General features: G+C 42.4%; 7 protein-coding genes across 18 annotated transcripts in view; 1 reads left to right on the forward strand and 6 right to left on the reverse strand.

Moving 5' to 3' along the window:
• The first annotated feature begins 2,288 nt into the window (after positions 1-2,288).
• Positions 2,289-12,469, forward strand: LOC310961049 (ras-related C3 botulinum toxin substrate 3). Its single transcript, XM_083932983.1, has 6 exons — positions 2,289-2,429; positions 6,212-6,283; positions 9,011-9,128; positions 9,256-9,318; positions 9,885-10,044; positions 12,313-12,469. Exons 1-6 carry the CDS (start codon positions 2,395-2,397, stop codon positions 12,441-12,443), a joined length of 579 nt encoding a protein of 192 aa, XP_083789109.1. The 5' UTR covers positions 2,289-2,394; the 3' UTR covers positions 12,444-12,469.
• Positions 12,470-19,452: 6,983 nt separating this feature from the next.
• Positions 19,453-45,463, reverse strand: LOC310961047 (L-xylulose reductase-like). 2 transcript variants are annotated; one of them, XM_083932980.1, is made up of 9 exons: positions 45,360-45,463; positions 45,141-45,199; positions 44,405-44,502; positions 41,342-41,496; positions 37,145-37,187; positions 35,155-35,251; positions 32,037-32,101; positions 29,623-29,740; positions 19,453-19,651 (listed from the first exon to the last, which is right to left on the reverse strand). In XM_083932980.1, the coding sequence occupies exons 2-9, from the start codon at positions 45,190-45,192 to the stop codon at positions 19,548-19,550; spliced, it is 732 nt and encodes a 243-aa protein (XP_083789106.1). In that variant the 5' UTR covers positions 45,193-45,199; positions 45,360-45,463; the 3' UTR covers positions 19,453-19,547. The 2 variants fall into 2 exon arrangements, with proteins under 2 accessions (XP_083789106.1, XP_083789107.1); XM_083932981.1 differs by lacking the exon at positions 45,360-45,463 and having other exon boundaries at positions 45,141-45,247.
• A 6,844-nt stretch (positions 45,464-52,307) lies between these two features.
• On the reverse strand, positions 52,308-65,726 carry LOC310960805 (beta-1,3-N-acetylglucosaminyltransferase radical fringe-like; the record flags this gene model as incomplete). The annotated part of the gene is given in 10 exon segments (XM_083932611.1): positions 52,308-52,357; positions 52,360-52,382; positions 53,951-54,036; positions 54,428-54,593; positions 55,524-55,609; positions 56,861-57,014; positions 57,133-57,235; positions 59,962-60,010; positions 60,655-60,674; positions 65,357-65,726. Coding segments are annotated over 10 exon segments (1,080 nt in total). The 5' UTR covers positions 65,700-65,726.
• Positions 65,727-81,297: 15,571 nt separating this feature from the next.
• Positions 81,298-94,046, reverse strand: LOC310961046 (L-xylulose reductase-like). Of its 2 annotated transcripts, XM_083932978.1 has the most exons (9): positions 93,956-94,046; positions 93,749-93,807; positions 92,637-92,734; positions 91,664-91,818; positions 89,030-89,072; positions 87,719-87,815; positions 86,106-86,170; positions 84,223-84,340; positions 81,298-81,463 (listed from the first exon to the last, which is right to left on the reverse strand). In XM_083932978.1, the coding sequence occupies exons 2-9, from the start codon at positions 93,798-93,800 to the stop codon at positions 81,360-81,362; spliced, it is 732 nt and encodes a 243-aa protein (XP_083789104.1). In that variant the 5' UTR covers positions 93,801-93,807; positions 93,956-94,046; the 3' UTR covers positions 81,298-81,359. The 2 variants fall into 2 exon arrangements, with proteins under 2 accessions (XP_083789104.1, XP_083789105.1); XM_083932979.1 differs by lacking the exon at positions 93,956-94,046 and having other exon boundaries at positions 93,749-93,920.
• Positions 94,047-100,458: 6,412 nt separating this feature from the next.
• Positions 100,459-120,365, reverse strand: LOC310961043 (beta-1,3-N-acetylglucosaminyltransferase radical fringe-like). The gene is made up of 9 exons (XM_083932975.1): positions 120,288-120,365; positions 116,427-116,999; positions 110,134-110,182; positions 107,299-107,401; positions 107,027-107,180; positions 105,713-105,798; positions 104,622-104,787; positions 104,145-104,230; positions 100,459-102,432 (listed from the first exon to the last, which is right to left on the reverse strand). Exons 2-9 carry the CDS (start codon positions 116,904-116,906, stop codon positions 102,357-102,359), a joined length of 1,200 nt encoding a protein of 399 aa, XP_083789101.1. The 5' UTR covers positions 116,907-116,999; positions 120,288-120,365; the 3' UTR covers positions 100,459-102,356.
• A 3,887-nt stretch (positions 120,366-124,252) lies between these two features.
• LOC310961040 (NLR family CARD domain-containing protein 3-like) lies at positions 124,253-135,333 on the reverse strand. Its single transcript, XM_083932963.1, has 8 exons — positions 135,178-135,333; positions 133,222-133,300; positions 132,861-133,086; positions 130,946-132,749; positions 130,688-130,861; positions 130,393-130,566; positions 128,895-128,941; positions 124,253-125,025 (listed from the first exon to the last, which is right to left on the reverse strand). The coding sequence occupies exons 3-8, from the start codon at positions 132,949-132,951 to the stop codon at positions 124,490-124,492; spliced, it is 2,826 nt and encodes a 941-aa protein (XP_083789089.1). The 5' UTR covers positions 132,952-133,086; positions 133,222-133,300; positions 135,178-135,333; the 3' UTR covers positions 124,253-124,489.
• A 4,567-nt stretch (positions 135,334-139,900) lies between these two features.
• atp6v0a1b (ATPase H+ transporting V0 subunit a1b) overlaps positions 139,901-144,179 on the reverse strand; it is a 43,557-nt gene continuing 39,278 nt past the window's right edge. For all 10 annotated transcript variants that reach the window (XM_083932972.1, XM_083932973.1, XM_083932965.1 and 7 more), the window contains one exon: positions 139,901-140,441. In XM_083932972.1, coding sequence (XP_083789098.1) covers positions 140,348-140,441 — 94 coding nt within the window. In that variant the 3' untranslated portion in view covers positions 139,901-140,347. The remainder of the gene's footprint in view (positions 140,442-144,179) is intronic.

The raw sequence follows: 144,179 nt of genomic DNA on the forward strand, positions 1-144,179 counted from the left end.
CAGAGAAAACTCGCAGACAATGGCTAAGAGTCACTAAATGCTTAAGAAATGTTTTGAAAACATATAAATCCCTGACAAATAGCTCTGTTCATTTAGGGGACAGCTAACGGTGTTGCTGAATGAGTTGTGTGCGTAGTGACGCACAGTGGGTAGCCTCCACTTGGATTAAGACATAGGGCCTACTGTAGTTGCATGTTGTTATGGACAAGAAAATGATGTGGATGTTGATTTTATAGATCAGTCCTTAACTGTCAGTGTACAGTTGGTTCACTTGGTAGTTCACTGTATCCACACCGAATACATGGGTGCACAAAACATGTGTGTACAGATGGGGCTTTTAAAGATTATACAACAACAACAACAACAACAACAACAGGACGCTGTGGAATACATGTGGGCTGCTTTATATCCATATGTGTGGTGCTGTATGCTGATGTTAAGGGAAGTGTAGATTTGTGCAATCACATTGTTGTTTGTGGACTGAAATGAGTTATGTTGTTGTGAGTCTGATTTGAAGTGGATCAGTGTTGGATCCTGTCCAGGCCAGCAGGGGGCAGCCTTTACCCAGGACTGGGGCCTCTCTCATGCTGTCAAACAGAAGCAAATGCTTGTCTCATTTGTGTTTTACTGTTAACAAGTTAAAAAGAAAAACATATAACAAGCAGAACATTTTCTGTTATTGTTGTATTTTTATTATTGTTATTTATTGTTGTTAATATAAAAACAATCATGTTTTCCTCTGGATAGTGGATAGAGCTGTCAGTGTCAGCAGAAAAAGCTATTCAGGCTTTAGAGGGTTAGACTTCAGCTAGCAGTTCTTACTCAATAGCCTCATTAGCATTGTGTGCTACTAGTTAACTAGTAAACATTTGGCACTGCACAGGTTAGCTAGTAAAGTCAAAATGTCTCTCACTGGTGTCACTAGGCTTTTGGACATCTCTAGTTAACTAGTGTGGAGAACTTTAGCCTCCTAGTAAACTATTAAAGTGAACCCATGTTTACTAGTTAACATTTGAGAGCTTCTGCAGCTCACTAGTTAAGCAGTAGGACTGTTAGTGGTACTAATTTGGTCTGCTGGACCACTAGTGCGCAAAAACTAGTACTGACAAAGAGTCAACTAGTACTGACAAAGAGTAAACTAGTACTGACAAAGAGCCAACTAGTACTGACAAAGAGTCAACTAGTACTGACAAAAAGTCAACTAGAGTCAACTAGTACTGACAAAGAGTCAACAAGTACTGACAAAGAGTCTACTAGTACTAACAAAGAGTCAACTAGAGTCAACTAGTACTGACAAAGAGTCAACTAGTACTGACAAAGAGTCTACTAGTACTGACAAAGAGCCAACTAGTACTGACAAAGAGCCAACTAGTACTGACAGAGTCAACTAGTACTGACAAAGAGTCAACTAGTACTGACAAAGAGTCTACTAGTACTGACAAAGAGTCAACTAGTACTGACAAAGAGCCAACTAGTACTGACAGAGTCAACTAGTACTGACAAAGAGCCAACTAGTACTGACAAAGAGCCAACTAGTACTGACAGAGTCAACTAGTACTGACAAAGAGTCAACTAGTACTGACAAAGAGTCAACTAGTACTGACAAAGAGCCAACTAGTACTGACAGAGTCAACTAGTACTGACAAAGAGTCAACTAGTACTGACAAAGAGTCAACTAGTACTGACAAAGAGCCAACTAGTACTGACAAAGAGTCAACTAGTACTGACAAAGAGTCAGCTAGAGTCAACTAGTACTGACAAAGAGTCAACTAGTACTGACAAAGAGCCAACTAGTGGAGAAAACTACAGTCTGATATAAAGTATACGGAGTTCATGCTCAGATGGCTCGCCATAGGCGACTGTGGCTCACTGGCAGAGTGGATCGTCGTCCGTTCGAGAGATTGGTAGTTCGATCCCCGCCTCCCCCGGTCCACATGTCGAAGTGTCCATGTCCAAGACATTGAATTGCTCCCCGTGGGGTGGGGGGTGTGAATGATTACATTAGGTTTGATAGTATGTAGATGTCCACTGCCATCTGTGTGATTGGGTGAATGTGACAGACACGCCTTGAGTAGTCAGACGACTAGAAAGGCGCTATATAAGTCCATTACCATTTACCATAGAAGTACCGTTTATAGTTCAGTTAAGGAATTAAGCGAACCCTCTCTTCCTCTGCCAGGGTCAATCGATTCCGTCCTCTCCGTGTGTCTGTCCCTTTAAAAAACACTCGGTAATTTCCGCAGCTCCTCGGCACCGCTCGTCATCGACCCCTTTCACTGCGGCTCCATCGCCGAGCGGACTGGCTCTCTGCTCTCATCCGAGACCTCCGTGCAGACCGTCGGATCTATTCAAGCACCAACGCCGGCTCCCTGAAAGCCTCCAGCTCCTGTACAAATGCAGGCGATCAAATGTGTGGTGGTGGGCGACGGGTAAGAGCACGCTTACACTAACACAGCAGCAGCAGCAGCGTTTTCTCCCGCGGATGGATGGATGATGGGAGGATGCTATGTCGGAAAAGGGGCTGGGGCTGGGGCTCGCCGAGGTGTCGGTCGCCCTGCTTTTCTGCCCGACGCTCGGTGCATTCGCTCGCTAACGTGCTTTGCGATCGCATTCGGTTTGATCACGTCGCGACCCCCGGTTCATCGTGGCGGTAGAGGCGGATGCGGGAACACCTACACGCCTCGTAGGCCACTGAAGGCTGGAGTGCTGATGCACGCTAAGGAATTCGTGGCCCTGTCAGTGGCAAACAGGCCCCGCTGCCCTAATTCTGCTCACACGGTGTCTTTTCTCACTGCACCCGCACCACATCCAGCTTCATCTGCGCGGGCAGGGGGGGCTTCTTCACCCCTCTCTTATAGTCTGGAGATTCAGCCTGGGAAGATGAACCATTAGTGTTGGTATATTTGCAGCATGCTGAAGCGAAATAATTCGGGCTTTTGAATAACATTGTCGAATGCTGCTTTTTTCAGAATTTCTACCTTAGTCTAATAGCCCTAGTCTAGGTCCAAGGCTATTAGACTATAGCCGACCATATATGATCTGTGCAGAAAGACTGGTCCAAATCATGTAAAGGAGCATTAGGGCACTGCTTCTCAAACTGGGGTACTGCTGGTTCTCAAGCGAACGAATCTTCAAAATAACAAAAGGAAACATGAATTACTGAATTAATATAATGCAAAGAAAATACTTAAGTTTAGCATTTTCTGTCATATTTTTGTTTGATTATCAGCCTGTTACGTAGAAATGCTCAGAGCTGAACTGTGATGATGAGAGTGAGCAGAGGTAAAATGACTGGTTCTGATGCCACCTCTTCATACAGTGTGGCTGTGGGAAGAACCTCTGCTGATGACTCTGATTTTACACATCAAGCTCAGTTTAGTCTTCATGGGGAGTAAGTTTGGACAAAACAACCCTGATGATGTCATAACGGAAAGTTTACATTACAAACTGGGAACACATGCTATGAACTTGCTGCAGCATTTAAGCTTGCACTAAATGCTGCAGCAAGTTTTGTATTTGCGTCATTTGCACCAATTTGTACCAATCTTGTTATTTGCAGCAGAAGCCACTGTGTCGGGTCAATGTGCGTTCAGAAAATGGGTCAAATCTGACCACTGGACTGTTTGGGTTTATGTTCATCAAATGGCTAATAAAGGCCTTTTTCAATTTTTTTTTACAGAAGACACTTTTGCATGTGACAGAAATGGTAAATGATGAAATGAACAATGGCAGAATTCCATTTAGCTGCTTCAGTTTCAGGGTCCTGCTGTTCTTCATGCCCACTCACTGTCGCACTGTCATGGTTTACTGAGCCATTGTTCAGTGTTGTTATGAGGAACACCTGTGCTTACTTACAATGACAAGTCAAAATGGGTGCTGTTAAAAGGGCTCATGTACCAGCTGCACAGACATTAGGCTGTGTATGTGGAGACCTTGTGCGTGTGTGAGACCCCGACTGGTGTCAGAAACTCCAGTTCCTTCTGTTATTGTCCTCCATCTCTCTCCTTTATCTTGTCTCCATGTATTCATGTATTGGATTCATAAAGCCTTGGGATGTGTGTGTGAATGTTTCACCATTAAGTTTTAACACCCTCAAATGCACCATCTACATTTATTTGTTCCAGTTTTCACCACAGCGAGCAAATGATTTTCAATGCAACAGAGCAGAACATGGGAGGAGTCATTTTGTGTGTCCACGGTTGTGGAAGAAAAAGCCCCACGCGTGTCTTTAATAAGCAGGCACTTGGAGCATTAAAAGGTGAACAACTGTGTTAGAAAATATCTGTGAGCGTTAAAACCCGGGGAGAAGTTAACCACCACTCCCCAAGATACTTTTCAGTGGGAAACATCAGATTACAAGGCTTCACATTCTTTTCACTTCCCTGATAAGGACAGGCAGAAGACGCTTTTTTAGAGAATTCAGATTTAGATTCTCAGCCGTTTGACGCTTTGGATGAATCCTGCACCTATGGGGCAGAGTTCTGGTCACACCGGCGAGTTGTTTCAAATGTGCTCCTGATTTGCACCTTCTCCATAGCAATGCCGACCGAGGCTCTTGGGAACTGTAGTAGGTAGAGGCCCCCACCGTGAGAAACTGAAGGGCGAAACATCAACTTTTAATGTCAGAAGTAATGTTGAAATCATTTAAACTGATAGCCATGACACAGACCCACAGCGCTGTTACATCATCAGACTCCTGTGTTTCTGTGAAACGGAGAAGAGCATTAAAAGTGGAGTTTACAGTTCTCTCCCACTTCACCAGTCTGTTGGGTGGCTGTCAGCGTTGCATTCAGTCTACACAAACTTTAAAGGATAGATATAGAATATCTAATTGCATTGTGGGAAGTGCAGAACCCCTTTGTTTTTGAAGCTTGACCCAGCTTTGGACTGAAGGTCAGGCCACCTCAGCCTCAGAACTGATTCTGTTCATTCTTTTTAAAAAATCTGTCCCTAACTTGATTAAAGTGTAATGTTAAATGACTAGAGGTACCCATAATGAAGACATATTATGAGAATTTGTAGGTTTATACTTTCTGCTAGAGCAGGTTTACAGGCTTTAATGTTCAAAAACACTGTGTTCACCATCAAGCCACTGTTTCAGCGCCTGTCTCTTTAAGCCCCCCTCTGAACAAGCCCAGTCTGTTCTGAGCAGCTTGTGAGAATAATATCAAGAACCTTTGCAAAGATAGTTTGTCAAGCCATGGGTGGAGATACTCAGATGGAGGATGGGACATTCTAATGAGCCTGCCTTTGACATAGGAAGGAGAGACTAATCCGAACTGCTTGTTGGATCCCTTTTTCTTTTTAATTTTATCATCGAAGCTAGCCACGCATAGCCACATCTCCAGACATCTGGAGCATGCCCTGGCTGTAAAGCTTATCATTCTGGGATAAGGTGGGGGAAACTTGTTTTGCGGACTGGTAGGAGAAGACCTGACATCCGTGGTGTCTCTCATGCGCCTGATCAGATGAGCCAGGTTAGATCTAGGCAGCCCACAAACAAATGGGTTGTCACAGTTTGTGCAAACGTTTGTGCACAAGTACGGAAAAAGTGAGTTTTTCATCATATGTCCCCTTTAACACAACGTCTTGCCTTGCCTTTTTCTACCTCCCTCCGTGTTATTTTCCCACCCTCTATCCCTCTCTGTCGCGCTCTCCATCCCAACCAGAGAAACTCACTGACCTCAAATCAGTCTCATGGAACCCTCACACATATCGGCACTGCGCGTCACCACCATTTTCTGTGTCCATGGAGACACGCACACAAAATGAGTCATTACTTTATGCACGGTCACACAGTCAATACCCGTTCCATGCCACCACCAATCTGTGTGGCCTCCTGCTGCACCTTAATGTGTCAGTGCAGCACTGCAGAGGAGGGGAGGGGGTGTTATGTACTGTATGTGAGCAGGAGAGGGAGGATGTGCGTGAGGGACTGTTTGTGTGTATGTATGTGTGTGTGTGTGGAGGGGGGGGGGGGTCACAGGGGGCTACTGTGTCCCTCAGGCAACATGAATGTAGGCCAGTGTCTGTGTGGCACAGTAAAAGAGAGTATCAGCCTGCCTTCACACTCACGCATGAAGTCTTGCATACACACTTACAGTACATACAGTTTATGAATCTCAATCACTGTATCTGTGTTTGTACCAATGAGCGTGGCACTGTGTTATACATCTGTACTCATGTCTGCCCTGTTGTCCCTCTTCTGCAGGGCTGTGGGTAAGACCTGTCTGCTGATTAGCTACACCACAAATGCCTTCCCTGGTGAATACATCCCCACTGTGTGAGTAAACCACACACTGCACACACGCTCACACTTATTTGATGTAAGCAGCGGTTTTTATGTTGAAGGACCATACTGTCGTTTAGGGTCGGGCTCCACAATCCAAACCTGGCAACCATGAAGATAGTGTTCACAGCACAGACTGTATATAAAGATGGACGACGCGTCTCCACTTGTTCCCACCGCACAAAAGTGAAGCCAAAATATCCTGGATATGGGAGGACTTACCGGATGTAGTAATCTTTGCGTTCCCGATTCCATGCTCAATCATCAAGCACGAAACAATGCGAAAACACTAGAAAAAACATTGGACACAATGCACAAAAAGTTTGAGCGGAATAGTGATGTCTCTGCCGGAGCCTTGCACTGGGCCTTTGCAGAGATTGGACCTAAGCTGCTGGAGGTGTTTCACTACGGCTCTTTTTTAGCCGCGCACCCTCCTCCTCCTGCCCCTAACTCGATTTTGGTAGGGTCTAAAATTATACCCACATACATTTTTTTAGTAGAGGGCCTGAAGATAATTATGAGCCTTTTGATTGGTATCCAAAAAAATTTCGGAGGTGATCTCCTCTTCTCCGCGTGTACAGGAGTGAACGGGCTAATGTTCTTCCAGGCACAGGAACAAACAGGCGCGTGCAGCAGTACTGCGCTTGGCCGCTAAGCCCATGCTGGCATACGCCGAGAGTGCCTGTCCTGGGGACCTGGTCAGTAGTGATCGGGCGATGTCGAAGTCCTTCCCATACACCAGCCCGACCAATCGTGAGTCAATCACAGCTGTCAATCATGGCGTTTCACCCTGTTTTTATAGCATCAAATATCTAATTAAAACCCAACTCATCAGAAAAATGAACAGGTGAAAAACATCAGCATGATTAAAAATGTCCAAAAATGACAGGAAGCATCTTTGGTAAAAAAGTATTTGACGTGTACTTTGACTGTTTAGTTGGCTCATGTCCCATCTGCTAACATAGAGGGGGAGAGAATAATGACTTCTACTGCAGTCAGCAACCAAGGGCGATCAAGGAACTGTTAAGCTGCCATCTTCATAAACAGTCTATGCTTTATAGCTAGCTATCAACTTTATGTCTCTGGATATGTTAAGGCTCATTTCTGCTCCCCTTTCGTGCGTAAATAGAGACGTACGAGATCAACGTTCTAATCGTCACTGCCCTCATACTTTCATGCGTCCTTTACGTTTGAATGGATGTTGATCAAAACATCCTCTAGAGGGCTACGTTCAGATTAAAAAAGTTACTCCGATAAAGTTTTAAAAAAAAGTTTATGACAACAACAAACACGGTGATGACAGAGGAGATAACGATCCTGCATCTGTTAAGAAGGAGACAAAATGGCGGCAGCGTTGTAGAGGATATTGGTCTGTGAGACACTAAAAACACCCCTAAATATGGACGGAGAGTTCCAGTCATCGAGAAACTGACGATGAATGTAGCTTTCAGTATTTCAGGATGTTGGTCTGAGCTTTTGATGACTTGCTCACTCCTGATATTCACAGCACTCTTTGTGTACAGTTCCCCACACTGCCCCCACCATTTCTGGTGGTACTGCAAAGTTTGGTCCGTATCGGTACACATCCGTAAGCTTTCAGGATACGTGCAGAAATACGGACGCTCCCTCCACATCTGTATGCGTATCTAACGTTGAGCATAAATGAGCATTTAATCGGCAATATTGCATATCAGTGACCGCGGCTGATTTATGTTGATATCGTTTTTAATAAAATCTTTGCATCAACACTTTGGTCATCAGGTATATCATTTGCTGGATTGGCCAAAAACAGACCTTCAAGACAGAAATGTTGTACAGTTTCTCAATTAAAGTTTTTCAATTCAGACTTTGATAAGGACACGACTTGTAGAGGGAGGATGGTACAATAAAATACAAAAAAACAAGAAGAGAAGGAAAGTAGAGACAAGAAAAGCACTGACGATACATCCATGATGGATGACTGCACACGAGGCTCAAACTGTTTTATTGTATCACAGATGTTTCAACCACACTTCACAGGACTCGTTTAACATTTTGGGAAACACACTCATTTCTCCTTACTTCCTGCACACATTCAAAAAGGAGATGTAAGATGCCCATGTGACATGTAGGTGTATGTTGTGATGTGTCACGCTTATATAGATTTAGAATAATCCGGGGAGCCATTTGTGTGTTTCGCCATCTAGCGGCGCCGCCATTACTGCGGTGGCATCTCCCTCGTCAATCTCACAGTGAATAGCATGCGGTTTAGCTTAACACAGTGAAAAAGTAATGTCAGCTAAGCTAACAGTCAGTGTGGTTTTATTGTGAAATCAGTGATGGAGGTAAATAATCACAAGTACTCTTCATGAGGTAAAGGTTTGTGATGGTTTTAGAAAAGGTTCACTTCTAATGACAGCTCCCATTCAATCACGCACTTACTGGAGGGAGACGCCACCGCAGTAATGGCAGCTTGTTCACTTCCGGTACTTCGCCGGATTCGTCTTTACAGAGTGAACTACACAAAATACTACTGAGCCAGGTTATGTTTGAAAGCTGGCTTTTAGTAATCAGTGTCATTATGATTTAGAATCAGATTATCTTTCTTTTGGAACAAAAGATGTTCTGGTTTTACTTCGACTCTCTTTACGGGATATTCAGTCCCCAAAACCAATCATTTTGGAAATGCAATCACATCAACTTGGTGTATGCACCCTCTTTTTTTTATCCGCCTTCCTGCAGCTTTGACAACTACTCTGCCAATGTGATGGTGGATGGGAAACCAGTGAATCTGGGCCTTTGGGATACAGCAGGACAGGAGGACTACGATAGGCTCAGACCACTGTCTTACCCACAGACGGTATTCAAACCCCTTCTTCCCACACACACACACACACACAGTCATACACGCACACACACACACACACACACACACACACACACACAGATCTCCCTCTCAACTAGCCATCTCTCTGGTTCTCTCCCAGGATGTGTTCTTGATATGCTTCTCCCTGGTCAGTCCGGCCTCCTTTGAGAACGTCCGTGCTAAGGTCAGTACGCTGACTGTGGAACCTCTCTTTATCCCCCTCCACGCCGAGTCTGACCACAAGAGGCACATCTATGGCTTCACCTGGCTTATCACACTGCCGCCCCACTTGTTCAGACCTCGTCTCAGAACAGTCTGGACTTGGCTGATTCCCCCAGGGAATGTAAGCACAGAGACATGTTGTGAGGCGGGGTCTGAACGAGTCCAAACACTCTGCAGAGGGAGTGTGATGGCAGACAGTGGTTTAGTCTGCTGAGCATCATGAGACGCTCTCGGATGAAATCACACTTTCTTGAAGGTCCAACCTCCCTCTGTAGAGTCTGACGGGTTCTCTCATCATGTTATGTGATGGAAGGCTGCTCTGCCTGAGGATGTTAGGTGTTCATATTATGCTTACATCTATTAAAAAGATCTTGGTAAAAGCTCCACTACTCACAGTGTGTTCATATCACAGTGGAAGGGACGTCGCTCTGCTTCTGTATCTGCTAACTGTTCTCTCTCTCCTCTCTCACTGACTTTGTCCTTTGTATCTACAAATGTGCACGTGTGTTTGTGCGTGCGGTGCCCTAGTGGTACCCTGAGGTGAGACACCACTGCCCCAACACACCCATCATCCTGGTGGGCACCAAGCTGGATCTGCGAGATGACAAGGACACCATTGAGAGGCTGCGGGACAAGAAGCTTTCCCCCATCACCTACCCGCAGGGCCTGGCCATGGCAAGAGAGATTGGTGAGGCTGTGTGTGCCACGTGCACCACTGGATATGTTTCGTATGAAGATTCAGTCATTAAATACTAGGACCACCCCCGACCAGTGGTCTTCATTTAGGCGACTAATCATATCTATATCTATATCTATATCTAATATCTATATCTATATCTATATATATATATATATATATATATACTCAACCCCCCCAAGTATAGCCTCAGCGACTGAATAAAATAATTCAACATAATTAATAGCCATTATTTTAGTCTGCTGCCTGTTAATGACACCAGAAAATTATTTCACATTCTAATTCAGAATGTGTCAGAAAAAATCAGCAAGGAGACAGTCGGAACATGGGCAGGTAGCTAGGCTAGGCTAACGTTACTTACATGTTAAGGTGGGAGGTCATGTTTGTTGGGACGAGTGATAGACAAAGTTTTTCTTGAAGTTGTTCCCATAGTTTAGACGTCTTTCCCGACATGATTGGCTATTAATTATAAACTGTTAACTGTCTAACTATGATGTACAGCCAAGGGACCTTCCATGTAAAAAAAAAAAAAAAAACTCTGACAGTGAGTGAGTGTCACAACTTCCTGTATCTTGCCCTTCAAATCAAAAGCCCTCCAGCCTTTTAGGCCAGCCACCAGTCACAAATTTTCACTTAATTTTGACAAGACAGGGCTCCAAATATTTATTTTTTTCTGCCACCAATCGACAAATTAAATTGTGGTCTGCTAATGATTTTTTGATCGACTATTTGGGGGCTGTCCTATTTATTACCATTTATTTTGCTTCAAATGATGAGTGGCAGTACAGTATACAAGCTTTGCAACAAGTGGGATCAAATATGGGTAGCAAGCATAGACTGTATAAAAATGGCCGTAGCATCTCCGTCGGGGTCCGTTCTCTCAACTTGATCCAATCGTACTCACCTACAGAAGTATTCATCTTGTCAGACTTTGACTCCACCACATTTCCTCTTACCAAAAAAGGGCATGTATGTGACGTTGGCGGAGGGAGATACGTCCATCTTGCTGACGTATACCTCCGAGGAGAAGTGAGGGCCAGAGGCTAGCTGTCACTCAAGAGGCCACACCCCTGGTTGATCCAATAAGGAAGCTCCAAAAACTGCAGTTCTCTGAGTGTCCACTAGGAGCAGGTTTCATAATAGAGCAGTTTCTCATTGACCCCCATGTTAAACAGACTGTTTTCACAGCATCATTAAAACGGTTTAAGGCCTGGTATAAAAAGAACATTCTAGTCGGTATGTTTAGGTCATATCTCCATGACAACACTGAGGGGATGACATAAATAATTGTGTATTTCTCCTGGTTTAATGGTGTTAGCCAGCAGATGTTTTTTTTTCCACTATTCAAAAATATGTAATTCAACAAACGCCAGTCAGAAAGTTAATCTCTGACAAAGCTAACATTAGTAGCTAGCTAACGTTGATAGCTTATGCAGCTGAGCTTTGTTTCGGCTCTGGGGTGAAGTTATTAAAGCCAAACAGTATGAACACATTTGTGTGTGACTTAAGTGCTACTCGAGTCCGAGTCTCAAACTCGAGTACCCATTTCTAGTACGTGACGAGTATGGAACAAGAACGTGTTACAGCGTTTCAGAAGCGTTTCAATGTTCTGTCTCCATGATTTAATCTGCACACACACTGAAATCTAACGCTTTGTGGTTTTCTTTTAATTCTGAGCTGGAAATTCAAACCTGTACTCACAGAAGTGCTGAAAGAATGGGTGATACAACGTGTTAATTAGTGAGCTTTAGAGATAGATTTATGAACTTCGGACAGACGAAGCAAGCATTCCTTTAAGCAAGTAAGTCAAGGGGAACCTTGCTTAAAATGAAGACAAAACCAAAAAACTAAATACTCTAGCCCAAACCCTCTATGATAGATTCTTTGTTCAAACCTTCACACATATTTTACATATACCATGGCAGCCATCATCGAGGTGGTATCAAAAACATTTCCAGGTACTATCCATACCCTCTGCTATCGGGAAAACAAAAAAGAGCGAGGGGAGTTGAGTTGAACCAAGTCGAGGTGTGCCATGCAGTGGAAAAACCGCTGCACAACTGGCCAATTGCTGCGTTAAGTAGATGTGCTTATCAAATTGTCACCTTTGGAAAGTAATCGATGGTCACAGCTGACAAACGTTTGAAGCATACTTAGGCTGATGACGTATCTGTTTGTTTTAACCGTCTTTATTTGAGCCTTGCTGTACTTGTGTCACTGAGAAATCTTTTTTCCCATCATGCTCTCTTCCTTCCTCAGGAGCTGTCAAGTACCTGGAGTGCTCTGCGCTGACCCAACGAGGCCTGAAGACGGTATTCGACGAGGCCATCCGAGCCGTGCTCTGCCCTCCGCCTGTGAAGAAGAGGGGGAAGAGGTGCACCATGTTCTGAGAAGGAAACACTGCTAAAACACTACACTACATCACCATGAACAACAACCACTACTTCTCTGAGAGGATGAGACAGAAAACTAGCGAGTGAGTGTGCACTGCTGAGATTGCTTTCTTTATATTGATGTTTTTTCAAAGCGGTCTATTGGTCTTGTTACCAATATTTAATCCAATTTTTTACCATTACTGAATAGGCTTCTAGGTTCTCTGTAAAAGACATTGACTGTCCACCTACTTTGTACTCATAGAACCACATCACACCAAGCCATGAGGGCTGACAAAGGTTTCTATTACTCGTCTTCATACTGCAACATCTCTTCTTTTTCAGCCATGCTTGCTTGAATCAATGCAGTGTTGACTAGATAGAAAGTGAACTATGAATACGCCTTCAGGTCAGAAGTTACCCTCAGCTCCTGCTCTAAGATCAGCACGTGGAGACAAAATGCATACTACTGGCTCGCACACATAAATCTGTTGCTGCTGACGGTGAAAACAAGATACTCCTGCATGCATTCACTAAACTAAAGCAGAGCACAGTGTCTTCAATGGAAATCATGTGCTTTTTACATAAGGACTGAGAGGGGAAAGTTAAAGGGAAAATTCTGGCTCGTATTCTTGTATTTTTAGCCCTCACCAAGTTAAATGCTGAGATTTAAGAACACATGATGAGTCAAGAAACACAAGAAAATGCTTACTCGTTGTTGAAGCCCTGTCATGTCGAGGGGCCCTGTGTCAAAATCCATTTTAACACCTTCATTATTTCAGTTTTCAGAGTTTTTAGACACTCAGCAGTCTCTTCTCATTTCATCACTTTAATCCTCCTCTAAACCAACACTGGTTGGTTTGGTCGCTCGTCAAACTTCTCCAAATTTTCTCCTCCGTACGTTACCAGACTGATCTGAGAGTAAAATACAGTGGAGCTCAGAGATCAGGACGGTCTCACGAGGCTATAGTCCTTTAGGATATCTCATCTTAGAATGAGTGCACTGTAACTGATAGTGATAGGAATGGTAGAAACTATGAAAATGTTCCTCTAAAAGGCTGAGCATAACATTAACATAGCAGCTGACTTTAACCCTCTGAACTAATTTAGCCTCAATTAACCTTGGGAAGGCTCCTTCTCAATCTCTTGAATAGTAGTTTGACAGAATATCAGGTCCACACACTTTTTTCTGGGGCTTTCAGCCACACTTTGCTGCCTGAGCAGCAGCAGACGGAGATGGGTTGCTATTTACAAGGTGAAGAATTCAAATTCAAGCTCAACTTGTGAGTAGGGGTCATCTCACAGAAAAGACTTCTGTGGGTCCTTCACTGGGTCTTCTTCGCCCAGTGAAGCCCACTAGATGTGAACGAAGGCTCTGGAAAAAGCTATTAAGTGATCCCTGAAGCTGTTTTACTTCTGAAACATTTCACTCTTAGCATGGTGCTCTCCTTTTATGGTGAAAAAAGGATCAGTTTCTCAAACACAACACGTGTTCTTACTCTGGACAAACGTCTGATCTTAGACAAGCATCTTTGGGTAACTTCGTCTAACTGTGAACATGTGACAGACGAGCATGCCAAACACGGGGGCTGTACAACCTTGCTGCCTGAGCTCTGCCTCTGGGGGCGGAGGAGCTTGCATGGGTCTTAAAATATTCTGTCTTAATTTATCCCATTGTTTAGATCTCGTCTCTGTTCTCTGTGTATGCGCGTGTGTGTGTGTGTGTGTGAGTGAGTGAGTGTGTCACAGTCGTGTATATGGACGCTGGTGTTTGTGTGTGGACGAGCACGTGTCGGTATCAGTGAGACCGCTCTGTTTCACAGTTTGGGGTAGTGCATAAAAGACAGTATTGTTTTAAGCCAAGTTTTTTAGTGTCCAGTTTTTGGTACTATTTCATATTGTATTGTAGTAATACACAAGACTTTTCAACAAGCTGTGGACATAAAGAAAGAAAAAAATGATATTAATGACATCTAGTGATGTACAGAATAATCCTTAGAAAAGGAATGCGTTATGAATATCTACATGTACCTGAATATTAAGCTCTTAAAACTAAAACAATTCAAACTAAAGGGATTCTAGTCGCTTGTGTTGAAGTTAGAAGTGTTGCTAACAGTGTACAATAAAGGGGCCAATCTTAGTGCAGATGGCACCTTTATGAAATGCATTTCTGTGTGGTTACAGGTCTGCAGTGTGTCTGTCTCCCTCGTGTGGTGAGACGCAGCACCGCAGTCCACTCTGTCACGCTGTCTTTGGTTGGCATAGCAAACTGTGTGGTTGAATCATGTCGTGTGGTCCTGCCTAGCTAAGGTGTTGAAATGTAGATGAGAAACGCAGCAAAAAAAGTCTACTCTACTATTGCATGGAAGTTCTCTGGTTATTTGACCCACTGTAATTCGTAGGAGAGGTTGTATGATGAAATGCATTGGCCATGTACGTATGTAATGTAAGATGACTTGTATACTTGTTCCAACGGTTTGTCTTATTTTTTATTACTTCACATGTCTGTGTGGTGAAATATTTCAATTTTTTGTATACTAAATACAAATGTATATGTAAGGTATTCTGCATTCTGTCATGATTTTTCATCTCTTTCTCTTTACAACCCGTAATAACACGTCAGAGCACTAAAGAAACAGAGTTAAAGTGAAATTCCGGCCCAAAATCATCCCATGGGGTGTTTCGGCACTTGGCTTTATCAAATAAGCCATCAAACTAATGCTGCTGAAAATAACAGCAAACCTCTGCAGCAGCATGAGAAGAGTCCCTACACAGAAAACAAAGCACCAACAACGTAGTTAGTGAACCCAGAGTTTATTAAAAGAGTCTTTTAAAGACAGGCAGCACGGTGGTGTGGCAGTTAGCACTGTCGCCTCACAGCGAGAGGGTTCCAGGTTCGACTCCCAGCTGGGGCCCTTCTGTGTGGAGTTTGCATGTTCTCCCCGTGTCTGTGTGGGTTTTCTCCGGCTTCCTCCCACAGTCCAAAGACATGCAGGTGTTAGGTTCATTGATGACTCTAAATTGCCCGTAGGTGTGAATGGTTGTCTGTTTCGGTTTGTCTCCATGTACCCTGTGATAGACTGGCGTCCTGTCCAGGGTGGACCCCGCCTCACGCCTGATGTCAGCTGGGACTGGCTCCAGCGACCCCGATAGGGATATGAGGTTGAAGATGGATGCATGATGTTTTAAAGACTTACCTACTGGCCCCTGTACCAGCTCCTCTCATAGTCTATTCAAGTGGATTACCAAAGTCAATCCCAAAGGAAGGAGCCCATTGGTGCTTTGTTTTGCGTGTAGGGACTCTTCTCATGCTGCTGCAGAGGTTTGTTGTTATTTTCAGCAGTATTAGTGGTTAAAAAAGACCTTTGAATGCCTTCACCATACTGCCCCGAGCTAATCACTGTTAGCCACTCTGCTGGATTTCTCTGTTTACAGTTTATACACAAAAAAACATCTTGATGGCTTATTTGATGTGTGTAGGGGCCGGAAAAAAACACGGAATGATTTTGCGCCGATATTACACTTTAAGTAGGCAGACTTTTTGTAATCTAATTCAAAACAAATACAGTACAATAATGACAGAAGGATTAGTAAATAAACCAATGTGTAAATGAGCCAACCAGAACACTGGTCTTTGCGCTTTTTAGTATTGTGCTTGGACTACTGCTACAGTATTGTTTAATCCATCTGTTCCTCCAAACTAGCACAAATATAGAAGGACCGACCTCTGAAGTGCACGGTTTTGGGACGTCACATGAACATCTCTTCTTTGAAACTGGGAGATTATGGCTTCATTTAGAAAGATGTGTTCAATATATAGACAGAGACATGAGTCAATTAATCAATTAGCTGTCAACTATTAATCAACTATTGAACTATTTGAATTATTGATTAATCAGTTTGAGTCATTTTTAAAGAGGAAATGTCCAATTTCTGGGATTCCAGTTTGTTGAATGTGGATTTTTTCTGGTTTGTTTCCTCCTCTTTGACAGTAAACAAAAAACAAGACATCTGATGACGTACTCTTGGACTTGGGAAACACTGATTCATGTTTTTCACCATTTCATCACATTTTAGAGACAAAAGAAAAACAATCACTTAATCCCGAAAATAGTTCCCAGATGAATCAACAAGAACAACATCATGAGTTGCTGCCGTCAGTGTGAGAGAACTTGTTGATTGTTCGATAAGTCGATCAACAGAAAATTAATTGATACTTATTGTGACAATCACTTACTCATTTTTCAAGTGAAATGACCAAACCAATGTGAGGCTTTTCCTCTGCTTATGTGATGAAGGTTGTTTCTAAATAAAACAGGCCCATTTGAAGACATATTATGGGACTAAAGGAAATTATAACACACTTTACAATATCTATTTATTGAACTTCATTCAGAAAATAATCATTAGCTGCTGCCAGCCTGTCTTGAATATCAATTCAATTCAATTCAATTTTATTTAGAGTGCAAAATCATAACAAAAGTTATCTCAGGACACTTTACAGAGTAGGTAAAGACCACACTCTATGACTTCTTTATGATTTGCATAGACCCAACAATTCCTCTGTAGAGTACAGTGGCGACGAAAACCTTCTCTTTAACAGGCAGGAACGTGGAACAGACCCAGCTCTGTGGAGGACGGACATCTGTCTGCACCGGTTGGGGAGGAAGAGAAGAAGAGAGAAAGAGAGAAAAGACACACAGATGGACAGACACAAAGACGGACAGAGAGACACAGACAGACACAAAGACGGACAGATGGACAGACAAAGACAGATACAAAGACAGAGACAGACAGAGGCACACTTCCAGAGATGCAAGCAACCACAAAAGTAACAGTTACTGTAATAATATCTATATTAATGTGAATATGATTTATATTTTATGGCAGTTAATACATCAGAATAGTAGAAACAAGTATAGCTAAGGTGATAGAATATGACAATGATAATAATCATGCTGATAAATACGATCAATGATGAGTAGTGGTATTAACAGCTGTGATACAGTGAGACATACCACTGATGGTGCCTCTATGGCTACAAATTCCATAGTGTATAAGACTAGTGACAGTATATATGACTAATAGTTATAGAAGTAGCAGGAAGCGTCATGCAGGACCACAGCAGCAGGGACAGATGTTTGAGTCACAGTGAGCCAGAGGTTTGGTGTTTTCTGGGTCTGTATTCCCAGCACGTGTGTGTTCCCAGCAGCAGGACTCCTGAACAGCAGTGAAAGCTCCTCTCCAACGGTGTGTCTGTGTCAGTCTCTTCACAAAGCTGCTGAGGAACTGGGAGAAGTGTTGAGCGCCGAGAAAGGGGGCAGGGTCCACCCTGTTGCTCTGGATGATGTCATGTTTCATCCTAATGTGATTGGCTGTCAGTGAATTCATCATAGAAATAGTGTTTCCATATCCAAATAAACATAATAAAAACAAATGATTGAACATGAAAGAGAGTAATCTGGACTAATGACTGTATTTGCAGGTAATTATCAGCCTCCTCCAGGTCTGACAGCTCGTTACCAATGATCAGGTAAATAACCCTGTAATAACCCTGATGGTAGTGAGAGGTGCAAGCAACAACAGACATTACTTCTTTACTCTCGTGCATGAATGGACGGACGTTATTAAAGAAAATTTACAGTCAGAAAACTACAAAGGATAGAAAAATATATACCTGGACATAAATGTCTTTGCCACTATCATTAAAGGTTTATAATATGTTGAGGTGATCATGAGGCTGATTATCTGCAGCAGCCATTTGAGGATTGTTTATGATTCGCTCTGAATGATGTTTCACAGATTTAGCAGCTGCTTTTAGCACTAAAACACTTTGTGAAATACTATTAAACCGAAAATAGGAGTGCTAAAATTAGATCTGCTCCTCAATCAGTAAGTTAGGAGCTACTTTTAGCCTTTAGATGTTTTGGGATAACAGGCCGGGCTCACTACTTTCTAATTCTACATAAAAACATACGCACCACTCCAGCCCCCCACAACCCTCTGAGGATAAGCAGTTACAGACGGTGGATGGATTTTTACACTTCAGTAACCTACAGGGTCCCAACCCTTTGGACTTGTGTTCTGAAACTTGGTGTTTTGATAAAGAGACATGTTTCTGTGATTCTCTCCTACTTTCATTTGGGACCTGTGTGGAGGTCCCTGTCAGGTTAGGAGAGACTGACACACACAAGACATTTTGTGTTCTTCCAGCAAACATTTCAAACAAAATGATGAACCAGTTCAATTTGGTCGACATGACACCCTGTGCTCCACCTCCACACAGGAGGATTTCTGTTGCTGCCTTCATGGGCTAATGAAAAGATGGTCCTTTCCATTTGTGGAATGGAAATTACCAGTGCGTTGTGTTCAGGTGCTTCTGTCGTCGTAGTGAAATGAAACGTGAAACGATTTTTTGGACTGCCTAACTATCTGCTACAGCATGAACAGGGTTTAGCAAAACACAAACAGTAAACAATAAGCTGTCTTTTTTCATCGATCATGAATAGTAGATGTTTTTAAAGGACAATAAAAGAAAGTTAATATTTTTGTTCTAGCTTCATAAGCTTGGTCTACCCTTATCTGAAGCACATAATCTTCCCTACCGGCTCCAAAACACTGTTGTTGTAATGAACGACTCTTTGGAAAGGTCAAAGGTTATCTCATCTCGGCAAATTGTGCATCAAAATATTCCACACGCTTCCAAGTGGAAATTACTGCGAGGGGGTATTCATGTGTAATTTTCACGTTGGCTTTTGGTATTTGTTTTTAGATTTCTTTAGCATGTTTCACAATTGATGCAGAACTGTGATGGTGCCTCGGATCCTCTGTGTAAAGCAGTACATATAATGGTAAACAAACCCCCACATCTTCATTACTCACACATCTCTCCGACCTCATCTGCAAACATGTTAATCCCTCCGTAGTAACCATTAAAATCCTTTCCATAAATAGCAAAGAAGCATGCTCTAATATTACATATACACAAGCACAAATAAAGAAGAGTTGGAGGCTGGTTGTGCAGGGGTTGAGTTTAATTAGTGAAAACTTTGACATCTATTTGTGTAAAGCAGTGAGGTGCTAAAACAGGAAGTGTTTGTGCTGAGACGAGGCCCATAATGGTCAGCAGGCCAGGAAGCCTCCATCCACCGGCAGACTGACTCCGTTAGTCATGCTGCTCTTATCACTCAGCAGGAATAAAATACTGTGAACCACGTCTTCCACCTCTGCGCACACACACACACACACACACACACACACACACACACACACACACACACACACACACACACACACACACACACACACACACACACACACACACACACACACACACACACACACACACACACACACACACACACACACACCAGTTCAGTTAACACTTATGTTGATACATTTATGAAGCCGTTAATGTGTGTAAACACGGCATTATTGCACCACTGGAGGCATTTCTACGACAGCGTATTAGGCCCAGTATGAGAAAATAAATAAAAATGCGGACCCGGGGAGGGGAGTAATATTTCGATAAAAACGTTGCAGGTTTATGAGATTAAAGTGCCAAGTCTACGAGAAAATAAAGTTGCAGTTTTATGAGTTTAAATCTAGCAAATCTACGATGTAGGTGCAACCGACACCCAAAGATGATTGTTCATTTTCTGGATTAACACAAACTTTCAGTTTGATTAAAAGTAGGCCCTAAGCCTGCTGAAACAAAGGCCTCAGCGACTACGCCCAAAGCTTGGTTGCCTTTGTCTCTGAGGGCATGGCTGAAACGAAGGCCTGCCCTGAAACCTTTCCCAACAACAGGTCACACACAGGTGTGAATCCTTCAAAGGACCCAAAACTGTTCAATGGCTGACTGGACCACTGACTATGACATCACCAGGGCCTATATAAAGTGAAGCACACAATCTCTCGCTCTCTTTCTCCTGCTCTTCCTCCCGATCTCTCTCCCGGATCACTAAAGTCGACGCGATCCTGCGGATCCAGGAGACCAGCTTCCCGCTGTCCCCTCGGCCCTGGTCCTGGCCTACGGCGGTCACCAGCAAAAGTTTAACCAACCGGTTATCCTCAACGGAGCACAGCACAGAGCGATCTGTTTCCTCTTTTGCCTAAGAGCCACAAATAGGACAAGAACTTTTCTTCACCACAAAGCTTCCTTTCCTCAACCAGCCGCTGGCATCAAGCAACGCAAAACATCTCCCATCTCATGGACTGGTAACTAATCACCAACTGGGCATTACTACATGTTATAAGTCTTTGTGTAACTTAAATGTCACACCTTCTCTGCAGGGGTCCCAAGCCCCCACCCCTCCTCTTTGTCTCTCTCTCACACACACACACACACACACACACACACACACACACACACACACACACACACACACACACACACACACACACACACACACACACACACACACACACACACACACACACACACTGTAAGCTTTAGTTAGTTTATTGTGTTTTGTTTGTTGCATTCATAATTTGTTAATAAATGTTTGTGTTTACCATATGTCCGATTATTTAATATTACACAAAGATGAATGAGCCAGCTTCTACTAAGAAAAGAACTTTTAAATCCTTCAACTAATTAAACTATTACATTTATCGGTGTTCAACCCTTAATTAGTAGTTTAATATACTTAATGAGACTTTAATATTAGTTGTCACTCCGTCTATGACGGTGGTGCCCCGAGGAACTCTGGTTTAACTAGAGTCATTTTTATTATTCAATTCAATTCAATTCAATTTTATTTATAGTGTCGAATCATAACAAAAGTTATCTCAGGACACTTTACAGAGTAGGTAAAGACCACACTCTGACTTATTTATGATTTACATAGACCCAACAATTCCCCCGTAGAGTACGGTGGCAACGAAAACCTTCCCTTTAACAGGCAGGAACGTGGAACAGACCCAGCTCTGTGGAGGACGGACATCTGTCTGCACCGGTTGGGGAGGAAGAAAAGAAGAGAGAGAAAGAGAGAAAAGACACACAGAGGGACAGAAAGAGACAGACAGACACACTTCCAGAGATGCAACAGTAACTATAATAATATTTATAGTAATGTGAATATAACGTATATGTTAAGACAGTTCATACAACAGAATAGTAGAAACAAGCACAGCTAAGGTGACAGAATATGAAAATGATAATAATTATGGTGGCAAACATGATCAATGATGAGTAGTGGCAATAGCAGCTATTATGCAGCTACAAATTTTATAGTTTATTAAACTAGTGATAGTATATATGAGTAACAGTGATAATAGCAGCTGGAAGCGTCATGTAGGACCACGGCAGCAGGCACCACCACCATCAGCAGAGACCTGCGAGACGACAAAGCACAAACAGCTCCGGGGAAGAAGCTGAATTAGTAACATGCATTGATGAGACATGAATGATACAGACGGAGAGGAGAGAAGCTCAGAGTATCAGGAAAAGTATTATCCCCCGGCAGACTAGGCCTATAGCAGCATCACTAAGCAGAATAAAGTCTCATCGTAAGCCTTAGCTGTAAGCTTTATCAAAAAGGAAAGTTTTAAGTTTACTCTTAAATATGGGGACAGTGTCTGCCTCCCGAATAACATTTGGGAGTTTGTTCCACAGGAGAAGAGCTTGGTAGCTGAAGGCTCTATTATTCTATCTATTATTATCTTTGATAATTTTTGGTGATAACTAATATTTACTTGATTAATGATATGTCAAGATCTGGTTCCGGGTTTTTCCGTGCGTCACGCGGTTTCTTCTCAGGGTTTACTCCTCGGTAAACATTCTCAGACGCTGCAAGGAATTCTGGAGACTCTCAGTCAGTTGACTGCCTGCGTCTCTCGTCTGGAGTCGAGCCAGGTGAGACCTGTCCTTGCTGCTCCCGTGAATGCTGAGTCACCCGCTACTGCTGTGAGTACTCTCTTACCTCGTGAGCCCTATGTACCGGCACCAGAGCGTTACTGTGGAACGCTGGGTGAGTTTGGAATTTTCCTTTTCCAGTGCTCTCTGGTGTTCGGTCAGCAGCCCCGCACATATGCTAACGACTGCACCAAGATAGCATATGTGCTGGGGTTGTTGTCCGGTAGGGCTCGAGCCTGGGGAGCTGCGTTTTGGAACAATCCCCTGACTCGGCAGGCTTCGTTCCAACAGTTCTCCAGTGTAATCATGTCTGTGTTCGATCATCCTGTCGCTAATAGCGATTCCAGCAACCGGTTGCTGGATTTACGTCAGGGCTCCGCTAGCGCTGCGGATTACTCCGTTGAGATTTGCACGTTAGCGGCAGAATTAGGGTGGGATGATCGGGCACTTCAGTGTATTTTTGTTAAGGGTCTTAATGAGGAGGTAAAAGACAGTTTAGTGGGTAGATCTGAAACTGCTAACCTTCAGGAACTCATTAACCTCGCCATTAAGATTGATAACCATATGCGTAAGAGACGCCGTGAGAGACGCCGCGACAGACGGTCTGAGTTTCCCTTGACTCCTGTTCCCTCCGTTAGCTTTCCCGAGCGGATCCCTGTGACACCCGTGAGCCGCCGGGTTCCCTTATCCTCCGTCCCTGTCCAAGAGGAACCCATGCAGCTCGGCCGTAGCCATCTGACCCCCGCGGAACGCGAACGGCGTTTCCGGAACCGTTTATGCATCTATTGTGGGGATCCGAACCACCAGATTTCTAACAGTCGTAAGAGGTTAAACTGTCAGACTCACCAGTCACAGGCGGGGTACTGGTGAGTCGTTCGGTGGTTCCTAATAATCCCCGTCAACGCATAAATTTGAAAGTGGTCTTGTCGTGTGAGGGTAGGGAGTTTTCCCTTCAGGCACTCGTCGACTCAGGTGCCGACACTAACATTATTGACTGTGATTTTGTTGCCAATAACGCCATTCCCGTGAGCCAGCTAGAGACCCCCTTAAGTGTCAAACAGTCTCAGTGGGAGCGAACTCGCTCAGATCTCCGCAGAGACTTTGCCCTTAACAATGTCTCTGGTTGGTAACCACTCAGAGGCTATTGCGTTTCATGTCATGCCCTCCACCAATGCCCCAGTTGTTCTCGGACTTCCCTGGTTGATTACTCATAACCCAGTAATCGGCTGGGTAACTGGTCGGATTGTGAGTTGGAGTAGTTTTTGTCATTCCTCCTGTTTACGCTCAGCTCCTCCTAGTGGTCCTCGTGTTCTCAGTTCCCCTGTACCTGATCCGCCTGATTTGGCTTCCGTACCTCCCGTTTATCACGATCTGGCCGAGGTCTTTAGTAAGACTAAGGCGCTTTCCTTACCTCCTCACCGTCCTTACGACTGCCCCATTGAGCTTTTGCCGGGATCAACTTTTCCCACGAGTCGCCTATATAATCTGTCTGGTCCCGAACGGGAGTCAATGGAAACATACATAAATGACTCACTTAAATCAGGGATTATCCGTCCCCCGTCATCTCCACTGGGAGCAGGGTTCTTCTTTGTAGCTAAAAAGGATAAATCCCTGCGTCCCTGCATAGATTACCGGGGACTTAATAATATCACAGTTAAGAATAAGTACCCGCTACCATTGATCAACTCCGCCTTCGAGCCGCTGCATGGCGCTACCGGTTTTTCCAAACTCGACCTACGTAATGCTTATCACCTTGTGAGGGTGAGGGAGGGGGACGAGTGGAAAACACGGCAATGGGTCACTTTGAGTACCTCATCATGCCTTTTGGTTTAACTAATGCCCCGGCTGTATTTCAGGCGTTAGTTAATGACGTTCTTCGGGACATGCTCAACCGCTCAGTTTTTGTGTATTTAGAAGATATCCTGATTTACTCTAAGGACTTGAATGAGCACGTGGTGCACGTTCGTCAGGTTCTTCAGCGTCTTCAGGAGAACCGTTTGTTCGTCAAAGCCGAGAAATGTGAATTTCATGTTTCGTCCGTGGCTTTCTTGGGGTACATTGTTGAGAGCGGACAGGTTAGGGCTGACCCTGCCAAGGTCACGGCTGTGACAGAGTGGCCCACACCTACCTCTCGCAAACACCTTCAGAGGTTTCTGGGTTTCGCTAACTTCTACCGCCGGTTCATTCGCAACTACAGTCAGGTAGTTTCCCCCATGACCAGATTAACCTCTCCCTCCACTCCATTTTTCTGGTCCCCTGCTGCTAACAGTGCATTCTTGGCCCTTAAGAAGCGTTTTTCTTCCGCCCCTGTTCTCGTGCAACCAGACACTGGTCTCCAATTCATCGTTGAGGTGGACGCTTCTGACCTAGGGGTGGGGGCAGTCTTGTCCCAGAGAGCAGTTTCCGACAATAAGATTCACTCTTGTGCCTTTTTCTCCAAGAAACTATCCCCGGCAGAGAGAAACTACGATGTCGGAAACCGTGAGCTACTAGCCGTCAAACTAGCACTGGAGGAGTGGCGTCATTGGCTGGAGGGGGCGGAGGTTCCATTCGTGGTCTGGACTGACCATAAGAATTTGGCCTACATACAGACAGCCAAAAGACTCAACTCACGTCAAGCCAGGTGGGCCCTGTTTTTCGGAAGATTTAACCTTACCTTGACCTACATTCCAGGGAGCAAGAATATCAAGCCTGACGCACTCTCGCGGCAGTTTGGACCTGCCGAGGAGGAGGAGTGCGGCGTAGAGAACATCGTTCCTTCGTCTTGTGTTATGGCAGCATTAACCTGGGAGATCGAGGCCACTGTCAGGCAGGCGCAACGCTCACATCCTGATCCTGGTGGTGGACCACGAGGACGCCTGTTTGTTCCTTCCAGTGTTCGCTCTCAGGTACTCCAGTGGGGACACTCGTCACGGCTCGCCTGTCATCCCGGAATCACCAGAACTCTGAATCTTCTTCGTCGCCACTTCTGGTGGAACTCTATGGTACCAGATACCAATCAGTTTGTTTTGGCCTGCACCGTCTGCGCTCGAGGGAAGGCTTCCCATCGACCTCCTGTTGGCCTTCTGCAACCTCTCCCGGTTCCTGGTCGACCATGGTCACACATCGCCCTGGATTTTGTTACCGGCTTCCCATGTCTCAAGGTAAAGACACCATTGTGACGATTGTGGATCGCTTTTCCAAAATGGTGCATTTTGTTCCCCTACCTAAGCTGCCATCTGCCATGGAGACTGCCCTGATCCTCGTGGACCACGTATTCCGCCTCCATGGAATATCTGCAGACATCGTCTCCGACCGTGGTCCTCAATTCACCTCCCGGGTCTGGAAGGCTTTCTGCCAAGCATTAGGGGCAAAGGTGTGCTTATCCTCTGGTTTCCACCCCCAGTCAAATGGTCAGACGGAGCGGGCGAACCAGGATTTAGAAACTGCCCTTCGTTGCATCTGTGCGCGCAACCCTTCTTCGTGGTCTTCGCAGCTTTCCTGGGTTGAGTAATCCCACTACTCCCTAACCAGCACCGCTATAGGTATGTCCCCCTTCGAGGCGTCTTTGGGTTACTTACCTCCTCTGTTCCCGACCCAGGAAGCAGAGATAGCCGTGCCATCCGTCCAGCACCATCTCCGCAGAGTGCGTCGGATTTGGAGGGAGACCCGCGGGGCGCTACTCCGTACCGCAGAGCAGAATCGGACGATGGCGGATCGTTATCGCATCCCCGCACCCAAGTACCGACCTGGATAAAAGGTTTGGTTGAACTCTCGAGACATTCCCCTGAGTATCTCTTCTAAAAAGCTGGCTCCCCGGTTCATTGGTCCTGTCGAGGTCAAGGCCATCGTGAACCCCAGTTCTGTTCGTGTCAAGCTCCCTGCGTCCCTCCAGATCCACCCGACATTCCATGTTTCTCAGATCAAGCCCGTCACCACCAGCACGTTGTGCCCACCTGCCGGCGTGGACGGGGGTTTCAGTACCTCGTGGACTGGGAGGGCTATGGACCCGAAGAGAAGAGTTGGATCTCGAGATCTCTCATCCTGGAACCGTCCCTTATCCGGGACTTCTACCGGGCTCAGCCCGAAAGGCCCGGTAGAGCGCCTGGAGGCGCTCGTTGAGGGGGGGGGATACTGTCAAGATCTGGTTCTGTCAGTGCCCTCCTCTCCTTTTTCTTGTGTGTGTTTGTCTCCCTCTGTCTGCGTTTCCCTGCATGTGCTTCTCCCTGTCTGTCAGTAGGTCCGGTAGGCCTCCGGTAGGTGCCTCCAAAGCTGCAGCATGTTAGCTAATTAAACCAACTCCTTAAAAGCCTGAAGCTGGCAGGTATGCAGCGCCGGACCGTCGTCGACCCAACCTTGGTAAAACTATTCCCCCCGGACTGGCATCCCCTTTCTCGTAGTGATTTTCATGCTCCCCGTTGTAAGCATACTAATCGTGTTTTGTGTTCTGTTTTCTCTCTGTAGTTTCTCGTGTTCCCGTTTTCCCGTCCGTCTCCCGATCTCCCGACGTCTCGCCGTTCTTGTATTTCCGTGTTTGTTTAGTTAGTCTGTTGTTTGATTATCTGTAGTTTGTTTCCGTTTGTATTATTAAACGTTTAATTTGTAACTTTCTTTTTGTCCGTGTCTGCATTGAGTCCACCTTTGTGTTATCCCTGTACCGTTCATGACACGATAAGTTTATTGAGAATACTCAATCTTATAATCTGAACGTGAGTCAAGGCCCTACATTTGATTGGTTCTCCGTGTGAAGTTTTAGTAAATTAGAGTTATTAATTTTTAGTAATTTTTCTTTATTAATTTTCTTTATCAAATATTTAATTTGATAGTCACACTATTGATCCAATTAAACCCAGAGTACCTACAACGAGAAAAAAAGAAAAAGAAAAGAAAAAAACTTAAAAATGTATTAAATTCAAAGTCAGTAAAACAGTGTTTTTTTTCTCCTCCAGTGTTTTGTTAACAGTCTGTGTATCTTTTTGGTCTGTGTATTATGATCACTAAAATTAAAATCACTAAAACAAAAAGTTTCCATTCCCTCTGTAAAGCAGCTGTGAGGACGCTGCTGTGTCGGAGAGGGATTAATGTTTTTTATTTGATATTTGAACATGTGATAACACATGGTTCAGGTCCTGAGGGCTTCGACTGTTGGGAGTTGGGACTGGTTTTGTTCAAAAGTGCTGAATTCTATCTTTATGGCTTATTGTTGTTGAAACGCCAACCGCAACGGTCAGACCCATTAGAAGAACTGTTATCGATGTGTTATGATAAATTGTTTTGTCAACTTAAAGGAACCAAGCCTAGGCGAAGTTGAGGAAGTAGTGAGAAGAGCAAGATCAAACTCAGCACCAGGCCCAAGTGATGTGCCGTATAAGATGTATATACAAGGCCTGGATATACCAGCATGGAATCCTACCCAGAATCCTCTGGCCTTTTCTCATCTACGAGGTTCCTATGGCGGTGGTTGAAGGGTTCAAGCAAAGAGTGAGCAGCTATCTTTGCAGATGGTCTACCACGCAGCTTAAGTAGCATTGGACTGTATTGGAACACCAACAAGCTCAGGCTCCCTTTCAGCTCTGTCAGAGTTTATCTTGGCTCGGGCACAGGAACACCTGCAGTATTCAGGGTCCAGAGACGCCAAAGTGTCCGGGGCAGGAATTGTGGTGAGGACTGGGAGGAAGTGGAGGGCAGCAGAGGTAGTCCAGCAAGCTGAAACTCGTCTGAAGCACAAGGCCATCCTCGGTACAGTGGCGCAAGGCAGAGCTGGACTTGGGAGCCTAACATCAACCAGGTACGAGTCTGCCAGTGGGAGGGAGAGGCAGAGGCTGGTGCAGGAGGAGGTGCGAGCTTCAGTTGAGGAAGGGCGAACCAGCGGAGCAGTGTCCATGAAGCAGCAAGGTGCTTGGATAAAGTAGGAGCAGGCGATGGAGCGGCGCATCACCTGGAAGGATATCTGGCAGTGGAACCCCCAGAGGATTAATTTCTTAGTCCAAGGGGTTTACAATGTCCTCCCAAGCTCAACTAACCTGTGCACCTGGGGCAAGATAGAAACACCTGTGTTCCAAGACAGGGACACTAGAGCACATCCTGAGCAGCTGTTCCAAGGTGCTGGGTGAGGGCCGGTATCGATGGAGACACTATCAAGTCCTCAAATTCATCGCTGAGGCAATCAACACTGGGATAAAAGCCAGTCGATACACCCAAGCTACAGCCAAGGCCATCCAGTTTGTCAAGGAAGGACAGAAGCCAGAGAGGACATCTAAGAACGGCTCTGCTGGTTTGCTCTCCACGGCCTGAGACTGGGCGATGATAGTTGATATGGAGAGGCACCTGAAAATTCCATCACACATCGCCCAGTCCAGGCTGAGACCGGACATCATCCTGGTCTCTGAGGCTACAAAACAGCTGGTCTTTTTTGGAGCTGACAGTTACATGGGAGGAGAGGATGGAGGTGACACAGGAGAGAAAAAGACAAAAGTAGCAGGAGCTGGTGGAGGAATGCCGGCGGAACAGTAAGAGGACCAAATGCATGCCAGTGGAGGTGGGCAGTCAGGGATTTGCCATCTACTCCCTGAGCAAGGCCTACAGCATAACAGGGGCGAACCGGAGGAGAGCTATGAAGAGCAACTCTGAGGCTGCAGAGAAAGCGCCCAGATGGCTCAAGCTGAGGAGGGGAGGGCCTGAGCGGGGCCCCTTCTTTATGGATTTTTGGGAGTCCATATAAGCAGGGGGTTGAGTCCCTGGGGTAGAGCCTGTAATATTGGGAGTAGTCAATGATCCCTTCTTTTTTTAGTTGCTGTAGAAACTCTATAACCTTCTTTTTGTAACCGCTGGTAGGGTCTCGTTTCAGAGTTTCATAAGTGTTCGAGTCACTATCTAAGAAACTTGATGTTTTCATGATCTTAGAATGAGCCCTTTTAATCTGCAACCTCACCACTAGATGACACTAAATGCTACACACTTTGCACACACTGCTCCTTAAATTAGCAGAGGAAGTTTACAGTATTCCATTTACCAGCACACAGACAGGAATATTTGCCATCTTCCGCTCAATCCCCTGAAGATTTGCAACACCGGCTCTGGTGTTATGATATATCCCACTAATATCAGTCGTGTCATCTTACTCTGGGAAAGAAAGAAATGTATTTCCCAAAATGTAGGACCATGCCTTTTAGATGTTCCGGTAGTAACCAGATGGAGTGGTGACCTTTCCATGGAGCACCCTGTCTAACACCTAACGTACACTGGGACAGGCTCCAGCAGGTTAGATGATGGATGGGGACTGGAACCGGTTGTCTTTAAGCTACAGAAAGACAGTTGTGTCGACAGTGATCTGAAATGATTGCCCCAGATGAGTCTAACCTGCAAAGCGGCCCAGGGGGATGCGGTCCATCATGGTCTTGGATTTTTCAGGGTCGCTCCAGCCCAGGCGACCCCTCTCAGTCATCACCACTGTGGGGTTCACACTGTTCACACGGATCTGATCAGAACACAACAACAGTCACTGAGAACACCATTCAACATGTCATTATAAAAACAACTGACACTTTTCATGGGCTTCATTGTGCTCCTTTAATATTCTTCATGAAAACTCTGTTCCACATGACCTTTCCCTCTTCTGTCGTTAGAACAGAGACGCCGCGACACTGTGACTACAGATCCTTTTTGGATTAGGCTGAATGCTAAAAACGGTTTAGCTGCATCATCAAGTGAACTGGCTGAATATTAGCTACTGCTCATACCCGTAGGCCACTGGTTCTCAAACTGTGGTAGTTGTACCACTGGTGGTACTCAAGCTCTCTCTGGTGGTACTAAAAAAAGGAACAAACAGGAAAACATTCATTACTAAATCAATATAACACTAAGAAAATACTACGATCCAAACTGTGATGGTAAGAGAGTCAGCAGAGGTAAAATGACTGGTTTGAAAACACCGACATGTCAGTTCTGATGCTTCCTACAGCAACAATGAATAATCTTCTGATGAGGAATAAACCTTCCTCTCTGTAGTTGAATAGTGCAGACCTACGCTGCTGTATTTTAACATTGGTCTTAGTGGTGGAACTTGAGAGAGCCTGATATTTACTGAGGTGGAACGTCATGTACAAAGTTTGAGAACCACTGCCGTAGGTCAAAAGGGCAGAGTGTAGCTACGCAGAAACAATGAAAATGAGGTGGCAGGAGCTGCTCTACTGATCCCCTATATTAAAATGGAGTTAAGAAATGCATTAATCTAAAATCTAGCAGAATGTGATTATAGTATAATGTGCAGCCACAATGCACATATGTGCATATTAGTGTTGCTGTGATTGCACAGGGGTTCCTATTTAGTCTGAAATCACTCATGTGTTCAGCTCAAGTCTATCTGTTCACACCTGCAGCAGCCTGCGTCTCCACATGAGACTTCCACTGACTGACCACTCGGTCAATGGTAAATGGACTTGTACTTAGGGCGTGATCACACTGTCCTTTTGGCCGCGGCCAAAACCGGTTTTTCAGCTAAAGTCTAGTACCTTTAAGTAGTGTGAGCGCACCCGCTCCGCGCTCAACTGCGGCCAGCTGGCCCTCCACGGCCCGCTTGAAATAGGTGGGCTTTAGCGGAGCCGTTTGCACATGTACGAGCATGAGCGTGAGCACGTGTACGAGCACGAGCCCTACGGCAGTAGCGTTATGTCCGCCTGTTTGGACATGTAAATAGAAGGACGGACCATGCGTGGATATTTAACAACAACAACAATGGCGGTGAAAGGTTCACGTTGGTGTGGTGCGGAGGTGGAGTGTTTACTGCAGATTTGGTCGGATGAAAATATTCAAAAACAGTCGACAAGACGCACAAAAACTCCGAGGTCTATGGAAGGATTTGTAAACAAAGCCACACACACGCGATCAATGCGTGTGACGTGTTACGGCGTGATGTCGTATGGACAGCAAGAAGCATTGGCCGAGGCCCTGGCAGTGTGAGTACAAACGGGGCTGGGGCGCGGGGGGGAGAGGGAGGGAGGACAAGTACCCTAAAGTCCGGGTCGTGGTCCGGGAGGACAGTGTGATCACGCTCTTATATAGCACCTTTCTAGTCTTCTGACTACTCAAGTCACATTCACCCATTCACACAGACATTCAAACTGATGGCAGTGGACATCTACATACTATCAAATCTAATCATTCACACCACATTCACACACCCATGCGCAGCACGGGGAGCAATTCGGGGTTTAGTCTTAGTTGTCTTGCCAAAGGACACTTCGACATGTGGATCAGAGGAGCCTGGGATCAAACCGTCGATCTCACGAATAAAGGACGACCCAATCCTTTGCCACGTCTCACATCTGATTTCTCTGAACTGCACATAATTGGCATTTAAATATAGTCAACGTATTTGAATAAAAAATGATTTTTGTTATTGTTGTGTGTGAATTTCAGTTGTCCCTCTCACATAAATCATTATGACAGAAACTTGACACAAGAGGCGCTGCCTACAGTTTGTCTGTGTGCCAGTGGACCTGTAACTTTTCTGTGTGTCATTTTATGAACATATAAATAAGGATGTCTACCTGTGGTGATCTGTGGAGGAGAGCAGAGAGACAGAGTGTCTGTGTTCAGCTCTTTATTTCACTGTCTAATGTTCACACCTGTACTGAGCTGCTCACTCAGGACAGATGTAGGAACAGGTCTGACTCTGGACGGGTCCCCAGTGAATGTAAAACTTAATGAGCCAAATGATGCTCTAAAATGATCAAGGGAAGTTTCCATGCTGTGGGAGTGTGAGGGCACAGTACCTGGTGGGGTCCCAGCTCCAGAGCCATCACTTTAGTCAGCATGTCCAGAGCTCCTTTAGTGGCACCTGAACAATGACAGACAGGAACTTTACTGTCACCAGCAGGGCTGCAGCAGGAAAACTTGTGACAGGTTAATATCTGAATATCTGCTTGTCCTATCTTAACTTACTCATGTCTGTGTCCTCTCTGTGTCTACCTCAGATCTCCTCTCTTATTAGAACCGAAGAAATCTTAAATGTAAATGTGATTCTTCAATCGGCACTCGTCCTGTCATGTCTGTATCTTTGATAAGAATGTACCGCTAAGCTACTCAAGATGAAGGGTCATAGGCTAAGGCCTAGTCCACACAAACACAGGTATTTTTGAAACCAAACTTTTATGGCCCCCGGTTAAAAACAATTCTCGTCCACACCACCACCATGAAACCACAAAATCCGCCTCCGCCAAGAACTGTGGTTACGCGTGGATGAAAGAACAAACTGTGCAGAGAAACACACGCTTTAGAATACCCGTGTTTGTGTGGACGGCCCCTAATATCAGTGGCTTTCATTGTCTGTATCCCTGTTCCCCAGGTCCAATGTTCCCTGGTAGCATAAGCCTATGCCTCCGCTGATTTAATTCAGCATTTTGTCAGGGTTAGAGTCAGGGTTAGGGTGTAGTGGTATGGTCTTAATAAGCCTATTTGCCGGGGAATTCAATGCTGATTTCGGAAAAAATAACAGACCGGGAAACATAGGAAAGTGGGGAACATCGGACCCGGGAAAACATAGGTACGTTCCTGTCTCTAGCTACAGTGCCTTATTCACCCCCTTGGACGTTTTACCCTTTTATTGCTTTCATAAATCAATCATGGTCAATAAAATTAGGCTTTTTTCACACAAAAATGTATTTAATTTCAAAGTGAAAACAGATTTCTACAAAGTAATGTTAATTAAACAAAATTATATAAAGAAAAATAATTGTTTGAATAATTATTCACCCCCTTCAAGTCAGTATTTAGTAGATGCACCTTTGGCTGCAATCTCAGAACTGAGTCTGTGTGGATAAGTCCCAATCAGTCTTGTACATCTGCACACTGCAATTTTGCTCCATTCTTCTTTGAAAAACTGCTCAAGCTCTGTCAGGTTGCGTGGGTATCGGGCATGAACAGCCCTTTTTAAGTCCAGCCACAAATTCTCTATAGGATTGAGGTCTGGGCTTTGACTCGGCCACTCCCAAACATTAACCAGGTTCTTTTTAAACCATTCCTGTGTAGCTTTTGCAGTATGCTTTGGATCATTGTCTTGCTGGAAAATAAATCTTCTCCCGAGCCGTAGTTCTCTTGCAGACTGAAAAAGATTGTCCCCCAGGATTTCGGTGTATTTTGCAGCATTCATTCTGCCCTCTATCTTTACAAGCTTTCCAGGGCCGGCTGCTGAGAAACTTCCCCACAGCATGATGCTGCCACCACCATGCTTCACAGTGGGGATGGTGTGTTTCTGGTGATGTGCAGTGTTTGGTTTTGGCCAAACATAACGTCTTGTCTGATGGCCAAAAAGCTCAACTTTGGTCTCATCAGACCAAAGAATCTTCTTCCACTTGACCATGGAGTCTTCCGCATGCTTTTTGGAGAACTCTAGTCGAGATCTAATATGAATTTTCTTCAACAGTGGCTTTCTCATTGCCACTCTCCCATAAAGCTTTGACTGGTGAAGAACTCGGGCAGCAGTTGCTATATGCACAGTCTCTCCCATCTCAGCAGCTGAAGCTTGTAACTCCTTCAGAGTAGTCGTAGGGGTCGTGGTGGCTTCTCTCACTAGTCTCCTGCTTGCACGGTCACTCAGTTTACGAGGGCGGCCTGATCTAGGCAGATTCAGACATGTGCTATATTCCTTCCATTTCTTGGAAATGGAACAACAACTCCGGGGGATGTTCAATGCCTTGGAAATTTTTTTGAATCCATCCCCTGAATTGTACTTTTCAATAACCCTTTCCCTGAGTTGCCTGGAGTGTTCTTCTGTCTTCATGGTGTAATGGTAGCCAGGAATACTGATCAACCAGTCTCTGGACCCTTCAGACACAGGTGTTTTATACCTCAGTCACTTGAGACACACCCACACCACTCAGGTGATCTTCATTACACTATTTGTGAGACTATTGGCACCAATTGGATGGACCTCTATTAAATTAGATCATTACATTTAAAAGAGGGTGAATAATTATGCAAACAATTATTTTTCTTTATATAATTTTGTTTCATTGGCATTACTTTGTAGAAATCTGTTTTCACTTTGAAATTAAATACATTTTTGTGTGAAAAAAGCCTAATTTTATTGACCATGATAGATTTATGAAAGCAATAAAAGGGTAAAACGTCCAAGGGGGTGAATACTTATGATAGGCACTGTAGCTGTAATGGCCAAAAAAGACGAGCCGAAAGAAAGATTAAAAGTAATTTAATAATTAAATTCAATAACTCAATTAATATGAATAAAACAAAATGAATGAACACAACATTAATGAACATAAATGTACTAAAATTAATCATCTTATTAGTTGACAGTAATGAACACATGGTCTGGGAGAATGGTCATCACATGGTGCCAGTAGCCTTTCAATCCCATTTTTCAGTGTTCATGGTGTTCCTGTCTCCTTTCTCATTGTCGTACGGACCTAACAACCGTGCCACTGCCGGTCTGGGCAGTTATTGTTGCCAATCTACTGTTTTTTGTTTTGTCTCCTTAAGCTGCTACGGTGTGTGTGTGTGTGTGTGTGTGTGTGTGTGTGTGTGTGTGTGTGTATATGTATGTGTGTGTGTGTGCGTGTTGGTGTGTAAGCTTGTCGTTTTAAATGTGTCTTTTAAAGGTCTAGCCTATTCTTTTTGATGCTTTTAATGTTAAATTATTTCTGCACTTTAAGGGATTGTACTGTGTACTGGGTCTGACTGAGGTCAGACAGTGACTGGGGTGGTTCTGTAATGAGGCCCCTGGGTTCCGGCCCTCCTCCTAATCATACAAATGACTGAATCAACAATAAACACATGGATGTGTCAGAGTTAACAGGGTGCATGATTCAATACACTCAGCTCAGCTTGTAGACTGAGTGGAAGATTTGTTGGTGTACAGCAGCTGTTACTCACAGTAGACAGCGTGGTCTCTGAGGGCACACTGTGAGGCCTGGCTGGACACGTTCACGATAGATCCTGATCCTCTGGCCTTCATACCACGGCCCACAATCTGAGCACAGAGACAGATATCTGTTTGATCCAACACAAGCAGACTTTGGAAACTAAACTAATGGTATGGTTTGTAGGAGCCATGACTTTGATTTGTGTTAAAGTGTAATATTCTCTGAGCACTAGGTGGTGTTTTGTACAGGGCCGAGACCGTAAGAGCCAGAAAAGCATGCTGGCTTTAAAGGGTAATTCTGGTGCAGAGTCCTCCCATGGTCTTTTTTGGCACTTACATACTTCAAATAAGCCATCACTACAGTTTTTTTCATCTAACAACTATTAACAGAGAAATCTGGGAGAGTTGCTAACAGTCGCTAACAGCCGGACGTGGCTAACAGTGATTAGCTCGGGGCAGTACGGGGAAGGCATTCAAACTTCTTTTTTTAACCACTAATACTGCTGAAAATAACAGCAAACCTCTGCAGCAGCATGAGAAGAGTCCCTACACAGAAAACAAAGCACCAATGGGCTCCGGCCTTTGGGATTGACTTTGGTAATCCACTTGAATGGACTTTACTATGAGAGGAGCTGGTACAGGGGCCAGTAGGTAAGTCTTTAAAACACTCTTTTAATAAACTCTGCGTTCACTAACTACGTTGTTGCTACTTTGTTTTCTGTGTAGGGACTCTTCTCATGCTACTGCAGAGGTTTGCTGTTATTTGGAGCAGTATAAGTGGTAAATGCGTTCACTGTACTGCCCCAAGCTAATCAGTGTTAGCCACGCCCGGCTGTTACTGTTAGTGTCTAAATGAAAAAAACTGTTTCAATGGCTTATTTGATGTATATAAGCGCAGAAGAGGACCATGGGATGATTATGCGCCCGAATTACACTTTAAAACTGCAAAATCTGACTGATGCACGTGGACAGCCTGGTATTTTTGGCACAATGCATCTGACATACTAAATTTTTTCTGCTACACTAATGATATGGAAATACAACCTTAGTTACTGTACACATCATATTTGACTTAAATGTAAGTGTACCTTTAAGTCGCTATTTTTTGTCCCCTAAGCTGCAAGTAGCCGTAACTATAGTTCCTACGGTACCTGCCGTTGTTTGCTGGGAACAGGAGTTAACTCATTCAGTAGTTGAGTAAACAGAGAAGCTGCTGGTCTGCTCTCTTGTTGTATTGTGGTGTGAATTCAAGAAGATAAAACATGAGAAATTGTAGCCCACTTATAACCAACAAGCAAGAAGGACTGGAGAACGCTACCTAACAAGAAGGTATGGTTACAGTAGAATGGGTATTGGGCGGCCAACATGTGTTTCCTCAGGAGGGTGGCTGGATTCTCCCTTAGAGAGAGGGTGAGAAGTTCAGCCATCTGTGAGGAACTCGGAGTAGAGCCGCTGCTCCTTTGTGTTGAAAGGAGCCAGTTGAGGTGGTTCAGGATCATCTAGTAAGGATATCCTCTGGGTGCATCCCCAGGGAGGTGTTCCAGGCACGTCCAGCTGGGAGGAGGCCTCGGGGAAGACCAAGGACTAGGTGGAGAGATTAGATCTCCACACTGGCCTGGGAACGCCTCGGGATCCCCCAGTTAGAGCTGGTTGATGCGGCCCGGGAAAGGGAAGTTTGGGGTCCCCTGTTAGAGCTGCTGCCCCCGAGACCCGACCTCGGATAAGCGTTGAAGATGAGTGAGTGAGCGAGTGACGTCAGAACATTTGAGCCCAGTTAGCAGCCAGCAGCGTCTACAGTACAGGGCTCACCGCAGCACTGAGACGCCACTCATCTATTACACAAGATCTTTTTCTAAGTCTGGTTGTTCACATGTTCCCCGACATCCAACAGTTTACTATTCATGTTACAATCAGCAAGACATCGACTTACAACGGAAGGAAAAAGAGCAAAGACGAGAATGTGGGACATGCAGGTGTAGTGATGTGGAGCCATTACTGTACCTGGGACACATGCAGCACAGCTTTCACGTTCACACTGAAAGACCTGGGGATTAAAGACACACAAGAACACAAGAACCACAGCACGTTTACATGCTGAAACCATATCACCAGTGTATGATGGTCTCTGCTAAACATGGTCCTGCTCCACGCTTCTGCTGCTGCTGCTATTATAATTATTCATGAATATTGTCATTACTTCTATTCATTATAATATTCACAGCCATTAAAACACTAACAGGAATTTTCCTTGCAGCTGTTATTGATACTACTCGTATATTTCAATCATATTCACCACAATAATTATTATTATCATTCATATTCCTATCACCTTAACTGCAATTGTTTCTACTGCCTGTCTTTTAGTCATATTCACATTACTATAGTGAGTTAATGTGAATCTCTCTCTCTCTCCCTCTCCCTCTCCTGGGTCTGTGGGATGCTCCTGCCTCTTAAAGGGAAGGTTTAACCACTGTGTGCACAAGACTGCTGGATTAAAACTGTATATAATAACTATAATACTTGCTACTACTTTTATTAAAGATAGTGCGACTTGTTGCTGCTCATTGGGGAATTGCTGGGTCTCTGTAAATCATGAATAAGTCAGAGTGTGGTCTTTACCTACTCTGTATATACAGTGCCTATAGAAAGCCACGATACCCTTTGAAAATAGTTACTTTTCTGTTTTACAGCCTGAAATGATTACACTTTCTTTTTTTTAAATCCCAGCATGATTTACACATTTTGCCTTATAACATTCAAGTGATTTGTTTTTCAAAAAATCTGTAAATGAATAAAAAATGAAAAACTAGAATCTCAGTGTTGGAAAAGTTATGAGTCCATTTAGAATAACAACTATATAAAATAATCAGGTATAACCAATCACCATCCAGATTACACACTAGGTTAATTGGCCTCCACCTGACATCAACTGTGGTGGTTTTGATTACTTCAGAATAAAATCAGCTGTTCCTTTGAGTATTCTTCAGAATAAAATCAGCTGTTCCTTTGATTTGACTTCAGAATAAAATCAGCTGTTCCTTTGATTTTATTTCAGAATAAAATCAGCTGTTCCTTTGATTTTATTTCAGAATAAAAACAGCTGTTCCTTTGATTTGACTTCAGAATAAAATCAGCTGTTCCTTTGATTTGACTTCAGAATAAAATCAGCTGTTCCTTTGATTTTTCTTCAGAATAAAATCAGCTGTTCCTTTGATTTGACTTCAGAATAAAATCAGCTGTTCCTTTGATTTGACTTCAGAATAAAATCAGCTGTTCCTTTGATTTGACTTCAGAATAAAATCAGCTGTTCCTTTGATTTGACTTCAGAATAAAATCAGCTGTTCCTTTGATTTTTACAACAGAATAAAACCAGCTGTTCCTTTGATTTTATTTCTGAATAAAATCAGCTGTTCCTTTGATTTGACTTCAGAATAAAATCAGATGTTCCTTTGATTTGACTTCAGAATAAAATCAGCTGTTCCTTTGATTTGACTTCAGAATAAAATCAGCTGTTCCTTTGATTACTTCAGAATAAAATCAGCTGTTCCTTTGATTTGACTTCAGAATAAAATCAGCTGTTCCTTTGATTTGACTTCAGAATAAAATCAGCTGTTCCTTTGATTACTTCAGAATAAAATCAGCTGTTCCTTGAGGACTCCACTCCTAGTAGTGTATGATAACACAAAGAATTCACCACGGTTGGAAAGATGCTTTCAGAAGAGCTGGAGGATAAAGTTGTGGATAGGAACAAGTTAGGAGAAGGATCTAAAAAGATTTCAAAGGCTTTAACTCTCTGAGAAGAGGACTTGAAGAGTGCAGTCCATCGCCGCTCACCACAGAATCTGACTGAACTGGAACAGTTCTGCAGGAAGAATGGGGAAATATTTCCCAATCTAGGTGCACAAAGCTGTAGAGACAGATCCAAACAGACTGATGCTGTAATTAAAGCAAAAGGTGCCTCCACAAAAGGATTACATCTGAGGACTCATCACTTTCACAACCCTGCTATTCTAGTTTTTTATTTTTTTATTAATTTTCAGAAATTTGGGGGGGAAAAATCACTTGAATGTTGTAAGACAAAAAGTGTAAATCACGCTGGAAAAATATATTTTTAATGTATTATCCATAGAAAGGCCCAGAAATTAATTGCTGCTGATCTTTCAAACGCGCAACCAATGAGATAGAAGCCTTGAGTGTGAGGTTTACGTTTCCCTAGGCAACCAGAGAGCGACATCAAGCCGGTTAGAAAGATGGAGAAAAAACGTATTGTTTGTGTGTCCGAGTTTCCCGAACTATTTAACGTTACATTGAAGCGGTATCACGATCTCTGAAGTAAACGTAATGATGGAGGTTCATAAGCATCACAATTTAAGAGCTAACGGTTGTTTTAATGCTTACGTTGATTTAGCCGTTTACTGGGTCTCTGCGCCCAACCTCGCAGTGAGCCAAAACGCTTATAATGTGAAAGCCCCTTTAGGGATATAACAGTTACACTAAGGGGCCAAATACTGTAGTGCTGAAAATAGTAAATGGTTTTAATAATCAATCATTTAAGTCATTTATCAAGCAAATGACTAAAATGACACGGTTCATGTGCTGTGTCTTCTTGTTTTCTATCCTTGGTAATCTTTGAGAGGTGCTGTAGTGGGCAGTGTCCTTCTCTTTATAGTTTTAGTTTCCAGAAGCATCAACAGATGATTTGATGGGGGTGTGTCTCTCTCTATTTGTAACATGTGTAACTGCGATTCAAAGCTTGATTCTATTCTACTAGAATTGAACATAATTTCAGATGAGACCAGTTTTGACACGTTCACAAATGGACCTCATGAAACTAGATGACCTAAGGAATCTGGAGAATCTAAGGAATTTGGCAAAAGAAAAACTGGCATGGTCATTTTCAAAGGAAAAAGACCTCTGACCTCAGGATATCTGAATGAAAATGGGTTCTATGGGCACCCACAAGCCCCCCCCCCAGAAGTGCTCGCCATCCAATCGCCAAAATATGTCATTCTTGTGGAACTCTTTGGTGTTCCTCAAAGTCTGGGTGTCTTAATATTTCAGTAGTATTTTGCAGGGATCTTTGACTCTAAATGGACTTTATTGTCATTGTGAGTAACGTAATTAAAACTGGTCCTCTAAGGTACGAACATAAAACCACACACATTCCTAAAAACCCACACTGACTAAAACATCCACAGAGAACGTGAAGATAAAATAAATAGAATAGATGGATAGATGTGCCTTGTATAATATTTTTATGTTAAATGGACTGCATTTATTTAGCCTTTTCTTAGTAATAGCAACCACTCACTTGTACACTACAGACCCCCCTTTCAAGCACACATTGGTTACTGAGGCTCAAGTAGCACCTGCCAGGGCTTACAACACACTATTCTCTAATAAGTAAAGGTACGGTTAGAAGTGTCCAAGATCTCCAGGGTAACTTTGGTCTACACAACCAGGACCTCTTCAGATATCTACAACGGTTGTTTTAATGCTAACGTTGATTTAACCGTTTTCTGGGTCTCTTGCTCGGCGCCCATCATGCAGTGAGCCCAGTGTAAAAAGCTTATCATGTGATGGCCCCTTACTTGAGTGGCCCCTGCAATGCCGCCCGCTGGCTGAAGGCCCTTTCACATGCAGTAAAAACGCTTTGCGCAGGCTGTTCCATTCATTTCCTAAGGAGGAGGCGGTAGCACTCACCGCTCAGATCGGCCTATCTGCCACTGCGCTCAAAGTTCAAATCAGTTGAACATAGACCTTGCTGGCGCTGGCATTTCAAAAGCGCCACCAATGAGATAGAAGCTTTGAGCGTGACGTCTACGTTTCCTAGGCAACCAGAGAGCGACATCAAGCCGGTTAGAAAGATGAAGGAAAAACACACCAAGTAACTAAGGGGGGAGGGGCTTAGCAGGGACTGAGCCAGCAGCTCAGTTAACGGTGGAGTGCATGTTCTTTTCACAGTAATATATATATTTTGTTTTTTTCTCCTTTTTTAGGAGTCTAAGGACACACGGCCCCCCAAGGCCGGGGATGGGGCTGTAAAACAAAATAGTGACTATTTCAAAAGGGTATCATGGCTTTCTTTAGGCACTGTAAAGTCTTCAGATAAATTTTGTTATGATTCGGCACTGTCAATAAATTGAATTGAATAAAATTTAATTGAATAGGACCAGAGTGTCCTGTATTTTGTCTTACTGGTCAAACTGGTCAGGTGTGACCTCCAGAAACGGCTGCAGACTGACAAAGACAGCGTTATTCACCAGCAGGTCAATGGGGCCCACGTCCTGCAGGGCGGCCTCTGTGGCCCCCCAGTCTGCCAGATCCACACACACCGGGGTGATGGACGCACACTGTGAGAGGAGGTCGGCAGACAGAAAACAGAGGGAGGAGATGAAGGAAGAGGGGGAGCATTAGGAGGAGGACAAGTGAAGGCTTCGACACTCAGCCAGCATGGGTCCATTCAACAATGAAGACAGTATTAAACACAGTATGACAAATCATCAGAGTTCTTAATTTTGTCCATTCTGACTCACAGAGTGGATCACTAGAGAGAAATCTCCTCACATGGAGGAATTCATCCATATCACCTCATCTTTGACTTTTGAACAACATTTATGGTTAAGTTCAGTTTCAATACTCTCCACCTGAAATACATTTAACTGTCAACTGTACTCGCATCATTTTGGATATTTGAAATAATGGAAAAATAATGGAAAACTGCAACACAACACGTGTGTGATTAGTGTATCGTACACCTTGACCTCCAGTACACTGCATGAGCTTTGTTCATGCTATAAAATCTAGAGATACACTGATCCAGTTTTTTCCGATCCACTCAGATACCGATACCTGATACCGATCTGTGGTGTGTGCACAAACTGTGAACTGCGTGGACAGAATGATGCGGACGCAATGGATTTTTGCAAAACAAACAACTGGCTCTACGTGCACGTAGAGGATCGTTTTTTTCTTAAAGCGTAATTCTGCCGTAAAATCATCCCAGGGGGGCTGTCAGTAGTACAGTGGTTGGAGCAGTGGCCCCATGTAAAGAGACTGAAGGTCCTCGAGGCAGCGGCCGCGTGTTCGACTCCGACCTGCAGCCCTTTGCTGCATGTCTCCCCCTCTCTCTCTCTCTCTCACCCCATTTACTGGCTGTCCTTTATAATAAAGGCTTGAAAAACTGCCAAAAAAATAATCTTTAAAAAAAGAAATCATCCCGGCAAATACACTCATCAAATAAGCATAAGGCCTTTTTTTTCTTGTAACAACTATTAACGGAGAAATCTCGGATAGACGCTAACAGCTGAATACTAATTAGCCAGGGGTAGTACGGTGGAGGCATTCAAACGTCTTTTTTAACCACTAATACTGCTGAAAATAACAGCAAACCTCTGCAGCAGCATGAGAAGAGTCCCTACACAGAAAACAAAGCACCAATGGGCTCCTTCCTTTTGGATTGATTTTGGTAATCCACTTGAATGGACTCTACTATGAGAGGAGCTGGTACAGGGGCCAGTAGGTAAGTCTTTAAAACACTCTTTTAATAAACTCTGGGTTCATCAACTACGTTGTTGCTGCTTTGTTTTCTGTGTAGGGACTCTTCTCATGCTGCTGCAGAGGTTTGCTGTTATTTTCAGCAGTATTAGTGGTTAAAAAAAGACGTTTGAATGCCTTCACCATACTGCCCCGATCAGTGTTAGCCACGTCCGACTGTTAGCGACCTCACGGATTTCTACGTTAACAGTTGTTACACAAAAAAAACTGTCAGAATGGCTTATTTGATGACCGAATTTTCCGAAAAAAGACCCTGGGATGATGTTACGCTGGAGTTTTCGCTTTGATGATTTATGTTCTTCTATCTTTGCTGATGAAAAGTATGAAAGGAGCTGTAGTCGAAAGACAGCCACGTGTACACACACACACACAAAATTACTGCACTATATCTTTAGATCTATATGAATCTTCTGAATATCAAGTAGAGCTCCTTTAAGCGTAGGAACATAGGGCTCAGGCCCTAGCCTACACCTCTTTATGGTCACATGTGATTCCATTTTATCTTTAATGTAAGATTCAAGGTAAAAAAAAAGAATGAAAAGAGTGACTAAGAATAAATAGATAGATAAGGTATGAACCTAACTAGGGTTGCTCGATATTGGCTTTTCTGCCGATATCCGATATTCCGATATTGTCCAACCCTTAATTTTCGATACCGATATCGATATATTATGCCTTATCTTATTGTGATGCCCCACTGGATGCATACATAAATGCAACACGGCTTTTCAAATGTAAACACTGTCTCTACAAAATAAGTTATTGAAAAAAGTGCCATTCATTTATTTGTTTGTGTTTTTAGAGAGAATATTTTGCCTCAAACAACACTACAGACAATATCAAAACCAGGAAGATGCATATCTTAAGTCCAGAGTAGTAAACAAACTTAGTTTTCTTTTTCCACTGACTGAGTAACGACTGAGCCGTAACTTGGCAAATAATACAATCAATAAATTAGCAGTCAAGCTCAACATGCTAACCTGTATTGGATCTAACGGATACAGCACCAGAAATTAGCTTCTCGACGTGTCATTGCAAAGCGCACATTCACTGTTAGTAGATGACACTTGGAAATACTTTCAAACCACCGACATCTCATGCACTGGGCGAGCAAGCTTGTTAGCCACGGTTAGCAACATACGAGTCTAGCGTGTTGTTGTTGTTATACGTCATCAAGCACGCGCCTGTAAACGTCCCATGTTGCATTCATGTACACTCGGAAATGCTGAAGCCTACAGAACTAACATCGGTTGTAAAAACCCGATACCGATAATTCCCGATATTACATTTTTAACTCAATATCGGCCGATAATATTGGTGGGCCGATATTATCGGACATCCCTAAACCTAACAGAATAAAAAAATATATATATATGTAAATGTTAAACAAGGTGCAAATGGGCAATGAGGTAGATTGATAATTAGTACAAATATGATAAAAATATATAAAAAATCTGTATGTGGCAAAGATAATGATGTAGTACTATCTAAACACTTTCAAATCTGTACAGTCAATTTGTTGTATTGCGCATAAACAACGTGAAAAAAAAGAAAACTAACAAACTAAAAAGATGCTGCCACATTCAATTCCCTTCTGACTTTAATGTCGTCTGTGTAGAAATATACGCGTCTTGAATGGTCAGAGGACAAATGGGCACCTGTCCCCTCCATCACAGACGACAGGAGTGAGAGTAGGTGGCCTACCTCCTGCAGCAGACTGTCCAGGTCAGCCTGTGTGCGTGTGACCGCTGTGACCTGGGCCCCGCAGCGCGCCAGAGCCAGAGCCGTGGCCCTGCCGATGCCTGACGCACGCACGCACGCACGCACACACACACACACACACACACACGTCGTCAACAATTACACTTTCTCCTATTAAGACATGTTTTATATCATTACAAGTGTTCATATGGAGATGTATGATGTGTTAATACAGCAGCCTCCACTTGTGGGTGTCCACAGGAGGAGTTACAGTTAACAAACACATAATAATAAACACTTCCACCTGCTTACAGCTCCATAAAAGCCATTTATTAAACACGTTATACACTGCTTATAAGTGATACATAAGGGAAATCAAGTGATGAACAAGCAGGAGAGGCTGTTGTCAAATGATTCGTTATGAAATTAAACTGTAATCTGTAGATGTATGTGCACATTGATAAACGTTGTTGTAGTATAATATTGTTGACAATAAAGTTTGTTTAAAAACTCTGTAGTTAATGAGGATAAAGCTGAAGCCTTACTAACTGTCTTTTTAGATGACGCACACTAATGTGAACATTATCTGTAATAGAATAAAGTTGTTTCAGCCTGTGTCAGGCCGTGACTGAAGACATATGTGATGGTGATCCATGTGTGTGTGTGTGTGTGTGTGTGTGTGTGTGTGTGTGTGTGTGTGTGTGTGTGTGTGTGTGTGTGTGCCAGCTGTCGCCTTTACCTTTTCCTGCTCCCGTGACCACAGCTCGTTTTCCTGCAAAAGAAATATCCATGGTCGGTCTAACCCGTGGACACACACACACACACACACACACACACACACACACACACACACACACACACACACACACACACACACACAGTTACAGACTGAAGTCATGTGACGCGTCCATGTCTAGTGTGGACCGATCGAAACTCTGCTACAACCACGGTGTCTTACCGTGGTGAAGTTGGTTTGAGGTTGGGTATTGGACGGATACTCCCTCCGGTTCCAGCCCAGACTGTACTGAAGTTTGCCCGGTGTTAGCAGCAGGAGGACGGTTGGCACACCTCCAGAGCCTCGCGCGTAAACCGATTTAGGGACCGTCATTAAATGACTTCACATAAATATAGGAATAGAAAATAATTGCAGTTTATTTACAATAGTTTCCGTCCGTCATGTGACCCAGTGACCCCACATCTGTATTATATTGTATTACTAAACTGACACACCAATGCTGATGGTGTTTTAGTTAATATTCCTATATAATAACTGAAGCACTAACATTCTATAGGAAGTGGTGTGCCCAATTTAGTAATATAATGAGAAAGTGGTTTGGAGTCACTGGGTCACATAATATGGAAGCTATTGTAAAAATGCCCATGACCTGGGACCACTGGGCAAACCTCCGTAAAGCTGCAGGAGTGAAAATCCGTCCAGTATCCAAGTCAAACTACCTTCGATCTTGAGACACTAGATGGTGGTGTTCTGCTCATTCTCCATCTTCAACCTTTAATGGTTTCAGATGAATCTAACAAAAAGATGAAAATGTTGCTTTTGACCATATTTGACATATTTAAATCTGTGGATTCCTGTTTCCTTTTTTGAATGTGGAAAACTCATTCACATCATAGAATTACACACACACACACACCCTTTGGGATGACTCCTGCAAAGAGTAAGTAAGAGTAAGTTGCAACACACACCACACATTCTTTTAATCCATTCACACTTCTACTACAGCCATCTCTGAACTCTGCCTTAATTTGGATCTCAGCTGCACACCTGTGAAGTTTCATGACCGCATCTCACACTGACTGCAGTGAAAACTGCTGACCGCAGACACACAAACAATACATGGCAAAATACTAAAGGTGAAAACAATACCAGCCTTGCTGTTGTGGCCTGTAATCCTGCCTGTTCCAGTTGGATGTCACCATGAGATTTTAAATCTGTTTTTGTTTCTGCAGCCCTCCAACAGGTAGAAACTACACAGAAGTCCAATCTGTTTACAAATGATTAAGACACAAACCTCATTGTACTCACTACCGATTCATGGCACTTTTTTTGGTGAATACATTTTTACAGCTCTTCTTCAGGTGAGAGGGCGGCTTTCACACAAAACAAACCAGTGCACACACACTTACAGTGGGGCAAAAAAGTATTTAGTCAGCCACTGATTGTGCAAGTTCTCCCACTTTAAATGATGACAGGTCTGTAATTACCAGGTACACTACAACTGTGAGAGACAGAATGTGAAGAAAATCCTGGAAATCACATTGTTCACACTGTCTGGCACTGCAGGGTTTGATTCCCTGTCTGCGTAGTGTGTTACTGATGGGAACCTTTGTGGCTTTGGTCCCAGCTCTCTGCAGGTCATTCACCTGGTCCCCCATGTAGTTCTGGGATCTTTGCTCACCGGGATGAGATCCTGCGTGGAGCCCCAGATCGAGGGAGATTATCGATGGTCTTGTATGTCTTTCATTTTCTAACAATTGCTCCCACAGTTGATTTATTCACACCAAACTGCTTGCCTGTTGTAGATTCCCTCTTCCAAGCCTGCTGCAGGTCTACAATTTAGTTCCTGGTGTCCTTTGACAGCTCTTTGGTCTTGGCCATAGTGGAGTTTGGCGTCTGACTGTTTGAGGGTGAGGACGGGTGTCCTTTATACAGATGAGTTCAAACAGGTGCCATTAATACAGACAATGAGTGGAGGACAGAAGAGCTTCTTAAAGAAGTTGTTACAGGTCTGTGAGAGCCAGAGATCTTGCTTGCAGCTGAGCAAATACTTATTTTCCACCATAGTTTACAGATACATTCTTTAAAAATCCTACAATGTGATTTCAAGGATTTTTTTCCACTTTCTGTCTCTCACAGTTGAAGTGTAGCTATGGTGAAAATTACAGCCCTCTGTCATCATTTAAAGTGGGAGAACTTGCACAATCGGTGGCTGACTACATACTTTTTTGCCCCACTTATGTGACTCATAAGATTGTTTTTACAGGGTAACAATGCAGGAATCAGGACACCACAGATAGTCTAGCTTCTATAGTTCTTAGCTGTGACACAGTGACGTTATGTAACCGCGATTATGGCTAAATCTGTTAATCTCCACATCCCTAGTTGCAGTGTTTGGCTCAGTGAGCTCATCTGCCTGTCTGGGTTTAACTGGTCACAGAGATGAAGTGGGAAACTGGCTCCTACAAACCTGAGCGCCATTTCATTCCAGTTCTAAATGATGTCTTTACCTACAACACTGCTGAAGCATTGGGTTGGTCACATGCTTTCCAGTGATTTAAACAACACATGGTAGCAATAAAAAAGACAAACACTTACAGTACAGAAAAGTTTTTATTGTCATTGGAACACAATAATACATCAGTGGTAAAGGATTTACAAAAACACTCTCTCTCACTCAGTCTCACCCACTGACCTGCAGTGGAACACATGCTCTGGATTTTGGATTCTAGTCTTGTGTGCAAAAAGGTCGATGAGTGTTTTACACAAATACTTTTTACAGGCAGGAAAGTGTTGCTGGTTTATGTAAGTGGAGTGGGTGGAGCCAAAGAACCAGTTTTTCAGACTACATGTCAGCAAACCGGCAATCCTAAAATCCAAAGAAGTAACAGCGGTTCTGATCATTAAAAGTTTGTTTCTAGAGAAACCTTTTTAACATTAGTTTTCCCTTGGATTTCAGGTACGCATCATTTGTGGTGAGAATGTGATCTCACCCAACCACCGGGTGTTCTAGGGAAGTTAGAGCTTAACAACTCTGGTCAAGCTGTCACTCACATTTCTATGTTCAACCCAGACACATGCAGAGCAGAGCCAAGTCTTGGTCAGCAGAGCAAATGTTGTGACATCACTCACGAAGCAATGTCTGGAAAATGATTTAAAATGAATGAGCCGATTTGACCAGGGAGATGCAAAACACCGCTAACTTGACCATAGTCAGAAAAATGCACCAGACCCGTTCTACTCTGCCTGATTGGCTTACTTTTGTATTCTTACCAAGCCCCCACCACAACAACTTCCTGGTTGATCCAATCAGGAAGTGCCAAAAACTGAAGTTCTCTGAGTGTCCACTAGGGGCAGGTTTCATAATAAAGCAGTTTCTCATTGACCCCCATGTTAAACTGGCCGTTTTCACAGCATCATTAAACCTGTTTGAGGCCTGGGACAAAAAAACATTCTAGTCTGTATGTTTAGGTCATATCTCCATGACAACACTGAGGGGGGGATAAATCTTTTCGTACCAGGCTACTTTTTATTTTATTGGAGGTTAAAGTTTATGAATAAGTAGGGGCGTGGCCTCTTGAGTGACAGCTAGCCTCTGGCCCTCACTTCTCCTCGGAGGTATACGTCATTCAGATGGACGTAGCTCCCTCCCCCCAACGTCACATGCATGCCCTTTTTTGGTAAGAGGAAATGTGGTGGAGTCAAAGTCTGACAAGATGGAGACTCCTGTAGGTGAGGATGATTGGATCAAGTTGAGAGAACGGACCTCGACGGGTATGCTCGACCATTTTTTATACAGTCTATTATTCTTACCAAAACCCTAACCAGTCCCTTTACCCATGCCTAAACTTAAACAATCCAACCAACCAGTCAGAGGCAAAGTAGGGCAGGTCATGCCTTCGCCATCCGAAGAAAGGCAAACTTGAATCCAGAGTACCCCTTCTTGCTGTATTGACCATGGATGTATTAAGAGAACCGGATACATCTGTGAGTCCTGTTCATTCATATGAAAGCTGCACAGGGGCGCATGAAGCCAAAAAAGTTCAACTTCCATGTCCAAAATACCCTGTGAGCAGCACTACTGCTGCCATACTTCCACACTCTTGGGTCCATAGAGCAGTTGAACCAGAGTTTTTTTTCCAACTGTGCGTTGAGCTAAATGCTAATATGCTCACAGTGACAATGCTAAAATGCTGATGTTCAGCAGGTATGTTTATCATCTCAGTTAAGCCGGTTAGCATGATAACGTTTGCTAATTAGTAATGGACAGAAAGCACAGTTGAGGCTGATGGGACTCATCCTCATTCTTGTTATAGGTGTGTGGTTCTAAACCAAAGCTTTGCACGGTTTTCTTGTAATGATGAAGCTGGGTGAAAAGTCAGGTGGTCAACAAAATGATTACAATCCACCCTGAGGGGAACACAAATGTCTGACCCACTTATCAACATGGCTTTAGCTTTGGCTAGAGTCAACACACTACAGGTCAGTTGTCATGGTGGCTCAGATATGAACACATATGCCTAAACCAGAAGGTCGATCTCGACATTAACCCTTTGATCTTCTGGTAGCTAGGTAGTCACTCGTTTTATTTTTGAAGTGTGATTACTTTTTTATGGTCCAAAGTGTTGGTCAACAGGGAAATTTGACCTCATGGCATTACCAAACAAAAGGTCAGGGGTCAGTTGAATGATTAGCATGACCCTCTGGGGACCATGAATATCCAAATGTCATGGCAATGTGGCTGAAGTAGCTTTGGCTCCACTAAAACTGTATCTGTGCCTCCACAGTAGCTCTGCCATAAAGAAGCATATGGAGCTAAAACTACAACCAATGCAAAGAAAGAATACATGTTCACTCATATTTACACCGACATTATAACATGCAGCAACAGTCAGCAACATACATATAGTGACAAGATCAAAGTAGTGCAAAACCAGAAAGAAATAGGCTGATACAAGGAGAAGTGATTTGACTGGGAATACAAAGGCATCACAATAATTACAGAGGGAAACCAATGTGTGCCCCATGCAGCATACAAACCTTCCACAGAGGCCTTCTGTCATATCAAACATCAATTGGGATTATCCCAATATGTCCTAATCAGACGTTTTAAAAGGTACCTCAACAGTCTTTCAATCTAAAGAAACAAGCTTGATTTTACATGGACTTTGGGGTAACATGTCCACAGTAAAAGGATAAAGTGGTGGAATGGCTTACAGTGAGACTGGAAAGTCCCTCACACATCAATGCCCTTACGAACACAGTAGGGAAGTCAAGGCAGTGATAATACTGTGGGGCAGGGCTGAGGTGGTTTACAGATTTCACTATATACCGTGGTATGACACGTAACGCTTATCATGGCATCTACAGTATTAAAAAAATATATATTTTCTTCATTTTCAAAAGGGAATTTTTCACCTTTAATTTAGCATTTAAAACCTTCAGTTTTCATTCCTTTAAAAAGGTCATTGTATCTGATAATAACGTTTCTGAGACTGTGACTTCTTCAATAGTATTATTACATCCATCGCCTCTGCCAGTAGCCTACTCTACTGGTAAAGTTAAAACAGTGGATAGAGCCAAATAGTCTAAATGTCCTTCGCTGAACCAATGACAAAGACAGGAGGTAGTACTTTGAAATGTATCACAGATCGATATATAGATAGTAGAGTAGATATGAATTCTATTTTCATTAGCAAATTAAAAGTCCCACAATACTTGCCTGGACCAGGTAAGTCTGTCTTCACCATATGTACATTAAAAGTTCCATAACCACTCCTCCTCTCCTTACTGACCATGAAGAGATTTACACAGACACAGCACAGCACTTTGTCTGTGAAAACACAGTCAGAATATTGTACTAGGTTGCTGCTGAGTAGTGCAGGTTACTGCCAGGACCAAACACCTGCAAAAAACCTTCACAGGACTCCCAGAACAAAGATAACCCACCTAACTAACGCTCAAAGCCAGTATGGGGGAGGAATCATTACATAGACTCTTTGTTTTTTACATATGCCATGTGAGGGCTGAATTGAGGTGCCCTTGCACAGCAGCTTTGATAAACAGATGGTTCATCCAATCACCTGCCAGGTATGTTTTGAAAGTGCCTGTCCTTTCAAAATCAGTGTTCAATGACGCCTTCTAAGTAACCTGACTCCTCCAGATGGATTGATTCTCATTTTCTCAGCAGATCCATCTGGGAACTCTGGTTTGGAGATCTTTTGGGAAGGGGGGGAAATACTGGTCGCTGATTGGATAAACCATCTGTCTATCACCAACATATGGGCCAAATCAACCAATCAGATCAACAAAGCATATGACGTGCTAACAGCATCGAGGCAAAGCTCAGAAAGTAAACAACATGTGGGTAAAGGAGATTTTCCATTTGTGTAACATGAATTTACAGATCAAAGGCCCAATTTCAGGAGCCCGGTCCATATTCAACAGAAGGATCCAGAGAAAAAAGAGTTAGTGAGCAGCTTGATCCATAGCTGCTCATCTCATCTCTAGAAGCCTCCATGTTGTTTACTCTGAACAGTCTTTTCTCGTTTCATCACTTAAATCCGCCTCAAAACCAACACTGATTGGTTCGGACCCTGGTCAAACTTCTCCAAATTTTCCCCTCCACACGTTACCAGACTGATCTGAGAGTAAAATACAATGCAGCTCAGAGATCAGATTCATATAACAAGTCTAGCTTCTCAGATGGTTCTGTGAGTCAGATAGGAATTCTTAAAGATTTGGAAGTTCATTTAGAATACACTTAAATTCAGCATTAGTGATAGGTTTCAAAGTACTGGCTTCCATGTTGCCTGCTTTCTGCCTCTATCCACTGTGTGTTAACTCGACCAGTGGGGTACGTACCAAATGTGCTGGGACACAGTATGAGGGGTGACCCAGGTTCCGGGTGGAGACATTATAAGTGACTGGCCATTGAAACATTTCAACTTGGACAGGCGTGTAATTCTCCTGGTTGAATCATCGACACAAACAAATGTGCTTATTTGAAAACAGATCATGTTCCTAACTTTAGGAGGGGAGTTATTGTGAGTGTCAGAGCCGTAAAATCAAGAAAAGGCTGAATGTAGTTTGATCCAAACATGGCAGGGTGAGGCAGTGGGATAAATGTTTAGCTGGTGTCAGTGCTGCAGGAGAAAGACACTGTGGCTGTCAGTTAATGTGGCCATGTTGGAGCTTTGGACACCAGTCAGTATCAGGAACAGAAGGCAGTGTACTGTCTTAAACCTGCAGGGTAGGAATAGAAGAGCAGCAAGAGTTCAGCGTTTCAAAGAGTACGGGTGTTAGGCAAATCCCTTTAGATAAAGAAATCAGATACAAATGTGTAGCATTGATCATTTGAATCAAAAAGTAATGTACTATATGTTTTAAAGATGTCCAAATCAGGTTTTTGTTGCCAACTCTGATATGTCCTAAAACGTATGTCTACCTTAATAATGCTGCTCTACGGTACACACATTTGAATCCCTTTGATTTTTCCTGGTTTGGCCTCTTAGTTCCAGGGAAGAGGAATCTTCGCTCTATCATAGAGACCAAATACAATAATACAGAAGAGATTTCCCAGTTTGCTGTGGAATAACTCGACGGGCCTGCACAGAGCTCTGACCTCGTTCACATGAACTGGAACACTGACTGCCAGTCAGACCTGTCAGTGGCTGACCTCACTTATGCTGTTGTGGCTGAAATGGAGCAAATCCCTGCAGCCAGTCTGGTGGGAAGTGGTGCCAGCAGAGCGGGGGCTGTTATAGCAGCACATGAATGCCCATGGTTTTAGATTTACATGTTCAACTCTCTCATGTGACGGGACACATACTGGCCATGAAGTGATACCCTGCGGTACAACTCATTCAACTACAGTAAAATTAGTGTTTAATAGGATTGTTTTCATCATAACCTTACAGACTGTAAAGCATCATAAAGAGCTCTTACACATGTAAAAACATTCAGTAGCACATTACCATGACCAAAAGCTTTGGTCAGTTGTTATACTGATCATTAACACTGCCTCATAACATGGGGTGCATTTCATCAGGGTAAAATGTTGCTGCTCTGAAAGTTTCAGGCCACGTCCTCTCAAATGGCCGTTCACTCGCCATGTTTCCATTACAAAAAAAGGTCCCAGAGGAATTTACCAGACTCTGGAGGTGACGTAGCACTCTGAATGGGTTTAGATCGCCGGTGATCAGAGAAGAGAAATACAGAATAGCTGTAGTTTGATTTAAGGTGACCTGTATGATTCACAACGAAAACACTCCACCTTAAAAATCCCAGGCACTGTCACCCCGCTTGCAGTACAGTGTGTGTGTATGAGAGGAGAGAGAGAGAGGGGGAGCATCCAGGAAAGGGCCGCAGGTCAGAATCCAACCGGGCCGCTCTCATTTTAACAAGCCCATGCAAAGATGCACATGCACAGATCATTTCCTGTGCTGTGTTCTTCTTCACCACTGGATAAAAGTGTCTACTCTACTTCACCGTGTTGTTGTGGCGTCTGTACTACCACACGTCACATCCTGCTGAGAGCTACATCCAATCAGCAACCGGCCTTCTCTCAGGGGAGAAAAACGGCCCTTTCTCCCACAGGGCAAACAAACGGCCACTCGAGAGACTGGAAACGCACCTACTGCTAATAAGGTACCAGCGGTTGACTATCTCAATGTATCAGAACTACTTAATAAAAAGGCCATGGCTCAGTATAGTGGTATAGTCCTAGTCTGATGTCTAAGATACAGTGTATGTGGAGGAGCACAAGGGTCATGTTAATACTATCAGGGCTAGTCATTCATTCATTTGCTCACCTTGTGGGGTCCTCGGTCAATGAAAAGCCTCCAACAATGCTGACCACATTTCTTCTGTTCTCAAAGCCTCCAAAGCTAAGGGTCACCTGTTGCAAAACAAATTTACACCATTAAACTTCAGAGCAGAAATTAAGTGATGAAAGGAGGTCAGGAAAAACACAGACAAGTAGAAAATTGCAGTGCAGATTTCCACCCGCTGTCTGTCTCTCCTGTACCAAACAGAGAAGAGTTGAGTTTCTTCAGTCCCTGCTGGCTTGCTTACACTCAAGATGGCGGCGCAGATAACAAAAAACGGAAATATATACATTTCGTATCGTGCCCAACTTTAGTGGCTCACAACATATCAGGTTTGGATATGTTTCACAATGAGACCAAACTTTCTCTCAAAAAAAGACAACAGTAAATGAAGTTACTGGAAAGGATGTGAGAACAACATCGACTGCTTCCATCCCAGACAGTACACAGCAACGCACTCACCTGCTCCAGCACGGTGTCAGTGGGCAGCTTCTGTAGGTTCTCCAGGTGAGAGTGGAAGAGGTGTGTGTGTGTTAGGGTCGCCTCCAGCAGCGCCTCGATGATGTAGCCGATGGTGCAGTCGTCTGGCAGCCGGATCTTCTCTGCTGTGCTGATGAAATTCCCCAAACTGAAATAAGAGGACAGACTTTCAGCTTACAAAGTGTTTTCACAGCCACAGCGGCTGTTTACCAGCCTGATGTTAGACAGGGTCCTGAAACTGGTCTGGAACCAGCCATTCTGGACTCACTGCCTCCTAAGTAGGTGCAACATAATTGACAAATTTGCACTTCTTTTTACTATACTTATGTATTATTGTACATTCTAGTATGTGATACCGTTCAACTTAGACTTGAGGTACCCTTAGGTGCGTTTCCACTATGGTCGAATACCCGAAGTGAGGCGGGTCTATCTCGCTGCAACGCCCCTAATTTGCATGAAACGGCCGCTAAAACTTTGTACCCTAATGGAAACATACCTATAGATAGAAGGGGCAGTGCAAGAGCTCTCTGTTCAGTGCAAAAAAAAAAAAAACACAACCAAAGCCAGAAGACCGGCAATACCATCATTTTCACTAGGTCATTGGTGCAGTTACTTATTTACTATATTATGTACCAGACCGCACTATGTGTTTCGAGGAACACATCAGAGTCTTCCTCTGCTTTTGTTTTGACATTAAAGTATAGATCGAGGAGGCAGAGGAACCCATTGGCCCTAACAGCTCACATGCTGCTATTAAACTACAGAGACCCATGCCACCCTCTCTATCTGTTGTATCTGTAAACGCTTGTTCTCTTGACATCACTGTCACTGTGAATATTTCTGTCTCCTTCAACACCTTTAAACCTACTAGACTGACTTCAACAAGTCCAGGCACATTCTCTGGGGGTTATCTCATTGCAAACATGTTTCTTCTAAACATTCTTTTAGCTCTTAAAGTTTACACACAGCATTGCTCTTACTCTACATCAAAATGTTGCTTCTTTCTACCACAAAATGCAGTATGTTTACCCCGGCTTAGTTTGATCCAGTTCAAAGAGCAGCTGAGTCCATGACCTACCTGGCCCATGGGCTCATTTTCAGTGCCAGGCCTCTGCTGATACAGAAACCTGCTCCACCTGTGGCAAACCAGAACTTGACAGACACCTGAAATGAGACAAACACAGCTGAAAGAAAGAATCATTCTTTTGTCCCATCCCACAGTTGTCTTAGCCCCTTCTGTGGCCATCCCTGTTTTCAGAAGGGTTGAGGGTGGGGGACAGGGGGGTTCAGGGGGAGACAGCAGGTCAACAGAAGACACATTGAAGTGGTGAACATCCTCTGAAAGCTGAATTTGAGATGCAGCTCAACACCGTGTGTCAAGTTCTTCTCGTCAGCAAGAAAGAATGAATTAAATCAAAACATTTTAAAATTGGATAAGGGCTTAGTTCATAAAGTTTGAAAAATACAAAGGCTATTCTCATACTGTCTTATATGTTGTTGCAGCAGTTTTTGGGTTGATACTACTTGTTACACAGATATGGTGCTAAATTTACCACAGATTTATCAATTTATTGATCAAAACAGTCAAATCTCTCCGAAACCCCAAATTAAGACACCCAGACACAGAGGAACACCATCATGCTGTGATTTGGGATCAAAAACTTTTCACATCTGGGGCGCCTGGTGGATCAGTGGTTAGAGCGGCGACCCCATGTACTGAGGAGGTCCTCGACGCAGAAGCCCGGGTTCAATTCCAACCTGCGGCTCTTTGCTGCCTGTTGCCCCCCTCTCTCTAACTCCTGTTTCCTGTCATTCTTCAAGCTGTCCTCATATAAAAAGGTATGAAAAGGGCAAAACAATAACCCCATTTTTTTTAAAAAACATTTTCTAGATTTCTGCAATAATTACATTTTTGGCGTTTGGATGGCGAGCACTTCTGCTCAGAAACCCCCTTATCGTCAGTATACATAGGAAACCATCCATCCTCTAGTTTGCGGTTTTAAAGTTTAATGAGGCGGTGATCATCCTAGAGGTCACAACATAATACTTTTAGACAAAAATGCTCTCACTGAAATGCAATTGCTACTATGGAGACTAATCAAAGAACACTAAGAAACCTGGATCTGGCTTTAATTCAATTCAATTCAATTTTATTTACAGTGCAAAATCATAATAAAGTTATCTCAAGACACTTTACATATAGAGTAGTTAAATACCACACTCTATGACGTAGTTATGATTTACAGAGACCCAACAATTCCTCCATGAGCAGCGCCAGTCGCACTCTCTCTAATAAAAAGGAGTAATGATTATTATACTTATTATATACAGTATTAAAGTGTAGCTTTATTGCTCAGTGCTATATACGTCAGTTAGTGGAGCCAGAATATCCAAATAAGGTGTGAGCAGACTAACCGATCCATCACTCTTGACCCTCTCTGCAGCCTCTACAGGATGATCCAGACTGGGCCGGCCCAGGTACACATCCTGACTGTGGTGGTAAGAGGAGAGCAGCCGCAGCAGGCTGGGCAGGATCACATAGTTATCATCATCCACATGGCAGAACCACCTACAACAAACACACACACAATTGTACCTTATCAATATCATGGTGGAATTGGTTCATTAACTGTTAACTTATTGCTTTATTGTTGTTTCACATCAGGTACAGATCACTTTTCACTCACTTTTTCTGAGACTCGATGCATTTATCGTACTCCACAGACATCTTGCAGCACAGAGCCTGTCGGGTGTGAGCTGCTGAGCAGTTAGTGTTGATGATGTTTACTCCTGGTAAAAAGACAGCAGAGGACAGTAAAGATGAATTCCATGCTGCCGTTTCCATCTGCTGTGTTTGTGTACTTTCAGCCGAGCACGTGATTCCATCTTCCTGTGACACATACACCACAGTTCAAACCACAGACTGTATGAAAAATGGATATAGCCTCTCCATCAAGGTCCGTTCTCTCAACTATCCAATCGTCCTTGCTTATGGCAGTTGCCATTTTGTCAGACTTTGTCAGACCTCATTTCCTCTTGGGGCATGTATGTGAGGCTGGGGGGAGGGAGATCAGCTGGCTGACTTATATCTCCAAGGAGAAGTAAGGGCCAGATGCTAGCTGTCACTCAAGAGACCACACCCCTAATTATTCTTACATTTTAACCTCCAATAAAATAAAAACTAGTACCAGGCCTTAAATAGGTTTAATGATGCTGTGAAAATGGCCTGTTTAACATGGGGGTCAATGAGAAACTGCTTTATTATGAAACCTATCCCTAGTGGACTCTCTGAGAACTGCAGTTTTTGGCACTTCAGTATTGGATCAACCAGGCAGTCGCTGTGGTGGGGGCTTAGTTCAAACAATGAACATGTGAACACTATAACTAATTTCTAAGAGGATGTACATTTGCATATCTGCACATATTCCCAGAACCTACAGCAGTGATTCTCAACCAGGGCTACTTGTACCGTAACCGTGCATTCACACAAAAAGCGATGGAGGTGATTAAAGCGTCAAGCTGCCATTCAAAATCAATGTAAATGACACGGCGATGTTGCTTCAGATGGCGCGTTCTGAGCGATAAAAGCGATGCGATGAAGCGTCTATCGCGTGTGCCGTTTGAAGTTGAAAAATTTAACTTTTCAAGCGACATTGCGTGAAGCTGTGCCGCGACAGCCAATCAGCGTTGAGATTGTGGTAAGCGTCATCGAAGTTCTCAGTGAAACATCCAGGGGCTCACCTGGCTCACCAAAGCCTCTATTGTTGCAGCCTTTGTGGCAAATCAGACTGTTCCTATGGATAAAATATAATGGATATAACTATGGACTGTGGATGGCAGCGACGTGCCTTTAGACCTCTGTTCTGCCAGAAATCCAGAAGAAGAAGAAGAAGAAAGCCGTCAGTGAAGAGTGAAACGTATCCCGGCCTGATCTACCGGAGATCGGGCAGCCCCCTCTACAGCTACGGCGATTAAATCACTGACGGCCTGATCTCACCACAACACAACAGCTCTTTTAAGAGCCACACACTTCCCTTGAGAGCTCATTTCTCTTCTTTTAAAAGCACTAGCATATCTTCCATTTAGCACAACAGCAGAGTAGGCTGAGCCGGGGGTTAGCTTCAGTTAGCTAAGCACCTTGGCTGCTACTTGCGATAGACGCGATGAAGCGATGATCAAAAATGTGACAAATATGAGCAAGCGACACGTAACTCGCGTTCCGGGCGATTTAATCGCCTCCATCGCTTTTGGTGTGAATGCACGGTAAGGGGTACTTCTGCAGTTACTAGAGGGTTGATGGAAATCCTGTGGTGTAGCTCAACCATAGACTGTATATATAGATGGACAGCGTGACTGCTCTCCAAAAGTGAAGCCAAACCATCTGGATTGCCCCCTGATGGGTGACTGCAGTATAGGTTAATAGATAGGACATGGGCAAAACAAAGTACACCTCAAAATACATTTTTCCCCAAAGATGGTTTCTGTCAATAGATAATGTATTTTTTTAATCACACCGATGTTTGTTCAAGTGTCCATTTTCCTTCTACGTTTTTATTTTTTTATTTTTAAGTAGTTAGCGAGTGAGCAGAGCAATCTAAAAAGTAAGCCAAAACGAATGGATAAATGCTCAAAAAAGTAAAAAAAAAAAAGAATACATAGTTGAAATAGTTGGCTGACTAAAAGTAATCCATAAACAGTTGAAACAGTTAACTTTAAGTAATGGAATGTCAAGCCTCTGCCACTAGTACAAATGCAAACCCGATCAAACCAACTAGTTTAATTGTATGAAAAAATACTGTAAGAATATTGATAAATATAGTAATAATGTATGAAAAAGTATTGTGAATGGTGTTAAATAATATCCAATTAATGATAGCTTCAAACTAGAGACCATCTTACAGTGGGATCGCACCAGCCACAATGCCAAATCAGGCCAGGGGCTTAAAGTGGCATGATGACACATGATCTGATTTCAATGTGCACCTTTGCATATTCTTCAACCTATTAAACATCACTTTTGATTTGTCTTCAAATATTTTGTAATTTCTTCACATTCAAAGCTCATCTTTCCTGCTGAATGCTGACTGTCTTAATAAATGATGATCATCACCAGCTTCTTTAAAAAGTGATGTGCCACAGGGCTGGACTCTTGGTCCCCTCCTGTTTTCACATGCTGCCCAATTCATCCCTTTGATATCTCTTATCATTGCTATGCTGAAACACAGCTGTACCTGTTTTGATTAAGTATTCCTCCTCTCTATATAAAAACTGCCTTAGTGCAATAAAAATAATGAATGTTGAATTTCAGCCCATACACAGTGGCACAATTACTCAAATACAATTAGCCCAAAATGTTAAAGAGATTTTTGTCTTCCTAGCTGTAATTTAGTCATCATTGTTGCAACAAAGGGTTTTTAATGTTTGTGATTTGCTGGGTCACTACATACAGTATATGACTACACAAAACAAACAAGAATTTTACTCTTATTTCCTATGAGATCTGTCCAGCTTCTTACCTGTCCTCATCCGCAGATCCTTGTCCTCACCATCAGTGAATATGTAGGTCTGAAACAGAAAAAGACACACTGTTAAAATGTAATAAAGAAGAGGTTTTTCCTCCCTGCTGTTGCCCATGGGCAATTGTTGGGTCTTTGTAAACAGAGTGTGTTCTAGACCTGCTCTATATGAGTAAGTGTCCTGAGATAACTTCTGTTCTGATTTCAAGCTTATAAAATTGAACTCAAGTTAGTGCAAGCATACACACACATCCATGCTCTCCTACTGGGACACAAAGTACTCCATTGTGTTCTCTTGTAGATGAAAATATGCAGTTGCAAGAGGAAAAGCCAAGACGGAGCAAAACTGACACAAACACAAACAATAGTGGCAGACAGTTGAAATAAATTAGTAGAGGAGGAACACATTTCATATCACCACTCAATGCTTTAACTGAGTTAAGTTTACCAACAGACAAGCTGTGGAAACTAGTACCAAATGAGTGTGTTTGATCAACAAGCATCACTCATTCTATCTAGAATCCAGTTAATCTCAGAGCATCTATATGGACAGTTAGTTTACAGTGTACAACAGGGCAAGACAGGCAGCGTCTTCAGAGCCCTGCAGGCAGGCTTGAACCTTCAAATTAGCCAATGACACGGTCAAAGGGCTCGTTTAGCTTCACCCTTAAATAACCCTTTACGTGAAGTTACCTTCTCTACACACCACACGCCTACGACAGCAGAAGAAAGCGCTATGACATTAACATTAAGGCAGCTTTCAATTTTACAGGCAGCTGTAAACACCAGGGGCAGACTTTACTGACCTAAGAGCAGTAAAACAAAATGGCAACAGGCCTGTAATGCCTGGTGAGTTACCACTGACAGCTAACACTGCACAAACTCACAGTGGAGCCCTTTCACAAGCACTCATCCATCCTCTCTGCATATGGAAGTGGGGTAGAGTGTTTCTGCAGTTAAACCCCCTTCTCTCCACACTGAGGCTCTTTGTCTGACAAAGGGACTTACTAATTGCTTTTAATAGTTCTCAAAACAGAGCTGGCCATACGGCTTTCTGTGATGGAAACTTGAAATTTTATAGGAGTAACTTAGGACTACTTTAAACCAAAGCCTCTCTTCAGTCACATTTGACCTACAGTAGTGTGTTAAAAACCTTGAAGCACGAAAACCGGCCATGTCACACTGGCCGCCTGTTCTTGCTTACCAGCTGTACAGTGCCGAGATAAAGCCTGGCATCCAGTGCAGTGCTCACGTGCCTGATTTCAGGCTTTCTCCTTTCCTTCTGCTATCTTGCAAGGCCACTGTTGCTGCATCTGGGGCTTAGATCGCCGTGTTTGGTTTAAAAGGAATACAAACAAGCCAGTGTTTGTTCTGTTTTTTACATGGAAGGTCCCTTGGCTGTACATCATAGTTAGACAGTTAACAGTTTATAATTAATAGCCAATCATGTCAGGAAAGACGTCTAAAATACGGGATCACTTTGAAAAGGACAAGGATGACCCCAAGAAGGTCACATGCAAACTTTGAGAGGAAAAACTATCACTCGTCCACGAAGAACATGACCTCCCACCTTAACATGGAAGTAACGTTAGCCTAGCTAGTCTGCTTCTCCAAACTGTCATCATATGTAGCAAACACATTGAATATGGATATGAAGCTCATACAACCATATTTTAAAAAGAGCCAAGCTGTCCCTTTAACTGGTGCAGCCAGACCATGATTCTGCAGTGCTGACAGTGCTGTGGAGACAACAATGATTTTTTCTGTATTGGAAAATCCATTATGTCTGTTCATTTCCCTTTTTCTTCCCTTTTTCTTGTGATGTCAACTGTAGACAGCAACTGGGGTCCCACAAACAATAGATGGAAGAAACACACTTGGAGTATAAAGTGAAGCTTGACTGATTCAAATGGAACCATGTCTGCTGAGTCACTGAAGTGAGACGGACTAAATATTTTCATGGACCAAATCTGCAGTAAACACTCCGCACCACACCAACGTGAACCTTTCGCCGCCATTGTTGTTGTTAAATGTCCGCGCATGGTCCGTCTTTTTTTTTTCTATGTCCGAACAGGCTCACATAAAATGACATGGAGCCACCGTTGTGCTCGTGCTCGTACACGTGCGCACGCTCGTGCTTGTACACGTGCAAACGCGCTCTACAAAAGCCCACCTCTCTCAAACGGGCTGTGGACAGCCAGCTGGCCGCAGCTAGACGCGGAGCGGTTGCACTCACACTGGTCAAACGCACTAGGCTCTATCCGAAAAACCTGTTTTTGCCCGCTGCGGAAGGACAGTGTGAGTGCGCCCTGAATGTCAACAAGGACAGACATCATCACACAGGAATCTCTGAGGGTGATAAGGCAACACCCAAACACAACCCGACACGTGCAGGCAAGGGCCAAATCCATCAGCACTAACATCAGTGTCTTACAGGGGTGGAACGGTTCAGAAATTCCACGGTTCAGTTCATATCGCAGGGCGGCATGGTGGTGTGGTGGTTAGCACTGTCGCATCACAGCAAGAGGGTTGCTGGTTCGAATCAGCATGTTCTCCCCGTGTCTGCGTCGGTTCTTCCTCCCACAGTCCAAAGACATGCAGGTGTTAGGTTCATTGATGACTCTAAATTGCCCGTAGGTCTGAATGGTTGTCTGTCTCGGTTTGTCTCTATGTGCCCTGTGATAGACTGGCGTCCTGTCCAGGGTGGACCCCGCCTCACGCCCGATGTCAGGGATAAGTGGTTGAAGATGGATGGATGGTTCATATCACGGTTTTGGGGTCAAGATGTTCGGTTGTTTTTTTCTATGTCTTTTAGATTCTAAAAATACCATGTATCAGATCTACAGCCTAATAATTAGATTATTTTTTAATCAGATCATGCAATCATGCAAAAACTGAAATAATGACACAGCTTGCTTAGGGATTACTGTAACAATCTTAAATGAAATGAGATTTTCAAACAGTAGGAGAGACATTGCTGCATTTACACGTTTGTATATTTATTTGGCAAAAAGGTAAACAATTGTTTGCCTTCTAGGAAAGAATATAAACACTTGAAGAAAAAAGGTTTGCTTTCACTAAAATGCGCACAAACAACAATCACTGAACTGACTGAAAAAGGCTATATGTATCTCTGACAAAGATTGTTTCCTAAAAAGTAGGAAGAGGAAAATGGCTCTTAAAGCTCTGACTGAAAATAATTTTAATTTAATTTTTTCCTAATTTTATGGTCACATTACACGCAAAAATGAACACCAAATACGTCTTTAATATTTTCATTCCCTGATTGTCTGTTCTTAATAGAAACATAAGTTTTTTCACTTGGAAATTAGGTGCAGTATCTGGTATACAATCATATAAATATGGCGCATGGCTTACCGAACGGTAAACACGTGTCCAGAACCGTGACAAGCGTACCGAACGGGACAGATTTTTTAATAAAACGTTCCACCCCTGGTGTCTTAGCCCAAATCCAAATATAAAATTGTGGATTCGACTGCTGCAAGAATGTGTTTATATGAGAGCTGTGTATTCATTTAAAGACCACAAGTCATAAATTATTACAGGGGGTTTTTAGCTCATGTACCACACCCCTGACAGCCATATTGGATGGTTCAGCTCTTGGGTAAAAGGGGTTATGGGGAGTAATTCTATTACTCTACCACACTACCACAGAATTTAACAAATGCATTTCTAGGTGAGTATTTGGACTTGGAGCTGCAGCAAATATGATTCAACAATCATAATTCAACACAGTAAGGATAATTCAACACACTATTTAGGACTCTCACGTTTCCACTGACACCTTTACATTTCATTTACTGTCTGCAACACATGCAGTGGTTTCATAGAATGTGCTGGAGGAACCACAAATCTCAGTACTAATTTAAAGGCTGACTTCTCCTCCTGTGCCCGCCCAAAAAGTGGTACTTCAACACACCACAAAGACCCCAGCTGATGGCTAACCAGCATGTTCCGTGCCTGCGTGAGAGGAAATAAATGTCCATACCAGCAACTGGCAGTAGTCTGTATTCGTCCTTCAGAAAGGGACACTGGAAGACAAACATGATGGATTCAAGACATAACTGAAAGACCAAATTCTATTTACTGTGCCTTGTTTGTTTTCCATCTCACAGCCTCTTGGCTTTAGCCGTTTACTTTCTCTTCTCGTGCAATGACTGAACTGCCAATCAGAACGATTTCTCTCACTGACCGGCTCTGCAGCTAATTCAGCATGCTGAGTCGGTTGAGAAACAGTCGTCGACGTGGGACACGGGTGTATACAGTAAATGTGCGTGAATGTTCATCTGATGAGTAGGTGGCAGGAGTTTTTTTTTAATTATTTCTGTAGAATATCTTTTTCAGGTTGACCTTTTTTTTTTTTTAATTTCCCCGATATAGTCTCTTATTTGTAGAGATCTAAAGAGGTCCTGGTTGTGTAGACCAAAGTTACCCTTGAGATCTTGGACACTTCTAACCGTACCTTTACTTATTAGAGAATAGTGTGTTGTAAGCCCTGGCAGGTGCTACTTGAGCCTCAGTAACCAATGTGTGGGGCTTGTGGGTGCCCATAGAACCCATTTTCATTCAGATATCTTGAGGTCAGAGGTCAAGGGACCCCTTTGAAAATGACCATGCCAGTTTTTGTCTTGCCAAATTCCTTAGATTCTCCAGATTCCTTAGGTCATCTAGTTTCATAAAATACCAACATCTTCATTTTGGCTTTAAAGCTGAGTCCACAACAGCCTGCCAAAGAGAAAAAAGGCTGTTGGAACGTTATGAGGTCCATTTGTGAACGTGTCAAAACTGGTCTCATCTGAAATGATGTTCAATTCTAGTAGAATAGAATCAAGCCTTGAATCGCAGTTACACGTGTTACAAATAGAGAGACGCACCCCCCCATCAACTCATCTGTTGATGCTTTTGGAAACTAAAATTATAAAGAGAAGGACACTGCCCACTACAGCACCTCTCAAAGATTACCAAGGATAGAAAACAAGAAGACACAGCACATGAACCTTGTCATTTTAGTCATTTGCTTGATAAATGACTTAAATGATTGATTATTAAAACCATTTACTATTTTCAGCACTACAGTATTTGATCCCATAAGTGTAACTGTTATATCCCTAAAGGGGCCTTCACATGATAAGCGTTTTGGCTCACTGCGAGGTTGGGCGCAGAGACCCAGTAAACGGCTAAATCAACGTTAGCATTAAAACAACCGTTAGCTCGTAAACTGTGATGCTTATGAACCTCCATCATTACGTTTACTTCAGAGATTGTGATACCACTTTAATGTAACGTTAAATAGTTTGGGAAACTCGGACACACAAACAATAAGTTTTCTCTCCATCTTTCTAACCGTCCCCAGACCTGGACCCTGAAAATCTACCACCCTTTCCTCCAGGGAGAGCTCCTCTTTTAGAGTCAATCCCTCTCTTGGGACTAAAGATATCATTTTTGGTAGCTTCCGTCTCAATCGATCTCCTCTGCTCTGCTGAATTTCCATTTAGTTCTGTGACAGAGTCAGTCTCCCCTGCATGGACAGACACTCCTGGAACCTTGACATGGTGTGATGGGCCTGCCTGTGCAGGTCTGACATGGGGTCGGGGCTGAGGAAGGTCCACCTGCCTTGTTGGGGGCTGGAGGGCAGGAATGAGTAGAAGCAGGAGGCCGCAGAATGCAAGGGAAAACAGGAAGCAGAACTTGCTGACACCCACTGACGCTATGTGCATCCTGACGGGTCAATGGAGCAGGTTCATCACCCTCCGGGGCTGCAGTCACTTCCAACACCACCCTGTCCCATCCTCACACCTTCACAAGGAATCCTGCACAGAAAAAGGGGATGGTTGAATAAAGGGTTTTAGTTTTAGAAGCACTTTCATTCTCTTGGTCATTCACAAGATATTTCTCAATTCAGCAGAGTACAGACACACAAAGCATTTTTTTTAAGAAGTTTCTTTCGGGGCCTTTTCATTTATCAGGACAGCTGACAAGAAACGGGGGAGAGACAGGATGACATGCAGCAAAGGGCCGCAGGTAGGCCGCTGCACTGAGGACCTATAGCCCCTGTTCATGGGGCTCCCGCTCTAACCACTGAGCCACCGGGCGAATATTGGCCGATCCTTCAAATCCACAATGTCAACGCTGAACAAAGATGAACTCTGCGACTGGGGATCACACTGACAACACTTCTGCCATACAGGGTTTATTTAAATCAATGGGAAAACACTTAAATGTACAAATAACATTCTCAATTATACCTTTAATTTTCATATAATTCATTAATTCTAAATGGAATAGTTATTTCAAGTAAACAGAAATTATTACAAAGCTGTTTCAGCAGAGAGACTTCGTAAAATGTAAATAGAAACAGAATGTGATGATTCAAAGACAACTTATCAAAAGTTGAAACTGAGAAATGTCAGAGTTTTTTGAAAATGATATCCTCACAACTGGACTTACTCACATTTGGAGAAGACGTTTGCCGCAGCTCGTCTTTCACTGGCTCAGTGTTGAAGTCTCTCAGCATACTGTCCATTTATTTGGAGGAATGTTTTCAGTTGTGAACCGCTGTCCTGGAGCCGACGAACAGAACGGTCTCTGTGGAAACTGTGCAAGAAGACAGATTTTTAAAGCAGGTTTACAAAGTGAAAGGGGGCACCTGACCTTTTCAGACACTGAAAAAAATCAAATGTTCTGCCAAAGTCTGTTAATGCTTTAAAAGCTCATCGTCCGAAAGAAATCCCATGTCTCCACTTAGCAGTTGAGCGTCAAAGAAGGGTATTTGCTGGTTGGCTTGATTCCTACATGTTAAAAAAGGTGTAGTAGTAAAACAAAAGGTGTTTTTGGTAAAGAGTGCAGGTGCTTCAGTGCAAGTGCTTCACTGGTCTGCCTGCAGTCCACACTTGTCCCCCATAGAAAATGAGTGCATTATGAAACAAAAATACAACAAAAGCAAGAATGGAAAAACCTTCCACTTTGAAAATGACAGCAATCGGTCTCCTCAGTTCCCAAACGGTTGCAGTGTTGATAAAGGAAGAGGTGATGCAACACTGAGAACGTGACCAACTCTGTCCAACTCTTTTCACATGTGTTACTGACATCAAATTCAAAATGGAAATATCAAAAACAATTTTATTTAACATTTGAAATGTTGTCCCGGTGCTTATTTCAATTACATATTGTTGGAATAAATGTGCATAAAGTAATCTCATATTTACTCAAATTGCCTTTACATATAGTCTAACCTTACTTGGTGTGTGTGTATAGCCAATTTGTGCTGAGTGGATGCAGGTCAAGGAAATCAGATAAGCGTGACTGTTGAGGAGTCACCAAAAGGGGGGGGGGGGGGGTGAAAACACAGACCCTGCTCAACTGATTAATGACAAGACATGTTTTAAGGCTTCTTTAGAGTTGTAAAGTCATAAAGACAATATGTCCATGTCCATATGTCTTGAGTTGCAGCTATGTGACCCTCACCTTAAGAATGGTAATTCATTGTAAACATTGTAACCACCAAAAGCCAATAAAATCAAGGGGTCCGGCAGAGATTACCTCAGATCGGTAGGAGATTTGTAACTGAGCAGATCTCTGTCCGTTCTCCTTGCAAGTAAAATAACTCTTGTCTTTCTCTCTTTTGTTAAGTTTTGGGTGTTTTAGGTTGTTTAAACCTGACATTTATTTGGTCCTTCGAGCCGGATACCAACACGCCTGAAGGATTCCAGCGGGTGTGGGGGACTCCAGGAAAGACCGTGGCCACGGCAGACTCTATAGAGTGAGTCTTTTAAGATCCTTTTCCAGGACTGGAAATCAGTTCACCCGCTGGGATCCGACGGCTGACGGTAATCTGTGAAGGGGAAAGACAACAGTGGTGCCACAGTGGTGAGTGAAGTTTCACTTAAAAGATGACGAATGACTGAGGATCATTGCGTGTATAAAGCCCTGACAATTCTAGACACTATCAGGTAAAGGCGATCACTTAAATCCCGTAGAGGCAACGGAGGTCCGCAAAAAAAAAAATAAAACTAAAAATAAAATAAAAAATGATAATAAATGAAAATTAAAAACTCTGTCTCCCAGTGGGTTTAGCATCACAGGACCCCGCTGTCCTTTACACAGAGACCCGAAAGCTCTGTGTAAAAGGACAAGTGGGGTCCGGACGTCTTAAAAGCTCAGAAGAAAAAAAAAATCGTGTGAATGAAAGTGTGATTGTGAGTGTAATTGGAGATCAAAATACCACTAGGTATTTTACCTCATGCAAAACAGTAGGAATACAAGTAGCGAGCCTATTGTGGATGCAAAGGCAAGAATTCTCCACTCGAAAGAGTTGAAGTGGGAGTTACCACAAAAGGTAGTTTAATCGCTACCCTACTGACTAAAACCAGTTTTTAGAACACCCTAGGTGTTAATAGGACTGGACCAAAATCTCAAAAATGGGAAAAGGGGGAAGCAAAATCGAACTAAAAGATGAACTGTTAATTAAAGATTGGAATGTTATTGAAAAAACAGGATCCTGATAAAATTAAATAAATAAATGGATAAAAACAGTAAAAAATTTGAAGGCCGGCCGAACACACAAAAAATAACTGCACTACAAGATGCAATTAAAAAAAAACAAAGACCAAAAAGAATCCCATAAAGATGAAACAAGAAGGGTATGAGGATACGGAGTATTGGATGAAGGCTGTGGAGAAAAGAAATAGGAAAAGACAGATACTTGAAAGTGTAGAGAAAGCTAAAGCAAAAGAGGTGCTGTTTTATAGGAAGGAGGATGATGAGACAGGGCCAGTGACAGGAAGAAAGGAGAGACATAGGGATGAGGAAAGTGAAGAAAAAGGAGCTGCTGCAAAGCCAATGGTTGCTGCAGGGCCAAAGGTCGTAGTGCAAGGATTATGTTAGTATTTTCTTTCAGGACGAGGAAGAGGAGATTTACTACCAAGGAGGTTTCAGAGAGAGCAGAACAGACAGGGACACAGGGAAGTGCTGTTAAATGATCAGGACCTGCTCTCTATGCATAGTATAAAACCAGAGGTAATTTTGTATGTGAACGGTAAACCTTTTACCTTTTTATGTGACATAGGTGCCTGCAGGACTACCTGCAGATAACTAATAGATAGATGAATAGATGGATAAATAAATAGATGGATAGATAACTTTATTTATCCCAGAGGGGAAATAAGGTCATCATAGCAGCGGTACAAAGATAAAAAATAAAATAAAATACAATATAAAATACAAAATATGGACTATAATAAGAGTACTGTATCGCAGATACATACTATATTACAATATACTATGTGGATACCAGGGTTTAAAACAAATCAAACAAGTGTCACTGTGAGATCTGCCAGTGGAAAGCTGACTCAGGTGCCAGAGACAGAACCCATATGGATAAGAGACCCAGATCCATCTGGACTGTCTTGTCAGCTGTCCATCTTAATGTTTCCAGAATGTCCAGTCAACCTTTTGGGCAGAGACACTTGTTGTTGTAAGGACTAGCACGAATACCTACACCTGGACCAGATAGAGAATACGAAGCTAAACTAGGGAAAGACACTCCTGCTAAAATCACTGTAACTTATTTGTATGGAGATTCAGAAAGTACAGCAGTCTGGTGAAAATTCCAAGCTGTATCGGATGTGGACCCCACCTCACATCTCCCTGTATAAAAGTAAAAAAATCAACAATGGAAAGATCTGGGTAAAATAGTGCAAAGGGGGGAGAGTGCAACAGACTGGGTTGCCACATCAGTGAACACGTGGTATAGCTCAAATACAGGTCTGACCAGAAAAGCGTTGTTTTGGACAGTTCAAGTACAGGGAGGTACTCATCTGGACCAAAGAGCTCAGTGAAACATTATGTTAGTGGAAAATGAGGAAGAACTGCTAAAAAGTGTCCCAGATAAATTATGGTCTAAAGGACCAACTGATGTGGGACAAGTAAAAGGAGCATTACCAGTGCAAATAAGACCTAAAACTGAGTACAGACCATGTGTGACACAATATCCATTAAAACAGGATGCACAAGAGGGAATAAAACCTGTAATTGAGGATTTAATTGCTGCAGGAGTAATAATTATATGCGAAGACTCCCCCTGCAACACTCACACGCAGTAAAAAAGCGAGCACCATCTGAAGGGTGGCGCATGGTGCAAGATTTACAAGCAGTAAATAATGCTGTAATTCAAAGAGCTCCGTGTACTTTAAGACCAGATGCAAAAGTGTTCACTGTAGTAGATATCAGTAACGCATTTCGGTGCCAGTAGAAAAAAGAAAAAAAAAAAGGTCAATTCTGGTTCGCCTTCACCTTTGGGGGGAAAAGATACACATATACCAGACTTTCCCAAGACTGAGGGTCCAACTATTTACTCTCAAGTGATGAGTGCAAGTATGGCTAAATTCCAACCTCCAGGGGGAAGCCAAGTGCTCCTGTATGTAAATGACATTTTACTAGCCTCCCCTGATATGGAGACATGTAAAAGACACTATAGCACTCCTAAAATATTTAGCTGAAGAAGGTCACAAAGCAAGTAAAGAACAAGCTGCAGATGTGCAAAGAACAGAGAAAATACTTGGGACACAATCTTAGTGCAGGAGGACGAATAATAGTGGAAGACAGAAGAAACTGCAATCCTCCAAGCTCCCAAACTAGTGACTTAAAAAAATAGATGATGTCATTTTTAGGATTGACAAATTATTGTAGAACTTGGGTGCCTAACTATGCAGAAATAACAGCACCCTTGAGTTAAAAATGACATCCCCATTATGCTGGAATGCAGAGGCTGAAGAAGCATTCTGCAAAATAAAACAAGCATTACCAGATTATGGGAAACCTTTTGTTCAAATGGTAGATTGCAAAGGATATTTTGTGACCTCTGTATTAGCTCAATAACATGGAGACAAACTGAAACCTACAGCATATTTTTCATCTAAACTAGACAGTGTAGCATGTACACTGCCTCACTGTGTAAGAGCAGTTATAGCAGCCTCCGCGGCTGTAGAAACAATTGCTACAATAATTTTGTTTCATCCACTGGTTTTGAAAGTGCCACATGCTGTGTTTGTGTTACTACTACAAACAAATATGACATTCCTGTCACCAGCCAGACATCTGTCTTGCATGTCTACTTTGCTGTCACAACCCCATCTGACCATTGAAAGATGTACAACTCTGAATCCTGCTACGTTGTTACCCCTCCTAGAGGATGGTATACAACATGATTGCCAGGAACTAGCAGAACAGACAGCTAAAAGCAGAGCTAATCTGAGAGACCAACCATTACAAAAAGGAGGAGTGATATTTGTAGATGGTTACTCTAAAAAGAATGAACTACATAAAACCCTGACAGGAGATGCAGTTGTAACTCACCCGACGGTGCTAAAAGCAGAACAACTGCCATCACATTATTCAGCACAGGCTGCTGAATTAATAGCCCCAACTGAAGCATGTAAATTAATGAAAAACAAAGAAGTAACTATCTATACTGATAGTCAATATGCATATGCTATAGTTCATACTTTTGCACAATATTGGAAGAACAGAGGCATGATAACAGGGAAACTAGTAACACATGTTGAACTTTTAACAAATCTATTGCAAGCAGTGCAACTTCCAAAAGCATTAGCAATATGTAAATGTGCAGCACATACGTCTGGCACGGATAGTGTTTCCCTAGGAATTGCATTTGCAGAAAAAACAGCAAAAGCGTCAGCAACAGGTGACACAACTGTGTTGACAGTGCAAGAATGCTCAATTCTAGATCAAACTACCTTAGAAGAAATGCAAGAACAAAGTCCACAAACTAAAAGAGAAGTTTGGATAAAAAATGGAGCAAAATGACAAGGCAACATATATATGACTAGAATACAAACCTATCCTACCAAGAAACTTGTATAAATGGGCAGCAATATTGAGCCATGGGTTAGCACATGGGGGGGACGGTAGGACAGATAGACTAATATTATACTACCTATGGATTCAACTTTTATTCAAAAAAGTTCTGTAGAGCATGTCTGACGTGTGCCAGGCACAATCCACAAGGTAATCTAAGACCGCGTAGAGGAACGTTTCCTACACCTAAATATCCATTCCAAATAATCCACATGGATTTTATAGAATTAAACCAAAGTGAAGGAAAAAGTGGGAAAAAGTAGTCCATTCATAATAGATGCTTTGACAAGACATCATTCCCAGGTAAAGGATACCTGAGAAAATCTATAGTGATAATGGAACTCATGTTGTAAACCAGATAGTAAAAAATATAATATAATATAATGTTTCATATTGATCTGAAGAATGATTGTGCTTACCAACCACAAAGTGCTGGCCTAGTAGAAAGAATGAACTGAACGATTAAAATAGTTTAAGAAGTGCATTGAAGAAACAGGAAGACCATGGACACAATGTTTAGATTTAGTGAAATTATACATAAACATACCTGTACTTCTGGATCTCTGCTGATCGTGGTGGTGCTTGCTGCCGTGGTCCTACATGACGCTTTCTGCTGCTATTGTCACTGTTACTCATATATACTATCACTAGTTTAATAAACTATAAAATTTGTAGCTGTATTGTAGCTGCTATTGCCACTACTCATCATTGATCATGTTTGCCACCATAATTATTATCATTTTCATATTCTGTCACTTTAGCTGTGCTTGTTTCTACTATTCTGTTGTATTAACTGCCTTAACATATACGTCATATTCACATTACTATAAATATTATAGTTACTGTTAGGCTTTGCTTGCATCTCTGGAAGTGTGTCTGTCTGTCTCTCCCTGTCCATCTGTGTGTCTTTTCTCTCTTTCTCTCTCCTTTTCTTCCTCCCCAACCGGTCAAGACAGATGGCCGTCCTCCACAGAGCTGGGTCTGTCTGACGTTCCTGCCTGTTATAGGGAAGGTTTTCGTTGCCACTGTACTCTACAGAGGAATTGTTGGGTCTATGTAAATCATAAATAAGTCATTGAGTGTGGTCTTTACCTACTCTGTAAAGTGTCCTGAGATAACTTTTGTTATGATTTGACACTATAAATAAAATTGAATTGAATTGAATTGAATTGGATTGACACCTTATGAAAAGTTGTTTGAAAAACCATATAGACTACCCCAATTAAAAAAAAATAAAATAATCGGAAACGGATGATGAGGCTAAATTAGCTGATTAGATGAGGTCCATGTTGGAAAAACCAAAACAGAAACAAACTAATGAAAAACCTTTCGGTCCCCCAGCAGGAACTCCAGCTAGTGGAACTGGGAGACTGGGTGTTAATAAGAATCATAAAAAGAAACATTGGTATTAAGTGTAAAGGGTCGTATCACGTATTGCTGACAAACCCCACAGCAGTAAAGATAGCAGAATGATTAACGTGGATCCATTTAACACACTGCAAAAGGATCATTTCGGTTAAAGACTCTGTTAGGGGAGGTGAGCCAAAATCTGATAATAGGGTGGATTCAGACGTATAGAGGCTGGATAGACCTGAAAGTCAGTGAAGCGTTTATAAGACACCAAACCAAGTAGAGGAGATAAATTTAGCCAAAATGATCCAAAGATGGTTAGGAGAGGCCATTTATTGCTGAGTGACATCTATCTGTTTAATAATAATGATCCTTTGTTCCTAATAAGTCTATGCATGTATAATTGTAGTGAACAAAAAGTTTTTTGCATTTCGAGAACCTAGAACAGCAAATACTCAAGATGAATGGTTCCAGGCAGCAACAGGGGTATCTGGACATAATAACAATTGGTTATTAATGGTTAAACAAGCTGCTAACATGTCTAAACAGAATTGTGTAGCGTGTATGAGTCCTAGACCCCTCTTACAAATATTCCCAGCTATAATTATCTAAATATGTGTAGCTGATATAATGAATAACACAAATCCTAGGGAAAATTGTAGATACTGGGATTCTATTTTCCCGATCACTGCGATCGACCATAAGAAAGTAATGTTTTCTAAAAAAGTAGCACCAGGCTACTTTACATGTATAAACATGACTGAAGGAGAATGGTGTCAAGTAATTGTGCCGGTAGATGGACAATTTAAACCTGTGTCACGGAGCGACATCTGGTGGTGGTGTGGGGATGAGAGATTGTTTGATAAATTACCGAAAGATATGACGGGATACTGTGCTCTCATAACATTGCTCTTGCCAATATCTATTCATCCTATGTCTGCTGCAGATTTAGCAGCTACTCGATCCAACGAAATGCCTGAACAGTGGCAACGTCTGAAAAGATCTGCAAAATGGATAGATGTAAGAGATCCAACATACATTGATGCTATAGGAGTTCCACGAGGGGTGCCAGATGAATATAAAATAGCTAACCAGATATCTTCAGGTTTTGAATCTATTTTTTGCTTGTGGTGTACAGTTTACAAGAACGTTGACAGAATCAATTACATCCACTACAATGTGCAAAAGCTAGGTAATTGGACACAAAGTGGTTTCGAAGCAGTTCATGATCAATTAGCTGCAACTTCCCTCATGGCATTCCAAAACCGAATAGCCCTGAACATGCTATTGGCCGAGAAAGGAGGGGTATGTGCCAGTGGCGAACCGTGAGCACTACAGCTGGGCCTTCACCTCACCACCGAGAAGAAAAAAAATCATCGCGGAAAAAAGCAACAGTACAACAAATTAAAAGGGTTTAACAAGTGCAAATTTAATTAACGATGACAAGGATGTAAACAAATAGACCATAACGTCAATAACATTCTCCGCAACAAGAAACATTCTCAACATTAACTTCGGAAAATCTGGAAATATAAAAGGTCACCCAGAATGTCACCCCGTGACGCTGCGGACACAAAGGCTCATTTCATCACCTTGGACAGCGCTATGAAATCACGGCGCATGACAAATCATTCACACATAAATTCATTAGCATTATCAATCTACAATACAATTTCAAAAGTTACACAAAGCTTGTAATACAAAGACTATTTTTTAAAGTTGCAATGAAGTGCAAATGCCTCTCCATGCGCAATTACGCATAGCGCAATGAATACCGATGTCAAATAAATTGAAGTCACAATTTCTACTACTATACCTCCTTAATTCTCCACAGGGAAAGGGACAGACAAGTGAACATGAAGAGAATAAAAACCCTCTGAAAAATCCAACCACACACTTATGATACGTTTGATACATTGATTGATTGATTGATTGATTGATTGATTGATTGATTGATTGATTGATTGATTGATCACATACTGAATTCAAGGCAATTTGCGCTGGGACAACCTCCGCAATAAATACAAATTCCCAAATGTCCACTTGGCCAGTAATCTTAATCCCTTGAAATAATAATCAAGGTGTATTATAACAGAGGCCTACCTTAAATAAACACAAAGTCCATTCGTCGGTCTCTCTTTGTGAAGTGGGCGATGGCGGCGTCATAAAGTTTGTCCTTTAATTAGAGCTCCAAAAGAAGTCCTTTCTCTATGGACATCAGTGCCAAAGCTCCCAGGCGGTCCTGTCCAGTACTGTTCCTAGCGTGCGTCTTGATGCGCTTCAGAGCCGAGAAAGACCGCTCCACGGAGGAGGTGGACACGGGGATGGTCAGCACCAGGCAGGTGAGGTGATACAGCTGCGGCATGCTCTCAGTCAGCTCTTTAAGAGTCAGAAAGTGCAGCAGGTCTGCTGGGCTCCTTGCCTCAAAGTTTGCCATGTTGTACATGACCGTCAGTTCAGTCTTGAGCCTGGGGAGGTCAAAATGCAGCCCGTAGCTTTCCGTGAGGCTCTGGAACTCAGAGCTGGGGAAGTTTTCTCTGTGTGAGGTAAACTTCTTGGGGTCCAGAAGGGCAAGGAACATGAGTTTTTCATGATCCTTGAACCTGTTCCTCAGCTGAGTGAGGATGTTGTCCAGGATTTCACTGTGCAGCCGCTGGTACGCTGCGCGCACATCTCTGACTCTCCGTGCCCTGCGCCCGCTGGGAACCCCGAGTTCGCGCACAGTGTCCTCATAGATGGAGTCAAATTTTGCCTTTTCTCTCTCTGTGGTGCTGCAAAAGTCCTCGATGCGGGACAAACAGAACTGCATGTCACACTCCTTATTCTGCAAGATCCCAAAGAGCACGTCGGAGTAGGCAAACACGGAGTTGGATTTGGCGAGGAGAAAGCAGAACTCGAAGTCCGTCAGCAGTGCAGTGTATCCATCAGCGCTGTGTACAGCATCAGCATCAAAATCATTGTGGTTGTCAACAATGAATTCAAAGAGCTCCAAGAGTTCTTCTCTCCGCTCATACACAGTGCAAACCAAACGTGATGAGAAGTTCCACCGTGTTGGAGTCACTCTGGGCAGTCTTCGCTGGCATATTTCATCCAGGAGTTTCGTGCGTTTGGCTGACCTTGTAAAGAAGGCTGCGAGGCCATTTTGGTGGGAGAAAATTTTTTTGCACTCTTTGATTTTGGCAGCACTTTGAGACATGACGAGGTTCAGAGAGTGCGCATAACAGTTAACAAAGAGAGCTTGTGGAATTTTTTCCTTTATTTTAGCTTGCACCCCATTCAGTCCAGAGGCCATGACTGCAGCTCCATCGTAACACTGGGCAATTACTTTATTGGTGCAGGCACAGTCCTCCAGAAACTCCAAAACTTGACGAGCTATGGCCTATGACATATGACATCTGAGCAGAGTTACTTACGTCAGTTGTCACGTCTACCATAACGGAGACAAAAGGCGTGTTCCTCACCTCCTCCCTCATTGCTTCGGTCATTACATCTGCCACCGATTGAATCAGGTCATTCTGAATTTTGCTGGAGGTGCCAATGAAAACAGTGGCCGAATCCAGATGACAGCGCAGAGGGCTGTCATACCCCGCCAAAAACTCCAGAAGCTCCAAGTACTTCCCCTTGTTTTCAGAATCTTTACTCTCATCATGTCCTCGAAATGCCAGCTCTTGCTTTCCAAGAAATGTGACGACATTGATGAGACGTTTCAGGATTTCTCTGTTCTGCCTGACCTTGTTGTTGTGGGCCGTTGTATGATTCCGGTGCTGCTCATCTAGCTGAAGATCAATTCTTGTGTCCCCAAAAGTTTTCAAATTGACCATCGCTTGCAGGTGTGCCGCAGAATCTTGATGTCAATGGGCTGACTTTGTCAGATTTGTAAGGCTGACAAATCCGCCGCTGACCCAGGTGGATGACTTGTCAGTTGTAAAAGGTAAACAACTCCAGCAGTACAGCCTGTTTGTTTCCTTACAGCCAGTCATCCATGGATACCGCTGATAATTTTCGGTCTTGAAATGCCTTTCCACTTTCTTAACCTTTTCTTTTAATTCCAGCTCTGGAGTTGGTCTTCCGTTTTTTATTATTTCAAGTTTTTCTGTGAAGGCCCGCCTTGAAAAAGGCGATGCTATCAAGCTAGCCACAACGTCACTCTCGTCTTCCGCCATTTAAATCAACCGCTCTCACCACTCTGCATAGATTCGCTGCTTGGACTTCATGAAGGCCTTCGATCTTTTGTTTAATTCCCGCCCTCTTGAAATCAAACCGTGATTGGTCGATTTGCCCGTCACTCACCACACCAAAACATATAGCTTGGCCTTCCCCGGGATTCGTGAAGTCCTAACCAATGAATGAGCCAGCTAACCTGGCCTTAATAGAGACAGACGATTATGATTGGCTAACAGGTTTTCAGGACATGAACTTGACAGAAAGCTTAATTTTAGAACAAAGATGAGAGAAAATGTATTAATATATTGTATTAAATTAAATGCGATAGAAATAAAAAAAATATATATATATATATTTTTTATTGAATACTTCATTATTATTATTATTGAATTTATTATTATTTCTTATTTATTTAGGCCTTCTCTGAAGGCGTAGAAGGCCCTGAAGGTTCCCCACTGGTATGTGCAATGTTCGGTGAACAGTGCTGCACTTAAATCCCTAACAACACTGCTGCTGATGGCAGCCTCACAAAGGCAATAGCAGGGCTCCGTACTCTCAACAGTAAGATGAAAGAGCACTCTGGAGTCGATACCACTATGTGGGACTCCTGGATAGATGCTTTTGGGAAGTATAGAACTTTGGTGTCCTCTGTCCTAGTCTCAATAGCAGTTTTTGCTGCAATTTTAACCTTGTGTGGATGCGGTTGTGTTTCCTGTATGTGTGCTTTGCTTAACCGTCTCATTACTACAGCTATTTCACCCATGGAGAACAAAATGGAGCAGCTGTATCCTTTGCTTGACAGCGATCCCCAAAGTGATGATGAAAGCAACAATGGCGACAACCAGGAAACTCCTTTTGATTTGAAGAAGCTGTATCCTGTTTCAACAGACTATGACTCTGAAATGTATTAAGAAACTTCTGAGTGTAAATGTATTTGTGCTCATGAAAATGACCTTACAGCTGAAAATCAAACACGTGGCTGACTGAAAGTGATATGAGAATTTGAGCAAATATATGATAAACAGGAGGGAAATGTTGGAATAAATGTGCATAAAGTAATCTCATATTTACTCAAATTGCCTTTACATATTATCTAACCTTACTTGGTGTGTGTGTATAGCTAATTTGTGCTGAGTGGATGCAGGTCAAGGAAATCAGATAAGCGTGACTGTTGAGGAGTCACCAAAAGGGGGGGTCTGTGAAAACACAGACCCTGCTCAACTGATTAATGACAAGACATGTTTTAAGGCTTCTTTAGAGTTGTAAAGTCATAAAGACAATGAATTGTCCATATGTCTTGAGTTGCAGCTATGTGACCCTCACCTTAAGAATGGTAATTCATTGTAAACATTGTAACCACCAAAAGCCAATAAATTCAAGGGGTCCGGCAGAGATTACCTCAGATCGGTAGTAGATTTGTAACTGAGCAGATCTCTGTCCGTTCTCCTTGCAAGTAAAATAACTCTTGTCTTTCTCTCTTTTGTTAAGTTTTGGGTGTTTTAGGTTGCTTAAACCTGACACATATACTGGTAGACTTTCAATGATTTGCTAATCACTGGATTCTGTTTTTATTTATATTTTACACAGCCTCCAAACTTTGTGGAAAACTACAGAGCCATAACATAAACGTTGCCTTTTCTCGTCTAAATTGAAGTTCAAATGTATGTTACTTGCTTTAGAGGTTTGTGAAAGTCTTACACTGCTCCATGCACCGTTAAGTAAAACTATAACAACAACTGTGCTACTCTTGATAAGAGTTCACTCTTTAAATATATTCCCAAAAAATATTTACTTAGAATATGACAATGATAATAATCATGGTGGTAAATACGATCAATGATGAGTAGTGGTATTAACAGCTGTGATACAGTGAGACATACCACTGATGGTGCCTCTATGGCTACAAATTCCATAGTTTATAAGACTAGTGACAGTATATATGACTAATAGTTATAGAAGTAGCAGGAAGCGTCATGCAGGACCACGGCAGCAGGGACAGATGTTTAAGTCACAGTGAGCCAGAGGTTTGGTGTTTTCTGGGTCTGTATTCCCAGCAGGTGTGTGTTCCCAGCAGCAGGACTCCTGAACAGCAGTGAAAGCTCCTCTCCAACGGTGTGTCTGTGTCAGTCTCTTCACAAAGCTGCTGAGGAACTGGGAGAAGTGTTGAGCGCCGAGAAAGGGGGCAGGGTCCACCCTGTTGCTCTGGATGATGTCACGTTTTATCCTAATGTGATTGGCTGTCAGTGAATTCATCATAGAAATAGTGTTTCCATATCCAAATAAACATAATAAAAACAAATGATTGAACATGAAAGAGAGTAATCTGGACTAATGACTGTATGTGCAGGTAATTATCAGCCTCCTCCAGGTCTGACAGCTCGTTACCAATGATCAGGTAAATAACCCTGTAATAACCCTGATGATAGTGAGAGGTGCAAGCAACAACAGACATTACTTCTTTACTCTCGTGCATGAATGGACGGACGTTATTAAAGAAAATTTACAGTCAGAAAACTACAAAGGATAGAAAAATATATACCTGGAAATAAATGTCTTTGCCACTATCATTAAAGGTTTATAATATGTTGAGGTGATCATGAGGCTGATTATCTGCAGCAGCCATTTGAGGATTTTTTAATGACTCGCTCTGAATGATGTTTCACAGATTTAGCAGCTGCTTTTAGCACTAAAACACTTTGTGAAATACTATTAAACCGAAAATAGGAGTGCTAAAATTAGATCTGCTCCTCAATCAGTAAGTTAGGAGCTACTTTTAGCCTTTAGATGTTTTGGGATAACAGGCCGGGCTCACTACCTTCTAATTCTACATAAAAACATACGCACCACTCCAGCCCCCCACAACCCTCTGAGGATAAGCAGTTACAGACGGTGGATGGATTTTTACACTTCAGTAACCTACAGGGTCCCAACCCTTTGGACTTGTGTTCTGAAACTTGGTGTTTTGATAAAGAGACATGTTTCTGTGGTTCTCTCCTACTTTCATTTGGGACCTGTGTGGAGGTCCCTGTCAGGTTAGGAGAGACTGACACACACAAGACATTTTGTGTTCTTCCAGCAAACATTTCAAACAAAATGATGAACCAGTTCAATTTGGTCGACATGACAACCCTGTGCTCCACCTCCACACAGGAGGATTTCTGTTGCTGCCTTCATGGGCTAATGAAAAGATGGTCCTTTCCATTTGTGGAATGGAAATTACCAGTGCGTTGTGTTCAGGTGCTTCTGTCGTCGTAGTGAAATGAAACGTGAAACGATTTTTTGGACTGCCTAACTATCTGCTACAGCATGAACAGGGTTTAGCAAAACACAAACAGTAAACAATAAGCTGTCTTTTTTTTTTATCGATCATGAATAGTAGATGTTTTTAAAGGACAATAAAAGAAAGTTAATATTTTTGTTCTAGCTTCATAAGCTTGGTCTACACTTATCTGAAGCACATAATCTTCCCTACCAGCTCCAAAACACTGTTGTTGTAATAAACGACTCTTTGGAAAGGTCAAAGGTTATCTCATCTCGGCAAATTGTGCATCAAAATATTCCACACGCTTCCAAGAGGAAATTACTGCGAGGGGGTATTCATGTGTAATTTTCACGTTGGCTTTTGGTATTTGTTTTTAGATTTCTTTAGCATGTTTCACAATTGATGCAGAACTGTGATGGTGCCTCGGATCCTCTGTGTAAAGCAGTACATATAATGGTAAACAAACCCCCACATCTTCATTACTCACACATCTCTCCGACCTCATCTGCAAACATGTTAATCCCTCCGTAGTAACCATTAAAATCCTTTCCATAAATAGCAAAGAAGCATGCTCTAATATTACATATACACAAGCACAAATAAAGAAGAGTTGGAGACTGGTTGTGCAGGGGTTGAGTTTAATTAGTGAAAACTTTGACATCTATTTGTGTAAAGCAGTGAGGTGCTAAAACAGGAAGTGTTTGTGCTGAGACGAGGCCCATAATGGTCAGCAGGCCAGGAAGCCTCCATCCACCGGCAGACTGACTCCGTTAGTCATGCTGCTCTTATCACTCAGCAGGAATAAAATACTGTGAACCACGTCTTCCACCTCTGCGCACACACACACACACACACACACACACACACACACACACACACACACACACACACACACACACACACACACACACACACACACACACACACACACACACACACACACACACACACACACACACACACACACACACACACACACACACACACACACACACACACAATGTTGATACATTTATGAAGCCGTTAATGTGTGTATACACGGCATTATTGCACCACTGAAGGCATTTTATTAGGCCCAGTATGAGAAAATAAATAAAAATGCGGACCCGGGGAGGGGGGTAATATTTCGTTGCAGGTTTATGAGATTAAAGTGGCAAGTCTACGAGAAAATAAAGTCGCAGTTTTACGAGTTTAAATCTAGCAAATCTACGAGAAAAAAAGAAAAAGAAAAGAAAAAAACTTAAAAATGTATTAAATTCAAAGTCAGTAAAATAGTGTTTTTCTCCTCCAGTGTTTTGTTAACAGTCTGTGTATCTTTTTGGTCTGTGTATTATGATCACTAAAATTAAAATCACTAAAGGAAAAAGGTTCCAATCCCTCTGTAAAGCAGCTGTGAGGACGCTGCTGTGTCGGAGAGGGATTAATGTTTTTTATTTGATATTTGAACATGTGATAACACATGGTTCAGGTCCTGAGGGCTTCGACTGTTGGGAGTTGGGACTGGTTTTGTTCAAAAGTGCTGAATTCTATCTTTATGGCTTATTGTTGTTGAAACGGCAACCGCAACAGTCAGACCCATTAGAAGAACTGTTATCGATGTGTTATGATAAATTATTTTGTCAACTTAAAGGAACCAAGCCTAGGCGAAGTTGAGGAAGTAGTGAGAAGAGCAAGATCAAACTCAGCACCAGGCCCAAGTGATGTGCCGTATAAGATGTATATACAAGGCCTGGATATACCAGCATGGAATCCTACCCAGAATCCTCTGGCCTTTTCTCATCTACGAGGTTCCTATGGCGGTGGTTGAAGGGTTCAAGCAAAGAGTGAGCAGCTATCTTTGCAGATGGTCTACCACGCAGCTTAAGTAGCATTGGACTGTATGGGAACACCAACAAGCTCAGGCTCCCTTTCAGCTCTGTCAGAGTTTATCTTGGCTCGGGCACAGGAACACCTGCAGTATTCAGGGTCCAGAGACGCCAAAGTGTCCGGGGCAGGAATTGTGGTGAGGACTGGGAGGAAGTGGAGGGCAGCAGAGGTAGTCCAGCAAGCTGAAACTCGTCTGAAGCACAAGGCCATCCTCGGTACAGTGGCGCAAGGCAGAGCTGGACTTGGGAGCCAAACATCAACCAGGTACGAGTCTGCCAGTGGGAGGGAGAGGCAGAGGCTGGTGCAGGAGGAGGTGCGAGCTTCAGTTGAGGAAGGGCGAACCAGCAGAGCAGTGGCCATGAAGCAGCAAGGTGCTTGGATAAAGTAGGAGCAGGCGATGGAGCGGCGCATCACCTGGAAGGATATCTGGCAGTGGAACCCCCAGAGGATTAATTTCTTAGTCCAAGGGGTTTACAATGTCCTCCCAAGCCCATCTAACCTGTGCACCTGGGGCAAGATAGAAACACCTGTGTTCCAAGACAGGGACACTAGAGCACATCCTGAGCAGCTGTTCCAAGGTGCTGGGTGAGGGCCGGTATCGATGGAGACACTTTCAAGTCCTCAAATTCATCGCTGAGGCAATCAACACTGGGATAAAAGCCAGTCGATACACCCAAGCTACAGCCAAGGCCATCCAGTTTGTCAAGGAAGGACAGAAGCCAGAGAGGACATCTAAGAACGGCTCTGCTGGTTTGCTCTCCACGGCCCGAGACTGGGCGATGATAGTTGATCTGGAGAGGCACCTGAAAACTCCATCACACATCGCCCAGTCCAGGCTGAGACCGGACATCATCCTGGTCTCTGAGGCTACAAAACAGCTGGTCTTTTTTGAAGCCGACAGTTCCATGGGAGGAGAGGATGGAGGTGACACAGGAGAGAAAAAGACAAAAGTACCAGGAGCTGGTGGAGGAATACCGGCGGAACAGTAAGAGGACCAAATGCATGCCAGTGGAGGTGAGCAGTCAGGGATTTGCCATCTACTCCATGAGCAAGGCCTACAGCATAACAGGGGCGAACCAAAGGAGAGCTATGAAGAGCAACTCTGAGGCTGCAGAGAAAGCGCCCAGATGGCTCTGGCTGAGGAGGGGAGGGCCTGAGCGGGGCCCCTTCTTTATGGATTTTTGGGAGTCCATATAAGCAGGGGGTTGAGTCCTGGGGGTAGAGCCTGTAATATTGGGAGTAGTCAATGATCCCTTCTTTTTTTAGTTGCTGTGGACACTCTATAACCTTCTTTTTGTAACCGCTGGTAGGGTCTCGTTTCAGAGTTTCATAAGTGCTCCTTAAATTAGCAGAGGAAGTTTACAGGATTCCATTTACCAGCACACAGACAGGAATATTTGCCATCTTCCGCTCAATCCCCTGAAGATTTGCAACACCGGCTCTGGTGTTATGATATATCCCACTAATATCAGTCGTGTCATCTTACTCTGGGAAAGAAAGAAATGTATTTCCCAAAATGTAGGACCATGCCTTTTAGATGTTCCGGTAGTAACCAGATGGAGTGGTGACCTTTCCATGGAGCACCCTGTCTAACACCTAACGTACACTGGGACAGGCTCCAGCAGGTTAGATGATGGATGGGGACTGGAACCGGTTGTCTTTAAGCTACAAAAAGACAGTTGTGTTGACAGTGATCTGAAATGATTGCCCCAGATGAGTCTAACCTGCAAAGCGGCCCAGGGGGATGCGGTCCAACATGGTCTTGGATTTTTCAGGGTCGCTCCAGCCCAGGCGACCCATCTCAGTCATCACCACTGTGGGGTTCACACTGTTCACACGGATCTGATCAGAACACAACAACAGTCACTGAGAACACCATTCAACATGTCATTATAAAAACAACTGACACTTTTCATGGGCTCCATTGTGCTCCTTTAATATTCTTCATGAAAACTCTGTTCCACATGACCTTTCCCTCTTCTGTCGTTAGAACTGAGAAGCCGCGACACTGTGACTACAGATCCTTTTTGGATTAGGCTGAATGCTAAAATACGGTTTAGCTGCATCATCAATTGAACTGGCTGAATATTAGCTACTGCTCATACCCGTAGGCCACTGGTTCTCAAACTGTGGTAGTTGTACCACTGCTGGTACTCAAGCTCTCTCTGGTGGTACTAAAAAAAGGAACAAACAGGAAAACATTCATTACTAAATCAATATAACACTAAGAAAATACTTAAACCTTTAAGATCTGTGAAATGTCATTTAAAATAAGTTTGGCATTTTCTGTCATATTTTGTTTATATATCAGCCTGTTACTTAGTCACGTTCACGAGTTACGATCCAAACTGTGATGGTAAGAGAGTCAGCAGAGGTAAAATGACTGGTTTGAAAACACCGACATGTCAGTTCTGATGCTTCCTACAGCAACAATGAATAATCTTCTGATGAGGAATAAACCATCCTGTTTGTAGCTGAATAATGCAGACCTACGCTGCTGTATTTTAACATTGGTCTTAGTGGTGGAACTTGAGAGAGCCTGATATTTACTGAGGTGGAACGTCATGTACAAAGTTTGAGAACCACTGCCGTAGGTCAAAAGGGCACAGTGTAGCTACGCAGAAACAATGAAAATGAGGTGGCAGGAGCTGCTCTACTGATCCCCTATATTAAAATGGAGTTAAGAAATGCATCAATCTAAAATCTAGTAGAATGTGATTATAGTATAATGTGCAGCCACAATGCACATATGTGCATATTAGTGTTGCTGTGATTGCACAGGGGTTCCTATTTTGGAATCAGCCTGTCTGAAATCACTCATGTGTTCAGCTCAAGTCTCTCTGTTCACACCTTCCACTGACTGACCACTCGGTCAATGGTAAATGGACTTGTACTTATATAGCACCTTTCTAGTCTTCTGACTACTCAAGTCACATTCCCCCATTCACACAGACATTCAAACTGATGGCAGTGGACATCTACATACCATCTAATCTAATCTTTCACACCACATTCACACACCCATGTGCAGCACAGGGAGCAATTCGTTTTGGCAAAACTTGCCAAAGGACACTTCGACATGTGGATCAGAGGAGCCTGGGATCAAACCGCCGATCTCACGAATAAAGGACGACCCAATCCTCTGCCACGTCTCACATCTGATTTCTCTGAACTGCACATAATTGGCATTTAAATATAGTCAACGTATTTGAATAAAAAATGATTTTTGTTATTGTTGTGTGTGAATTTCAGTTGTCCCTCTCACATAAATCATTATGACAGAAACTTGACACAAGAGGCGCTGCCTACAGTTTGTCTGTGTGCCAGTGGACCTGTAACTTTTCTGTGTGTCATTTTATGAACATATAAATAAGGATGTCTACCTGTGGGGATCTGTGGAGGAGAGCAGAGAGACAGAGTGTCTGTGTTCAGCTCTTTATTTCACTGTCTAATGTTCACACCTCTACTGAGCTGCTCACTCAGGACAGATGTAGGAACAGGTCTGACTCTGGACGGGTCCCCAGTGAATGTAAAACCTAATGAGCCAAATGATGCTCTAATTGATCATGGGAAGTTTCCATGCTGTGGGAGTGTGAGGGCACAGTACCTGGTGGGGTCCAAGCTCCAGAGCCATCACTTTAGTCAGCATGTCCAGAGCTCCTTTAGTGGCACCTGAACAATGACAGACAGGAACTTTACTGTCACCAGCAGGGCTGCAGCAGGAAAACTTGTGACAGGTTAATATCTGAATATCTGCTTGTCCTATCTGAACTTACTCATGTCTGTGTCCTCTCTGTGTCTACCTCAGATCTCCTCTCTTATTAGAACTGAAGAAATCTTAAGTGTAAATGTGATTCTTCAATCAGCACTCGTCCTGTCATGTCTGTATCTTTGATAAGAATGTACCGCTAAGCTACTCAAGATGAAGGGTCATAGGCTAAGGCCTAGTCCACACAAACACAGGTATTTTTGAAACCAAACTTTTATGGCCCCCGGTTAAAAACAATTCTCGTCCACACCACCACCATGAAACCACAAAATCCGCCTCCGCCAAGAACTGTGGTTACGCGTGGATGAAAGAACAAACTGTGCAGAGAAACACACGCTTTAGAATACCCGTGTTTGTGTGGACGGCCCCTAATATCAGTGGCTTTCATTGTCTGTATCCCTGTTCCCCAGGTCCAATGTTCCCTGGTAGCATAAGCCTATGCCTCCGCTGATTTAATTCAGCATTTTGTCAGGGTTAGAGTCAGGGTTAGGGTGTAGTGGTATGGTCTTAATAAGCCTATTTGCCGGGGAATTCAATGCTGATTTCGGAAAAAATAACAGAACGGGAAAAATAGGAAAGTGGGGAACATCGGACCCATAGGTCCGTTCCTGTCTCTAGCTACAGTGCCTATCATAAGTATTCACCCCCTTGGACGTTTTACCCTTTTATTGCTTTCATAAATCAATCATGGTCAATAAAATTAGGCTTTTTTCACACAAAAATGTATTTAATGTCAAAGTGAAAACAGATTTCTACAAAGTAATGTTAATGAAACAGCTGCTACGGTGTGTGTGTGTGTGTGTGTGTGTGTGTGTGTGTGTGTGTGTGTGTGTGTGTGTGTGTGTGTGTGTGTGTGTGTGTGTGTGTGTGTGTGTGTGTGTGTGTGTGTGTGTGTATGTGTGTGTGTGTTTGTGCGTGTTGGTGTATAAGCTTGTCGTTTTAAATGTGTCTTTTAAAGGTCTAGCCTTTTCTTTTTGATGCTTTTAATGTTAAATTATTTCTGCACTTTAAGGGATTGTACTGTGTTTTTCGTTGTACTGGTACAATGACAATAAAGACAATTCTATTCAATTCAATTATTGAGCAGTTACTTTGAATTTAAGACAGGGTCGATGCAATCGTAAATTAGAATTCCTAACTGGGGAAATCCCTCAATTAGGTGTAATAAGATAAGATTCATGATGAGAAGATGATTTCTTAAATGCAGTCAGGAAGCATGTTTCTTTAATGGCAGAAATCCTAAATGTCATCTTAAACTGAGGTCAGACAGTGACTGGGGTGGTTCTGTAATGAGGCCCCTGGGTTCCTGCCCTCCTCCTAATCATACAAATGACTGAATCAACAATAAACACATGGATGTGTCAGAGTTAACAGGGTGCATGATTCAATACACTCAGCTCAGCTTGTAGACTGAGTGGAAGATTTGTTGGTGTACAGCAGCTGTTACTCACAGTAGACAGCGTGGTCTCTGAGGGCACACTGTGAGGCCTGGCTGGACACGTTCACGATAGATCCTGATCCTCTGGCCTTCATACCACGGCCCACAATCTGAGCACAGAGACAGATATCTGTTTGATCCAACACAAGCAGACTTTGGAAACTAAACTAATGGTATGGTTTGTAGGAGCCATGACTTTGATTTGTGTTAAAATGTAATATTCTCTGAGCACTAGGTGGTGTTTTGTACAGGGCCGAGACCGTAAGAGCCAGAAAAGCATGCTGGCTTTAAAGGGTAATTCTGGTGCAGAGTCCTCCCATGGTCTTTTTTGGCACTTACATACTTCAAATAAGCCATCACTACAGTTTTTTTCATCTAACAACTATTAACAGAGAAATCTGGGAGAGTTGCTAACAGTCGCTAACAGCCGGACGTGGCTAACAGTGATTAGCTCGGGGCAGTACGGTGAAGGCATTCAAACGTCTTTTTCAACCACTAATACTGCTGAAAATAACAGCAAACCTCTGCAGCAGCATGAGAAGAGTCCCTACACAGAAAACAAAGCACCAATGGGCTCCTTCCTTTGGGATTGACTTTGGTAATCCACTTGAATGGACTTTACTATGAGAGGAGCTGGTACAGGGGCCAGTAGGTAAGTCTCTAAAACACTCTTTTAATAAACTCTGGGTTCACTAACTACACTGTTGGTGCTTTGTTTTCTGTGTAGGGACTCTTCTCGTGCTGCTGCAGAGGTTTGCTGTTATTTGGAGCAGTATAAGTGGTTAATGCGTTCACCGTACTGCCCCAAGCGGAATCACACTTTAATACTGCAAAATCTGACTGATGCACGTGGACAGCCTGGTATTTTTGGTCCAGCTGGGAGGAGGCCTCGGGGAAGACCAAGGACTAGGTGGAGAGATTAGATCTCCACACTGGCCTGGGAACGCCTCGGGATCCCCCAGTTAGAGCTGGTTAATGTGGCCCGGGAAAGGGAAGTTTGGGGTCCCCTGCTAGAGCTGCTGCCCCCGAGACCCGACCTCGGATAAGCGGTTGAAGATGAGTGAGTGAGTGAGTGACGTCAGAACATTTGAGCCCAGTTAGCAGCCAGCAGCGTCTACAGTACAGGGCTCACCGCAGCACTGAGACGCCGCTCATCTATTACACAAGATCTTTTTCTAAGTCTGGTTGTTCACATTTTCCCCGACATCCAACAGTTTACTATTCATGTTACAATCAGCAAGACATCGACTTACAACGGAAGGAAAAAGAGCAAAGACGAGAATGTGGGACATGCAGGTGTAGTGATGTGGAGCCATTACTGTACCTGGGACACATGCAGCACAGCTTTCACGTTCACACTGAAAGACCTGGGGATTAAAGACACACAAGAACACAAGAACCACAGCACGTTTACATGCTGAAACCATATCACCAGTGTATGATGGTCTCTGCTAAACATGGTCCTGCTCCACGCTTCTGCTGCTGCTGCTATTATAATTATTCATGAATATTGTCATTACTTCTATTCATTATAATATTCACAGCCATTAAAACACAAAACAAAACAAACAGGAATGTTCCTTGCAACTGTTATTGATACTACTCGTATATTTCAATCATATTCACCACCATAGTTATTATTATCATTCATATTCCTATCACCTTAACTGCAATTGTTTCTACTGCCTGTCTTTTAGTCATATTCACATTACTATAGTGAGTTAATGTGAATCTCTCTCTCTCTCCCTCTCCCTCTCCTGGGTCTGTGGGATGCTCCTGCCTCTTAAAGGGAAGGTTTAACCACTGTGTGCACAAGACTGCTGGATTAAAACTGTATATAATAACTATAATACTTGCTACTACTTTTATTAAAGATAGTGCGACTTGTTGCTGCTCATTGGGGAATTGCTGGGTCTCTGTAAATCATGAATAAGTCAGAGTGTGGTCTTTACCTACTCTGTATATACAGTGCCTATAGAAAGCCACGATACCCTTTGAAAATAGTTACTTTTCTGTTTTACAGCCTGAAATGATTAAACTTTTTTTTTTAAATCCCAGCATGATTTACACATTTTGCCTTATAACATTCAAGTGATTTGTTTTTCAAAAAGTCTGAAAATGAATAAAAAATGAAAAACTAGAATCTCAGTGTTGGAAAAGTGATGAGTCCATTTAGAATAACAACTAAATAAAATTATCAGGTATCACCAATCACAATCGCTGTAATTAAAGCAAAAGGTGCCTCCACAAAAGGATTACATCTGAGGACTCATCACTTTTACAACCCTGCTATTCTAGTTTTTTATTTTTTATTAATTTTCAGAATTTGTTTGGGGAAAAAAAATCACTTGAATGTTTTAAGACAAAAAGTGTAAATCACGCTGGAATTTTTTTTTTTTTTAATGGATTATCCATAGAAAGGCCCAGAAATGAATTGCTGCTGACCTTTCAAACGCGCAACCAATGAGATAGAAGCTTTGAGTGTGAGGTTTACGTTTCCCTAGGCAACCAGAGAGCGACATCAAGCCGGTTAGAAAGATGGAGAAAAAACGTATTGTTTGTGTGTCCGAGTTTCCCGAACTATTTAACGTTAAATTTAAGCGGTATCACAATCTCTGAAGTAAACGTAATGATGGAGGTTCATAAGCATCACAGTTTAAGAGCTAACGGTTGTTTTAATGCTAACGTTGATTTAGCTGTTTACTGGGTCTCTGCGCCCAACCTCGCAGTGAGCCAAAACGCTTATAATGTGAAGGCCCCTTTAGGGATATAACAGTTACACTAAGGGGCCAAATACTGTAGTGCTGAAAATAGTAAATGGTTTTAATAATCAATCATTTAAGTCATTTATCAAGCAAATGACTAAAATGACACGGTTCATGTGCTGTGTCTTCTTGTTTTCTATCCTTGGTAATCTTTGAGAGGTGCTGTAGTGGGCAGTGTCCTTCTCTTTATAGTTTTAGTTTCCAAAAGCATCAACAGATGATTTGATGGGGGTGTGTCTCTCTCTATTTGTAACATGTGTAACTGCGATTCAAGGCTTGATTCTATTCTACTAGAATTGAATATAATTTCAGATGAGACCAGTTTTGACACGTTCACAAATGGACCTCATAACGTTCCAACAGCCTTTTTTCTCTTTGGCAGGCTGTTGTGGACTCAGCTTTAAAGCATGAAACTAGATGACCTAAGGAATCTGGAGAATCTAAGGAATTTGGCGAGGGAAAAACTGGCATGGTCATTTTCAAAGGGGTCCCTTGACCTCTGACCTCAAGATATCTGAATGAAAATGGGTTCTATGGGCACCCACAAGCCCCCCCCCCCAGAAGTGCTCGCCATCCAATCGCCAAAATATGTCATTCTTGTGGAACTCTTTGGTGTTCCTCAAAGTCTGGGTGTCTTAATATTTCAGTAGTATTTTGCAGGGATCTTTGACTCTAAATGGACTTTATTGTCATTGTGAGTAACGTAATTAAAACTGGTCCTCTAAGGTACAAACATAAAACCAAACACATTCCTAAAAACCCACACTGACTAAAACATCCACAGAGAACGTGAAGATAAAATAAATAGAATAGATGGATAGATGTGCCTTGTATAATATTTTTATGTTAAATGGACTGCATTTATTTAGCCTTTTCTTAGTAATAGCAACCACTCACTTGTACACTACAGACCCCCCTTTCAAGCACACATTGGTTACTGAGGCTCAAGTAGCACCTGCCAAGGCTTACAACACACTATTCTCTAATAAGGAAAGGTACAGTTAGAAGTATGGGGGATGGGGCTCTATGGTAATATCATTTCAGGCTGTAAAACAAAAAAAGTGACTATTTCAAAAGGGTGTCATGAGTTTCTTTAGGCACTGTAAAGTGTCTTGAGATAACTTTTGTTAGGATTCAGCACTGTCAATAAATTGAATTGAATAGGAATAGAAGTGTCCTGTATTTTGTCTTACTGGTCAAACTGGTCAGGTGTGACCTCCAGAAACGGCTGCAGACTGGCAAAGGCAGCGTTATTCACCAGCAGGTCGATGGGGCCCAGGTCCTGCAGGGCGGCCTCTGTGGCCCCCCAGTCTGCCAGATCCACACACACCGGGGTGATGGACGCACACTGTGAGAGGAGGTCGGCAGACAGAAAACAGAGGGAGGAGATGAAGGAAGAGGGGGAGCATTAGGAGGAGGACAAGTGAAGGCTTCGACACTCAGCCAGCATGGGTCCATTCAACAATGAAGACAGTATTAAACACAGTATGACAAATCATCAGAGTTCTTAATTTTGTCCATTCTGACTCACAGAGTGGATCACTAGAGAGAAATCTCCTCACATGGAGGAATTCATCCAAATCACTTCATCTTTGACTTTTGCCTTTAAGTGTAGGCACATAGAGCTCAGGCCCTAGCCTACACCTCTTTATGGTCACATGTGAATCGATTTTATTTTACTGCTGATGTAAGATTCAAGATAAAAAAATTTTTTTAATTAAAGGTAAGGCACGTAGAGCAGACGTTGCAACAATGACAAAAAAGAATGAAAAGAGTGACTAAGAATAAATACATAAATAAGTTATGAACTGAACAGAAAAAAATAAAAATAAAATATGTACACGTTAAACAAGGTGTAAATGGGCAATGAGGTAGATTGATAATCAGTACAAATGTGATAAAAATATATAAAAAATCTGTATGTGGCAAAGATAATGATGTAGTACTATCTAAACACTTTCCAATCTGTACAGTCAATTTGTTGTATTGCGCATAAACAACGTGAAAAAAAAGAAAACTAACAAACTAAAAAGATGCTGCCACATTCAATTCCCTTCTGACGTTAATGTCGTCTGTGTAGAAATATACGCGTCTTGAATGGTCAGAGGACAAATGGGCACCTGTCCCCTCCATCACAGACGACAGGAGTGAGAGTAGGTGGCCTACCTCCTGCAGCAGACTGTCCAGGTCAGCCTGTGTGCGTGTGACCGCTGTGACCTGGGCCCCGCAGCGCGCCAGAGCCAGAGCCGTGGCCCTGCCGATGCCTGACACACACACACACACACACACACACGCATTTAGCAGCAGAATACACACTTTATACATGGGTTATAACTCACGGTAACATAGTAGTAAGCAGATATAAAGGGAATTTTGTGTATTCATCTACAGTAGTCGTCGTCAACAATTACACTTTCTCCTATTAAGACATGTTTTATATCATTACAAGTGTTCATATGGAGATGTATGATGTGTTAATACAGCAGCCTCCACTTGTGGGTGTCCACAGGAGGAGTTACAGTTAACAAACACATAATAATAAACACTTCCACCTGCTTACAGCTCCATAAAAGCCATTTATTAAACACGTTATACACTGCTTATAAGTGATACATAAGGGAAATCAAGTGATGAACAAGCAGGAGAGGCTGTTGTCAAATGATTCGTTATGAAATTAAACTGTAATCTGTAGATGTATGTGCACATTGATAAACGTTGTTGTAGTATAATATTGTTGACAATAAAGTTTGTTTAAAAACTCTGTAGTTAATGAGGATAAAGCTGAAGCCTTACTAACTGTCTTTTTAGATGACGCACACTAATGTGAACATTATCTGTAATAGAATAAAGTTGTTTCAGCCTGTGTCAGGCCGTGACTGAAGACATATGTGATGGTGATCCATGTTCTCCTGCTCCTCCAGATTCAAAATGAATCACGTTATCACAAGAAAACAGAGGAAATAAACTGTATGTAACGTATGACCTTTTAGGGCTTCCGTACAGCACATAGATATGCAGTCTATGAAATGATAAATCCTGAAGCAGAGGGTGTGATTCCTCCAGCAGCCTGCAGGAGTCAGCACACTCACTGGAACAGAGTGTGTGTGTGTGTGTGTGTGTGTGTGTGTGTGTGTGTGTGTGTGTGTGTGTGTGTGTGTGTGTGTGTGTGTGTGTGTGTGTGTGTGTGTGTGTGTGTGTGTGTGTGTGTGTGTGTGTGTGTGTGTGTGTGTGTGTGTGTGTGTGTGTGTGTGTGTGTGTGTGCCAGCTGTTGCCTTTACCTTTTCCTGCTCCCGTGACCACAGCTCGTTTTCCTGCAAAAGAAATATCCATGGTCGGTCTAACCCGTGGACACACACACACACACACACACACACACACACACACACACACACACACACACACAGTTACAGACTGAAGTCATGTGACGCGTCCATGTCTAGTGTGGACCGATCGAGCTAAACTCTGCTACAACCACGGTGTCTTACCGTGGTGAAGTTGGTTTGAGGTTGGGTATTGGACGGATACTCCCTCCGGTTCCAGCCCAGACTGTACTGAAGTTTGCCCGGTGTTAGCAGCAGGAGGACGGTTGGCACACCTCCAGAGCCCCGTGCGAAACCGATTTAGGGACCGTCATTAAATGACTTCACATAAATATAGGAATAGAAAATAATTGCAGTAATTGTAGTTTCCGTGTCATGTGACCCAGTGACCCCACATCTGTATTATATTGTATTACTAAACTGACACACCAATGCTGATGGTGTTTTAGTTAATATTCCTATATAATAACTGAAGCACTAACATTCTATAGGAAGTGGTGTGCCCAATTTAGTAATATAATGAGAAAGTGGTTTGGAGTCACTGGATCACATAATATGGAAGCTATTGTAAAAACGCCCATGACCTGGGACCACTGGGCAAACCTCCGTAAAGCTGCAGGAGTGAAAATCAGTCCAGTATCCAAGTCAAACTACCTTCACCACGGTACAGAACCGTCCCTTGAACCTACCACACGATGTCTGCATCCAAACATGAATCATTCAGAACTTGTGTTTTCTGCTTGTAAAACAGCGTGGAGGTGCTTACCTGAGGCACCAGACGGAGTGCTGGTCCTGGTCCTGGTCCTGGCTGCAGGAAGTGAGTGTGTGTCTCACAGACTCACATGGAAGTTAATGTTCATGTTAATGTGTTTGTCTCAGGTCAGTGCACAGTCACTGTGAAGAGGCAGAAAGCACCAGGGCAGCTGTCTGCGCTTAAACATGTTTGAGTCCATAAGGTCCGAACAAACACTGATAGTTTGGTTGGTTTCTCCAGGGTCCATGTACAGACTTCACATGTGCCGGTGTCCACCAACACACTGGAGGAGACGGCCTTAAAGGCGAAACATGTAGAATCTTTATTCAAAGCTATATATATTTTTTTTTTAAATACACCCATGTTGGTCTGAATTAATATTTAAAAATGTTTTGACAGGTTTGACAATGACTTTCTGTGTTTCCATGGCAGCAGCCAATAGCTTTGGGCGTTGCGGGTTGCCAGATTTGTCTGTTGTTGGGTGCAGCTACTGTAGGCTGGTACTGGGTGAAATGGAGTTCGCCAATCCTGCAGCTGCTTCGGAGCCTCAGTGAAGGGGGCGTTAAAAATCTGAACTATTTTAATGTTGCTGTGGGACAAAGTGAGACCAGTCTCCAATCAAATGTCATGTATTCTTGTAGATAATATAATTACTATGTCAATAAATTGCATCAATAAAAATAAAACAATATATGTTTTGTAACTTATATTAACATATTATAGAAGGTCATTGAAACCGACCCAAAACGCTGTAGTACACATGCCAGGCCTGTGTGTGGCACTAAAACTCTGCCACAGAAATACACCAACAAGGAGAAGTGTGTGTGTGCGTGTGCAACCAGGCATGCTTATGATTTGGTGTTAACAACACTCGTCTAACTCTTCCTCTGATTGGCTTACCTTTAAATTTTACTCTACCTCAGCCAATCATCATTTATGTGGTTGTTCAGAATGAAAGTATCTCTTTTCCATAAAAAATATATTTAGTCTAAATTTTAAAAATTTTTTGACGGGTTTGACAATGACTTTCTGTCCTGTTCTGTTTCCATTGTAGCAGCCAATAGCGTTGGGCGTTGCTGGTTGCTAGGGTTGTCTGTTGTTGCTACAGAAACAAGAATCATTTTGAGTTGAGAGCTAGCTAATGGATTCCACCGCACTCACAGACAGACTTCCAAGAAGACTGGCTAACGTCAAATACTGTTGTCAAATGAATTGATTAGTCCACACGCACACTTTGGGATGACTCCTGCAAAGAAATTAAGTTGCAACACACCACACAATCTTTTAATCCATTCACACTTCTACTACAGCCATCTCTGAACTCTGCCTTAATTTGGATCCCAGCTGCACACCTGTGAAGTTTCATGACCGCATCTCACACTGACTGCAGTGAAAACTGCTGACCGCAGACACACAAACAATACATGGCAAAATACTAAAGGTGAAAACAATACCAGCCTTGCTGTTGTGGCCTGTTATCCCGCCTGTTCCAGTTGGATGTCACCATGAGATTTTAAATCCGTTTTTGTTTCTGCAGCCCTCCAACAGGTAGAAACTACACAGAACTGTGTAAAACAATCTGTTTACATATGATTTAGACACAAACCTCATTGTACCAGAGGGCATTGTGACACAAACCTGCAGAACCAACTGCATTAAAAGTCAATGCAGGTCCACGTCCTCATTTATTTGGCTTTAAGTCTACTTACTACCGATTCAAAGCACTCTTTTTGGTGAATATAAGGCTGAATGTCAGTCCCCCCCCCCCCCCCCCCAAATTTGCAGCTCTTCAGGTGAGAGGCACGACTCTCACCCAAAACAAACCAGTGCACACACACTTACAGTGGGGCAAAAAAGTATTTAGTCAGCCACTGATTGTGCAAGTTCTCCCACTTTAAATGATGACAGGTCTGTAATTTTCAGGTACACTACAACTGTGAGAGACAGAATGTGAAGAAAATCCTGGAAATCACATTGTTCACACTGTCTGGCACTGCAGGGTTTGATTCCCTGTCTGCGTAGTGTGTTACTGATGGGAACCTTTGTAGCTTTGGTCCCAGCTCTCTGCAGGTCATTCACCTGGTCCCCCATGTAGTTCTGGGATCTTTGCTCACCGGGATGAGATCCTGCGTGGAGCCCCAGATCGAGGGAGATTATCGATGGTCTTGTATGTCTTTCATTTTCTAATAATTGCTCCCACAGTTGATTTATTCACACCAAGCTGCTTGCCTGTTGTATATTCACTCTTCCAAGCCTGCTGCAGGTCTACATTTTAGTTCCTGGTGTCCTTTGACAGCTCTTTGGTCTTGGCCATAGTGGAGTTTGGCGTCTGACTGTTTGAGGGTGTGGACAGGTGTCCTTTATACAGATGAGTTCAAACAGGTGCCATTAATACAGATAATGTGTGGAGCTTCTTAAAGAAGAAGTTACACGTCTGTGAGAGCCAGAGATCTTGCTTGCAGCTGAGCAAATACTTATTTTCCACCATAGTTTACAGATACATTCTTTAAAATTCCTACAATGTGATTTCAAGGATTTTTTTTCACATTCTGTCTCTTACAGTTGAAAATAAGTGATGCAAATTACAGCCTCTGTCATCATTTTAAGTGGGGAAACTTGCACAATCGGTGGCTGACTACATACTTTTTTGCCCCACATATGTGACTCATAAGATTGTTTTTACAGGGTAACAATGCAGGAATCAGGACACCACAGATAGTCTAGCTTCTACAGTTCTTAGCTGTGACACAGTGATGTTATGTAACTGCGATTATGGCTAAATCTGTTAATCTCCACATCCCTAGTTGCAGTGTTTGGCTCAGTGAGCTCATCTGCCTGTCTGGGTTTAACTGGTCACAGAGATGAAGTGGGAAACTGGCTCCTACAAACCTGAGCGCCATTTCATTCCAGTTCTAAATGATGTCTTTACCTACAACACTGCTGAAGCATTGGTTTGGTCACATGCTTTCCAGTGATTTAAACAACACATGGTAGCAATAAAACAGACAAACACTTACAGTACAGAAAAGTTTTTATTGTCATTGGAACACAATAATACATCAGTGGTAAAGGATTTACAAAAACACTCTCTCTCACTCAGTCTCACCCACTGACCTGCAGTGGAACACATGCTCTGGATTTTGGATTCTAGTCTTGTGTGCAAAAAGGTCGATGAGTGTTTTACACAAATACTTTTTACAGGCAGGAAAGTGTTGCTGGTTTATGTAAGTGGAGTGGGTGGAGCCAAAGAACCAGTTTTTCAGACTACATGTCATCATTAAAAAAAAGTGGTCTACAGGGACTTCCTCTTCCATTTTATCATTTATTCATTCATTCATCTTCAACCGCTTATCCCGGGGTCGGGGTCGCAGGGGGGCTGGAGCCGATCCCAGCTGACATCGGGCGTGAGGCGGGGTACACCCTGGACAGGACGTCAGTCTATCACATTTTATCATGAGCAATTATAGTTTGGGAAGTACAGTGTGGCTGTGGCTGCAATTACTTCAGTTTTTTTCTAGAGAAACCTTAGCAGTTTTCTGAAATCCAAGTTTTCCCTTGGATTTCAGGTACGCATCATTTGTGGTGAGAATGTGATCTCACCCAACCACCGGGTGTTCTAGGGAAGTTAGAGCTTAACAACTCTGGTCAAGCTGTCACTCACATCTCTACGTTCAACCCAGACACATGCAGAGCAGAGCCAAGTCTTGGTCAGCAGAGCAGATGTTGTGACATCACTCACGAAGCAATGTCTGGAAAATGATTTAAAATGAATGAGCCGGTTTGACCAGGGAGATGCAAAACACCGCTAACTTGACCATAGTCAGAAAAATGCACCAGACCCGTTCTACTCTGCCTGATTGGCTTACTCTGGTATTCTTACCAAGCCCCCACCACAACAACTTCCTGGTTGATCCAATCAGGAAGTGCCAAAAACTGCAGTTCTCTGAGTGTCCACTAGGGGCAGGTTTCATAATAAAGCAGTTTCTCATTGACCCCCATGTAAAACAGGCCGTTTTCACAGCATCATTAAACCTGTTTAAGGCCTGGGACAAAAAAACATTCTAGTCTGTACGTTTAGGTCATATCTCCATGACAACACTGAGGGGGGGATAAATCTTTTCGTACCAGGCTACTTTTTATTTTATTGGAGGTTAAAGTTTATGAATAATTAGGTGCGTGGCCTCTTGAGTGACAGCTAGCCTCTGGCCCTCACTTCTCCTCGGAGATAAACGTCAGCCAGATGGACGTATATCCCTCCCCCCAACGTCACATTTTTTTGGTAAGAGGAAATGTGGTGGAGTCAAAGTCTGACAAGATGGAGACTCATGTAGGTGAGGACGATTGGATCAAGTTAAGAGAACGGTCATCGACGGGTATGCTACGTCCATTCTTCATACAGTCTATGGTTCTTACCAAAACCCTAACCAGTCCCTTTACCCATGCCTAAACTTAAACAATCCAACCAACCATTCATTCATTTATTCATCTTCAACCGCTTGTCCCAGTCAGAGGCAAAGTAGGGCAGGTCATGCCTTCGCCATCCGAAGAAAGGCAAACTTGAATCCAGAGTACCCCTTCTTGCTGTATTGACCATGGATGTATTAAGAGAACCGGATACATCTGCGAGTCCTGTTCATTCATATGAAAGCTGCTCAGGGGCGCATGAAGCCAAAAAAGTTCAACTTCCATGTCCAAAATACCCTGTGAGCAGCACTACTGCTGCCATACTTCCACACTCTTTGGCCCATAGAGCAGTAGAACTAGAGTTTTTTTCCAACTGTGCGTTGAGCTAAATGCTAATATGCTCACAGTAACAATGCTAAAATGCTGATGTTCAGCAGGTATGTTTATCATCTCAGTTAAGCCGGTTAGCATGATAACGTTTGCTAATTAGTAATGGACAGAAAGCACAGTTGAGGCTGATGGGACTCATCCTCATTCTTGTTATAGGTGTGTGGTTCTAAACCAAAGCTTTGCACGGTTTTCTTGTAATGATGAAGCTGGGTGAAAAGTCAGGTGGTCAACAAAATGATTACAATTCACCCTGAGGGGAACACAAATGTCTGACCCACTTATCAACATGGCTTTAGCTTTGGCTAGAGTCAACACACTACAGGTCAGTTGTCATGGTGGCTCAGATATGAACACATATGCCTAAACCAGAAGGTCGATCTCGACATTAACCCTTTGATCTTCTGGTAGCTAGGTAGTCACTTGTTTTATTTTTGCAGTGTGATTACTTTTTTATGTTCCAAAGGGTTGTTCAACAGGGAAATTTGACCTCATGGCATTACCAAACAAAAGGTCAGGGGTCAGTTGAATGATTAGCATGACCCTCTGGGGACCATGAATATCCAAATGTCATGGCAATGTGGCTGAAGTAGCTTTGGCTCCACTAACTCCAGCAAACTGTATCTGTGCCTCCACAGTAGCTCTGCCATAAAGAAGCATATGGAGCTAAAACTACAACCAATGCAAAGAAAGAATACATGTTCACTCATATTTACACCGACATTATAACATGCAGCAACAGTCAGCAACATACATATAGTGACAAGATCAAAGTAGTGCAAAACCAGAAAGAAATAGGCTGATACAAGGAGAAGTGATTTGACTGGGAATACAAAGGCATCACAATAATTACAGAGGGAAACCAATGTGTGCCCCATGCAGCATACAAACCTTCCACAGAGGCCTTCTGTCATATCAAACATCAATTGGGATTATCCCAATATGTCCTAATCAGACGTTTTAAAAGGTACCTCAACAGTCTTTCAATCTAAAGAAACAAGCTTGATTTTACATGGACTTTGGGGTAACATGTCCACAGTAAAAGGATAAAGTGGTGGAATGGCTTACAGTGAGACTGGAAAGTCCCTCACACATCCATGCCCTTACGAACACAGTAGGGAAGTCAAGGCAGTGATAATACTGTGGGGCAGGGCTGAGGTGGTTTACAGATTTCACTATATACCGTGGTATGACACGTAACGCTTATCATGGCATCTACAGTATTAAAAAAATATATATTTTCTTCATTTTCAAAAGGGAATTTTTCACCTTTAATTTAGCATTTAAAACCTTCAGTTTTCATTCCTTTAAAAAGGTCATTGAATCTGATAATAACGTTTCTGAGACTGTGACTTCTTCAATAGTATTATTACATCCATCGCCTAGGCCAGTAGCCTACTCTACTGGTAAAGTTAAAACAGTGGATAGAGCCAAATAGTCTAAATGTCCTTCGCTGAACCAATGACAAAGACAGGAGGTAGTACCATGAAATGTATCACAGATCGATATATAGATAGTAGAGTAGATATGAATTCTATTTTCATTAGCAAATTAAAAGTCCCACAATACTTGCCTGGACCAGGCAAGTCTGTCTTCACCATATGTACATTAAAACAGTTCCATAAATAATCCTCCTCTCCATACTGACCATGAAGAGATTTACGCAGACACAGCACAGCACTTTGTCTGTGAAAACACAGTCAGAATATTGTACTAGGTTGCTGCTGAGTAGTGCAGGTTACTGCCAGGACGGAACACCTGCAAAAAACCTACACAGCACTCCCAAAACAAAGATACCCACCTAACTAACGCTCAAAGCCAGTATGGAGGAGGAATCATTACATAGACTCTTTTTTTTTTACATATGCCATGTGAGGGCTGAATTGAGATGCCCTTGCACAGCAGCTTTGATAAACAGATGGTTCATCCAATCACCTGCCAGGTATGTTTTGAAAGTGCCTGTCCTTTCAAAATCAGTGTTCAATGACGCCTTCTAAGTAACCTGACTCCTCCAGATGGATTGATTCTCATTTTCTCAGCAGATCCATCTGGGAACTCTAGTTTGGAGATCTTTTGGGAAGGGGGGGGAATACTGGTCGCTGATTGGATAAACCATCTGTCTATCACCAACATACGGGCCAAATCAACCAATCAGATCAACAAAGCATATGACGTGCTAACAGCATCGAGGCAAAGCTCAGAAAGTGAACAACATGTGGGCAAAGGATAGTTTCCGTTTGTGTAACGTGAATTTACGGATCAAAGGCCCAATTTTAGGAGCCCGGTCCATATTCAACAGAAGGATCCAGAGAAAAAAGAGTTAGTGAGCGGCTGCTCCATAGCTGCTCATCTCATCTCTAGAAGCCTCCATGTTGTTTACACTGAACAGTCTCTTCTCATTCCTTCACTTAAATCCGCCTCAAAACCAACACTGATTGGTTCGGTCCCTGGTCAAATTTCTCCAAATTTTCTCCTCTACACGTTACCAGACTGATCTGAGAGTAAAATACAATGCAGCTCAGAGATCAGGATCATATAACAAGGCTAGCTTCTCAGATGGTTCTGTGAGTCAGATAGGAATTCCTAAAGATTTGGAAGTTCATTTAGAATACACTTAAATTCAGCATTAGTGCTAGGTTTCAAAGTACTGGCTTCCACGTTGCCTGCTTTCTGCCTCTATCCACTGCGTGTTAACTCGACTAGTGGGGTACGTACCAAATGTGCTGGGACACAGTTTGAGGGGTGACCCAGGTTCCGGGTGGAGACAATATAAGTGACTGGCCATTGAAACATTTCAACTTGGACAGGCGTGTAATTCTCCTGGTTGAATCATCGACACAAACAAATGTGCTTATTTGAAAACAGATCATGTTCCTAACTTTAGGAGGGGAGTTATTGTGAATGTCAGAGCCGTAAAATCAAGAAAAGGCTGAATGTAGTTTGATCCAAAAATGGCAAGGTGAGGCAGTGGGATAAATGTTTAGCTGGTGTCAGTGCTGCAGGAGAAAGACACTGTGGCTGTCAGTTTATGTGGCCATGTTGGAGCTTTGGACACCAGTCAGTATCAGGAAACAGAAGGCAGTGTACTGTCTTAAACCTGCAGGGAAGGAAGAGAAGAGAGCAAGCAAGAGTTCAGCGTTTCAAAGAGTACGGGTGTTAGGCAAATCCCTTTAGATAAAGAAATCATATACAAATGTGTAGCATTGATCATTTGAATCAAAAAGTAATGTACTATATGTTTTAAAGATGTCCAAATCAGGTTTTTGTTGCCAACTCTGATATGTCCTAAAACCTTAATCTACCTTAATAATGCTGCTCTGGGGTACACACATTTGAATCCCTTTGATTTTTTCTGGTCTAAGTCCATTTTTCCTGGTTTGGCCTCTTAGTTCCAGGGAAGAATCGAAGGAATCTTCGCTCTATCATAGAGACCAAATACAATAATACAGCAGAGATTTCCCAGTTTGCTGTGGAATAACTCGACGGGCCTGCACAGAGCTCTGACCTCGATCACATGAACTGAAACACTGACTGCCAGTCAGACCTGTAAGTGGCTGACCTCACTAATGCTGTTGTGGCTGAATTGGAGCAAATCCCTGCAGCCAGTCTGGTGGGAAGTGGTGCCAGCAGAGCGGGGGCTGTTATAGCAGCACATGAATGCCCATGGTTTTAGATTTACATGTTCAACTCTCTCATGTGACGGGACACATACTGGCCATGAAGTGATACCCTGCGGTACAACTCATTCAACTACAGTAAAATTAGTGTTTAATAGGATTGTTTTCATCATAACCTTACAGACTGTAAAGCATCATAAAGAGCTCTTACACATGTAAAAACATTCAGTAGCGCATTACCATGACCAAAAGCTTTGGTCAGTTGTTATACTGATCATTAACACTGCCTCATAACATGGGGTGCATTTCATCAGGGTAAAATGTTGCTGCTCTAAAAGTTTCAGGCCACGTCCTCTCAAATGGCCGTTCACTCGCCATGTTTCCATTACAAAAAAAGGTCCCAGAGGAATTTACCAGACTCTGGAGGTGACGTAGCACTCTGAATGGGTTTAGATCGCCCGTGATCAGAGAAGAGAAATACAGAATAGCTGTAGTTTGATTTAAGGTGACCTGTATGATTCACAACGAAAACACTCCACCTTAAAAATCCCAGGCACTGTCACCCCGCTTGCAGTACAGTGTGTGTGTATGAGAGGAGAGAGAGAGAGAGAGAGAGAGAGAGAGAGAGAGAGAGAGAGAGAGAGAGAGAGAGAGAGAGAGAGAGAGAGAGAGAGAGAGAGAGAGAGAGAGAGAGAGAGAGAGAGAGAGAGAGAGAGAGAGAGGGAGCATGCAGCAAAGGGCCGCAGGTCAGAATCCAACCGGGCCGCTGCAGCACTCATTGTAACAAGCCCATGCAAAGATGCACATGCACAGATCATTTCCTGTGCTGTGTTCTTCTTCACCACTGGATAAATGTGTCTACTCTACTTCACCGTGTTGTGGCGTCTGTACTACCACACGTCACATCCTGCTGAGAGCTACATCCAATCAGCAACCGGCCTTCTCTCAGGGGAGAAAAACGGCCCTTTCTCCCACAGGGCAAACAAACGGCCACTCGAGAGACTGGAAACGCACCTACTGCTAATAAGGTACCAGCGGTTGACTATCTCAATGTATCAGAACTACTTAATAAAAAGGCCATGGCTCAGTATAGTGGTATAGTCCTAGTCTGATGTCTAAGATACAGTGTATGTGGAGGAGCACAAGGGTCATGTTAATACTATCAGGGCTAGTCATTCATTCATTTGCTCACCTTGTGGGGTCCTCGGTCAGTGAAAAGCCTCCAACAATGCTGACCACATTTCTTCTGTTCTCAAAGCCTCCAAAGCTAAGGGTCACCTGTTGCAAAACAAATTTACACCATTAAACTTCAGAGCAGAAATTAAGTGATGAAAGGAGGTCAGGAAAAACAAAGACAAGTAGAAAAGTGCAGTGCAGATTTCCACCCGCTGTCTGTCTCTCCTGTACCAAACAGAGAAGAGTTGAGTTTCTTCAGTCCCTGCTGGCTTGCTTACACTCAAGATGGCAGCGCAGATAACAAAAAACGGAAATATATACATTTCGTATCGTGCCCAACTTTAGTGGCTCACAACGTATCAGGTTCGGATATGTTTCACAATGAGACCAAACTTTCTCTCAAAATAAGACAACAGTAAATTAAGTTACTGGAAAGGATGTGAGAACAACATCGACTGCTTCCATCCCAGACAGTACACAGCAACGCACTCACCTGCTCCAGCACGGTGTCAGTGGGCAGCTTCTGTAGGTTCTCCAAGTGAGAGTGGAAGAGGTGTGTATGTGTTAGGGTCACCTCCAGCAGCGCCTCGATGATGTAGCCGATGGTGCAGTCGTCTGGCAGCCGGATCTTCTCTGCTGTGCTGATGAAATTCCCCAAACTGAAATCAGAGGACAGACTTTCAGCTTACAAAGTGTTTTCACAGCCACAGCGGCTGTTTACCAGCCTGATGTTAGACAGGGTCCTGAAACTGGTCTGGAACCAGCCATTCTGGACTCACTGCCTCCTAAGTAGGTGCAACATAATTGACAAATTTTCACTTCTTTTTACTATACTTATGTATTATTGTACTTTCTAGTATGTGATACTGTTCAACTTAGACTTGAGGTTCCTTTAGGTCGTTTCCACTATGGTCGAATACCCAAAATGAGGCGGGTCTATCTCGCTGCAACGCCCCTAATTTGCATGAAACGGCCGCTAAAACTTTGTTCCCTAATGGAAACATACCTATAGATAGAAGGGGCAGAGCAAGAGCTCTCTGTTCAGTGCAAAAAAAACATAAAACCAAAGCCAGAAGACCGGCAATACCATCATTTTCACTAGGTTGTTGGTGCAGTTACTTATTTACTATATTATGTACCGGACCGCACTATGTGTTTCGAGGAACACATCAGAGTCTTCCTCTGCTTTTGTTTTGACATTAAAGTATAGATCGAGGAGGCAGAGGAACCCATTGGCCCTAACAGCTCACATGCTGCTATTAAACTACAGAGACCCATGCCACCCTCTCTATCTGTTGTATCTGTAAACGCTTGTTCTCTTGACATCACTGTCACTGTGAATATTTCTGTCTCCTTCAACACCTTTAAACCTACTAGACTGACTACAACAAGTCCAGGCACATTCTCTGGGGGTTATCTCATTGCAAACATGTTTCTTCTAAACATTCTTTTAGCTCTTAAAGTTTACACACAGCGTTGCTCTTACTCTACATCAAAATGTTGCTTTTTTCTACCACAAAATGCAGTATGTTTACCCCGGCTTAGTTTGATCCAGTTCAAAGAGCAGCTGAGTCCATGACCTACCTGGCCCATGGGCTCATTTTCAGTGCCAGGCCTCTGCTGATACAGAAACCTGCTCCACCTGTGGCAAACCAGAACTTGACAGACACCTGAAATGAGACAAACACAGCTGAAAGAAAGAATCATTCTTTTGTCCCATCCCACAGTTGTCTTAGCCCCTTCTGTGGCCATCCCTTTTTTCAGAAGGGTTGAGGTTGGGGGACAGGGGGTGTTCAGGGGGAGACAGCAGGTCAACAGAAGACACATTGAAGTGGTGAACATCCTCTGAAAGCTGAGTTTGAGATGCAGCTCAACACCGTGTGTCAAGTTCTTCTCGTCAGCAAGAATGAATGAATTAAATCAAAACATTTTAAAATTGGATAAGGGCTTCGTTCATAAAATTTGAAAAATACAAAGGCTATTCTCATACTATCTTATATGTTGTTGCAGCAGTTTTTGGGTTGATACTACTTGTTACACAGATATGGTGCTAAATTTACCACAGATTTATCAATTTATTGATAAAAACAGTCAAATCTCTCAGAAACCCCAAATTAAGACACCCAGACACAGAGGAACACCATCATGCTGTGATTTGGGATCAAAAACTTTTCACATCTGGGGCGCCTGGTGGATCAGTGGTTAGAGCGGCGACCCCATGTACTCGACGCAGCAGCCCGGGTTCAATTCCAACCTGCAGCTCTTTGCTGCCTCTCGCCCCCCTCTCTCTAACTCCTGTTTCCTGTCATTCTTCAAGCTGTCCTCATATAAAAAGGTATGAAAAGGCCAAAACAATAACCCCATTTTTTTTAAAAACATTTTCTAGATTTCCGCAATAATTACATTTTTGGCGGTTGGATGGCGAGCACTTCTGCTCAGAAACCCCCTTATCGTCAGTATACATAGGAAACCATCCATCCTCTAGTTTGCGGTTTTAAAGTTTAATAAGGCGGTGATTATCCTAGAGGTCACAACATAATAGTTTTAGACAAAAATGCTCTCACTGTAATGCAATTGCTACTATGGAGACTAATCAAAGAACACTAACAAACCTGGATCTGGCTTTAATTCAATTCAATTTTATTTACAGTGCCAAATCATAATAGGTATCTCAAGACACATATAGAGTAGTTAAATACCACACTCTATGACGTAGTTATAATTTACAGAGACCCAACAATTCCTCCATGAGCAGCAACAAGTCGCGCTATCTTTAATAAAAGGAGTAATGATTATTATACTTATTATATACAGTATTAAAGTGTAGCTTTATTGCTCAGTGCTATATACGTCAGTTTGTGGAGCCAGAATATCCAAATAAGGTGTGAGCAGACTAACCGATCCATCACTCTTGACCCTCTCTGCAGCCTCTACAGGATGATCCAGACTGGGCCGGCCCAGGTACACATCCTGACTGTGGTGGTAAGAGGAGAGCAGCCGCAGCAGGCTGGGCAGGATCACATAGTTATCATCATCCACATGGCAGAACCACCTACAACAAGCACACACACAATTGTACCTTATCAATATCATGGTGGAATTGGTTCATTAACTGTTAACTTATTGCTTTCTTGTTGTTTCACATCAGGTACAGATCACTTTTCACTCACTTTTTCTGAGACTCGATGAATTTATCGTACTCCACAGACATCTTGCAGCACAGAGCCTGTCGGGTGTGAGCTGCTGAGCAGTTAGTGTTGATGATGTTTACTCCTGGTAAAAAGACAGCAGAGGACAGTAAAGATGAATTCCATGCTGCAGTTTCCATCTGCTGTGTTTGCTACATGTGTACTTTCAGCCGAGCACGTGATTCCATCTTCCTGTGACACATACACCACAGTTCAAACCACAGACTGTATAAAAAATGGACATAGCCTCTCCATCAAGGTCCGTTCTCTCAACTATCCAATCGTCCTCGCTTATGGCAGTTGCCATTTTGTCAGACTTTGACTCCGCCTCATTTCCTCTTGGGGCATGTATGTGAGGCTGGGGGGAGGGAGATACGTCTGGCTGACTTATATCTCCAAGGAGAAGTGAGAGCCAGATGCTAGCTGTCACTCAAGAGACCTCACCCCTAATTATTTATACATTTTAACCTCCAATAAAATAAAAACTAGTACCAGGCCTTAAATAGGTTTAATGATGCTGTGAAAATGGCCTGTTTAAAATGGGGGTCAATGAGAAACTGCTTTATTATGAAACCTATCCCTAGTGGACTCTCTGAGAACTGCAGTTTTTGGCACTTCAGTATTGGATCAACCAGGCAGTCGCTGTGGTGGGGGCTTGGTTAAAACACTGAACATGTGAACACTATAACTAATTTCTAAGAGGATGTACATTTGCATATCTGCACATATTCCCAGAACCTACAGCAGTGATTCTCAACCAAGGCTACTTGTACCGTAACCGTGCATTCACACCAAAAGCGATGGAGGTGATTAAAGCGTCAAGCTGCCATTCAAAATCAATGTAAATGACACGGCGATGTTGCTTCGGGTGGCGGGTTCTGAGCGATAAAAGCGATGCGATGAAGCGTCTATCGCGTGTGCCGCTTGAAGTTGAAAAATGTAACTTTTCAAGCAACATTGCGTGAAGCTGTGCCGGGACAGCCAATCTGCGTTGAGATTGTGGTAAGCGTCATCGAAGTTCTCAGTGAAACATCCAGGGGCTCACCGGGCTCACCAAAGCCTCTATTGTTGCAGCCTTTGGGGCAAATCAGACTGTACCTATGGATAAAATATAATGGATATAACTATGGACTGTGGATGGCAGTGACGTGCCTTTAGACCTCTGTTCTGCCAGAAATCCAGAAGAAGAAGAAGAAGAAGAAAGCCGTCAGTGAAGAGTGAAACGTATCCCGGCCTGATCTACCGGAGATCGGGCAGCCCCCTCTACGGAGATTAAATCACTGACGGCCTGATCTCACTACAACACAACAGCTCTTTTAAGAGCCACACACTTCCCTTGAGAGCTCATTTCTCTTCTTTTAAAAGCACTAGCATATCTTACATTTAGCATAACAGCAGAGTAGGCTGAGCCGGGGGTTAGCTTCAGTTAGCTAAGCGCCTTGGCTGCTATTTGCGACAGACGCGATGAAGCGATGATCAAAAATGTGACAAATATGAGCAAGCGACACGTAACTCGCGTTCCGGGCGATTTAATCGCCTCCATCGCTTTTGGTGTGAATGCATGGTAAGGGGTACTTCTGCGGTTACTAGAGGGTTGATGGAAATCCTGTGGTGTAGCTCAACCATAGACTGTATATATAGATGGACAGCGTAACCGCTCTCTAAAAGTGAAGCCAAACCATCTGGATTGCCCCCTGATGGGTGACTGCAGTATAGGTTAATAGATAGGACATGGGCAAAACAAAGTACACCTCAAAATACATTTTTCCCAAAGATGGTATCTGTCAATAGATAATGCATTTTTTTAATCACACCGATGTTTGTTCAAGTGTCCATTTTCCTTTTACGTTTTTATTTTTTTTATTTTTAAGTAGTTAGCGAGTGAGCAGAGCAATCTAAAAAGTAAGCCAAAACTAAGTGCTCAAAAAAGTAAAAAAAATCAAGAATACATAGTTGAAATAGTTGGCTGACTAAAAGTAATCCATATACAGTTGAAACAGTTAACTTTAAGTAATGGAATGTCAAGCCTCTGCCACTAGTACAAATGCAAACCCGATCAAACCAACTAGTTTAATTGTATGAAAAAATACTGTAAGAATATTGATAAATATAGTAATAATGTATGAAAAAGTATTGTGAATGGTGTTAAATAATATCCAATTAATGATAGCTTCAAACTAGAGACCATCTTACAGTGGGATCACACCAGCCACAAAGCCAAATCAGGCCAGGGGCTTAAAGTGGCATGATGACACATGATCTGATTTCAATGTGCACCTTTGCATATTCTTCAACCTATTAAACATCACTTTTGATTTGTCTTCAAATATTTTGTAATTTCTTCACATTCAAAGCTCATCTTTCCTGCTGAATGCTGACTGTCTTAATAAATGATGATCATCACCAGCTTCTTTAAAAAGTGATGTGCCACAGGGCTGGTCTCTTGGTCCCCTCCTGTTTTCACATGCTGCCCCTTGACCAATTCATCCCTTTGAGATCTCTTATCATTGCTATGCTGAAACACAGCTGTACCTGTTTTGATTAAGTATTCCTCCTCTCTATATAAAAACTGCCTTAGTGCAATAAAAATAATGAATGTTGAATTTCAGCCCATACACAGTGGCACAATTACTCAAATACAATTAGCCCAAAATGTTAAAGAGATTTTTGTCTTCCTAGCTGTAATTTAGTCATCATTGTTGCAACAAAGGGTTTTTAATGTTTGTGATTTGCTGGGTCACTATATACAGTATATGACTACACAAAACAAACAAGAATTTTACTCTTATTTCCTATGAGATCTGTCCAGCTTCTTACCTGTCCTCGTCCGCAGATCCTTGTCCTCACCATCAGTGAATATGTAGGTCTGAAACAGAAAAAGACACACTGTTAAAAATGTAATAAAGAAGAGGTTTTTCCTCCCTGCTGTTGCCCATGGGCAATTGTTGGGTCTTTGTAAACAGTGTGTTCTAGACCTGCTCTATATAAGTAAGTGTCCTGAGATAACTTCTGTTTTGATTTCAAGCTTATAAAATTGAACTCAAGTTAGTGCAAGCATACACACACATCCATGCTTTCCTACTGGGACACAAAGTACTCCATTGTGTTCTCTTGTAGATGAAAATATGCAGTTGCAAGAGGAAAAGCCAAGACGGAGCAAAACTGACACAAACACATACAATAGTGGCAGACAGTTGAAATAAATTAGTAGAGGAGGAACACATTCATATCACCACTCAATGCTTTAACTGAGTTAAGTTTACCAACAGACAAGCTGTGGAAACTAGTACCAAATGAGTGTGTTTGATCAACAAGCATCACTCATTCTATCTAGAATCCAGTTAATCTCAGAGCATCTATATGGACAGTTAGTTTACAGTGTACAACAGGGCAAAACAGGCAGCGTCTTCAGAGCCCTGCAGGCAGACTTGAACCTTCAAATTAGCTAATGACACGGTCAAAGGGCTCGTTTAGCTTCACCCTTAAATAACCCTTTACGTGAAGTTACCTTCTCTACACACCACACGCCTACGACAGCAGAAGAAAGCGCTATGACATTAACATTAAAGCAGCTTTCAATTTTACAGGCAGCTGTAAACACCAGGGGCAGACTTTACGGACATAAGAGCAGTAAAACAAAATGGCAACAGGCCTGTAATGCCTGGTGAGTTACCACTGACAGCTAACACTGCACAAACTCACAGTGGAGCCCTTTCACAAGCACTCATCCATCCTCTCTGCATGTGGAAGTGGGGTAGAGTGTTTCTGCAGTTAAACCCCCTTCTCTCCACACTGAGGCTCTTTGTCCGACAAAGGGACTTACTAATTGCTTTTAATAGTTCTCAAAACAGAGCTGGCCATAGGGCTTTCTGTGATGGAAACTTGAAATTTTATAGAAGTTACTTTGGACTACTTTAAACCAAAGCCTCTCTTCAGTCACATTTGACCTACAGTGGTGTGTTAAAAAACCTTGAAGCACGAAAACCGGCCGTGTCACACTGGCCGACTGTTTTTGCTTACCAGCTGTACAGTGCCGAGATAAAGCCTGACATCCAGTGCAGTGCTCACGTGCCTGATGTCAGGCTTTCTCCTTTCCTTCTGCTATCTTGCAAGGCCACTGTTGCTGCATCTGGGGCTTAGATCGCCGTGTTTGGTTTAAAAGGAATACAAACAAGCCAGTGTTTGTTCTGTTTTTTACATGGAAGGTCCCTTGGCTGTACATCATAGTTAGTCAGTTAACAGTTTATAATTAATAGCCAATCATGTCAGGAAAGACGTCTAAAATACGGGATCACTTTGAAAAGGACAAGGATGACCCCAAGAAGGTCACATGCAAACTTTGAGAGGAAAAACTATCACTCGTCCACGACAAACATGACCTCCCACCTTAACATGGAAGTAACGTTAGCCTAGCTAGTCTGCTTCTCCAAACTGTCATCATCTGTAGCCAACACATTGACTATGGATAAGAAGCTCATACAACCATATTTTAAAAAGAGCCAAGCTGTCCCTTTAACTGGTGCAGCCAGACCATGATTCTGCAGTGCTGACAGTGCTGTGGAGACAACAATGATTTTTTCTGTATTGGAAAATCCATTATGTCTTTTCTCTTCCCTTTTTCTTGTGATGTCAACTGTAGACAGCAACTGGGGTCCCACAAACAATAGATGGAAGAAACACACTTGGAGTATAAAGTGAAGCTTGACTGATTCAAATGGAACCATGTCTGCTGAGTCACTGAAGTGAGACGGATGACTGCAACTTCACCGCTAAACATCCAATATAAAAGAACTGGTTTCTTGAAGGCTCGGCTCAGGGTTTTTTTTTAATTTAAAATCAAGTGAAAACTCAACCTATAAGAAGAGAGAGTGTTTCATTGCACTACATGTAGCAGCTTTAGCAAAGCTGGTTTAAAAGTCCTCTGTCCTCCCCCTGCTGTCCACATTCATATGGTGGTTGGTGGGGCAGAGATTCCCTTCAGGCGGGATCTTCTCCAGAGTGAACAGTTACAAATGGCAGCTGAAATATAGAATAACTCTAAAATCAAAAAAAAAACTAACTGAGACACAACTTGGTTTAATAGAGAGGATTCTGACATGAGGCCGATGAGGGGTGAAGTCAAGATTTACTTTCTTATAATTGTCCTGTGGCTCCACTAAGGGCGCACTCACACTGTCCTTCCGCACCGCGCCCCGGGCTTTAGGGTACTTGTCCCCCCCTCCCTCTCCCCCCGCGGGCCAGGCCCGTTTGTAATCACACTACCTGGGCCTCGGCGAATGCTTCTTGCCATCACGCCGTAAAACCGTAACACGCATTGATTGACGTCATCGCAATGCGTCGCTTTGTTTACAAATCTTTCCATAGACCTCTGAGTTTTTGTGCGTCTTGTCTGACTGTTTTTAAATATTTTCATGGACCAAATCTGCAGTAAACACTCCGCATCACGCCAACGTGAACCTTTCGCCGCCATTGTTGTTGTTAAATGTCCGCGCATGGTCCGTCTTTTTTTTTTTTCTATGTCCGAACAGGCGCACATAAAATGACATGGAGCCGCCGTAGTCGTTGTGCTCGTGCTCGTACATGTGCGCACGCTCGTGCTTGTACACGTGCAAACGCGCTCTACAAAAGCCCACCTCTCTCAAACGGGCTGTGGATGGACAGCTGGGTCGCAGCTAGACGCGGAGCGGTTGCACTCACACTGGTCAAACGCACTAGGCTCTACCCGAAAAACCTGTTTTGGCCCGGTGCGGAAGGACAGTGTGAGTGCGCCCTAAATATCAACAAGGACAGACATCATCACACAGGAATCTCTGAGGGTGATAAGGCAACACCCAAACACCACCCGACACGTGCAGACAAGGGCCAAATCCAGCAGCACTAACATCAGTGTCTTACAGGGGTGGAACGGTTCAGAAATTCCACGGTTCGGTTCATATCGCAGGGCGGCATGGTGGTGTGGTGGTTAACACTGTCGCATCACAGCAAGAGGGTTGCTAGTTCGAATCAGCATGTTCTCCCCGTGTCTGCGTGGGTTCTTCCTCCCACAGTCCAAAGACATGCAGGTGTTAGGTTCATTGATGACTCTAAATTGCCCGTAGGTGTGAATGGTTGTCTGTCTCGGTTTGTCTCTATGTGCCCTGTGATAGACTGGCGTCCTGTCCAGGGTGGACCCTGCCTCACGCCTGATGCCAGGGATAAGTGGTTGAAGATGGATGGATGGTTCATATCACGGTTTTGGGGTCAAGCTGTTCGGTTGTTTTTTTCTATTTCTTTTAGATTCTAAAAATACCATGTATCAGATCTACAGCCTAATAATTAGATTATTTTTTAATCAGATCATGCAATCATGCAAAAACTGGACTAATGAGGCAGCTTGTTTAGGGATTACTGTAACAATCTTAAATGAAATGAGATTTTCAAACAGTAGGAGAGACATTGCTGCATTTACATGTTTATATTCTTTCCTAGAAGTGGAACAATTGTTTACCTTTCTGCCAAATAAATATACAAACACTTGAAGAAAAAAGGTTTGCTTTCACTAAAATGCGCACAAACAGCAATCACTGAACTGACTGAAAAAGGCTATATGTATCTCTGACAAAGATTGTTTCCTATAAAGTAGGAAGAGGAAAATGGCTCTTAAAGCTCTGACTGAAAATAATTTTAATTTAATTTTTTCCTAATTTTATGGTCACATTACAGGCAAAAATGAACACAAAATACGTCTTTAATATTTTCATTCCCTGATTGTCTGTTCTTAATAGAAACATTAGTTTTTTCACTTGGAAATTAGGTGCAGTATCTGGTATACAATCATATAAATATGGCGCATGGCTTACCGAACGGTAAACACGTGTCCAGAACCGAGACAAGCGTACCGAACGGGACAGATTTTTTAATAAAACGTTCCACCCCTAGTGTCTTAGCCCAAATTCAAATATAAAATTATGGATTCGACTGCTGCAAGAATGTGTTTATATGAGAGCTGTGTATTCATTTAAAGACCACAAGTCATAAATTATTACAGGGGGTTTTTAGCTCATGTACCACACCCCTGGCAGCCATATTGGAGGGTTCAGCTCTTGGGTAAAAGGGGTTATGGGGAGTAATTCTATTACTCTACCACACTACCACAGAATTTAACAAATGCATTTCTAGGTGAGTATTTGGACTTGGAGCTGCAACAAATATGATTCAACAATCATAATTCAACACAGTAAGGATAATTCAACACACTATTTAGGACTCTCCCGTTTCCACTGACACCTTTACATTTCATTACTGTCTGCAACACATGCAGTGGTTTCATAGAATGTGCTGGAGGAACCACAAATCTCAGTACTAATTTAAAGGCTGACTTCTCCTCCTGTGCCCGCCCAAAAAGTGGTACTTCAACACACCGCAAAGACCCCGGCTGATGGCTAACCAGCATGTTCCGTGCCTGCGTGAGAGGAAATAAATGTCCATACCAGCAACTGGCAGTAGTCTGTATTCGTCCTTAAGAAAGGGACACTGGAAGACAAACATGATGGATTCAAGACATAACTGAAAGACCAAATTCTATTTACTGTGCCTCGTTTGTTTTCCATCTCACAGCCTCTTGGCTTTAGCCGTTTACTTTCTCTTCTCGTGCACTGACTGAACTGCCAATCAGAACGATTTCTCTCACTGACCGGCTCTGCAGCTAATTCAGCATGCTGAGTCGGTTGAGAAACAGTCGTCGACGTGGGACAAGGGTGTATAAATGTGCGTGAATGTTCATCTGATGAGTAGGTGGAAAGAGGTTTTTTTTTTTATTTCTGTAGAATATCTCTTTCAGGTTGATCTTTTTTTTTTTTTATTTCCCCGATTTAGTCTCTTATTTGTAGAGATCTAAAGAGGTCCTGGTTGTGTAGACCAAAGTTACCCTTGAGATCTTGGACACTTCTAACCGTACCTTTACTTATTAGTGAATAGTGTGTTGTAAGCCCTGGCAGGTGCTACTTGAGCCTCAGTGACCAATGTGTGGGGCTTGTGGGTGCCCAGAGAACCCATTTTCATTCAGATATCTTGAGGTCAGAGGTCAAGGGACCCCTTTGAAAATGACCATGCCAGTTTTTCTCTTGCCAAATTCCTTAGATTCTCCAGATTCCTTAGGTCATCTAGTTTCATAAAATCCCAACATCTTCATTTTGGCTTTAAAGCTGAGTCCACTACAGCCTGCCAAAGAGAAAAAAGGCTGTTGGAACATTATGAGGTCCATTTGTGAACGTGTCAAAACTGGTCTCATCTGAAATTATGTTCAATCCTAGTAGAATAGAATCAAGCTTTGAATCGCAGTTACACGTGTTACAAATAGAGAGACACACACCCCCATCAAATCATCTGTTGATGCTTCTGGAAACTAAAACTATAAAGAGAAGGACACTGCCCACTACAGCACCTCTCAAAGATTACCAAGGATAGAAAACAAGAAGACACAGCACATGAACCATGTCATTTTAGTCATTTGCTTGATAAATGACTTAAATGATTGATTATTAAAACCATTTACTATTTTCAGCACTACAGTATTTGGCCCCTTAGTGTAACTGTTATATCCCTAAAGGGGCCTTCACATTATAAGCGTTTTGGCTCACTGCGAGGTTGGGCGCAGAGACCCAGTAAACGGCTAAATCAATGTAAGCATTAAAACAACCGTTAGCTCTTAAACTGTGATGCTTATGAACCTCCATCATTACGTTTACTTCAGAGATTGTGATACCGCTTAAATTTAACGTTAAATAGTTCGGGAAACTCGGACACACAAACAATACGTTTTTTCTCCATCTTTCTAACTGGCTTGATGTCGCTCTCTGGTTGCCTAGGGAAACGTAAACCTCACACTCAAGGCTTCTATCTCATTGGTTGCGCGTTTGAAAGATCAGCGGCAACTGAGTGCAGCGACAAAGAGGCAAATCTGTGCCCAGCCCCCACCTCTGCAGCCTTAACGCACTACCCCATTAAAAATGTTAGGAAAGACTTGAGTTTTTGGCCAGACCACCTGATCTAGAGTGAATGCGCTATTAAGGCCCCTTTGTGGCTCAGTTAAGGCTACATCCAAAATAATGAATAACCGCAGCTCTCCTTACCTGTTCTTTAGCTTGGGAAACCCACGTCTGAATGAGCAGCTCCAGTCTGGACTTGTGGTACTTCCTTGTAGTCTTCACAGCAATAAAAATGTCCTTAAACTCTAACATGTCCCCAGACCTGGACCCTGAAAATCTACCACCCTTTCCTCCAGGGAGAGCTCCTCTTTTAGAGTCAAACCCTCTCTTGGGACTAAAGATATCATTTTTGGTAGCTTCAGTCTCAATCGATCTCCTCTGCTCTGCTGAATTTCCATTTAGTTCTGTGACAGAGTCAGTCTCCCCTGCATGGACAGACACTCCTGGAACCTTGACATGGTGTGATGGGCCTGCCTGTGCAGGTCTGACATGGGGTCGGGGCTGAGGAAGGTCCACCTGCCGTGTTGGGGGCTGGAGGGCAGGGATGAGTAGAAGCAGGAGGCCGCAGAATGCAAGGGAAAACAGGAAGCAGAACTTGCTGACACCCACTGACGCTATGTGCATCCTGACTGGTCAATGGAGCAGGTTCATCAGCCTCCGGGGCTGCAGTCACTTCCAACACCACCCTGTCCCATCCTCACACCTTCACAAGGAATCCTGCACAGAAAAAGGGGATGGTTGAATAAAGGGTTTTAGTTTTAGAAGCATGTTCATTCTCTTGGTCAGTCACAAGATATTTCTCACTTCAGCAGAGTGCAGACACACAAAGCATTTTTTTAAGAAGTTTCTTTCGGGGCCTTTTCTTTTATCAGGACAGCTGACAAGAAACAGGGGGGAGAGACGGGATGACATGCAGCAAAGGGCCGCAGGTAGGCCGCTGCACTGAGGACCTTTAGCCCCTGTTCATGGGGCTCCCGCTCTAACCACTGAGCCACCGGGCGAATACTGGCCGATCCTTCAAATCCACAATGTCAATGCTGAACAAAGATGAACTCTGCGACTGGGGATCACACTGACAACACTTCTGCCATACAGGGTTTATTTAAATCAATGGGAAAACACTTAAATGTACAAATAACAGTCTCAATTATACCTTTAATTTTCATATAATTCATTAATTCTAAATTAAATAGTTATTTCCAGTAAGAAACAGAATGTGATGATTCAAAGACAACAAAAGTTGAAACTGAGAAATGTCAGTGTTTTTTGAAAATGATATCCTCATTTTGCCAGAATCTGTAATAAAGAGTGCAGGTGCTTCACTGGTCTGCCTGCAGTCCACACTTGTCCCCCATAGAAAATGAGTGCATTATGAAACAAAAATACAACAAAAGCAAGAATGGAAAAACATTCCACTTTGAAAATGACAGCAATCGGTCTCCTCAGTTCCCAAACGGTTGCAGTGTTGATAAAGGAAGAGGTGATGCAACACTGAGAACATGACCCTGTCCAACTCTTTTCACATGTGTTACTGACATCAAATTCAAAATGGAAATATCAAAAACAATTTTATTTAACATTTGAAATGTTGTCCCGGTGCTATTTTCAATTACATATACTGGTAGACTTTCAATGATTTGCTAATCACTGCATTCTGTTTTTATTTATATTTTACACAGCCTCCAAACTTTGTGGAAAACTACAGAGCCATAACATAAACGTTGCCTTTTCTCGTCTAAATTGAAGTTCAAATGTATGTTACTTGCTTTAGAGGTTTGTGAAAGTCTTACACTGCTCCATGCACCGTTAAGTAAAACTATAACAACAACTGTGCTACTCTTGATAAGAGTTCACTCTTTAAATATATTCCAAAAAAATATTTACTTTTATTTTTATCAGTGTCAACTTTTAAACTTTCTCACGCCCCATGTTACAGCTCACTGGAGCCCACCTGTGTATGCCCCCCTGAGTATAAACACACACATCTGTTTCCAATACTAGTGTCTGTCCCCTACAAAAGAACCCGTTTAGTTCCAAAATGGAGGATAGGGGTCCCCATTGAGGCACCCCCCCCCCCCCCCTCCTCCTGCTGCTGAGTTTTCATAGGTTCATGTCACATAGCCTCCACTCAGATTTGAATGAGTCATCAGTCAGAACCTGCAGTTTACCGATATATGTTCACAGGAGTCCCGTCTGAGAGGCAGGCCTCCACACTGCAGCATATGAACCAGTTAACAGTGCAGCAACCGAGAGGCTGCCCTTCACAGCTCAGGCCAGTGGGTGAACTGACTTTAGTTTCCACATGAAAGCAACATGAGGCCACAATGTTTTTATAAAGCTCTCTGTCCACTCTGAAAATCCCTTACAGTCCTATTTCCGTCTGCAGACAGCTAGTGCTCAAACAATTAGTCAATGAATCTATTCAAAAATGGATCAACAGATTCATCAATAATCATTAAGGACGCAAGATATATAACGTCAAATAAAGGTACATTTATATTATGTATTATTCTGATAATGATAAATGGTCAATAAATAATATCCCAATAATACACGGCCAAATTGCAGCATCTACAGACCCAGATACAGTAAGGGGCCGTATGAACCTTTAAAGGTTTGTTCCTAATGTATTGAAGGTACATTGACATGATTTAAGAATTGACTTTGAATTTTAAGGTGTAAGTATGTTTGTGAAGTTTTTTTAAGTACTGTATGTTTTATGTGTGTTGTGTTCACAATAGTGACGTCAGTAAGACTTGGTTAGGTCAGAACTATGGAATATCAATTGATCCATCTCAGCCTTTTTTTTCCCTAGGTAGGCATAAAGTACAGGTTATTAACTTCTTTTAAAAAAACAGAAATGTGAAATGATTGGTTCTTTTATTGGGATTAACCACAAGAAGCAGGTCATTAGCAGTTTTGAAAAGATCCAAATGGTTCATCTCAAGAAAAAAAGTTGCCTCTCTATGAAACACCCAACCTGGCTCGATGTCTGATCACGGAGAGGATTACTGTCATGTCACACACCGACGACCATGAAGTCTGAAGAGCTTTTTAAGGGAGCACTTGTGTAGCTGATCTATGAATCTATGATCTATAAATAAGTCATTGAGTGTGGTCTTTACCTACTCTGTAAAGTGTCCTGAGATAACTTTTGTTATGGTTCGACACTATAAATAAAATTGAATTGAATTATGACCAGGGTTCTAGATTCATGTCATTCAAGTCCTGTTTTGTCAGGTTTGCAGCATATACGCGAAAGAAATGAACAAACTAGTAATAAAGTTGAGGTCGTAAAGGACCTCTTTTCAGAGTGCCCAAAGTCATCAGGAGAACCTAAGGAACTTGTATTTATGATAGATGATAGATGTGGACGGAAAAATGTGGCTAGTGGAAATTCTGATTGTCTGGTAACTTTAGAAAGTTACCAAGGACATGGTGATCAAAAAGAGTTCATTTAGAACGCTGCCTATGACCCATAACTACCTAGAATACATGATGTCTGCACAGGTGCTTTTCAGAGTCAACCACACACACTGCTTGATTCGGCATACGTCATATTCCCCCAGAACCTCTCAGGTGCATTACATTGGCCATGCCTTTCCGTTACAGCTGGGTAACGTTGGGTGAGAAAGTGTGAGGTCTGAGAGAGGCCGTTCAAAAGGAGAGACTGGACTCAAACATAAGCCGGCTCCAGAGTTACATCCACCCCCTCTGGTTCTACGGGACACACGCGTGAGTCTCCGGGTGGAAAGACTTCCGAGTGGAGCTGGCGTTCAAACGCAAGGCTCTGGAAGAATGGCAGCACTTACCGTGGAATACCACAGGACACATTCGACCTATTGTTTCCTGGACGACGAGGACGGAGGCTTTGACTGAAACACAGCTAGCTTACCGGGGGAAAAAACCTTTCGACGGTGTTGAATATTAACGTTTACGTTAAATGCCACCGGGAACCACCGTTCGACTGTCTTGCTTTTTGTTCCGACGTGACTTTAAACTTACCGTAGGTGCTCTTCTTCTCGGGTTCGCTCATGGGTCTTATTTGGGGTTCAGGAAGTTCTTCATTAGATTTACACCAGCAGAACAATGCTACCTCCAACGCCAGGTCCGGCCCGTCCACTTACTTTACCACACATTCCCAAACTAACTCGTTTCGGAAAGCCGTGCCAAGCTAGCCCGGATATACAGCTGCAGTTCCGGTCAAATCCTTCAAAATAAGAGACAGACGTCAAATCGGGACTTGTGGTTTTAGTGGAGCTAACTCTCGTCAGCTTCATGCAGCTCTCAGTCTCAGAAACCCTCTCTCTCTCTCTCTCTCTCTCTCTATCTCTATCTCTATCTCTATCTCTATCTCTATCTCTATCTCTATCTCTATCTCTCTCTCTCTCTCTCTCTCTCTCTCTCTCTCTCTCTCTCTCTCTCTCTCTCTCTCTCTCTCTCTCTCTCTCTCTCTCTCTCTCTCTCTCTCTCTCTCTCTATCTATCTCTCTCTCTCTCTCTCTCTCTCTCTCTCTCTCTCTCTAAGGATAAATGACGTGGCTTTGTTAAAGATTTATAAAAGTATAGCCCGCGTCTTTATTTGACTTCTTTGTATGTATTTACTTTTGTTTTTTATTGTTTTTTTCTACGCCTCTGTATCTTATTATGTATCTAAGTACTCTTATGTAATGTCATTATAATGTAATGTGTATTGTTTTCTGAAAGGAGAAGTGACTGTCTTTACACACACTTCTATATCTGTTAAGCAGTCCATACTGTTCTATTTGTACTATATTTATTAAATATTTGCAAATAAAGAATAATATATATTTTTTTTAAAACAAACTCCCTCTCTCTCTCGTATTGTTTGTTGTTTTTTATATGCATATTTTCACAAACATTTGTGGAACATGTCGGCATGGTCCCTGACAAAGAAACAAAATGTTTTTATGAGGCAGTCATTTCTGCTTTCAATGAACAATACAATCTTAAATTATGACATATCATAAGTAAACTTAGGAAGAGAGAGTGTTTAAATACACAATCAACTAAAAAGGCAGAAAATAAAACAATAAGTAAAGCATAAATAGAAACATTCAAAGAAATCGAATTAAAAAGGGGGCTACATTATTACATTTCCTTTAAAAAATAATATATATATATATTTATATATATATATATATATATATATCACCACAAGTACATTTCTTTTTATTAATAATTTGGATAGAGTCTAAATAATTTTGAATTACAATTTTAAAGTATGGCCGAGATTTGGGGGATTTAGTTTTATGGATATGAAATTTTCCTTGTAGAATTGGTAAGTTGACATGAATCCACTGTATTGTTTTTGTTTCCGGTCGGTGACGACTTTTGCCTCCTATTTCTTGAAATGATTGGACTGAATGTTAAAAACACAACTCCAAAGTCACACTGACACTCCCACAATAAATGCAGAATGGTTTCATCCTTAATCTCACACAATTCACATTTGTTGTTCACATCTGCAAACCTGTAACAAATGTAATGTTTTAGTGGGATAAATATTGCACAATTTTGAATAAAATATAATATAATAAAAAGTATACGGTAGAAGCCAAGTTTTTTTCGCAATGAATATTCGAAAAATAAGAATTCCCAACAAATGTTCCCTGCGGAGTGATTTTCCTATTGCTATAGCACTATTTCCTCATATGTTTACTGGTACATTTATGACTTTTCAGGTGTAGTTCAGTGCCCTCTGCCGGTGGTGGTGACGCACTGCTTCACTGGCAGTGGTTAAAAGCTTCTTTTTTTAAAAAAAAAAACTTTATTTGAGTTCAAGTTACAAAATAAATAAGTATAAAACAATCAAACAGAATCACAAAACAAAGACAACCAAATACATGGTAAATGAAAAAGTGTCAGGCATTGGATTCTGTGGATTGGATTAGATGTTGAGACGCCATTCTCATTTGTTACAAGTTTAAGAGACTCAAATTACATGTTCATTTCAATTATAATGATTCATGATAATTCAATAATTTAAAAATAATAAACAAAAAATATCAATAGTACATAAGTTCCTATCTTTAACATTCAAGATTCAAGAAGATTTATTTATCCCGAGGGAAATGATTGTGCAACACTTTCAATACAAAGATGGGAAAGGTTCAGAGTGACAATAAGCTGACATAAGTGTGGTCTTTACCTACTCTGTAAAGTGTCCTGAGATAACTTTTGTTATGATTTGGCACTATGAATAAAATGGAATTGAATAAATCAAATAAAAATAAAGTGAACATAAAATAAATCAAACAATTAACTAGATGTGACAGAGTGCAACAGACATTGTGGTTAAAAGTAGGTTTATACGATATACAACAATACGCAGCGTGCAGTTTAGCAGCAGATTGAAATAAAATAACTACAAGATAACTAAGTGATAAGGAGCGATAAGTGATAGTGTTAAAGTGTAGCAGCATTTCTGACTGAACTAAGTTACAGTACAACTGAATAAAGTGACGCAGTGCTGATATAAAGTGACAGCTCAATAAAGTGATGCAATGATGAATTTTAAGATAAGTATGTTTGTAGCATATATTTGATGCCATATTTTCAATCTTCATCTCATTTGCGGATGACAGAAATTCATTTTTTGTTCAGGACAGGACATGAAAGATGTGTTAAAAACAGTGGGAAGGGGATTGATTATGTTCAAAAAATGGTTTGATGTTAATAAGTTATCGATAAATGAAGATGAAACAACATTTATGGTGCTGAGTGGGGCCAGGGGGAAATAAAACTGAACTCAAATGGAGTTGAACTCAGAAGAGTGTTTGAAACAGAATGTTTGGCAGTGATCATAGATTATAAACTTTGTTTGAAGCCACATGGAGAATTTACCAAATGGAAATGATCTAAATCTATTGCTATTCTTTACAAAAATGGTCGCATATATTATATTGTTCGCTTGCCATGCCATATATGTAATATAATATTATATTGAGGTTTGGGGAAATGTATATAAAACGGATACAGACCCTATGATTGCATTTTAGAAAAGAGCTATTAGAATAATAAATGAAGCTGGTTATCGTAAATCTACTAACAGGTTGTTTATTAACTCCTGTACCTTCAATTTTTTAGATATTGTGTGTTTAAAACAACGGAAATACTGTTTCATGTCAAGAATAAAAGCTTTCCTCTTTCTTTCCAACATTTTTTTAAATGAAGAGAAGTCAATAGTAATTTAAGAGGGTTGTGCATCTTTGAAACATGTAAAGCGAGTGTTTCAGTTTTGGGAGTTAAACTATGGAAGCGACTTTGGGATGAGTTGAAAACGCTCTCAAAAAGCCTTGTAATGCAATATAATGTAAGGAGTACCATGTAAAAGGATTAATATGTTAAACAAATAAGGATTATCAATTAGATATATTAGATTCTGGTGTTCTGGGTTATCTTATCTTAATGGATTGTAGAGGATAGGCAGAAAAATGCCTTGGGCTTCAGACTGTTCCTTTTTCAGTTGCTTATTAATATTATTAATAATTTTTAACCGAAATAAATATTAATTCATTCAATATTTTAAAAACGTGTTTGTGTGTGTGTGTGTGTGTGTGTGTGTGTGAGAAACATGTAGTAAACAAGTATATTCAATGAAATATGTGAATATCAACTCTGTTATTTTGTCTTTTAGAGGCGGCAGTAGCTCAGTCCATAGGTGACTCGGCTGGGAACTGTAGGGTCGGATCCCTACTCTCCCATCAGAGAGGGAGTCTGGACTGGTGGCTGGGCACTGCTGAGGTGCTGTTGAGCAAGGCACCGTACCCCCAACTGCTCCGTGCGGCCATCCATTTGGCAGCCCCCTCGCTCTGACATCTCTCCATTAATAGCATGTATATAGGTCCTGTTTGTGCATGTGTGTGTGTGTGTGTGTGTGTGTAACCTGTATAATAATAATAACAGAGTGAAAAAATAGAATTTCACCTTGTGGGATTAATAAAGGAATTCTTTCTTCTTTTAACTTTATTGAACTAAATGACAATCACACAGACATTTGATGCTACAATACGCTGCTCCAAGAAAATATTAAGTGATTATGTGATGATCAAAGTCAACACAGTTTGCACACAAGTTCAGTCCTGAGGCATTTCCCCATTTCTGATAAAAGAACATTTCTCACATTAAAGGCACAGTCAGGGAGCCAAAAACAATGAAATCACACAATTGGAAGTTGTCTCCTTCCTACAGAGGACACAGAGACACAGAGGAGTCATAATACGGGAACCCAAACCCGGGATGAAGAGGTTCAGTGAACGTGGTGTTGAATGTGTGGAGGTGGATCAGTGTGTCAGAGGAGACTCTGTAGAAGGACAGAGAGCCGGCCAGACAGTCCACATACACTGCTACTCTGTGAGAGACGGAGGAGGAGGAGAGAGGGAGACCTGCTCTGGTGTTATTGTGATAGACAGAGTAACCATCATCACAGCAGATCAGACTCCAGGACTGGACGTTTCTTCCGAACACACAGTCTTTACTGCTTCCTCTCCTTCTGATTCCTCTGTAAGTCACCGCTACTCGAAGCTCTCCTCTCCACTCCACCTCCCAGTAACAGCGACCGGTCAGACCGTTTCTACACAGCAGCTGGGGCCAGCCGTCAAATCTGTCCGGATGATCAGGATATGACTGCACCTCTCTCACAAGTGTCACCTTCCTGTTGTTTTCAGATAGTTTCAGGTTTCTGTTCAGTGTGTTTGTGTCCAGCAGGAGTTCACAGAAATCTGAAGGAGAGAAAAAGTTGTTACACAGTCGCACTTATATAGTAGCCCTATACTGTATATACCCATCATTAATACATGGTCCATTAATAGATCATAAATCTTTAGTTACTAGTTATTTTACTGATATTACAAGGCTTTGTTGAATGCTCGATTCTGATGGCTACACTCTGTGTTCTTTATAGCAGACCGTTGCTAAGGACACGTTTCTGGTGGACCCAGAGCCTGGACCATGTCCATCAGTCTGTAGACAGAAGTGTGATCAGCCATGGCAAAAAAAGATCCCAACATAACGTTTCATTTCTCTTTCTAATATTCATTTTGATATATTTGGGGTATATTACTGGTTAATTGAAATGTCAACAGATTTTTTACAATTTTAAAGCAGGAGCTATGGACATTGCATCTGTTCAGAGTTTATGTTACTGAAGACGCAGTTCCAACCATAGAATCTAAGGGATGTTTTTTTAGTGGAAACAAAAATAATTTTTAAAGTGGAAGACGGTAACTTTCTGTAATTATTTTGTGTTCCATATTTTGCAAAACTTACAAAAGAAAAAACACAATGATGATGAATATAGCCCAGTACAGTAGACTTTTATGTGGCAGCCACAGATGCAACACTGTAGGAGTGAAAACCGCAAAATTCTGGTGTGTCCATACTGACAAGTGATAACTTCAGAATCAAACTTAAAGCAGACTGACTTGATAACTTCAGAATCAAACTTAAAGCAGACTGACTTGATAACTTCTGACTCAAACTTAAAGCAGACTGACTTGATAACTTCAGAATCAAACTTAAAGCAGACTGACTTGATAACTTCAGAATCAAACTTAAAGCAGACTGACTTGATAACTTCAGAATCAAACTTAAAGCAGACTGACTTGATAACTTCAGAATCAAACTTAAAGCAGACTGACTTGATAACTTCAGAATCAAACTTAAAGCAAACTGGCTTGATAACTTCAGAATCACACTTAAAGCAGACTGACTTGATAACTTCAGAATCACACTTAAAGCAGACTGACTTGCCGGTGTTTTGGTTTAACAGTGACCTGTTAGCTGGAGACTTTCAGCTGAGTGCCTCTGTGGTTGCCGTAGTGACTGCAGATGATGAAAACAGAATTCTGTTTTTAAGAGATACTCATAGACTGTATAAAAAGTAGATACTCTGAGATCTGTTTGACTAACGTTACACCAGGTTGACAGGTTTGTGGCTGGTGGAGCATCAAGTTAATTTCTTTTAGCTTTGATTTATTTTCCCACAACGTCATGACTACGAAGGAGTAAGAAGATTTTTTTTTTGAAGTGGTGAATAAAATTCTACGCACACGTGTTTACACAGGCAGGTTTTAAAGACAAATAGATGTATTCAGAAAATGAATTAGAGATAGAAATGATTAGGAAGAACTCTCTCTTCCAGTGTAACAACAAGAAACGAACAAAACTCTACTGACACATTTGCTCAAACAAAACTATAAAGACTGATCAGGGAGGGGACGCTATGTTTAACATTCATGAAAATGTAAACAGAGGCTTTCACAAGGACCACTAGGCATTCTCTTGTTATTAACCAACATCTGCCGTCACTATGCAACGACAGACTCTTTCAGCTGAAAGTGTCCAGTTAACAGGTCACTAGTTAAACCCAAACACCGGTCAGGAGAGAAAACGTCAGTCAGAGCAGTGATGTCTTCTAGTCTGCACAGTTTCAGGACCTGCAGTGGATTCAACCCGGTCCACTTGACATCGGGTCGGTGCATGTCAGTGTTTCTGAGGCTGTAGGCTGTTCTCATGTCTCATTCTGCTGCTGGTGTCTGTGCTGACCTTTCCTATCCTTAACATAACGTTATGCAGTTTACTCAGCAGTCCTGCCCTGAGGGGAGTCACACATGACCGTTGGTCTTTCTATCTCAAATTACGTCACAACTGCATGTTCATCTGCGGCATTTCAAACATTTCTCGCTTGAGAAAGCCCCGAAACCCCCGTCTGAAAGGGCTCTAACTTCTGGGCTAAAGACCTGGATGTTTTCACGAGCTAGCAACGCGCCTACAGCACAATGAGACAGATTATCTGTGAAAAAGTAATTTATCTCCACCTCTCTGCCTGCTCCTCATGGCATCTGCGAGATTCCACTGCACCTGACCGACAACCAATCAGAGCTGAGCAGTCTCTGATGAAGAATCAATAACTGCTCATGAACGCCGATCAAACTGTGAAACTAAGCAACTGATCAAAAATATTTCCTGGTGCGCGGAGCTTGGGTTTGGCTCGACTTGGTCACACGTTCTTATTTTACAGCTAAACAGAAACTAAAATACGTTTCTGAAAAGACTTTGGGTGAGAAATATGCAATGCACTAACTTAGTCTCGCCTAGTTTCACAGTTTGATCAGAGCTCAGAGCAGTCACTGACACTGCGTTGAGGCTCTTTGGCTCTGATTGGTTGTTGTGGGTCAGTTGCGGTGGAATTTAGCAGATGCCATTAGGAGCACACAGAGAGCTGCAGCGCCATGTTTAGGTATTCAGATGAAGAATCACCCTCCCACCCTCATTAACCCTTAACAAACAATAACATGATAATGAATAATGTTTATGAAATATTAGTAAACATTACCTATTTCTAAATAGACATGCTATAATTTATGTTTTTTTATCATTAGTGTGTATAATTATTTTCTATATTATTAGGACTGTCAATCGATTCAAATATTTAATCATGATTAATTGCATAAGTGTCCAAAGTTAAATCATGATAATTGCAAATGAATCGCATATTTTTCATCTGTTTTAAATGTACCTTAAAGGGATATTTTTACTCACGTGTATGTTTAACGTTGCAACAATCCAAAACAATGACGAATACTGTCCAGAATATTCTTTAGAACAACCTCAAAGGTACTGCATGCTCCGAAAAATATGCTGAAAGAGCAGATTGACCTGAATGTAACATTACTTAGTCAATACTAGCACAATGTAGTGAAACTATCCAGAGTGGTCTGTCTTTGGTGAGGGGGAGGAGCCTCTCTGCATCAGCTGAATCTCAATAACTTGACAGCCCTATATAATATATATTGTATCATAGCTTACAGGAGACATAATTAGTCTGATAACATTAGTTAACCATTTCAGTTTACTGTTGCACACTCAACATTTAATATACTGTACAAAGTAAGTAAGTATTTGCTAATGATTGCCAAATGATTTGTAAATCTTGAAGAAATATTTTGTAAAACATCTCTAAACATCACCTAAGATAGATGGACAAACACTTTGGTTATGGTTGAAGAGAAATTTTGTAAAACATCTCTAAACATCACCTAAGATAGATGGACAAACACTTTGGTTAAGGTTGAAGAGATATTTTGCTGATTTAAATCTGGCTCTGAGTCATGGCAGTGTGGGTATTGTGTCCAGGAACTGTTCCGCTTCATTTATTGTTTCAAATTAAAGTTGAACTCCATATTTGTACTGTGTGCTATCCCCAGCTCCTCCGGTCCACATGTCGAAGTGTCCTTGGGCAAGACACTGAACCCTGAATTGACTGTGTGAATGTGGTCTGAATGGTTGGATAAGTTTAGATGGTATGTAGATGTCCACTGCCATCAGTTTGAATGTCTGTGTGAATGAGTGAATGGGACAAGTAGTGTGAAAGAGCCTTGAGTAGTCAGAAGACGAGAAAGACGCTATAGAAGTACAAGTCCATTTACCATGTGTAGTTTTATGAATGCATCAGAGAGAGAATTCCCTCTGTGGACCAATAAAGGTTTGTCTTATCTTGCTTAACATGACATGTTTTGTCAGTAATGTTTTAATGAATAAATAACACAACTATCATCTCTGTGTGCTGTCAAATTGAATCCACACTTACACTTCCTCAGACCGGGTTTTAACCTTTGCTCTCCACCATGGTCCAACCTGGAAGAAGAAACACAGAATGGTTTTCTATCCAACATGAGCCCTTACTCCTGTTCAACATGAAGCAGTGTTCCTTAGTTTGTCAGTGTGACAGAGAAACAGGCTGAAACTCATCTGTATAACTGTCTCCATGATTCTTTTATGGACGTAAATCTGTGTCATCGGATTTTGAAATTAAAAAGATGGTGACTTGTACTCGATATTCAGCAGTAAAATTGACTTTTGCTCTTTTATTAAGTAAATCCTACAAGTTCAGTGTATTTTTGCAAGTCGGCCTTCCTGCATTTTGCAGCTACGACTCTGGTTTAACTTATAGAGTTGATATCCACCATCATGTGACCACCTTTGTCAGAATTTCAGCCACACGTCAGTTATCATTGTCTGTTTTCTGTTTTGCCACAACTCTCATGTCATTTCAGACTCCACTCCCTCCTGCTCTGCATCTACTGCTCAGTCCTTTCACCTGACCTGCTCTATCCCCGTACTCACCTGCTCCTCATCAAATAACTGTCAGGATTCCATTCCTGGCAGTCATCTCCTCCTTCCTTTTGTGCTTGTGTTTGTCTCCCTCTGTCTGTTGTTCCTTGCATGTGTCTCCCCTCTTGGTGTGTGTCTGTCTGGAGCTGGGAGGCGTGGTTCCACCCAGCTGTATCCAGTTCCACTGATTACCCTACCTGGAGTATAAGAAGCCGGATGTGGGACGCATTTTGCACCAGACCGTTTTCCTCATTTACGTGGTAACTTCTCGTCAGTTGGCTCCCGTTCTTTGTATGCTTGTATTTTCGGTCCTAGTAGATTTGTTTGTTAATTATTGTTTCTTTGTGCCCTTTCATTATAGTTTCCGGAGGTCCCGTTCCTGCCTACCCTCGACCATCTCGTCACGTTTTGTTTTGTCCCTTTTTCCCTGTTTTTGGATTCCCTTGTTTTCTTTGTTTATTAAATATTTGTTTAAACTGTTCTCTGTTTCCTTGTCTGCATTATTCCCTAAACCGTTCATGACACTAATGTCCTTTTGGTTTTTTGGACCATCCCTTTTTAGACTGGGTATCTGGGTTAGAGGTTGTGAGGTTGCAGGGTTAGTGGTTGGGTCGAGAGGTGGGGCGATGTCATCGTAATGAAGTATTCGGTTTAGGAAGATACCATTTTCAGGCTCACAGAACGTCGCCTACATGTGAATGGTCGGCCAAAACGATACAAAAGTTGTGCGGTTAAAGGTAAATGTGTCTCCATGTGGATGGGCCCTAAAATGACAGATTTTATACCAACGTTTTTTTTATGTGTCTCATGAATGTCAATTTGATAGGACTTCTGGGGACCCATGTGTTTCCTTACTCGGGCCTACTCGCTCTTCTGGTCAGAAATAAGGCATCCTTCAAGACGACAGAGGAGCGTGAGGACATCAAATTAGAGAAATTAAAGGCACCGTGTGAGCTCTTGTTGTCTGTCCATACCTGATAGTGTCCAATCTCCAGTCTGGATTTTCCAATCCAGCAGACAGAAACTTCGCTCCATACTTTCCTGGATGATTGTAGCTCAGGTCTAGCTCTCTCAGATGGGAGGGGTTGGATTTCAGAGCGGAGACAAGAGAAGCACAACCTTCCTCTGTGATCAGACAGCCGGACAGACTGGAATCAGGGGAACATCATAAACTGTGTTATAGAAAATCTGTAAAATTTTACAGTTGTTGACCATCTTCATTAACATGAACCTAAAAAAGGAATGAGAAGGATTATGCTAAATAATGACCTGAGGGTTTCCAGTGCACATTGTGGACTCTCCAGTCCAGCAGACAGCTGCTTCACTCCTAAATCTTGCAGGTTGTTGTTACTCAGGTCCAGCTCTCGCAGACTCGAGGACTGGGAGCTGAGAACTGAGGACAGAGCTTTACAACTTCTCACTGAGAGGTTACAACAGCTCAGCCTAGGGAAAGATTAACAATGAACAAACAAAATTGGTATGAAAACAGATATGAAACTAGGTACGTATGAAGTTGTTTCCACTTACAGGGCTTTGTTGGAGGCTTTAACCACTGGCAGCAGCCTCAGAAGAGCTTCCTCTGAAGCAGAGTATTTCTTCAGGTCAAACACATCCAGGTCTTTCTCTGATGACAGTAAGATGAAGCCCAGAGCTGACCACTGAGCAGGAGACAGTTCATCTGTGGAAAGACTTCCTGAACTCAGGTACTGTTGGATCTCCTCCACTAGAGAACGATCATTCAGTTCATTCAGACAGTGGAACAGATTGATGCTTTTCTCTGCAGACAGATTTTCACTGATCTTCTTCTTGATGTACTGGACTGTTTTTAGGTTGGTCTGTGAACTACTTCCTGTCTGTGTCAGCAGGCCCCGTAAGAGATTCTGATTTGTCTGCAGTGGAAGACCCAGGAGGAAGCGAAGGAACAAGTCCAGGTGTCCATTTGGACTCTGTAAGGCCTTGTCCACAGCACTCTGGTAGAGCTGCGTTGGATTAGATTTGTCTCTGAAGACTTTAGACAACCAGGACATTGATTGTTCTTCTGCCATCAGGTTGACTCCAGAGTTGATAAATGTCAGATGGACATGAAGAGCAGCCAGAAACTCCTGAACACTCAGATGGATGAAGCAGAACACCTTGTCCTGGTACAGTCCTCTCTCCTCTTTGAAGACCTGTGTGAACACTCCTGAGTACACTGAGGCTGCTCTGATATTGATGCCACACTCTGTCAGGTCTGATTCATAAAAGATAAGGTTTCCTTTCTGCAGCTGATCAAAAGCCAGTTTCCCCAGAGACTCGGTCATTCTTCTGCTCTCTGGACTCCAGTGTGGATCCGTCTCAGCTCCTCCATCATACTTGACCTTCTTCACTTTGGACTGGACCACCAAGAAGTGGATGTACAGCTCAGTCAAGGTCTTGGGCAGCTCTGCTCCCTCTCTGGTTTTCAGAACTTCCTCCAGAACTGTAGCAGTGATCCAGCAGAAGACTGGGATGTGGCACATGATGTGGAGGCTTCGTGATGTCTTGATGTGGGAGATGATTCTACTGGCCTGTTCCTCGTCTCTGCATCGATTCCCAAAGTACTCGTCCTTCTGTGGGTCAGTGAACCCTCTGACCTCTGTCACCATGTCAACACACTCAGGAGGGATCTGATTGGCTGCTGCAGGTCGTGTGGTGATCCAGAGGCGAGCAGAGGGAAGCAGGTTCCCCCTGATGAGGTTTGTCAGCAGCACATCCACTGAGGTGGACTCTGTAACATCAGTCAGGACCTCAGTGTTGTGGAAGTCCAGAGGAAGTCGATACTCATCCAGACCGTCAAAGATGAACACGACCTGGAACTCTTCAAACCTGCAGATTCCTGCTTCTTTGGTTTCAGTGAAGAAGTTATGAACAAGTTCCACTAAGCTGAACTTCCTCTCTTTCAGCATATTCAGCTCTTTGAAAGTGAATGGAAATGTGAAGTGTACGTCCTGGTTGGCTTTGCCTTCAGCCCAGTCCAGAGTGAACTTCTGTGTTAACACGGTTTTCCCAATGCCAGCCACTCCCTTTGTCATCACTGTTCGGATTGGTTCCTCTCTTCCAGGTGAGGCTTTAAAGATGTCCTCACATCTGATTGTTGTTTCTGGTCTGTCGTGTTTCCTTGTTGCTGTTTCGATCTGTCTGACCTCATGTTCATCATTGACCTCTGCACTCCCTCCCTCTGTGATGAAGATCTCTGTGTAGATCTGATTCAGAAGAGTTGGGTTTCCTGCTTTAGCGATCCCTTCAAACACACACTGGAACTTCTTCCTCAGGTTGGATTTAAGTGTATGTTGGCACACCGCAGCAGCAGTTCCTGAATAACAGGAAATTCAATAGGTGGATCTGATATGTACACTTAAAGACATCAAGATGGTAACATACCCCCCCCCCCCCCCCCCACACACACACACACACACACACGTACTGCTCTGCAAACAGTCAGCCAGCTCCTCCTGCTTCAATCTCCTCAGGAAGTGCAGTGTGATCTTCAGAAGGGCCTCTCTGGTGCTCCTCATCTGCTCTTCATCCTCACCATCCAACACCTCATCTTCTTTCTGAGTCTTTGAGCACTCTGTTTAATCTGAACTCAAAACTCTGTGGATCTTCTTCAGCTCGTTCTTCACAACACTGACAATGTTTTCCTCAAGCAGCTGAAAAATAATAAAATGTAAACTTTAATTCGTAACTCAAGTGCAGCATGGAGACTGGATCCAAATGGGAATTTAGTATTTAGTTTGTGGCTGTTATAAATAGCAGTGGAAGCTATGCTTGTACATTTTACACACCGTAAATATGAAGTCCAGGGTAGTTTGATGCTGCTGGGCAGACTGACCACTAGGAACCTTAAACCTCTGCTGATGAACTCTGTGAAGCAAAGAAACCAACATATTCTCAGACAAAGGTTTGTATGATATCTTACGAAATCATATGCACAACACTTTGTTTATCTCACAAAATATAACCATTCTATTTAATGCTGTGAGAGGGTGACCGATATGTGACCATGACCGGTATGTGATGGTTACGTTCAGCAATCAATCAGAACTTGGTTATAGTGAAATTCCGGTGTAAAATCATCCCAGGTTCTTTTTGGGCAAATAAAATAAAGAAGCCATCGAGACATTTTTTTTTTTTTTGTGTAACAACTATTAACTATTCTTTTGGGATTGCATTTGGTAATCTACTTGAATGGGCTTTACTACGAGAGGAGCTGGTACAGGGGCCAGTAGGTAAGTCTTTAAAACACTCTTTTAGTAAACTCTGGGTTCACTAACTACGCTGTTGGTTCTTTGTTTTCTGTGTAGGGACTCTTCTCATGCTACTGCAGAGGTTTGCTGTTATTTTGAGCAGTATTAGTGGTTGAACTTTGGTCTTGCCGTCATATTCCCCACACAGAGTAGTTTAAGAGGGAGGGACCCCCTCCTCTCTGTCCTCACATTGATACATAGCAGAGTCCACGCCTTTATACACAAACACAACAACATGTTCATTCATTCAATAATAATATTCAGGGCTGACAAAATCTGAGATCTGAGAACTTCCTAAATGTGTTACACAGCTCCCAGATTCATACAGTATGTTGTACACAGAATATGTTGTCACAATTTGTTACCGTTCACCCAATAAGTATACACACAACATATTTAATGCACCCATAACTTTGTTATTTTTAATAACCCTAAAATCTGTTACAATAAAATACTGGACCTTACACTCTGAACAACAAAATAATAATGAGATGAACAAATGAGGAAATGTAGACACAACATAGTGTATGGCTGCATATCAACTTGGAATTGTGCGCACATAGATCAGCCTAATGTCCCACCACAACTAAACCTGCTGATCAATGGTTCTTCACAGTGAAATAAAGTGTGAGAGGCATCATTATACATATGTGTACCCTAACATTTTATTTAACTGGCTTAATTTCACCACCTCACCATCTGTCTTTAAATGGGCATACCAATGGCTCAGAGTTACGTCCCAAATCCCTTTTGATAACTCTCTCATTCATCCAGTCTGCCTATTTTTTCTTGACACTGCTGTTTTTTTCCATTCCAGACCCAGCCACTCCCATCTGCGCTCTTATAAGCTAATGTGCTGCTCATTCTCCTTGCACACTTACAGATTGTCTTATTGCTCTGTACCTGCCTGAAAACCTGTGTTGTTCCCCAGAGTCAGATTCCTTGCCTCCATTGCCTTCTCTTATTTGCAGAGCTGGTTTTCATCTCTGCCTTGTTATCGGATTAAAGATTTTGGACTTGCTCCTAACTTGCTGCCTTCAGTTGCATTTTGTGTTTTGGTCTGTTCTGTGCCAGCTTGTGTTAATGTTCAGACACGTCCTGCATTTTTCACTGATGATGTGAACTCACATTCACTCAAACTGCTGTTGATTCTAAACACATTCACATTTGTGTAAAGCTTTGTAAAATATAGTTCTTTAACTACATTCAATTCAATTCACTTTTATTTATAGTGCCACATCATAACAAAAGTTATCTCACTTTACAGAGTAGGTATAGACCACCCTCTATGACTTATTTATGATTTACACAGACCCAACAGTTACAGACTGCATAGAAAATATTAACAGTTCTTTATATTTGGAGTAATGAAAAAGCAAAACCCCCACAACATTTTTAAGATAGCCAATCAGCATCAAGAAACAGTTATACTGTGCAGTTTAGCAGTGATCCTGATGGTCGAACATTTACAGATTCCTCTGGAAGGATTCTCACCTGCTGCTGAACTCACTTTAGGTCAATGTCCAGACACTGTTCACATTCATCTGTCAAGGATTTCCCTGAGAGTCAGGTCAGTCGAGGATAACCTTGGAGAGGAGAGTTTGCTCATTTCTTCCTGCTGTCTGTGTGCATTTGATCTGAGGACGCCCTCACACCCTTATAACTGCAGAGTCCAAGTCATCAGCGTGGCGTCAAAACCATAAAACCAGTCTTACCAGTCTCCGTGTGACGAAGAAATCACACATCGATGATGTTCTAATATCTGTCCACTAGATGGTACTAACTAACCATCTAATGAAATAGAAATCAGCTCAGCACTGAAAGATGTAATGAAGCTGCAGGGCGTCTTAAACTATGTCATGCACATACTATCACTACTATCACTTATAATGCTGCTACTACAAATACTGCGTCTGGTAATACAAGTAAAATAACTGCTGGGACCGGAGACTAGTGAGGTCAGGACTGAATTTCTAAATGGTGTTTGTGTGTGTGTGTGTGTGTGTGTGTGTGTGTGTGTGTGTGTGTGTGTGTGTGTGTGTGTGTGTGTGTGTGTGTTTGTGCGTGTGCGTGTGTGTGTGTGCGTGCGTGTGTGTGTGTGTGTGTGTGTGTGTGTGTGTGTGTGTGTGTGTGTGTGTGTGCGTGTGCGTGTGTGTGCGTGTGTGTGTGTGTGTGTGCGTGTGTGTGTGTGTGTGCACCTGTGAGGATAGTGTTTGTGTAGAAATACTGTGAAAACAGTGTTTTGGTGTAAAAACAGTATATTTGTGAGGATATCTTGAAGGACTTGACATGCCCCTGGAATCCCCATGTTTCTTTCTAGTGTAAAGCCCAGGGGATATCCAGCAAATAACTAACTACCGTAACCCGATCTTACCCCAGTTAAGGTGTATACATGCACGGATACTCCTGTTACTAAAGGAGTTACCATATCAGTGCACTCACATGATAATATTCCGGTAAATAACCCGGTTTCCCAAACGCGTAACCCTGGTTCAAATCAGACTTTTCATGACCAGGTTACAGACCTAGATAAATCATTTAGTAACCATAGTAATTGTCCAAGTTAACAGCAACAGGAAATAAAGTAGAGCACATTTATAATGTTGATGTTTTCATCTTTGAGAAGGTCTATACGCATCTGTGTATGCTGCGTAGGTTAGAACTGCCCCTCCCAAGACGAGCTACAGCAGCAACAACAGCGACTTTAACTGAAGACCCATTTCTGTCCTAATTCTGTCGGAAAGTTGTCCATGTTGTCCTCACTTTCCAAGTTGTTGTGATTGTGACAAAAGGTCAAACTGAAGAAAAATCCACATTCAGACCATAGTGCCACCTACTGTACCTGAGGTAAAGTTACTACCATGGTTCTACCCATTATCCCCCGCTCATGTATACGGGGAGAACTTGCATAACCTGGTTATTCGCCATAACCCAGTTACTGCTGTGCATGTAAACACACTGTAGGTCTGTGAACCAGCTTATGAGAACTCAACGTAAGGTGTTTACATGGTGTTTGAGAAACTGGGTAACCCTTATATGTATGTATGGAAAGGCACTGATTGTGTCAGACATCAGTATTTGTGAGGACATTGTGTGTGACCTTAGTGTTTGTGAGGACAGTGTGTAACTTTCGCTGCTTGATCCACTAGATAGGATGTGCCCCCCCCCCCCACACACACACACACACACCTCCGCGGGTTAATGCCAGATGACGTGAAACGACGAGTTATGTTAGTACTGAAAGCTAGCACCAAAGTTACCAACCATCAAAAGGAAACCAGACCACTAAGGCTACCCAAACCTCGTCACATTTGAATCACTGAAGTACATATTTGTAGAATCTTTTCACAGAGATTAATGGGAACATGACTATTGTTTCGGCAGATCATGAAGAGTATGAGCCTTTGCTTTAAAGCGCAAAAAAGTGGTAGGGGTATTTCATTTCCAAGAAAAAAAAGAAATACAATAACAAATAAAAGTAATAATTTTTTCACCACAATGCAATTCAGAGTATGTGTCATTAATGCATGTTACTCATTCAAGTGCTTTCTCATCTCACAGGTCTCTGTTGATCCTCCTGCTTGGCGCTTTCTGCTGCTGCTATTATTATTATCATTAATATATATATATTATCATTAGTTTTATAGATTATAACATTCACAGCCATAAAAACCGTCGTATCACAGCTGTTATTGCTACTACTCGTATCTCTTGATCATATTCCCCACTAGAATTATTATTACTTATACTTCTATTTCCTTAATTGTCATTGTTTCTACTATTCATATCTCTGGTATATTAACTGACATAACTTGTTAGTCATATTCATATCACTTAAGATTTTATTAGTTAGTGTTAATGTTCATTGTCTGTCCGTCTGTCTTTGTCCTCCATAGAGCTGGGTCTGTTCGATGTTCCTGCCTGTTAAAAGAAGGGTCTTCATTCCCACTGTGTGCACAAGATTGCTAGAATATAAAATGTATGTAAATTATTATCATTATTATTATTAAAGATAGTGTGACTTGTGGCTGCTCATGGAGGAATTGCTGCTCTGTAAATCATGAATAAGTCATAGAGTGTGGTCTCTACCTACTCCCAAAGTAAAATGTCTTGAGATAACTTTTGTTATGATTTGGCACAAATAAAAGACCTTCTTCAGACCATCATCAGCAGTTTTAAATGACTAGAAAACAAAGTCAAAATGTAAGCTGAATTATTTAAAGGAGATGTACTCAACAGGACATTAATATGGAAGTAGACACGATATAGTGAAGTAAAGTCGTCCTGAGAAAAGAATAAAGTAACTCTCCCTCTGTGTGAGCAGGAACCTGAGTTTATCTGCTCTGTTTTCATACATGTGCATGTAAGTGTATGTGGCCCGAGAAATGCTTTGTATTTCCTTTACTGAGCAACGCTCTGTGGAGGAAATCCCAGTCCACTTCTGTCAGTATCTCAAGCACAGAGAGAGAAATAGAGAGAGACAGAAAGAGAGAGAGAGTAAAAAAGGACCCAAGTTGAATCCCCAGCTCTGTTTATTATTGATCACAAACACATTAGCTTCCACATCACCAGTCACTAACCAACACCAGCTGCATGTGGCTCTTTCCTTCTGCAGCCCGTTGGCTTCGGAATGCAAATACATGTTACCTGAAACATTCATGTAAACATATAAAATCATTAAAATAACACAATTCAACAGGTTCAATGACTTTGATTATCAGAGGAACAGAAGTATGCTTCAGTGCAGCACAGCACACTTTAAAGAATCCCCTCTTTAACCGTTCACATGGAGGGAGTTTTTCTTTAAAATAGTGCACACTGATTTCAAAATGAAAGCTAAGATATGTTGGAAAAGTGGTGTATATTTAAAATAACAACAAAGTTTTGCCATAATTCTTCCATGAGTGACATTATTCTCCACATTTCTGAAGCAGCTGGAAGTGATTCCAACAGTTCACTTATCAAGCTCTAAAGCTAAATGCTTCACTTTCACTTCAACACCAGTTCACACATGGGAGTTACAGGTCAACAGACAGAGGGCACTGTGTCTTCATGTCACCCACACCGAGTCATATTCAGATACTAACACATCACTACATCCATTTGATCGTCCAGCTCAGAGTAAGCACTGGGATTCTGCCATGGTTGTGTTCAGATTCTTAGATTACACAGGATTAAGATGACGGCAGCTCATTTTCATGATCACAGTGCCTCTTCAAAGGTTTTTCCACTACATATATATATACACATGAAGGATCTTGACAGAATACAGGCTAGTAGTTTATTTCAACCCTGGATTTCAATCCAGTTTGTCTGAAGGGACAGCACCGCAACACACAGAAAAACCTTGTTCTTACCCTCCTCCAACAAAACCGTTTGCAGTTCCTTAGGAGAGGACGGAGTTATGAGTTGCATTCTCAAGCGCTGCCTTTGCCGCAGTGGCAGAGACGAACGGAATACATTTACACTCATCGTAAAAGCAAGGACGTTTGGGTTCATCATGGCAAAGCAGTCTGTATGAATGTGGGAGACAAATCCATGCTGCGGCAGATTTTAACATCTAATTTGTTATCTGTGTGTAAACACTACACTGGATCAATATGCATTTTGTAAACCAGTAAAAATATTGTATTTGAGCATTTAAGGGACGAGACTGGTGGTTCTTTATACTTTTCTTATAGGTCTTCCATCTGTCCAATCCATTTAAAGTGGAATTCCAGCGTTAAATCTTCCCAGGGTCTTTTCCCCCAAATAAATTAATCAAATAAGCCATTGAAACAATTCTTTTATGTAACAACTATTAATGGAGATATTTTGGGGAGTCGCTAACAACCATACGTGGCTAACAGTGATTAGCTCGGGGCAGTACGGTGAAGGCATTCAAACGTCTTTTTTAAACACTAATACTGCTGAAAATAACAGCAAACCTCTGCAGCAGCATGAGAAGAGGACATATACATTTACACTAATCGTAAAAGCAAGGATGTTTGGGATGCATCATGGCAAATCAGTCTGTGTGAATGTGGAAATGAATTTGAGTAAATCTGGGAGTAAGCCTGAAACAGGCTGTGACTGTGATTTGTGGAAAATAATAACATGAACGTAGCTCTTCTGTCTGACCTCACAGTCTGTGTGGAGGAACCCATTAACCCAGCAGGAATACTGGCTAGCTATGATTGAAATAATCAAGCTCAATGTCCATGTATTGTGATCTGAAGGAATGCATAATTACACAAGAATATAAGATGCTTTTAAAGTGGAATTGCAGTGAGGTGAGATGTCACCGGACTGATGGGGACTTGTCTCCAAACCAGATTGGTCAACATGGACACGGACCTTGCCAAATGTATTGGGTAATGGATATGTTTGAAGGAAAGCTGGCAGAGGAGATGTTGTTACAGCAGAGGTAACATGCTGAGAGCTGAACACACTGATGGTTCTGTGCCACGGCAATAGAAGCTCCAGTATGGCTACAGCTTGGCACAGGTACCCTGGAAAAACCCATTACAAGGAACACATTATAGCTCACGCACAATACAAGTTTCACAAATGGCCACTAGAGGGTGACAGAGGGCTGCACTGGGGCTCATCGACACACACGTATACAGAGAGGAGGGAAGGCCGGGGACTCCTCTGACTCATGCTGGAGGGGGATGAGGCCCGATCACTCGTCAAACCGTCCCTCCAGGATGCTCTCAAATGAGAAGGGGACAAACTTGAAGCCCTGGCCGGAGTAAAACTTGTTCTGGAACTCCACCCTGAGGAAAGAGGACAAGCAGGAAGACATTAGGGGTGAGGACTGGGGTTTCATAAGTAAGGCTGAATATATGGTATATATAAGGTTTTCCTGTTGAATATTATCAGGGTGAAGTGAGGAAGTTCATTCTCAAGCCGACACACTGTCAGTTACTAAAATATAATCAGCATGAGTAACCAAATGACTGCAACTTTCTGCATTTATCTGACATTATTCCTGCATTGGCCAACACATCTGACCCTTGTTACCATGCCAGGTAAATACAAAACAAACATGGTTAACATGACTGAAGGTGTCAGGATGCCCAACAGCTTCTCAAACCCTCTTCTCTTACCAATGTTGGAAACTTTCTGAGGCACAGGGAAGTAACAAATCAAACACAATGATTCTATAAACTAGTGAAACTAAGTGGCAATGTAAAATGAGAGGTTCAGGATAAACTGATCAAGTACCTGTATCATAATGCTTTGTAGTCGTATAACAAATAATGCCAAATTCTGAATCCCGGCCTCACAACTCCACATTATGTCATTTTATGGCATAAACTGCCCTTTATACCCCACACAGTACTCTGGGGTTTTCACAGGCAGCTTTGATAGCGGCAGAGCGGACGGTTCAATTCATTCCCTATGAGAACCGCAATATGATCCAAGTCCACTGACACGTCACCATTACAGCACTAGAGCAAATATATGAGTTGCAGTTGAAAAAAGCTGGCAGTGAAAATTAGAGAGTTCCTAAGTGGTAGCTATACCATTGGAACATTAAGGCATTTAAACTTATAAAAACTGAAGTGAATTAAAGGTTGAATATGTAGAATCTTTATTAAAAGCTATATTTAAAATAAAAAAAATACACCCACGTGGCGTTTTGAGGGGTACAAAATGAAAGTACTGTTTTTCCATAAAAAAAATATATTTAGTTTTAATTTATATTAAAAAAAATTTTGTTGGGTTTGACACTTTGTGTCCTGTTCTATTTCCATGGCAGAAGCCAATAGCGATGGGCGTTGTTGGTTGCCATGGTTGTCTGTTGTTGGGTGCAGCTACTGTAGGCTGGTACTGGGTGAAATGGAGTTTGCCAATCCTGCTGCTGCTTCAGAGCCTCAGTGAAGGGGGCGTTATTTGTCCCAGCAGCTGAGTGAGCGGGGACAGGCAACAACCAGAGTCACTATAGGCCGAGCATTCACTCCATGGACTGAGAGAAAGGAGAGAAACGCCATTCAAACGCACGCCCAAATGGCTACGCTTCTCCTTGATTGGTAAGATCAGTTTCATCTTTACTTAGCTGGAACGGCTAATGCTAACGGCTAACGCTAACTGTCAGTCAAACTCCTCTGTAATCCTTGTTTTTATGGAGTGATTTTTCTGGAGGGGACGGGTTCAAACAGGCTCAAACAGACCCCGGTCTCCTGTAGCTACTGGGCCGGGTCTGACAAACCTGGCAACCCAACTGCGGCTAAGATCTTGAGACACTAGATGGCAGTGTTCTGCTCATTCTCCATATTTAACCTTCATTTAGTCCTCCAACCCATACGACCACATTGTTTGTTATAAGTCGTATCCACCCACAGGAGCGTTTCTTAAATTAGCGCCCCTCTCAGTGGCAGCAGATAACTGTCCTCATACACACACAGTTTTATAAGCGTGGTTAGCAAAATGACATGGTTAGGTTTGGGAAAAGATCATATATCGAATCAAAAATAAGTATGTTTGTTACGTAACTAACATAACATGGCATAGTTTTGTACATAACGTAGCATTCTCAGTCTCTATTGAATTGCTGAGATCTGGGACAATAGGTGAGGACGTTGATCTCATTTCCTCTACTGAAAACCCATAATAACCTCGACTCTATGCAGCAAAGTAATTGGCCAGGTGTATGTTGGTGAGAAAGTTTGAACACAACCAATCCCGTAAGTTTTCATGTGTACAAGTAAGTGCAAAACTCTTTTGCCTTTGAGGAGCGACTGCCTGTGTGTGTATTGTGTTAGCACTTTGGCCTGAAAATGTGGTTCTGTGAGACTATAAAGTTCATTGTAAAGAAACACAAGTTAAATGCATAAAAAGGGATAAAAGTTGAGTTTGAAAGTTTGTTATTGAACATTATTCAACATTAGCATTAGTGTTTAGTATGTTAGCATGCTAAAATTGTACTTATTAGCAGTAAACACAGTACAGCTAAGGCTTATGGGAATGCCATTTGTTTTGCAGATATCTGGTCATAAACCAAAGCAAAAGACAAATTCAAATGTTGATGGCGCTAGATGAAAAGTCAGAGGATCTCCACAGTTATTCTAAATAACCCTGAGCGGAACAGGAATGTCTGAAGCAGATTTTATGGCAATTCTTCCAATAGTTTTATTGTTTTATTCTGACCAAAACTGGTGGAGCAACCAATTGACCAGCACTGAACAAAGCAGCAACTATGTTAGCATTACTATAAGAGGACAAACTGTATCTAGACAACAAAAAGTATTTTTCAAAGCTAGGTAGAACTTGCTCAGACTTTCAGAGACATCCTGGCTGAGCTGGCTTCCCACCTCTTTATTCTAATCAGGCAATTTGACTTATCTGTCATACTATCAGACCCACTGATGTGCTAATAGCTGTTTTTTTTTTAATTCCTTTGACTTTTTCAGTCACACAAAGATGAAACAAGACAGAACAGAGACTGGATTATTGTTATTGTTGTCAGGGGGAAAACAACCAAGGATTTGTCTGTTTTGTCTTTAGGGCAGGGCACATACCATTAAAGTAAGTCAAAGTCAAACCCTCCCACACAACAGTGGAAATAGTCTCTGCTCAGCCCTCTGAAATGGCTGAATCTGTATAAAAACTACAGATGATAATAGTAACAATCGTATCTTATCAGGCGTACATGACAGTGACTGGCTGATATATGGTTTTAATAAAAGATTCTTATCACCTCTGTTTGTCAGTGCTCTCACACACAGCTGGCTGTAATTCTACCTGAAGCGTGTCGACATAAGAAGCTCACACGGGTACAGGATGTACCACTCCAGCAGACCCTTGAGTATATGATTTTGAACACATTTTGTTCAGTGAAACTCCTCCTATAGTTCACAAAGTCAAGTGCCACTCTTTAAAGGTTTTGAGGGCCTATAAATTTTAACAATTCTTTTTTAAAATCAGTTTAATAAATGATAGAAAATGTAATATATAGGGGTGTAAAGATTCACAGATGTGAATCAGAAACCGATTTTGATGTTAAAGCTATGACAACATCATTACCCGTGGTCCGGTCAAAATGTACCATGGACCATAGTCCTCGCCACTGACGAGGGCACTTTAACAAACGTTATGGCTTCCAGGGGACACTTTAGCACGCGTTAGGACACACATGGATGTTAAAAACTGTTTGGCACAAGTGGGCAAACTTCTAAGGTAATCACGGCATCTATAGCCCGTTTGGCTGCTAGAGGGCACTTTAGCACACGTTTTGGCTCCTAGAGGACACTTTAGCACACGTTTTAGCCCCCCTGAGGGCACTTTAAAATGCATTTTGGCTCTTAGAGGACACTTTGGAATGCGTTTTGACTCCTAGAGGGCACTATAGCACATGTTTTGGCCCCCCTGAGGCCCCTTTAAAATGCATTTTGGCTCTTAGAGGGCACTTTGGAATGCGCTTTGACTCCTAGAGGGCACTTTGGCACACATTTTGGCCCCCCTGAGGCCCCTTTAAAATGCATTTTGGCTCTTAGCGGGCACTTTGGAAT

The sequence above is a fragment of the Echiichthys vipera genome, assembly GCF_963691815.1.
Source record: "Echiichthys vipera genome assembly, chromosome: 18".
NCBI classification, from domain to species: domain Eukaryota; kingdom Metazoa; phylum Chordata; class Actinopteri; order Perciformes; family Trachinidae; genus Echiichthys; species Echiichthys vipera.

Excerpts from the sequence above, each read along its gene's own strand:
- LOC310961049 (XM_083932983.1), top strand. The coding sequence starts at position 2,395 with ATGCAGGCGATCAAATGTGTGGTGGTGGGCGACGG. Across the intron at positions 9,129-9,255 it reads CACTGTCTTACCCACAGACG|GATGTGTTCTTGATATGCTT; the intron begins GTATTCAAACCC and ends GTTCTCTCCCAG. Across the intron at positions 10,045-12,312 it reads GGCCATGGCAAGAGAGATTG|GAGCTGTCAAGTACCTGGAG; the intron begins GTGAGGCTGTGT and ends TTCCTTCCTCAG.
- LOC310961047 (XM_083932980.1), bottom strand. The coding sequence starts at position 45,192 with ATGGATATTTCTTTTGCAGGAAAACGAGCTGTGGTCACGGGAGCAGGA. Across the intron at positions 44,503-45,140 it reads GGTCACGGGAGCAGGAAAAG|GCATCGGCAGGGCCACGGCT; the intron begins GTAAAGGCGACA and ends TGCGTGCGTCAG. Across the intron at positions 41,497-44,404 it reads TGGACAGTCTGCTGCAGGAG|TGTGCGTCCATCACCCCGGT; the intron begins GTAGGCCACCTA and ends CTCCTCTCACAG.
- LOC310961046 (XM_083932978.1), bottom strand. The coding sequence starts at position 93,800 with ATGGATATTTCTTTTGCAGGAAAACGAGCTGTGGTCACGGGAGCAGGA. Across the intron at positions 89,073-91,663 it reads ACACCTGACCAGTTTGACCA|GTCTTTCAGTGTGAACGTGA; the intron begins GTAAGACAAAAT and ends TTTAATCCCCAG. Across the intron at positions 84,341-86,105 it reads TGGAGCTTGGACCCCACCAG|ATCCGTGTGAACAGTGTGAA; the intron begins GTACTGTGCCCT and ends TGTTCTGATCAG.
- LOC310961043 (XM_083932975.1), bottom strand. The coding sequence starts at position 116,906 with ATGCACATAGCGTCAGTGGGTGTCAGCAAGTTCTGCTTCCTGTTTTCC. Across the intron at positions 110,183-116,426 it reads TTTCCCAAGCTAAAGAACAG|ACCTACATATTCACTGATGG; the intron begins GTAAGGAGAGCT and ends TTTCTGTTTCAG. Across the intron at positions 104,788-105,712 it reads AAAATGAGCCCATGGGCCAG|TTTGGGGAATTTCATCAGCA; the intron begins GTAGGTCATGGA and ends CTCTGATTTCAG.
- LOC310961040 (XM_083932963.1), bottom strand. The coding sequence starts at position 132,951 with ATGAGGAGCACCAGAGAGGCCCTTCTGAAGATCACACTGCACTTCCTG. Across the intron at positions 132,750-132,860 it reads GGCTGACTGTTTGCAGAGCA|GAACTGCTGCTGCGGTGTGC; the intron begins GTACGTGTGTGT and ends CCTGTTATTCAG. Across the intron at positions 130,567-130,687 it reads TGTGCACTGGAAACCCTCAG|TCTGTCCGGCTGTCTGATCA; the intron begins GTCATTATTTAG and ends CCCTGATTCCAG.